The sequence below is a fragment of the Pelmatolapia mariae genome, linkage group LG7, assembly GCF_036321145.2.
Source record: "Pelmatolapia mariae isolate MD_Pm_ZW linkage group LG7, Pm_UMD_F_2, whole genome shotgun sequence".
Lineage (NCBI taxonomy): Eukaryota > Metazoa > Chordata > Actinopteri > Cichliformes > Cichlidae > Pelmatolapia > Pelmatolapia mariae.
In genome coordinates, this window is record NC_086233.1 from 18,170,748 (window position 1) to 18,314,926 (window position 144,179).

The window sequence follows — 144,179 nt, forward strand, 5'->3', positions numbered from 1 at the left end:
GGGACGTGGGATAACCGTGTTCAGACAAAAGGATGCTAATGGCTATTCTGCAAACATCTTTGTGCTATAGCCATTCACATACGCTCGACACAGCTGGAAGAGAAAAGACATTCAGACTATGTTTTGTTTATTTCACAGGGGGTCAGAAATACTTGGCAGAGAGTAATTTTTTCCCCTCTCCTTAGCTGAAGGAGGATTTTGACATTTTCATGTTTAGACTTTTCATCCTTCAACTGCTAATGGCTTTTGAAAGCAGAAACAGCTCTGTCAGTGGCTCAGCAATTATGAAATGATGGCTTCAGCTGTGATTTCATAGCAAACTACTGCAAGACATCAGTATTCAGACATTTTAATGCGCCTGTCTCTGTGATTGCTCAGATTTTGCTCCTATGTTATGCATTTATCGGTGTAATCAGCTGCCGCAGGAAGCGTAAAGGTGTAGGAGATGTTTCTTTTATTTGATTTTGTAGCTGATGAACAAGTGCAGCACCTAATAACATTTGCTCTGCAGAGTTCCTCAGTTTCCTTTGTTATCATGATTTCCATCTGCAAAGTCATTTCTCTGATTGGCTGTGCGATCTTTTAATCAGGCAAGGGAGGGAGAAGCAAAGAAGTAAATAAAAGGTTGTCCCTTCCTGCAGTAACAGTGCCCTTGACGTCTTTCTCCCTGTGGCCTGAGTGAGGGCAGTCAACCCCAACGAAACCCCTGCACCTGTTCATCCTCAGCTACATGCAGACGCACACGCTGTCAATTGATCTTTAGCCGAGAGTCTCCTCTGAATTGATTTGAATAATGATTAGGGCTTTTTGCAAGGTTTCTGTTCCTTTTTTACATTTTAAGGACTGATAAAGAGCGGCAGTTTAGCTTAGTCTGCAAAAAGAGGTCGCGCCTTTTCACACTTTTTTCACACTTTAAATGTGAATAACATTTAAATGTTAAAAAATGTCCCCCCCAATATTTTTGAACTGAACAGGCGTGACTCACTAAAATGAATAAAAGCTGCTTAATTATGATGTGTGCAATAAGAGGTTGCTTTTGTCATAGACATACGTTGTCATTTAGACGTAAGGTCTCCGAGTTAGAAGTTTTTTTGCAAGTCTTTAGGAAGTTAGAAGAGGTGAGGATAAATCAGACAACATGTCCACAATCCAACACTTTGGTAGGTGACCTCAGGAAAAGTGCTTGATGCTTTAGCAGTTCTTGTTTGCACATCACTGTCACTGCAGTTGTGCTCTCTCAAGCATGAGCCCCAATTTGTGAAGTGAGTGGCTTGTTCAAGGACGCTTGATTTGAGGTTTATATTTAAGAGTCCCAGTTCTTTGTTGGTGTGCATTACTTCTGTGTTTGGCTTGATGGGCATATCTCTCTATTTCCTTAAGAAAACACGAATAGTTGCTTTTTATTCCAGTCAACTACATAAAAATGATTTTAACGAAACAGAAGATAGACCTTGCCTCTTAAATGAAAACTGATAAATTAAGAATCTACAGCCTCACTTTTGTATTTCTGAGGCGGAACCCTGAAGTTATAGTTTATGGATCCGTAAGCATGGAAAGATCCACTTTGGCCTGGGCAATGTCAATTTTATCATCGCAGGATGAACACGGGGCTCAGTGAAAACATGTGGGTACCCTCCACACATACACCAGAGTTACACCAGTTAAACTGGAGTCCTTCAGGTGTTTTTCTAACAAACTTAAAGTAATATATCACTGACTACTCATCCATGCTTTCTCCTTGATCCACAGGCATGTCCGCAAGCAAGACACTAGCAAATGCTAATCCCAGAAGGATAGTCTGTCCAGTGCTGGGGTTTTTTTTCTTCCTGTTTCTGTGACCAGTTTAACCAGTAAATGACAAATAACAAGACTGTACTAGGACATTTGAACATTTTTAACAAATAAGGGCATGAACAGAACCTTTAGAGTTTTTCGTAGTGTCTGGCATTAAAGTGTTGGGATGTTTTAGAACAGTTGATGCCGTGTGGCTGGGACATTGCTCTACTGGGGGAGGAAAATTTGTCCCTTCATTATAAACTCCGTTATCATGTTGGATTTTGACTGTGACTCACTCACAAAAGGCCCTGCTTTGAGCTGCCATCCCCACTGAAATAAAAGATCATCTCCAAATTTGTTGCTTTATCGTTACACTTTAACTACGTGAGACTGAGAGATAATACTGGCAAAGGTTAAAAGTAACACCAGTGAGATGCTATTGTTATGTAATAACACGGAATATGTTTAATTGTTAGGAAAAAGAAAATAAATACATTTTAAGACATTTGTCCATTCCAAATGTGACATTTTGTTATGTCGCATTATCATTTGTTGTTTCATTATGAAAGTAGCATCACCTCAGCTCCGGTGGAAAGGCAATTTTCACATAGCACCCAATTGGAATGAGAGAGGCGCAATTATCGTCTCACAAAAAATATGGAAAGCATTGCTCTGGAGGACAATTCTCTTCTCCAGATTGGAAAATATTATTATTTGACACATTTAATTATGGTGTAAACATGCAGAATGAAGATGCATTTGTACTGTTTATCAGATCTGCTGTGTCCGTGTTAGTTTCTAGTGGAAACTAGTCTCCGACTGACTTCCTTTCATAAGCCATGGCTGATGTGTGAATGCTTTAACGTTTTTGGATGCATATAACTTTGATGATAACTGCTGCCCTGTAGTTTGTGTGCTGTCTCTGAAGGTTTTTTTACTCTGCAAAACTGGATTCAAAACAGATATCATAGTAAATGTGCATACAACTTAAATTAACTCAAACAGATTAGTTATTTAGCGTGCCACAAGGTGCTTTATATTGTGCTTTATATTGTAAGGTAAAGACCCTACAATAACACAGAGTAACCCCGAATTAGCAAACCCTTTGACTACAATGGGAAGGACTTTTGACCCCCTCACTTTGACCCCCTTAAAACTCCTTTTTTTACAGGAAAGTGCAACTATAGAGAAAAGGTGACATGCAACGCCTCACATAGTGGCATAATGGTGATCTTCAGCTTTACATTTCACATCTTTTATGGATTGCACAGAGGTCATTGGGGTCACAGTAGCTCCATTATTTAATTTCGAGTGGTCACATGTCGAAACTGTTGAAAACAATCCCACAATACATCCTTCTGTTCAAGATTCAAAGAGTGATGGAGTCATTAAAGTCAGATTCAGTGTTAAATAACAGCCTCTCAGTCGCATATAAAGCGTGGTGCTCAGACATTTGTTTCTTCCTCCTCATCTCATCTCTCTGCGTTGCTCAATGAGTCTCCTCAGGGGACGACAGGCTGCCGACGTGTCCCTGCTGCCAACCACCATGCAGCCACCTAGCCTCTTAAACCCTGGCAATGATGCCAGTTTTGGCATCGTTCTGCTTGATTTCACCACATGGCAGTTTAGGTTCGGGATGCTGTTTCTGCTGGCACTGGATTCTGTGTCATTGATAGACTCACCTCTGTTGTGCCTTGGCAACACGTTGCAGCAACCCCCACCCCTGGTTTCTTTATTGCTCAAGTCAGCAAGACACGATGAATTAGTCAATATACAGGCAGCTGAGGCACAAGGGAAAGAAATATGGACGCGGGTCCAATAGTCATGTTGCCAGATTGCACTTTTCTCTCTCAATCACTGCATTAGAACATTAGAAGCAATAGGAGGGGATATCAGAAATTATTTATTTCAACTATACAAATTTAATTAATGGAATTGACAGAAACCTGTTCCTTTTACCTAACTGTTCAGACAAAACTAAATGTACATGTCATTATGGATAACAAAGATCCCGACAAATACAGTACTGTTGAGACTCTGGTACGTTGTCTCATTAGCTTGATCGTCTGCACCTGTATGTTTCCCTTGATTAGCTCTCTGTGTGTAGATACAATGCTGTCTTCCTTTTGTTTCCTGTCTGCATCTGTCTGTTGAAGGTGTGCATATGTTTATGCCTGCTTTTGGGCCCTTTGGTCTTCTTATTACAGTTTCATATTCTATTCCTGTTGTTGAAGCACTCTGTCTCTTGGTGTCTAACCAAAGCTACTTTCAGAATTACGTTGCCATTGTATGATTGGAATGACTGTAGAGGTCAGTGGTTTGTCTGGTTGTAGAGAATGAGCCATAATCCGAGCCAGAGGCTGACTACAGCTCATAAGCCATGCTCCCAGTGACTCGTGTATTGTCTGTGTTGATTAAGGTGATAGTCTTTTCACATTGTTTCTGTTTAAACTGGCATTCAGACCATTTCATCTGCCTTGTAGTCCTGAATTTGGGTCAGAAACTTTGGCATGCGGGAAGCAATAGAAGCCAGGGGTTAGCTTTGTTAGGAAATCCCTTCAGTGCCTTGAGTCTTTTTTGATTTTCTGTCTTTAATAACAACAACAAAGGCTCTGATAAGGTCAGGGTGCTATACCTGTCAAGCTTCAAATAACTGTTAACAGCTAAAATGTGAATGCACTTTACAGAGGGATTTATCACTACGCAGTCAGATCTTTCCCACAGGAGTAAGAGGCAAAAAGTAGAAATACTACTGGACTTCAAGAGGCCATTGATATTTATTCAAACAAATGCTAATCTCAGTGTGTCTGAAACAGCCAACAAGCAGTTTGTCATAAAACACAGGTAAGCAAATCTACTTTAAAAAAATACGACTTAAGCTTCTTTTTTAAAAACTACTTTTCTTTCTTTATTCCTCGCTGCAGTCCACAGCAGCACAGGATTTGGAAAAGGCCAAAACATGCTTAGATTTTCGTTACAACGCTGCTGCAGAGCTGATGACTTTCTGTTCCTCGCAGCGTTATCTGCGCCTGTTCAGTAAACACAAAAATGAACCACTTACAGACGGTGTAATCTCTCTCTCCCTCACATCTGAATGCAAACATTCACCTTGAATGTTTGCATTTTATCGACTCAACAGTCTATTCGACAGTGTAACATTAAGGATCCAATTGGACATGGAATTTTATATCTTCCTACGATAACAAAAAGCCTTTATAAGGTCACAGTCTGCAGAATACCACAAACACCAACAAACGTGTTTCACGTCAATATAGACAATGAGTTAAATATGAGGTGAGAGGGCAGCTATTTAAAGGTGTCTCTTACCACTGGCTCGTGTGTTGCAGGAAAACTGCTGATTCACAGTAACTCAGAAGGTTTGAGTAACAAAACTGAAGCCCTTCCGATCACACAAACATGGCCGAGTCTTTCTTTGAACGCAGCTGTGAGTCACGTTGTGAGAATTCCTCATCTAAACAGTGGGCTGACAAATTGGACATGCTGTGTGTGTGTGTGTGTGTGTGTGTGTGTGTGTGTGTGTGTGTGTGTGTGTGTGTGTGTGTGTGTGTGTGGACATATTTTCGTGGGGATTCAGCTTACTTTTCCTTTTACTGGAATAAGAAAGTGAACCATGCAGCCAACAGGTGACTGTACTGCTCCATTTCCAGTTATAATGTAAGCTTTCACAGCAACGGCGCAGTTTAAACTGACATAATGTCTTCCAGATGAAAAGTTAAAATGAATGATTGCAGTTATTGGCTGCTATTTATGACCCGTAGTTCTTAGTGTGTACATTTAAAACGACAAAAATACTTGCTCACAGATTATTTTTCATGAATAAACATTAACAACTTAATAACATTAAAGACAGATGGCTGGATAAATGAACTAATCCTTTGGGGAATTGCATACAGCAGCTGATTAGTAAAAAGTTCCTCTACTGCTCAAAATATCTCATCACAAGTGAATTTGTCTGTTTTTACCTGGTCAGTTTTGCAACCCTTAATCAGAAGCTACACATGACATAATGTCTGTTGGTATTGAAAAAGTGATGAGTTTTTCAATACCAGCTAACGGTGCGTTCACACCCTAACCTGACGCTCTGGTCGCGTCTATCGCGTTCGGTGTGAACGCACAGTAAGATGTAACATTATCAGAGGAAGTAGGTGCAATGTGCCATTACTTGCAGTTGTGTGTATTTCATTCACCATGGAGGTTTGTGTTCAGTGTCATTTCTCTGTCAGTCAGGAAACGTTACACAAATGCCACAGGGCTGAATTTCATGAAATCTGATGGACAGGTGAAGCACGGGTAAATTAATTTCCTTTTAGCTTGAGTTGCTTATTAGTAGTAGCAAGGTGAGTGCTAATACTAATGTTATAAGACTATGCTTCATTCAAATGACTTGACAAATAACTGATATTGGCCTTACTTGGGTTCACAGCATACCTTCTAAATTTGAAGTAGGCTGCATATACAGCTGTTAGGAAACACTACAGACTTTGTGTGAACTCAGACACAGTCCATATATTATTATATATGTCAACAGTTCAAATATCCTCATTATTTATCAATCTATGATTTGGTTTATCGTTACTTTTCTTAAAATGAATGTTTTGTTTTTTGTTTGTTTGTTTGGATGTCACCATGACCTCATTTAAAAAAGACAGAGCATAACCACGATCTGAATTCAAATTCTGAAGACGAGACAACAGCGCAGAAGATTTTCAGTAGACAGCAGCTTTCTCAAGAAGTCCAGAATTTTCTAGGTCTGTTTCTGGCCAAGCTTGGAACAAATCTGCAAATTTTCAGACAAATTGTATTAATCTGACCCACAACAGCACAGCATACGCCTACAGACAGCATCAGGACCAGCTCCCTTCCTTGTTCTCGCCCTCCCAATAGGGCTGTGACACATTCGGAGATATCCCTTTATGCGTGGAGACATTTTCAGTGAACTCAGACCTTTTTAAGCACAAAATAAATTAGTTTTGTTTCCTTTGCACATTGATTCAACAAGGCCATTATTTTAAACTTTCCTAGGTGGCTCCAAGAGGTCCACTGCTCTAATGCATTTTTCCTATGCTTCATTTTAGCTTTCCTGATTTCATTTTCCACTTTTATGCAGGCATCCTTTTTAAGATGTCTGTAATAGATCCATTTTGGTTCTAATTCTTAATAACTGTTTTACAACAGCATCTTTTTTTTCTCTATTATTGCAATTGCATTATGTTTCACATCAGTTCTTATATAAAGGGCTGTGAAGGTGGTTAGTAGTGTTTGGTGGGGGTGGCTGGATAGGGAAAGTGGTATGGCTGAAGAGGTAAAAGGCAGAAGTGGAAGGGTGGGGGATAAATGGATGTTTTCTTTTTGGGGGGTTGGTAGTAAGATTGAAGAGAAATAAGAGCATCAGAGAACATAGAGGTTAAGGTCATGAAGGAAAGGCTAGGAGGGTAAAAGGTTATGAAAGTGGCAGGTGCGGTTAGAAGGAAAACTAAAAGGTAATACTGGATAGAAGATGGCTGAGAGGGTACAAGAAGAAATTGTCATCTTTTCAGCCTCTTTTGTTGCCTTTTTTATCTTGGCCTTCTGCTTGCTGGACAGTTGGGCAAGATTCTGGAAAGACAAAAAGCAAACATACATTCATTAATTAGTCTGCTGCAGACCGAATGTGACACAAGAACAAGCTGCTAATCCACCGAGTCATCGCTCCAATAACTTCAGAAATCTCTGTATGTGTCTGTGTCCATCTGTTCTTTTTCTTTCTCTACAGCCAGTCAACCAATCAGCTTCAGACTTGGCAGGTGTACCAGCGGGGTGTCGAATGTGAGGTTTCTGGACAAGGGCCAGTGACCAATGATGTCGTAGAATGAGATTTTACTCATCTTATGAAATAGCAACTAAAGATTTTAGAATTAGGACAGTGACCAACGTGCACTAAAACGATCACTTGGATGTTTGCAGCTCTTCTCTTTTTCTCTCTGCTGTCTTGCAGCAGTTCCTGAGCTCTCTTCAAGCTCACATCTTTTTCTTCTTTTGTTTCATGCAGTGCAAATCCCTGATTATGATTTGACCTCTCCGCTCTCAGAGACTTGATTTCTATTACTGGTAATTCTCCAGAACCTTCGTTTCAAGAGCTATGTTTTAAAATTTTAATCAGGCAATAATGTTGTCCTTTTTTTCATGAAAGTCAGGTCTTTCCTTGTTTACATATTTCTGCTGTGGGATGTTAAACTAGGCTGCCACCTTCTCCTCCTGCCTTAAAAACCACCAGTTTCCCCGCTCTGTATTCAATGGCATGAGATCTTTTTTGGAGACCACATGAAAAATTTTAGGTTGCTTCTTCTGGGCCTGGATTCTGTCTGGTTTCTAGTCTCTGACTTCTGAAAAGAGAGACATGCCAAAAGTACTTAATCTCTCGTTCATTCTCTCTGGGTTTTTGCACCAGGTCAGAAGTTTTAGTTACTTTCTGACTGCTGGTTCTTGCTGACTGCAGAGACCTTCTTCAGTCTTCTCTTCTCCTAGTCCCGGCTGTGTTCTTTGTAAATCATTTGATTTTGGGCATCAAGGAGGAATCTACTCAGGCAGCTAGAAGCGATTTGAGTGAGTGGCACCTGATTTGGTCAGAACTAAGCCTGATAGCCAGTCGTCTGAGTTACTTAAAGGTACAAACATACAAGGAAAACGAAAAAAAAAAATCTAATTCTACCACTGGATAAAGAACAAGGTTTAGTTAAATAAGCTCACTTTCTTTCTTTAATCCTTGAAATTTTTGTACACTCATATTTTAAAAAATCCAAAACATAACAGTTAATATTTATACTTCGTTTCTAAATCTACAAGATTTACATGTCTTACGAAAGTCCCCCTTTTGTATTTCTGTCATACATTGTAGTGTAAATGAGGCAAATGAAATGTAAATATAACCAGAAGCGAAGGATTTGTAAATCATTTAACCGAGATACAGGCACAAGCCTCAGGGGATTGTATGAACAGACTCCATGTGTTAGCTCTTATAATTAAATATAATGAAAAGATATTTTTGTTAATCTGTAGAAATTGTTTTTTTTTAAAGCTCAATTTGTGACAATTTTCACTTATTGTTTTGACAACTTGAACCTTCATGAAAGAACTGGACCAAAGCAACGAGTACAACCGGAAAGCTTTTGGATGAATTACCTTTGTAGCATTTTCCATGTTATCTACAGGGCTGGGCTTTGATACACAAAGTTTTTTTCTTTTCTTAAATACAGCTTCAGTTCTGTGAATTTTAAAATGCTTCCACAAATGTGCCAAAGAAGTTGATAAAATGTGATCTTTAGACAGGAAAAATAATCTAAAGCACAAGATTAAATCCTAGTCTACTTTTAGTCAACTTTTTTGGATACTGTTCATTAAAAATCCACACTCAGTAAAAAGTAAACTTAAAAAAAAAACAAACAAACAAAAAAAAACATCTGAAATATATATACTGAATGTAATGTTTACTTAATCATGTTTGCTCATCAGCAGCTGTGGTCGCAATTACAGGATAATGCAAAATACAGTAATAGCGACATCAGTACAGATGAGTAATAAAAGTGAAAATTAAAGTATATTACTAACACTGGCAAATATGAGATAAAAGTAATACAACTGTCCAGTTGCCGCAGCCTTACAGATGGGGTAAGGAGCTCGGTCATTAGGAAGGAGCTCCGAGGAGAGCCTCTACTCCTCCACACTGAAAGAAGCCAGAGGAGGTGGTTTGGGCATTTTATTGGATGAATGCCACCTAGGAGAGGTGTCCCAGGCATGTTCTACCAGGAGGAGCCTTTGGGACATGCTGGATAGATTACTCTGCTTTGCTTGGCTTGGTTCTGCCTTGGAGTTGCTTTAGAAGAGCTGCTGGAGGAGGCCAGGGAGAAGGATGTCCCAGCATTGACTGTTGTCAGGGCGACCTGGAACCCAATTAGTGTCGGGATGGATGATTGGACAGATGCATGTGACAGCATGTATTAAAATGATTAGGGGTATGTTTTAATACCTAGGTATTAAAACATACATACATATTCTAACTTTTATTTTCAGATTCTGTGATATTTTCTTTCACAAACGGCACTGCTCTTTTCAACAAAACAGATGCATTAGTATTGTTTTGACTGATTTTTTTTGATGACTGCTTTATCGCAAGTCTAATTTAGACAACAGCAGAAACAAAAGCACAGCAGGACCAGTCTGCTGTCATTCTTAGGGCATTAAATAGTGTCTTGTTGTCAGAGCTGCTAGCATCTACCACATATGCAAAAGTCAATAAACTTTCAAATAACTCCTGTGACCCCTCAATAGTTAGGTTGAGTGAAATGTCCACAATTTGTTCTGAGCTGGCCACTGTACTCAACTAGTACAGTTTTCAGCTGTACTGAACTTTGTTGGATACACAAGAGCTATCTGTCCAGTGTGCTTGGGCTGTGCTTTCCTATGCAGTAGGACACTGTTATTATGTGACAGAAAAAAATGGGGTTCGGAGCACAGCACAGAACATGCTGGTTCTATGTGAAAGTGCCCTCACTCTCACTAAGAACAAATGTTCATTCTTGAAGTGATTGCTGTTCTTCAGTCAACCTATAGCTGCTACAGACCAGAACATATTAGCGCTCTTACTCCAAGTTTAACACATTTGTTTCTTATGCTTATGTTTGTTAGGAATCATGTACAAAATCAGGCACATCATGTACATCTCCCAGAGATGCATCTTAACAGCAAAACTCAAGTTGCCCACCCATAAACATTTGATGCCACAGCTAGCGCTAGCAGCACAGATTTGTTTATGTGTGTGTGTGTGTGTGTGTGTGTGTGTGTGTGTGTGTGTGTGTTTTCAAACATGTGCAGACAAAGGTTTTACCGCTGGTTTAATTTTCTTCTTTTTAATAGTTTTTGTTTTTCACTAAGAAGTTTTATAAATAAAAATGTCCAATGTGGCTCATTGAAGGGTTTAAGCCCTAGTGCCAGCAAATTCACGAACATGTGTTACTGAGCCAGTCCAAAACTCAGCACATCAGTCTCATACATGTTTGGTGGAGAATGCTCTCAGTTTTCCTTTACTAACATACAACAAGAGTATAAATCACGTTCGCGGTTCAACTCTCACTTCATCAATTTATCTTCCCTTCTCACGCGCAAATAACTTCATTTGACTCAATTCTCGCTCACTCTTTACTCTCTCTCCCTCTTTCTCGCTCTCTCCGTCGGGTTTTATGAGGTCACTGACGAGCAGCCACTCAGTGCTGGGCTGAAGCTGAAGGAGCGCTGTGAGCTCCACATTAGTGGATAACAGGATCGGGATCTCTGGAGCGACGGAGACTCCTCAGCGCAGTCCGCTCAGGGTGACGACTGCAGCAGACCCGCTACAGCCTGCTCCAATAAGCGCGCATGAAGTGAAACCAGCCCCGGCAACATGCATCTCTGAAAGCGTTCAGCGGGCAGTCTTTTGTCTAGCCTGAGGAGAGGAAAGTCTGCAAGCCCACTTTCCTTGCTCCACTGAGGTGAACTGAGCGTCAACAGAGCCTTTTTCTACCCTGTTTTTCCCTTTCCCCCCTCGCTCTCTTTCTCTCTTCCGCCTCTCGCAGTCCATTGCTCGATATTGGACATTTTCTTTTTTTTTCTCTTAAGCGCCGCGGTTTCCCCGAGTCTACCTGTTTGCCCAGCACCCATGAATTCAGAAAAAAATGTGTATCTTGGGAAAGACAAAGGCATCATGCGGAAGAGAGCCTTGCTCCTTCGGAAGGGTTGCAGCTTCGAGATTTCCAGGTAGGTCCTCTTTTCTTTTTCTTTTTTTTCTTAACGGTGGGCGATTTCATTTCTGTCTGGGACATGAGGGCGATCAAAAAATGGCCAGAGTATCCCACTGGAGCTGCACTCTCGTGACAAGAGCTGGCACTTAGTTTCTGATCTATGTTTCACCTTGTGGATCGGGGATTTAACCGGGATCTGGCGTGTGCGCGCGCATAGATGAGCAGAGGGATTCCCCGAGAAAGGAAAAACAAGCATTGTTGATCCAAAAAGACCGTACATTCATAACCATGACAGGTTTTAACCTCTGTTTCAAATGAAAAGATGCATTTTGGCCATCATGCCGTTTCCATCTCAGCACCGTGCGTTCACGTTTCTTATCGGACCGTGGAAGGATGCGTTACGCACGGGCTCTTTTTGTCTGCGCCTGACTCTGCATTATTGACAGAGCTGCCCAGCTGCAGGACGCGGTCTTTGGTGATTTTAGAGCCCGATTCAGGTGCTGATCGTGCAGCCCACTTGCCACCAACATGCACTGTAGAATACAAACAAATCCACGTAGCAGGTATTATGAGATCACATGCGGTAGTGTTATGCCAGGAGGCACCTGTGAGTTCAGACATCCAAACAGGTGAAGGCGGGGAGGGCCTTGGTGACAAGTAGACCACAGGCTGCGGAGCTAATATGACTTGGCTGTGTGGTACAGCTGGGTTTAACCTCCCGCTGGTGCTTGAACGTGTGGCTTCCTGTGGCAACCTCCTACTGTGGTTTATCTGCTGTAACATCATTCATCAAATGGTTTGGGTACCTTGGTCAGGGCAACTAAGCTGCAGTTTTACTTAAAAGACTCTCACTTTACTGATGTCACACCAGTTCCTTCCTCTTTACATAATCGCTTTTTTGTTGACTATACTCCCATGCCGGGAGTGTTTGTTGAGAACTTGTGACAGCAGATCTGTTAGGTGGTCGTTTTAACTAAGGTAACTTTCTCTGTTAATTGTTTGGTGTATAAAGCAAAACGCTTATATATAAAAAATGGAAGGCTCACAATTCTGAGCTTTTAGGTCCAATAGTGTGGCAGTATAACCTGCAGGTACTCAGTCAGAGTGCTGTGTCTGTGCAATATTGAGCCAAGTCACTTTTTTTGTTCATTAAAAACTCATCTGTTCGTTTTCCTAGAGACAGAGCACAGACTGATATCAACATTTAATGAATCCCCCATTTGATCTGTGTTTGATTTTCCATTATCTACCGCAATGTGAGGCTTGGAAAGGCAAATAAATATACATATTTAAAAAGGGATTCCTATGATTGATTTCCATATTAATGATGAATTGTTAGGAATCAAGTTTTATCACTGTGGTCATATCATCTTGACTACTCCTACCTTCACTCCAATTTCCTGCCGTTTCAGACGAGCTGCGGAGGTGTACACCAGTGCAAGATTACTCACGGATCTCGCTTCATTGCTCTTATGGCTTATAACTTTGTCCCAGTGTGTCTATTGATGGTGAGACTTCTGTCAGGGAGATGGCTAAATCTCTGACTGCACGTCTGACTTATGGCAACAGAGCCATGTTTTGCACACAGGGTGCATATGTGGGTTGAAATTTGGCTAGTTTTGTGTCCACTTACATTCAAATTACACATCCCTTCTAATGAGCCAGACCTGTCTCGTGCAGTGAATGAGCTTCCTCCATTTCTGTGCTGTTCTGCGCTGGACCCAGAGTCACATTGTAAAGCTTCCTGGCACTCTGTCTCTCAGACACTAGCAGTTTAACAGACAATCAATCAGAGGCAGGCCTAAAGTGGGACTGCGTGGGGAAATAGATTCTCTGCTGTACTGAGAGGTGGAGGGGTGGATATGGAAGACACTCAAGTGAGAGGCTTCTGCTGAGAAGTCTGTGTATAATTCATTGCACTGCAGAGAGGCAGTGCAGAGTGTCACATCTGACCGTACAGATGTGACACATTGTGACCACTTCTTAAGCACACATACTGTACGTTAGAAACATGGTGTCACAGGCAGGATCAGGCTTGCTCTCTCTCACACAAACTGGCAGAGTTGTTCTACACATACGTGTAGCAAACTCTATTATGAAGCAGCTTTATCTAGACATTTTCTCCTCCGGGCTGCAGACAGTGGGAAACATCTTGCAGCATTTGAAAGGAGTTCCTTAGGGCACCAGCTAATGATTCTGTTGTGATCATTTAATCTTGTTATTATTTTCTCAGTTGATTCATTCGTTGCTTGGCCCATAAATCTGAAAAGGGGGAGGAAAAAAAGCGATGAAAGATGAAGATCGTAATTTCCCAAAGTCCAATGTGACATTTATCAGATGTCTGAAAGCATGAAAGTCCCCACGATGTTCTGCAACAAATGGTCAGTCAATCGTGTCGTCATTTCACGACAAGTCCAAAAGCTCAGTTAACGGTGTAAAGCTGTCATGATCGGTGCTAAGCTGCTGGAGTTAATACACTCTGGTATAAACATGCCACATCCCATTAATATTTCCAACTGTGATCTGGACACTGCTTCATCATGACTAAGCCTTATCTAACAAAGTCAGCGGAACACCAGTTGGCGGATATTCTCACTGACAGCATGTAGCTGCAATGCTTAGATGGACCACTGAAAACAATTACGGGGCCATTTTCCTCTGCTGGTCTTGATTTATTCGGTGAGGGATGCAGGTGGTTCAGCTGGTGTGTGTATTTCTGCGCATCAAGTACAGTTGTGCACATGTCTAAAGGTGTCTGGACTTAAAGGGAAAGTCCACCAATTTTACACTCAGGCCTATCTAGACTCCATAGCCTACCGTGGACCTCTGTACCTTGTGGCTCAAGCCTACATTTGCTATAAGCATAATGCTCTCAGTTCTCCAGTTTAGCAATGAAATGTACAGTGACTAATTTGGGAACCCAAGTCTGCTGACTTATAGCCTTTGGGGGAATTTTGAAGCTTCCTCTGTAGCCTCGAGGACTTCCTGTTCTCTCTACCAGTCAATATTTACGAAGGAAGATCAATTTTAAAAGCATCATTGGGTCTTGTAGCTTTGCAGTTCTTAGCACTGTCACGTGTCATCATGAAGGTCTGGGCAATCTCCTGTGACTGGATTGTGTGTGTGTGTGTGTGGGGGGGGGGGGGGGGGGGGGGTTGCTAGTTAGTCGAACTGGTTAAACTAACTTGGCCATATGTGCAAACTGTGGACGTGAAACCCTGTGATAGACTGGTGGGCTGTTTAAGGTGTGCCCTTTTCATCCAGTGTTAGCTGGCATAGACTCCAGGACAACATGGCTACCAGGTTTTCACAGAAAGGGTGCTTCTCTGAAAAAAAGAAGGGAAGCAAAGACTATCTCCAGTTCTGCTGAATCTGTTTGGATCCAGCCTGAGACTGACAGTGTTCTAGAAATGCTCTGCTAATCTCTGGAGTATGTTTTAAGAAATATGAGGTTAATTATGCTTGTGCATACACTCAAAGCAAGTACATAGAAAGCATTGTCTTTGCCCTGGAGCTTTGAGCTTGACAGAGGGAGAGTCTGGATATCCTCCAGGAATAACAAATCCTTACCTAATTACAGTCTTTTTCCATTGTTTTCCAAAACAATCGCAACACGTCTGTTTGTCAAGTCCGCCTGTCACTAAACTCTTGGCTCTGGTTTGTCTCAGAGCACTCCCCACCAGCCTTAGCTAATTGTGCGTCAACGAGATTAGGCTAGGTGTCACTTCAAGGAGCCAAGAAAGAGCTGGCTCGACTCTGACCACGAACTGGCAGAACAATCGCAACTTCAGGAAATAGTGCAAGAGAGACAAAGAGAACTATGTGAGCACTCATTGCTACTAGTAAGCACAAAGATGAAAAACAAAGAGGCCACAGGGAAGAAGACGTCCCCTGATGAAGCCTGAATCAAAAACTCAGGGGAAACCTCGCTGTGTCGAATTTTGGGGGGGGGGTCACTTATCAGTCCCTCATCAAGAAGCTATAGTTTATTTAAGTGGTAGCTGCATGTTACTGGACCGCAAGGGAGACTAACAGAGACCAACAGAGAACAACATGTGAGTAAAATAATAGATTACTATGGTTTAATTTTGTAACACAGACCTATTAAACAGTTCAAGATAAGAAGTCTGTTTGCATTATAGGCAGGGGAAGATTAGGTTTTCACAGCATGGGTTAGTTGTTTTGTGCTGTTCATCAATCACTTTTCTGTTGGCTTATCTGCCTGTGTATGCCTCTATTCACTCATTAGACTAACAGTGCAGTACCAACGTCACCTGTGCAAATACAGTAGATCTCTGTGGTGGCCTGCGAGCTGTGAAACTCTCACAGAATGTTAGTCACTCGCCCTTTCATCCTCACTTGCCTTGAACTTCTCACTCGAGCGGTTATTCGAGCACACGCGCTTTGAAGTGCTGTCAGTGTCTTCATTAACCTTGCCTGTTGCCAAACCCACAGTGTTTTGTGTCTAGAGGTGTGAGGGTGTGTGTGTGTGTGTGTGTGTGTGTGGGTGGGGGGGGGGGGGGGGGGGGGGGTTGCTGCGCGTCACATCGCCTAAAGACCGAATCTAGGAGAAGCCGAAATCCGCTGCTCTCCGTGCGCTTCGTAACTGAACTGGAGTGGGAGTGGTGAGCATATGTACAGTGGCTTGCAAAAGTATTCGGCCCCCTTGAACTTTTCCACATTTTGTCACATTACAGCCACAAACATGAATCAATTTTATTGGAATTCCACGTGAAAGACCAATACAAAGTGGTGTACACGTGAGAAGTGGAACGAAAATCATACATGATTCCAAACATTTTTTACAAATAAATAACTGAAAAGTGGGGTGTGCATAATTATTCAGCCCCCTGAGTCAATACTTTGTAGAACCACCTTTTGCTGCAATTACAGCTGCCAGTCTTTTAGGGTATGTCTCTACCAGCTTTGCACATCTACAGACTGAAATCCTTGCCCATTCTTCTTTGCAAAACAGCTCCAGCTCAGTCAGATTAGATGGACAGCGTTTGTGAACAGCAGTTTTCAGATCTTGCCACAGATTCTTGATTGGATTTAGACACCAGACAGGTCAGGGATAAAGTTATTGAGAAATTTAAAGCAGGCTTAGGCTACAAAAAGATTTCCCAAGCCTTGAACATCCCACGGAGCACTGTTCAAGCCATCATTCAGAAATGGAAGGAGTATGGCACAACTGTAAACCTACCAAGACAAGGCCGTCCACCTGAACTCACAGGCTGAACAAGGAGAGCGCCGATCAGAAATGCAGCCAAGAGGCCCATGGTGACTCTGGACGAGCTGCAGAGATCTACAGCTCAGGTGGGGGAATCTGTCCATAGGACAACTATTAGTCGTGCACTGCACAAAGTTGGCCTTTATGGAAGAGTGGCAAGAAGAAAGCCATTGTTAACAGAAAACCATAAGATGTCCCGTTTGCAGTTTGCCACAAGCCATGTTGGGGACACAGCAAACATGTGGAAGAAGGTGCTCTGGTCAGATGAGACCAAAATGGAACTTTTTGGCCAAAATGCAAAACGCTATGTGTGGCGGAAAACTAACACTGCACATCACTCTGAACACACCATTCCCACTGTCAAATATGATGGTGGCAGCATCATGCTCTGGGGGTGCTTCTCTTCAGCAGGGACAGGGAAGCTGGTCAGAGTTGATGGGAAGATGGATGGAGCCAAATACAGGGCAATCTTGGAAGAAAACCTCTTGGAGTCTGCCAAAGACTTGGGACTGGGGCGGAGTTTCACCTTCCAGCAGGACAACGACCCTAAACATAAAGCCAGGGCAACAATGGAATGGTTTAAAACAAAACATATCCATGTGTTAGAATGGCCCAGTCAGAGTCCAGATCTAAATCCAATCCAGAATCTGTGGCAAGATCTGAAAACTGCTGTTCACAAACGCTGTCCATCTAATCTGACTGAGCTGGAGCTGTTTTGCAAAGAAGAATGGGCAAAAGGATTTCAGTCTCTAGATGTGCAAAGCTGGTAGAGACATACCCTAAAAGACTGGCAGCTGTAATTGCAGAAAAAGGTGGTTCTACAAAGTATTGACTCAGGGGGCTGAATAATTACGCACACCCCACTTTTCAGTTATTTATTTGTAAAAGATGTTTGGAATCATGTATGATTTTCGTTCCACTTCTCACGTGTACACCACTTTGTATTGGTCTTTCATGTGGAATTCCAATAAAATTGATTCATGTTTGTGGCTGTAATGTGACAAAATGTGGAAAAGTTCAAGGGGGCCGAATACTTTTGCAAGCCACTGTATCTTTAAGAAGAAAAAAAAGAAGGAAACATATATTAGTGTTTGTCCTTTTGTGGTTTCCTGGTGAATTTTTTATAGTAGGCTTCAAATGTTAGATGCTTTCCTGTAGGTTGTTTTTAGACCTTCCAATACACCAACCTTCTGTTTATGTGCAGAGGCAATGCTGATGCACTCTCATGCAGACTGAAAGTGGCTGTGATAGGCTGGTTTACTGGGGTCTCCCCCTGCTTTACAGTCTGTCATAAAGCACCCAGCAGGAGGAGGGGGAGGCTGGTTGGGTGGACCGTTTGACATTTTTGCTGACTTAAGGTACTCCTCTGCTTTGCATACTGTGGACGTTCTCTCGCACAGATGTAAAGCTTGTTCTGCACAGTATGTGTTTGCATTGAAAGATGAGCGCAGGAGCGGTGTAGACAGTTAGAATTTAATGCATTAAAGGTTAACTGTAACTAGGATTGTTTATGTCCTGCAAATCAAACAACTAAAGTTGATGATTTTGTTTTTAATGACTCACAACAACATTTTAAATATGGTCTTCTTTTTCTCAGTTTGAGGTCCAGGGTGCGTCTCTATGTGGAGATGCCCAGATGTCCCCCTCCCCAGCTTGCTCCCAGATGCCTGGAAAACCACTATGTTCAGTTTTCTAAAATAAATAAAGAAGAGCATTTAATTCTGACATAAACCTTTAATACACCGATATTATCATTCACCCGATCTATCTGTCAGAGTCATGTGACAGAGCCATGTTTATGGTTTGTTAAGGTTCAGTCTCTTAACCTTTCGAGGCTTAATGGGCCTTTATTGTCACAGATTTTTAAAGCAAAGCAATGTTGATTGTGGTTTTAAACAGTAAGCAGCCTGTGGTTTCTTAATCTGTGGGTTAAAGTCATTTTGTTGACTTTTTGATCAGAAACCTCCTCTGTCATTGGCTCCTTTCCTCTATTTTCATCACATGTCCAGAAAGCTAGCTGCTAAAGAAAATACACAAAATCCTGTTTAACCTAAGGTGTTTGTGGTTAATGGAGGAAACTAATGTTGACAAATTTAATAAGAGATGTATTTAAAATGTGAAAGGAATCCAGTGTGATCATTTCAAGTTGCTATCTTAATATGGTTTAAATTTTACATTTACAGCCAGTTTACAAGAGTGCAATAAAGGTTCTTATTTCATACGTTCTTCAGGTTCATCATTACTCCCAATGCAAATTAACTGCTGCAGATACATTTACTAACAGATAGGGAGTGTATCTTAGAGTTCAGCTAAACATACTTCCTTCTTACCCATATGCAAAGGTTTCATATTTACACTATACAGTATTGTGCAAAAGTGTTGAGTCACCCTTAATTTCTTCATATTTTGCTTCCAAGGAGATTTTCTTGTCATTTTTAAAGAGGTCTTAAGCAATAGTTTTCCAGTCTTTATCTAAGTCTCTCAAAGTTTTTCTTTAGACATTGGTTGTTTTTTCATGCATTGTCATTCGACTTCTTGTAACTGTTTATCTTCAGGGAAATGTTTGTTTTCTTTTTAAATCACGTAACACTGACTGATGAATGAGTATAAAAATCCAGGGAATGGACTATGTTGTGCTTTTTGACAACTAGGCAAAGAACCAGTTTTAAGACATATCTTTAAGCACTTTGTTAGCAGACGTCTGTCACAAAAACACACAATTTTTCCCATTTCTGCAGTTGAATCTACAAGAAGCACCACTGATAACAGTGTTTGACAGGTGTCTGAGAGATGTGTCTGGCCTTTCAGTTGATCCATCTATTGTTCACTGTCGCTTCATCACAAATGACCTTGACGTATGCTTAGCTGTTTAGAAGTCATTCTTAAGTAAAGGAAACAGGAAGAAAAGCCTGAGATGTGTCAAATTACACACAAAATTGAGTAAAAATGACTTTTGGTTGAAATCATTATCAGCATGATGTACAGATTCTGTTTTGGCCTTTATATACTGCATTCCCATAAATTCTTACATATGTTTCAATAAGTCAGTGCACCTTTCTCCCATTTTCCTGCAAAATCTAAAGAAATCAGGGGTGGCTCAAAACATTTGGAAATACTTGCATGACAATAAAACGTGTTTTGACATGTAAGATTATATATACGTACTTTTTTTCTAAAACATTTTTACAGTTTCTTTCACTCATGGGTGACTCCACATCCCTTGATTTGTTTTTGTTGCTTTTTTATATTACATTTCCAAGTTCACACAGCTCCCTCTGGAGACATGAGCAGCTTTTTACAACTGTTTTCACATATGCAGCAGATCTGTCAACACACTTTGAGGCTTTGAATTTTGGCACCTCCCCTGTTTTTTAACTATAGTATGGAAATGATCGTACATACATTTCCTATAAATGAATTATCCAACTGGTAAACTAACCAGTTATTTCAGTTTCTGCTCCCAGGAGTGCCGATCGCACGCTGTTTTGCTATATTGTATTACTTGTCTGATTTTCCCTACAAGGTTGTAGGCTGGGAACTGAAATCATGTGCACACGGCTGGTTCTGCTCTGCTCAGCCACACAGTCGGTCTCTCAGCAAGGTCTGATAAACACTGGACTGTAATCGCTCCCATATGTGGCTGCATAGCTCAGCACAACCCAGCTCAGTTCAGCCATGCGCACGATGCAGCGCACCAGGCTCATTTTGACAGAAAAATAGACTCAAATTACTACGAGGAAGAAAAAAAAGAAGAAGCTGAAAACGAAAGAAAAGTCCCTCACTTGATTACAACCCCATGTAAACTTTTATTCTTTTGACTAAAACATCTGCTTCCATTTAGGGTTTTTTAGACACATACCTACACATTAAAATGCACTGTGCACTGCTCCAGGAAAGCTTGGAGTGGAAAACATTTCCCATTATAGTTGGCCGGAATAAGACCAAGCATAGAGCGAGTTGTACTTAAAGCCGGGTATTGGTTGAGATGTGGCCACCTCAAGCTCAGCCGCAAGCCACATGCACACAAGACTCATAATCTGGGGAGCGTTTTATTTTTTTCGCAAAGTATTACAAACTGCCTTTATAGCAAGGTCACTTTCAAAGTGAAAGTAAATGTTTGAAAGTTGAAAGGAAGTCTGCACATATAGAAAAGCTGTGAGTATACAACATATGCTGTTTCACACCCACCAGCTGTATCGTGGTCATACTTAAAAAGTTATCCAGGAGAGATGATGTGAGAAATGGAGCGTGTGAAGGGTTACTGTTGGACATTTTTACCCTGCGGTTTTATAGGAGGCCAGCCAAAACCACTTCTTGGTTAGCGGGTGAGCAACAGAACAAGACATGTAAGAAAGAAGGAGATGGAAGTGCAGTTTAAACGCACTTGTAGAAAAATAAGGGCATGCAGAGGTTGTGAAGGCAAAGCTGAAATAAACTCGCTTAAATTTGAGCTTGTATTTCAGAAAACTGCTCAAAGGAGTTGTTGCAAACCCCCCACTCCACCCCACTATAGGTCTCATGCTGCAGTTGCGTACAGATTACATTGCATGATGCTATTTCTTCTGTGTTGTTTTGGATGAAGAAAGCATGCATGTTGGTTTACACAAACAGGTGCATACTCACAGATGCATTTTCCCAACAGTACATCACTATTGTTGCCGAGATGTCCGACACAGAGTCTTTAAGACACCCTCTGAGAAATTTTAGGCTTTAGCACCTCATGTGTCATCCAAATGAGGAACGGAAGTGATATACTGTTGCATTTTAGTGTGGGAACACCCTTTGAGGAAGTTGAGACAGCAATGATATGGCCCAAGGCAAGAGGAGGTTAAAGTAAGTGGGACTGTTTAATGCTTTTAAATTGAGATAACCTGTTGAAAAATAAGAAAATTAGGCTAGTGTCTTTCATACTTTTTTGTCTGGTAACCACATTTTTAAATGACCTTTGGTGTGATGTTTGCATTAGTTGGAAAGTTAAGAGACTAATGTCAATATAGTTAATTCTGATAACAAGAAACTGAGTACTATGTGTATACACAGGCGTCATCGATTATTGTGATGAGTCGTTGCAGCCTTACTAAACTATGAAATCAAGTACATGCAAATGTGCAATGCTAAAAAATGAAAGGAATACTTTGAAAACATATCAGATCTCAATCTAAAAAACATGCTGGATATCTACACTACTGGGGACTGGGTAATGCGTTACAAATGAAATGATGCCATTTAATGTCATTTAATAAAAATGAAAATTAATGGTATGAAAAATGGTGCTCAGTAGTTTGTATGGCATTCCTGACAACATCAGGACATGCTCCTAATGAGACAATAGGTGGTGTCCTGGGAATCTCCTCCCAAATCTGGCAGTCAGAGTTCTTTTGCCTAAACTGTAAAGGGCTGCGTGTCCCTCCATGGATATGCCTCCCTACACCATCACTGACCAACCACCAAACCAGTCATGCTGAATGGTGTTACAGGTAGCATCAGGGCAAACCTGCTCTCATCTGTGAAAAGCTCAGGCTGCCACTGGTGGACCTGCCAATTCTGGTATTCTATGGCGAATGCCCTCAGGCCACACTCATGAAATCTGTTTCTGATTGTTTGGTCACAGACATTCACACCAGTGTACTGCTGGACGTCACTTTGTAGGTCTGGCTGAGCTCACACTGTTCATCCTTGCACAAAGGAGTAGATACCAGTCCTGCTGATGGGTTTGGAACTTCTACAGCCCTGTCAAGCTCTTAGAGTAACTGCCTGCTTCCTGGAATCTCCTCCATGTTTTCTAGACTGTGCTGGGGGGACACAGCAAGCCTTCTGGCAATGGTAGATATTGATGTGCTATCCTGGAGGTACTTCCTACAACCTCTGTAGGGTCCAGGTATCGCTACCAGTAATGATACTGACCCCAGTTAAATGAAAAACTAGTGACAAAACAGTCAGAAAAGATGGGGAGGGAAAAAATGTCAGTGGCCTCCACCTCTACCTGTGCCTCCACCACTCCTGATTTGGTTGTTGTCTCATTGTTGCTGCTCTATTGCACCTGTTGTTAATTTCATTAACACCTAAGCAGCTGAAACTGATCCACAAATCCTACAAGTTTAATTGACTTGATGCTATATTCTGATTAAAAAGTTAAAGATTAAAGTCAGAGGTCATGTATTCTCAGAAAGACAAACATCAGGGTGGGGACAAAATGTAAACTCAGTGACTTTGATCGTGGCTTTAGTGTTCTTGAAACTGCCGATCTCCAAGCAAAACAGTTTCTGGAGTTTAATCATCATGTTGCAAACGAGCAGTAGCTGTGCATGGTTCAGAGAATAATGCGTGAATCAGACACAACAGCTGTGAAACCACAGATTATATCAGAATGCAAAACACCTCACATGAACAGAAGAAAATGATGTTGGGCTCCATTGTTGTCAACCAAAAACAGAAATGTGAAACTACAGTGGACACAGGCCCTCTAAGACATGGCAAACAGAACAGTCAGATCAAACTCAGTTTCTGCTGAGGCTGAAGATGGTAGGCTCAGAAAATTTGGCTTCAACAGCATGAATTCATGGACCCAACCTGGCTTGTGTAAACAGTTGCTGTTCCCACTCATTTTACTTTAAAGGCCAAAGCTTATTTAAATATTGCTGCCGACTGTGCGCATCTTCCAAAGGTTGCCCGCAGTATGATGATGTAAGTTGTCTGAAACTGCTCTTATGAACATGAGAAAGAGTTAAGTGGACTTCAGTGGCTTCTGTCTCTGATTAGAGTCTATCACAACTCCTTTGGGATATGGTAACACAGCAGTAATGTGCAGCTGCAATATCTGCAGACTTGCTAATAATATTTCCTACATCTCACAAAATTCGTGCCACCAAGAACTAATACTTGATGATTGTGCAATTTTCCTTCTCATTCAACTGTGATAAAAGCTAAAACCACAAGAGGGCAGACTCTCCCTGTAAAAACAGTGGGACCATATGGCGGCATGATATAGGCTGAAAAGAGAAGGATTGAAGAATTCGCACTCACACACAGGTACACATCTCTCACAATGTGAGATTTTATAACTGCTCAGATTATGTGAGGATGAGTTCAAATTCACGTTGAGCAGCATGTTTGATATCACGTCTCTCCACTAGGAGGAGGGTGTACATTAAAAAGCAGTGACATCTGTGAGGACACCAGGAGGAGTCCACCCAGGGTTTCATATCAGGCATTAACTTCACCGTGTTTATTTTCGTGAAAAAAGCTGAATTTATCTTATGTCTATTCTGCATTCAAGCAGTGCACTCATCTACACGGTGTGTCAGGAGCTCCGTACCTCTCATGAGCCTAAAAACAACAACAAATGTCCAATAAGGAAAATATGGAAAAAAGATGTTTTTCTTTGATTTCAAAGTTCAAATTCCTAACAGTGTTTATGGTAATAAAGACATATTTTTGTTACAAAGGGAAACATATTAGATTCAGTCATTATAAACTAAAAAAACCCAAGTGGTTCCAATATCAGCTGTCACTAAATCTGTCACTTTGGATACTGGGCATACTCTATTATATTTTGCATTGACTCCTGTTGCTTGAAACGGTCATACTGTAAGCGTGGGTACATTACATGATTGAAGATATAGGAATTCTCATTTCTCAGTAGTACTTTATTCATAGAGTTAATATTATTTCTCAGTTGTAGGTCTTTTAACTGTGGATATGGCACTATTTAATAACGATATGTTTCTTGTGGGCCAGCCCTCTGCATTTTGTCAAGCAGTTTTGCTCTCTCTTTTTCAAGTGGTGTTTCTATGTCACGCGTTTCTATACATTTTCCCGTAAATCTGAGAGTAATAAAGTCTTTTAGCTCTTGTTGTTAATGCCAGTGCTGTTTGGTAGTGACCAGGTCTGAAACACAGTTTTGGCGTTAAACAAAAACATACAAAAGCAGACACTCGCATGCACATGTAGCTAAAGTGCCAAGGGCACAGAGGTGTCCAGGACTGGTCTGAGCGTCACAGGCAAAAGGTTAATTCACCTGATTACATTTAACGTGACTGCCATCATCAATCGACACAGCCTGACATAGTGGCATTTCACTGAGGCCACATGGTGACCGGCTGGCATTTGAGATGCACTAAGAACAGAGAAGCCAAGGCCTGAATCCAAATCGTGTGTGTGTGTGTGTGTGTGTGTGTGTGTGTGTGTGTGTGTGTGTGTGTGTGTGTGTTAGGGAATGACTCTTTCATTGTCCTAAAGTCATTGCATTTTGACATGCTTCCTTCTCTGATAGGTACCTAAGCAACTGTAACTGTGATGTAAATGTTGTGCAGCAACATGCACACTGAAATACAAAACCCTGATGGTGAAGCTGGACTATGAGTAGCAAGCATTTACAGTAGTTCATTTACACCAGGGGTCCCCAATCCCAGTCCGCGAGGGCCAGTGTCCCTGCAGGTTTTAGATCTCACCCTGGGTCAACACACCTGAATCACATGATTAGTTCATTACCAGGCCTCTGGAGAACTTCAAGACATGTTGAAAGGGTAATTTATCCATTTAAATCAGCTCTGATGGATCAAGGACACATCTAAAACCTGCAGGGACACCGGCCCTCGTGGACTGGGATTGTGGACCCCTGATTTACACCATTGATAAAATCCTGCACAGTCCAAGCTAGGTCAAGCTCCTCTTCCAGTGTGGTAATCATTATAATCGCTCAAACTTGCAATAATGAAAGGGAATAGAGGTGGGCAGAATGATCCAAATATCGATAGTACTGATACTAACATTGGTACTGGATTGATACTAGCATGATAGGATTGATACTTTGTGAAAAAAACAAACATTTTTCACTATGAAAAATGTCTACGTGGATCTCTCTCCCACTGGGCATAAGATCTCTGGACTCAGTAGCTTCTTTCAAAAAACAACTAAAAACATCTTTTTAGAATTGCATTTTGTTAACTGTTGTCTGTTTTGTTTTATGCTCTGTTATTCTTGTGTGAAGCACTTTGTGATCTTTTATCTAGATAGTTGCTATATAAATAAAGTTTTACTTACTTACTTACTTACCTGTATCGCCTAGTTTTTGGTTTTTTCACAGCCAGTCATATTCTAACAATGGAAGCTCACCCAAAGTGTTTGAAAAACGGGCACATTTACATTCCAGGTCTTCAGAAAAAATAACACACTTTCAAAATAGGTGAAAAACTGGAAGGTGTGGTTTGTTGTGTGTTCTAATTATTGTGGAAAGTATAAATCACTGTGATGTGATGGACATTAAAATGTGCTCATGACTTGCAAATTTATGATCAACTCATAAATCATAACACACTGCTCTCCCTTACTTTAAACTGACAAAGGCAGCTTATGTATTGATATTGGCAGTACAGTATTTACTTGGTATCGGATGGATTCCAAATTCTGCAGCATCACACAGCACTATCAAATGGAGCCATCTTTAATGACTGGTTCCTCTTGCAGGTTACACATTATCCACAAGCAGCGGCTCATCAAAAAAGTGACATCACGGCAGGTGTTTTCATTTGCATGTCACGTACATGACAGATAATAACCCCGCTGTGCATGTCGTCCACTTTTGCATATTATTTGTCTGCAGTGTTTACATTTTTCGCTCATTTTCATCCATACCAATGTATTTATAGAAGATACTCCCACTGGATTTCGTGTGATGTAGCCATCACTGTATATTATACACTTTCAGACAAGCCTCGTTTATCCTATGTGTGGGAAAAGTGCCGTGGCTTAGATCGTGAGACTGCAGGGCCTGAGTGGCAGCTGTCCAGAGAGAGGGCGGTGGAGCTCAAAGGGATTATCGCACTATTGAGTCAAGAGCTCTTGATCCCCACCTTGTAGCTAGCTTCATGTGCTTCAACTGCCGTGGCTCACCCTGCAAGTGAATAAACAATTAGTGTACCTCTGCACCTCAGCCTTACTGGCATTGACACATGGACTGTAAATCCACACACTGTAATGCTTACGCCTACATATATAACCTGATCTTTAAAGTTCCAGTCGTCTGGGGAACAAAGAGCCTGAGAAAGTCCACTACTGCCGCGTCCTGCACACATACAAGAGTTAAAAAACAAATTCTAAACATTGATCTTTAACTTCCTGCTGAAGTCCTGAAGACAAATCTTAGTAGATTAATTTTTTTTAAATTGAAGCTCTGCAACATAAAGCAGCTATAATTTAAATATTGCAGCAACTCTTTGCAACTAGAAAAAAATAGTCCACTAATTATGTTTAATTTTCTTTGCTTATGCTAATCAATTTCCAGTTGCAAATTAATTGGACAGGTTGCCTCGCGGGTAGGAGGCAACCTTTCAAACTGACTGCAAAGCCATTTAACACTGACTTAAACTAAACCTGGTAAAGAAACCATTTTAAATTTTGTCTTTAGGGACTTTAGTAAATGACCTGACACAGGACCAGTTGATTCATCTACTGTTCATAGAAACCTCATCAGAAATTTTCTCAATAGAAGGGTAGAAAAGATAGAAAAGGCTGAGGCATGCCAAGTTACACAAGAACTGGACTGAAAATCAGTGACAATAGGCAATCAAATACATTTTTGATTCTAATCGTCAATGTTACGGCCCTAGCTGGGCCTCCTGAAACTGCCCTTGTGTGGGCGTGGTGTTTTTCTCCGCCTCCTCCTCTCTTGCCACTCCTGCCCCCTCTGTTTCTCTCACGCTCCTCTCTCCCAGGACACAGCTGCTCTTAATTAGCCTCGTTTGCCACCTGAATCCAGTCAGCAATCACCTCTGAGGCTATTTAAACTGGGGATGAGCTGTGAGCAGGGTGGTGTTCTCTGGTGTCTCTGCTTTGTTGTCTTGGTGTGTGGTTATCCTGCCTGAAGTGTGGAGTTGTGGAAGCAGTATAGCTGCTTTACGTGAGTAGTGTGGGCTTGTGGGCCTCGGCAGCAGTAAAGCTAGCTGCTGCTAGTGACAGGGTGAGCTTGTGGGCCCCTGGAAGTGCCTCCTCGTGGTGTGGAGTTTTTGTTTGGTTGTTGTGTTTTTTGTTGTTATAACCTTTTTTCCTTTTTCCAAGTGTCATTGGTAAAACGGCGTTGCCGGCTCTTTATGTTAAGATTATTTATAATAAAGACTATTTTATTTACTAAAAGCACCTGTCTGTTCTCCTTTCATTCTGTTCTGGACTCATTTGTTACTGGTCCCCTCACTCGCATGCCTAGACCCCTTCGGGGGGACGTAACAGTCAACATTGAGCTGACAGTCAGGAGAAAGGTACAACAGTGAGTGTCTGCAGCCATCTGTAGACCACGGTCATGGTGTGGGGCTGCATTTCAGCCAGTGGTGTTGGAGCTCTTGCAAAGCTGATGGAAATATGAACACTACAGAATGGTGTGTTCCTGTCTGATCCAACATGCAATACTGTCTAGAAAGCATCTTATTGGCAACAGCTTCATTTTTCAGCATAACAATGATCCCAAAAGAAGTAAAAGCATACCTGAATAGAACATCATAGAGTGGAACACTATCAGTTATGGACTGGCCCCATCCCAGAGCCTGCATCGCAACATTATTGAAACAGTGTGGTGTCACCTTTACAAAGAATGGAATAAAAGGCAGCTGAGATCCAAAGAAGAGCTTTGAATATCCTTCAAGCAGAACTATTCCTGAAGACTACTTAAAGAAATTAGAAGCAAGCTGCCTAAAAGAGTGCAGGCTGTGTCAAACTTATTAGAACTGTACAAACTAAAATAAAGGCAATATTTTGGTGGATTCATGTCCTGTATTATTTAACTTTGTACGTAAGCTGTGCATTATATTCATCACCTCAAGCAGGCTGTTGTTATATTACACTTACTGTAGTGTTTCTTCTCAGCCCGTTTTGTTATGCATTCAGGATGCCCGCCCTCCAACCCCACCCCCCTTTGCCGTATTAACAGGCTGATCTGCGAAGAGGAAGTCTATCCCTGTTCTCACTTCCCTTGTTAAAGAACAACTTCATAAGCATCCGTTAAAAGAATAAACCCTTTATGCAAAGGCCACGGACACCAGTGCACGATATGGTGTGACAGTGGGAGGGTGTGACAGAGCTGTGTTTATGTAACTTGTATGACTGCCTCTTTGTGCGAGTTATTGGCCCCTGGGCTCTAATTAGAGCTTAGGGGTGTTGAGCTATCTCAGGTTGGCTCATTGTAACTCAATCCTGACCTGAGAAAACTGCATACACGAACTCCAGTCTCCTTTAAAAGGTTTTTTTTTTCCTTCTTTTATTTTGTTTTTGAAGCTTCAGGCTGTGGCAGATTACAGCTGCATTTCAACATGAGCTATTTATAAAGGTTATCACATCCAGAGAACGAACAAGACAAAATGCCATGTGTGTTGGTAGCTTTAGGTGTTTTCCTGTAGCATGGCATGTCACAGAGGGGGGTTTCTGCTGATTAAAAATTGATGAGCAGCTGAGTGCCATGTAGCCTGAGCCGAGCATTCCTGCAGTCTTTCATGTTGTGTGTGTGTGTGTACGTAGGCTGAGCTTGAGACACAGGCTGTGGCTGCGCTATTGTGAAGGTATCATATATACTAAAGATCACATTTCACCTGCTGTGTCTGTGTGTTTAAAGGGAAAAACGCGAGAGAGCTCAGAAATAAGATTTAAAATCCATCTTCACATGTTTCTGGTGTCATTATTGCTTACTTTTTGTGCGCCATCCATTTATTCCATGTACTGACCTGAGAAGTATTTTCCTTCCTTTTTTCCTGTCCTGTTTTATTAAGATGTTAAGCGACAGCTTTATTCATTTCTCAAGTCCTTCTTAACAATATTGTGAAAACAGTTTCGATGGTTGCTCCTTAAGATCTGTTTCTGATTACAACATTCATCTGTTAAAATAGAGGACCAGATCCAAAGTTATTGTTATCTTTTAAAAAGGATAATGATGCAATTTTTGTAAATTTCCTCTGTTCACCCATTGAATATATTGTTATTTATATAGTGCCACAAATGCAACAGCAGTTGCCTCAAGGCACATTATAAACTAAGCTAAAAACTTACAATAATACAGAGAAAACCCCAAGAATCAAGAGTGGGAAGGAAAAACTCCCTTATGAAGAAACTTAAACAAGTCCAGTCACTTTTCTTTCCATGCTCCTTAGATTACAATGACCTGGATGACTGAAAACCTTCACAGACTATTCTGAAAGGATTCCACAATTTGTAGATGCATTGTTTGCAGATTAGAGAGTACAGCCCCGTCTGCTTCACAATTCATCCTGCTACTGCTTAGACCAGCAGTCAAAATCATCAATAAACAGCAGTTGGTTCCACTGGTACCATCGCTGTCAGGATGCTGGGTCTTTTGAGTTTGACTTTGTGTTTTTGTGACCCTTTGTATTATAATGATGGTTTAAGTTCAAGTTTTATAGTTTAGCCTCGAGTCGAGTTCTTTCTACGTTTGAGTTTTCTGGTATTCCCAGTTTATGGTTTGTCTGAGGTCCCTCGTGTGTGTTTGTCTCACCCCTGTGTCGCTTGTGAGTCTGTCACGTCATCTGTGTTTAAGTCTCCCTTGCCGTGTGTGTGTGTGTGTGTGTGTGTGTGTGTGTGTGTGTGTGTGTGTGTGTGTGTGTGTGTCTTTGAATTTTATCTCCCGTTCCTGTTTGTGTTCCCCTCCTTGTTTTTCATTCCATGTCTCTCCTGTCTGTCATGTGCATCAATGTGTGTTCTCCCAACCCGTCATGTCTCTCCCTCCCTCTGTTTCCATGTTTCCATGTCTCTTTGTGTCTCCTCCCTATGTCTCCCCAGACTGTCTTGTTCCTATGTACGTTCCTTCCTTCTGGCCCTGGTGTCTGAGTCTGTGTTTTATTTCCTGTTTTATTTTGACAGTCTATCGTCCAGTGTTTAGTGTGTTTAGTTTTGCTTTCCCCATCTCTTATGCCTATTCATTCCAGCTGTGTTCCCATGTTTTTCCACTTTCCTTGTCTTCTGTGTATATATTGTCTCTGTCTCCCTCAGTCCCTTGTCGGTGCATCTGTTTACACTCCCTCATGTCTCCATGTTTCCATGGTATTTCCAAGTATTTAGTATTTAGTTTTCCCAGTTTAGGTTTTTCATGATTAATTCTTCGTTTAATTTGGTTTCCCTGTTTTGTTCATGTCTGTTATCAGCCACAATAAATGTCTCGTTTTTTGTTAAGTCTAGTCCATTCTCCTTTGTCTGAAATTTGAGTTGTATAGAAGAAAATGTTGGTAATTCCCAAACACTTAACTCATTACTTTTGTTAAGTGTAAAAACTTATGGATCCAGCTGTAGCTAACTGAGATGTCACTGGTCTGATTTACTCAAATCAGCTGGGTCTTGTACCTAGCCGCAACACAGTTTCTTTTTTCTGTAACCAGTTATTCTTCACAGCATCGCATTCATTTAAAATAATAAAAAAATAAAAAATAAAATCCAGTGCTTGTTCATGCAAAATAAAGAATGTGGAGTTAGACCCTCATTACTTATACCTGGTATATGACCAGATTTCTGTGAGTCCCCCAGAGCATGTTGTGCACTAGTGATTGATTTATAGAGCGAAAGAGGAAAATCTCTTTTAATGTTTTCACTCATTTACCAATACTTTATAAATCGGCCACTATCCATTAATAATAATATCATTTTAGTAGCCAGGTTGTCGAAAAATACTTGGCAGGATCTTTTACTACAACTGGCAACAACAGCGGTATTTTTCAAAACCTGGCAATCCAAAACTGTTCGTCATTTATAGACAACCAGTGACATGCAGTAACATCAACAACTCTCTCAACAATAAATCTTTTAGTTACAACTTGGAGCCCGTGACTTTGAGAAAGTAACGGCAGCCAAACATTTCCAATTTACATGTTTAAGCTGACTAAATCTACACTGGAGACCATTTCCTGCTACGTACCAGAAGTGATACTTAAGAGATCGAAAATTAAATTTCCCTCCACATTTTTTTTTTCTTAAGTGAGCCTCAGCCTGAAGTCATGCATCTTGAACATCACTTTGCTCTCCGGGATACCGAGAAGCTTCGCGCACGGCATAATTGACTGTGATGTAACAGCGTCATTAACCTGGAGAAGAATAAGCCGCTCTGAATGGTGCTTTTTGCTGCACAGCCTCAAGCAACAAATTGTGTCCACTTGAAATGCACCATTGATGAAGAGTCTATGTGTAAGAGAGAGAGAGAGAAGGGGGAAGAGAAGGAGAGGGACAGAGCGAGGGCGACCACACAGTAAACGCACAGCTCCTATGGCAGATCCGTTCCGCTTCACTATCACGCAGTGAACAGTTTTTTGGCTCTGAAGGAAGAGCTGCAAAAAAAAAAAGCAGTTGGAATACCAGTTGTGGGGCTTTTTTGTTTTTTGGTCAGCAGTTGTCGGAGTTTGCGCCGCAGTGATGACCAAGCGCTCTTAGCGGGTTAGGAGTGGAGAAAGACGTCCGTTTGCCGTTTGCTGTCGCCTTGTCCGCTGGACTAACATCGCATGGGGACATGAGCAGTGTGGATCCATCCTCTAACAAACTGTTGACTTTCAATCAGCGGTAAAAAACAAAACAAAACAAAAAACAACCTAAATCCCACTCATACCTGTGTGAATACCGCTCACTCATCTGTTGATTGCATGCTATCGTATCTCCTCCAGCACTCGCACATTTTACGCAGCTGAACGCAAATTAGGCTGGAAACACCTGCTCTGGTGTCTTCCAGCGTTGTCACCATTTGTCGGTGCGCAAAGTGCGCATTGGCACCTGCTAGATCCGCGACTTGTTTGTGCACTAACTGGCAGGTTTTGGTCGAGTTCTGTCTACTTTACGTGTGAGGTGCATGATTTATCGGTCTTTGCTCGTTTACTTCTGTTAACTAAAAGCGCCGCTGAATCCACAAGTCTCCAGTCTGGAAGTAAAAAGCTCCTCAACGTACAGCTTTTAATTAACGAATTACTGTCGTTAGTTTTAAAAATTAAAAACAAACAAAAGCAAACCAAATTGGTTCATTTATTTTCTTTCATTTTTTCCCGAGAGAACAGACATCACAGGCGCTATGTGCATGGAAAAATATGAATTATTCATAACCTGCTTTTCAGTTCAAGGTGTGGAGGTGCATTCGGCATTCTGGCTTTGTGTCAGTATAACATATGTGAGCCACACTGAAGGCAGGCATCTGGCTTAAGCTGAGCAGCTGAGTTTAGATGTAGTCCAAGGTTGCTTACTGTGTGGGAGCTCATTTCCAGCTTCTTCTTCTTCTTCTTTTTTCTTTTTTTTTACAGTAGATGGGAAATGCCACCGCTGCGGCTCTTTTAGCAGCTTAAAAGGGAGAGCTTTGGGCTGCAGTGACAGCTGAACACAGAGACTGGGTGTATAGGAAATACTCTGAGGTGCCAGCAGCATACTGCAGCGTTTGTGTGAAGATGATTGTGAAATGTCCATTCTTAAAATGATTTCTAACATCGCTGATCTGGATTTTTTTGCCCCATTTTGTGTGATTTCTGCATCATCTTAGCTTTCAGTGATCACTCTTGCAAATTGTGACTTAGTTTTATTGGGAATAATTCATAAGTCCTTATAGAAAAGTTAATGAGTAGCAGTTACTTTGCATACATATACTGTAGTGTGCTATGCAGCTCTGTCAGTAACTTCACCTTGATATTTACATGCAAATTTTCTATATCACATCCTGGAGTGCACAATAAGAAATTATAATTGGGATACTGAATGCTTAATTAACAAATTAGTTTAAGGAATTTCTCATACTACCCAAAAATAGTCTTCCAGTTGGTAGTATAACATCATATTTTTGCAGTAATTCCTAATATTTATAGTTTTTCTTCATGTGTTGTTATGACAGCCTGTGTTGGAAAGCCTTCAAAAAGTAACATTATTTCTGAATTGTGTACCAGCTAATGGATATTTTATGTCGGCCCCAAAAGTCTTTTGTTTGGCATTGTTCCTGCTCCTGTTGGCATTGCAGGTTTCTCTTTTTCTCTCATAAACAAATCCCATTTTGTTGTGATTAAAGAGTCACACAGTGCTTAATGTAATAGGAAAAAATGACTGGTTTAGTCTCGTGGAGCAGTTGGAGGTTTCGTGTGATGGTTGTACTCTACATTTCACTCCATTTCAAAGGCTGCTGTCCATTGTCTTGTGACAGAAACCACAATTTGTAACCTCTCCTGTACTGCATTACTGAGGGCAGCACTTGAGTAATGAATATCCATCTTACCTTGTTCGTTTCGAAGCGATTTCTCTTTGCTCTGAGCTTTCAAAGTCATTTTGCTTTGGCTAACAGCCATTATGCTGCTGGAAAGTGATTGTCTGGACTGCTGTGGTGCAGAGTTCAAGCTATGATGTCTAAACATATGGGTGGCTTCAAATGCAGGACTATAATTTCAGCTGTGCTATATCTCAAAACCATGTAATGACACACCATGTCAGGAGAGTGAGGTAGCTTGATGGGCTTACAGCCAGTCATACAAGCCTGAAAGTGGACTAGCTGCTCTGATGCAAACAAGGTGATGTGAAGCAGATGTAAAGTTCATCATGTACACACTTTTAGTACACTGTGTTACAGGCACAGACAGCAGGGGTGGGGGGATGGTATATAGATTAACTATCTATATTGATTTCAGAGTTGAGGATTTTAATGTTGTTATGAAATATATAAATACACTCGCTGGTTACCTTATCGGATACACTTTACCAGTACATCTTAGTTGGACACCTTTTAGTTTCCAAACTTCCTTAATTGTATGTGCTCGAAACATTCCTTATACATGATCATGACGGACATGATGGCATCACACAGTTGCTCCAGATTTCTTGGCTGTACATCCATGATTTGATCTCCTGTTCCAACACGTTCTATTAGAATGTGATCTGGTGACTATGGAGGCAGTTTGAGTAAAGTGAACAGACTGTCATGTACAGGAAGGCAGTGTGAGATGATTTGAGCTTTGTGACGTCGCACATTATCCTGTAGGAAGCACCCACGAGAAGATCTGTACACTGTAGTCATAAAGGGACAGACATGGTTAGCAGCAATACTCGGGTAGGATGTGGTGTATAAGAGTGGGGTTTAAAGTGTGCCAAGAAACTATTCCCCACACTATAACACCACCAGCACCAACCTCAACCTTTGCTAGAAGGCAGAATGGAGCCATCCATTCCTGTTGTTTACAACTGATTCTGATCCTACCATGTGAATGTTGCAGCACAACTCGATACTAATCAGGCCTTGCAGCTTTTTTCCAATCTTCTGTTGTCCAATGTTGGTGACCCTGCATGAACCGTAACCTCAGTTTCCTGTTCTTGGCTGACAGGAGTGGCACCTGGTATGATCTTCTCCTTCTGCAGCCCATCTACTTCAAGATTCGACATGTTAGGATGCTTTTCTGCATACCTTGGATGTAGCCAGTGGTTGAGTTAGTATTGGTTCGTTATCGACTTAAGGCAGTTTGGTCATTCTCCTTTGACTCCTATGGTGAATAAGGCATTTTTACCCAGAGAACTGCCGCTCACAGGATTTTCCCTGATGATTCTCTGTGAACCTGTGTGTGTAGAACAGCAACATTGAAGCCACATTCAAATCTCCTTTTTTTTCATTCTTCTGGTTCTTCTGTTTGAATTTCAGCAGGTTGTCCTTGGCTATGTCTACATGTTTAAATGTACTGAGTTGCTCCCATGTGATTGGCTGAAAGAATAGCTATATTAACAATCAGTTAAACAGGTGTACCTTATATTGTCACCAGTGAGTATGTGTATAAATTGGAATATATACTTGAAATCCTGTCTGTGTTACACTCCTCCTCCTCTGTTCTCTGACAGGTACATGTTCCTCATAACATTCAGGGCACTTCACTCCCGCAGCTTGTTCCACCTCTCTAATAGTTTGTTAGCACAGCATGAATGTTGCTTATCTGTTTGGTCTGACTGAAACCACCTTGAGCACAAACAAGCAACTGGCTACACCTCACACATGTGCTAAAATTTCTTTCATTTTCCAGAACATATAAAGATGCAGTCTCGGTCTGGCAACAATGTTTTTCCCTTTGAGCGTTATGGAGGTTGTGAGGTTTTGAAAAAATAAAAAAAATAAATAAAAATAAGTCAAAAAATATCAGTTGTAAAGATTTGATTACTCTGCATGCAGAACCACTTGTACATGCATCTTTCTCACAGTTCAGCCCTAACTCAAAATATGAGAATCTTCATGCATCATTGGAAGCTCCAAACTAATAAAATGAAGAAAATGAGCTTCACTGGGAGATGCAGTGGTTCTCATTAAGGAGATGGTTGAGGTAATTTCACCTAATCACCTTCCTCCAAGATACAGTCCCTTTCATGACCCTCTCTCTCAGAGGTACAGTGAAGGGCAGCAACTCCCATTATGGGCAGAAAAACCCACGGCACATATAGTTGAAGGTATTGTTGTGCTGGACCACTTTCTTAATCGCATCTCTGTAGCAGAGGCAAGAATGAGGGATGGGAGAGTGTAAGGAGACGATGATGGATACATCCTGTAGTTCACACACACACACACACACACACACACACACACACACACACACACACACACACACACACACACACACAACCTTTAAGCCTGAGTGGGCATTATGTATTAACAGCCCTATCTCTGCCTTTATCTCATCTGCAGAGACAAATAAACCTTACCACAGAGTGAGGAGTTAAATGGAGGTAGAAGGGAAATAGAGGGTGTTGGCCAAAAAGGAAAAGGGAGCTAAACATGGGGGTCATAATAGGCAATCGTGGTACATGGTGCATGGTAACACAAGATATTCAAAATGTGGAAGGTATACAGCTAATAGCACACTGTTATTCACTGAATCAAGCTGAGCACCCATCAGCTAATCAGTTGAGTTAGCTTTCAGGAACAATGGCTAATATTTTGGGGCTTCTGGTGTCGCCGGTGGATCTCTAGGTGAGGACTTCCTGTACTATTGTTTCCTATGCAGATGACTTTTGAAAAACTAATAAAAGGCAGCAGCATTGTGAGACTATATATGGTTTTGATGCCAGAACTTAGTAGAGAAATCCTTGTTCACAGCTGTAAGATTCTTCTTGTAGTCTGTCACCAGGTTTGCAGACAACCCTGGAGGGATTTTAGCCCACTCCTCTTTACAAAACTCTATAAATTCTTTTAGTTTCTTGGCGGCTGCTTAGCAGCTCGAAGCGTCAGCTTCCTTTATAGATTTTCTATAGGATTGAGGTCTGGAGATTTGCTAGGTCACTCCGTAGCCTTAATATGCTTCTTCTTCTCCTTTGTTGCCTTGGTGGTATGTTTTGTGTCATTGTCATGCTGGAAGACTCATCCACTACCCATCTTCAGTGTTCAGGAGGTTCTGGTCCAACACTACAGTACACATACCTATTCATTGGCCCCTCAATGAGATGAAGTTGTCCAGCACCCTTAGCAGAAAAACAGCCCCAAAGCATAATGTTTCCACCTCCATGCTTGACTGTGGGGATTTTGTTCTTTAGGCCATACTCAGCATTTCACTTCCGCCAACCATGGTGGGTTGAGTTGATGCCTGAGAGCGTTATTTTGGTTTAATCTGTCCACAGCTCAAGCCTTCTCTGGATCATTTCGTGTTCACTGGCAAACTTAAGAGAAGCTTCTATATGTGCCTTCTTGAATAGGAGGATATTGTGGGCTATGTAAGACTTCAGTCCATTACAGCATAGTGTGTTCCCAATGATGTTCTTGGTGACTGTCTCCAGTCAATTATAATCATTAACAAGCTCCTCCTGTGTAGTTTTGGATTGATCCATCACCTTTATCATGATCATCCTCGTCCCAAAAGGCAAGCTCTTGCATTGATCTCCAAATCAAAGGCAATTGATTATTTTATACTTCTTTCATTTTTGAATAATCGCGTCAATAGCTGTTAAGTTCTCGCCAAGCCTCTTTGTGATGGTCTTTTAGCCCATTCCAGTGTTGTACAGGTTTGGTTGTAATCTGTGTGACACATGTGTACAAAGCCAGTCAGAATATCAACCAAACATCCAGAAAAAAAACAAAATAAAACACTGTCTATCCATTAAAATGGAACTATCATAAATATTAGAGACTTCTTATCTCTGGAAGTGAGAAATCTTATAAATTCACCAGGGGATCAAATAATTATTTCCCCCCACAGGGGAAATAATAATTTGGCAATTGCACTCCTTATGTTTTGTCCTTATTGTGGATTGTTTACTGCACCCAGTACGATCCCGTTCAAATGTGATTGGTTAGCAGAAGACGGATCACAGGTGGACCACATACAGAGAGCAGAAACCTTCTGGTGTTACCCCTTGCCTTCTAATCCTACTCTCATAAGTTAAATGTATAAATCATAAAGGCCTTTAAAGATTTAAGCAGTTCTGTGATAGGTTACACACACTTGTGCTTGTGTTTGAACAATTTGTCCTGAAGCACCAGCTAGCATACTGAGAACATGCTACCGATGAGAACATGCAACTTCAGTTTTCACACAGTTGCTGCGTGACAGCCGAATAACTTTAACTCCACACAAACTTCCTCTCCAAGAGTTATGTCTGTAGTGATACTGCAAGTTGTGAGATATTTGCCCAGATCCATGTGTACTCAGTGTGTATGCTTGTAAAGAAAAACATGTCTCATATGTGAGCATGAACTGGTACTGTAGCAGCACCTGTGATTTTCTATCCAGCTCTCTATGTTCAGTCTAATCTTATAAAATTCTATAGACAGAGAGGCATTGTTTCTGCCACTCTTCTCTTCTTTCTGGAACTTCTCTGATTAACATTTGAGGAAGGGAATGACACTGCACAGCATGACGAATTGCATTGCACATCCACTTCTATTTGGCAGTGCCATTGCTTCATAAATGGTTTTATTGCTAATGGGATTTAACTAGATTCTTATGACATTTAGCATTCCAAAGAAATAAAGCGTCACAAAGGGAACTTTGAGAACGCTGCCTGCTGTGAATAGACAAATTAATTGATCGTTTTAGAATTCTACTGGGCTCGCTTCTTCTTTTCAATTCATCTTTAAGATTTGAGGCTTTTTAAATTGCTACTAAGAATATCTTCTACATGGATTACGTTGGATCGATAATAACACGATTGTCATGACTAAAAATAAGCAGTGATACATGGGTGTATCAGCAGTACTGTAGGGCAATTCAGTGCTGTCATACTGAGGCCAGAGTCGCTTAGCAAAGTTTTTGTAGGGACGGAAACCAATATTTGGTCTTTTGTGTGGAGCACCGAGTGTCAAACCTGACATTTATAAACACAAAAACACTTGAATGACTGACCAGCTTTTGCTGTAATTTACTTACCACTGAGAGGAAAAAAATCCACTTGTTTACTTCCTCTCAGTGTTAAATGATGAGATTCATGAAAGTGCCGTGTCCGTGTTAAATATGTTATAGCTGCGAGTCAGAGCTATGCTGTGATAAGCTTAGTGACTCAGATCTCTAATGCTATTGCTCTTTTCATCTATATCTCAACTAGAATGAAAATTGGAGAACTTACGCTTGTGCATGTTTTAGTGTTTTCAATTTGTCATCATTTTATTTTTCCTTAAACCAGAAAGAAAACAGCTCCTTATTTTCTGTCCCTTCTGTGCAATACTACTTTATGTCTCCATTATAATGCTTTTAGGACCAGATAAGGTTATTCATATTGGAGAAACACTTAAATTGTTTTGTATTAGTATTTTTTAACTTTTACGTGTGTGTGTGTGTGTGTGTGTGTGTGTGTGTGTGTGTGTGTGTGTGTGTGTGTGTGTGTGTGTGTGTGTGTGCGCGCGCACTGGTTTGAATCTGTCCCTGTGTCAACTCTGTGCGAGTGTGTATCACCAGCAGTCATCTCTCCACACCAATCTCCATCTATCACTCGAGCCTAATTCAATCAGGACCCCCATCTCAATCAGACGTGAGTTGGACACAGCTCCCGGGTCAGTCACTGTGCTGCTGGCAGCCACACCATACTGAGAAACAGACAGAGAAAAGAAAAGAAAACCATAAGAAGGAAAGACGCAATATGAATTTAATGCCAATGACCAAAAGGACAAGTAGGATAACTGAAAATGGAAAGAAGTGCCCTTTGGGTCATGGCAACCTTTTCGCTGACCCCCGCCTGAACTCTAAGAGTCTCACCCTTGTACCCCTGCCCTCCTCACTGCTTTCACCCGCCACTCCAGTTTTCTTTATTCCCCTTATAACTTTTGATCCTACCTCTAAAAAAATATTTTGTGCAAAGGGCAAGAAGCAGTAGTTAAAGTGGTAAATTTGGAAAGGACAAATAATACAAAAGCACAGACAGCCCCACATAGAATTCCCATATTACAGTACACTGTTCACATTTGCTAGTAATCCAATGTGAATACAAGCAGAAGATTCAAGATTCGAAGTATTTATTGTCACGTGTTACAAGAGAAAAAGGCATTTCTCTGTGCAATGAAATTCTTTCTTTGCTGTCCACCTACAGATGCCGATTAATATATACAATAGAAATAATGTATGTGTGGGGTCTTTGAAGATGGAGGCAGCTCTCTTCTGGACTCTGCGATGGTAGATGCTCTGCCGAGAGGGCAGCGGAGTCCTGATGGTCTTCTCTGCAGTTGTTATTACTCTCTGCAGGCGTTTGCGGTCCATAGCAGTAGTGCTGCCATACGATGCAGTGATGCAGCTGGCCAGTGTGCTCTCCACAATGCAGCTGTAGAACCTGCTGAGGATCTTGGCCGACATACCAAATTTCCTCAGCCCCCTCAGGAAATACAGCCGCTGCTGAGCCTTCTTGACCAGCTGTGTGGTGTTCAGTGACCAGGTGAGGTCCTCAGAGATGTAGACGCCGAGGTACCTAAAGCTGCTCAGCCTCTCCAAAATGATTGCTTTGAAGATGATACTCACGTTGAAGGAGTGGCCACAAGTGGAAAAACTGGATTTGATTTTTTTTTCTTTAGACACTCACTGGCCACTCGCCATGAGAACTACCTTAAATCTTCATGGCACAGATACATCATGGTGCTGGAAACATCCATCAGAGATTTTGGTACATGATGGCTCAGTAGCACCATACAGTTATTACAGATTTGTCAGCTGTGCATCCATGATGCCAACCTCCCATTGCATTACATCCCAAAGTTGCTCTATTAGACTGAGATCTGGTGATTGTGGGGGTTATTTGAGTATAGTTAACTTACTGTCATGCTCAGGTAACTAGTTTGAGATGATCTGAGCTTTGTGACATGGTGTGCTATCATGCTGGGACAAAGGGATGGGATGCAACTATCCTCCAAACCATTAAACCACCAGCACCAGCCTGAACCTTTGATACAGAGCGGGATGTCATGTTGTTTACACTTCTGTTGTTGACAGAAGCGGTACCCTGTGTGGTCTTCTGCTACTGTGTCCCATCTGCTTAAAGGTTGGACGTGTTATGCAGTCAGAGATGCTATTCTGCATACCTTAGTTTGAGTTAATGTTGCCTTTCAAAGTCACTTAAATCATCTTTTTTCCCTCCCATTCTGATACTCAGTTTGAACTTAAGCAGGTTGTTGTGACCATGTTTCATGCCTAAATCCATTAATAAGCAGTGGAAGTAGCTGGTGAGTGTATAGTAAATACTTAATAAATGGTATTATAGTCCTTTAGTGAGCATAGTGCATAAAAGAAGTAATAGGCAACTATGAATAATTAAATGGCTCTATCCTCTGGCAGCTCCACTGACCTAGTCACCCTGATTTTCCTACAATTGTCCAGGTGGTGCTTAGATGAAAAGTGAGACAGTAGTGTGAGAGGAGCCAGCTCGTGGTGTGTTATAATGCATTGATAAACTTAATACTTTGATAAAGCCAACTTGAAAATGTTTATATATGACACAAGACTGACTGGTGGCATGTGAGTATGGAGGACACGATGCATTAAGCGGTTAAGTGATGAGTACCAGTAGCCTCAGGTGGCTCCAATGACTTATTCTTGTAGTGTGATTCACTACTGCCTGTCCTCAAAGCATGTAGCTGAAAAGTGAGTGTTTCAAATGCACTTGTCATTCAATAACTTTTTAAAGCAGTAAAAGTACATACCTGAGACCATAGATATGCATAAATAAGCCAAAATATCTCACGGTGTGATGAAATAGCTGGAAATTTAAGCACATTGATGGGCAGGATCATTGTATCAGCGCACCCAAACGTAGGTGTTAGCAGAGGAAAATAAGCGGGACGTGCATGTGGAAAGAGTTAGCAGAAATGTATTAGTACTTACCTGTGGTCTCCAGCTTCTCCATTCACGGGGCCTCATAGGACTTTACCAGTCAGGTTAGACAGACTTTTTCTTTTTGGTCTTCCTCATCAGTGGAAATCACAGCTCAGTAACAGAAGCTAAAGAGGTTACCGAGTTGTGCAGACGCCTTCTTTGCATGCATTGCCTTGTAACCATGTACTGTTTGAATGAAGAATGGTGGGACACACACAAACACAAACAGGTGTTCTCTAGTAATACTATATTATATATATTATGATAAAGAGACTGAAGAAAAACAGATGCTGCAACTGCCACTTGTGTATGAACGATGTCACAGTTTATGCATTGTATATGTATGTGATGAGAGCACATAGGACATGCATCTGAGTCTGACCGTTCCTCTGTGTTACAGCTCTGCCTCAGAGGACTTGGGGTGCAGGCGTGGAGACTTCAGCAGGAAACACTATGGTTCGGTCGAGCTGGTGAGTCCCACCCACAGTGCGCTCACGTCTTTGTTGCTCTCTTTTGTTTCTCAGCATGAGCATCTCCTTTTCTTCTTTCCTCTCATCCTCATCATTGATTCTTCTGTTGATGACCTCCCCTCCCTCTCTCTCTCTCTCTTGCTCTCTCTGTCTTTCTCATTCCCTTCCCACTCCCTGTTGGCATGGATGGACAACAGAGGGGGACTGATGAGTCATGACATTCAGGGCGTGGTTCAGGGATGTGCTTTACCAGTGTGGATCACAACAGTTCTCCACTCAAAGTCATTTAATTCAATTTTGTTTTTATTAATAAAGCACAGTGTATTAATCTAATGGGATTTTAAAGTGTAAGGTAAACATCTTACAATAGTATAGGGACAGATCTGACCGTGGTTTGTGAGCAAGAGCTCTGCAACAGCAATGCAGGATGCTTTCTGCCTACCAGCCTCCAAACTTAATTTGTTTTGTTTTGATGCTGCTGGTGTAAAGCTGCGGCACAGTGTGTGTCTTTGTGGTTGATTACTAAGCTGTTGAGTCATTGTTGCCGTGGGGGAGCATGTGTGTATGTGTCTGTGCATGTGTGTAAGCGTACGCCCCTCCACTGTGAGCTGAGTCTGTACTTCCCGATAGCGCAGAGGGACAGGAAGTCCTAGGGTTTTCACGCAGCAATCGTACTTCCTACCAGAGACATATTGCGGGTTTGTCCATGAGTGTCGGGCACCACGTGCTCAGCAGATTAGTGATGAGGAGAAACCACATTGTGCCTATCAGCACTAGCATACAGACAGTATAGACAGTGAAGTTGTGTGAGTGGGGTGTGTCAGTGAAAAAAATGAGAGGCTAGTATCCAGAAACTGTGAGTGTGAGACAGGGTGAGGTCACTAATAGCTTCAGTGACTTGTTGCAGCGGGTCAGTGGTGTCCTCTCATTTCATTACCTCTGCTACACCTTAAAATGTATTTTTCTAGCGTTAGCTTGGACCGTCACTATGCGAAAGTGACTCTGACCTAGCATCAGGGATTTAATAGTAGAAAAACAAAATACGTAGAGTCCGTATTTTAATGTAAGTAATTTATAAACAGCCTTTTTAAAAATATGGATTTAGTTTCTCTGTGGGCAGAGATGTATTTGACTCATCTGAGACTGAAGTTTACAGCTCTTTTTTAATTTAGCCAACTACATCCTAGAATATACTGGCAGGTTTTGTATTGATAACTACTGTAAAATCAATAATAAAGTCTATCGATAGATTAAAGGTGGAATTTGACAAGTGATGGTAAAGAGCTTAAACTCAAATTGATGACTTCTAGCCTTCTTCTGCATTAGTCCAGTTTAGTTTTTACTGTAAGCCTTACCACAGATACTGCAGACTACTTAGTTCCAGTCATCTCACATTAGCCCTTTGACCAATGCAACACAGTTGATCATTTGATATATTAGCAGAAACCCATCATACGGGCAGTTTTTCGCATGCCGGCATCAAACTTGGTATGTCTTGATGCATGCTCAATCATCCAAATCCCAAAAGGTTGATTCGTTCATCTGAACAGAATCAACCTTTTGGGATTTTGGGATCCCAAGATTTGGGATTTTCGCTACATCCAGATGAACAGAATCAACTTGGTATGGTTACATGAGCATAGCTCTTTCAGTGTAGCAAGCAAATGTCTGGAAAGATTCTCCTCGATCTCCCATCTGTCGTGACCCTTTTTCCCCTTCAGTTCATGCCATGGAAATGTAAAGGGGCTTCAGATAGAAAATAAAAACCTGCCTGTTGTTAAAAATTAAACCCTATCATAAGCTTTAAATTGTACATGTAACATGGTCTAAGGAGCTTAGAAAGAAAAGCGTCTGGACTTCTTTAAGTTGCTTGAAGACGTTTCACCTCTCATCCGAGAAGCTTCTTCAGTTCTAAGAGTCAAATGGTGGAGAGTCCCAGATTTAAACCCAGTGGGAGTATCCCCCCAAAGAGGGACAAAGGACCCCCTGATGATCCTCTACCTAATCACATGAGCCAAAGTGTGAAAACGGGTGTGGGACAGTTGGTGTCGTAAACCACCGCCTCTGTTCAAAGATGGTCGCTCACAGTGGACATAAATGGTTTCTTTCACTCCTCTTTCAAACCATCTGTCCTCTCTGTCCAAAATATGAACATTGGCATCCACGAAAGAGTGACCTTTGTCCTTTAGATGCGGATGAACTGCTGAGTCTTGTCCTGTGGAGGTGGCTCTTCTATGTTGTGCTAGAGCTGGGCGATATAAGATTTTTTCATATCACGATATGTTTTTTTCATTTCAGGCGATAACGATATATATCACGATATAAGCCAAATAACTATATTTGTAAGATTGAAATGTGCCGTTGCTCACAAGTAAAATGTGAAATAATCTGCAGCTTGTTTTGATTTAAATATTTATTTCCCATAATAAGTTCAACAGGGTAGATGTACTTAAGGAACATGACACTTCAGTTTCAGATAAATAAAGGCAAATATTGCAAACTACACAAAAGGCAGCCGCTAAAGCGTTTAAGTTTCAAAATAGAACAAACAAAACAGACTACTAAATTGTCAATTCCACTTAGAAACAAAATTTTAATTCTAAAAATAAATCTTAGTTCGTTTTACAGAGGAACAGACAAAATTGACTAACTTTTGTCAATATCAAATAAACTGAGAACTAAAAGGAAATTCTCAATCTCTCCTTATTGTATAGCTTAGCTTTTCAAACAGTTTTAACAGTTACTTTAGTCTGACAAAGCCGAATGACGAATTAGCGCTTTCAGTCAGAGATTGAGCATGCACCGGTTTATTGTATTTCCAGACTTGCTTTCGGCACAATTTACAGTGCGCGCTACTCTGTTTTTTGTCAGACTTGAAATAGCCGAAATACCTTCACACTACGGAACTTCTATTGCCCTTCCGTTCGACAAGCTCTCCGGCATTGGAACCATCATCTGTTTTTTCTTCGGTAACCTTCGCTCACGCTCTCGGTTGATTTTTCTCTAGTCGGCAAACTCATTTCCTCCATTACCCGGGCGGCACGGCTGCAAAAACAAATACACATGTGCGCCTTGGCACTTGTGCTGTACGTAACAAGTCACGTGACGTGACGCTGCGGCTGTGATTGGTTCGGCTCTGCGCTATTTAATTTGGATTGGCTGTTCTTTCTTTTTTTTTAAGAGGACAAGAGAGATGAGGCCTATCGCAATAGTTTAATTTTTCTATCAAGAAAAAGTTATTTCACAATACATATCGTTATCATTCTATCGCCCAGCTCTATGTTGTGCCATGCGCTTGTGAAGTGGCTGTTTGGTCTCTCCAATGTAGAGGTCTGGGCATTCCTCGCTACACTCTACAGCATACACCACATTGTTAAGTTTGTAAGTTTAAGCTCCTTAGACTACGATGACCTGGATGACTGAGAACCTTCACAGACATACACGTAACATGCCTATGAATGTGCAAATGCTATGTTCATTTTATGTGCATAAAAACAGGAGTGTACACTCATAAACCATTATTTTTATATACTGATACAAAGACAGAGTACTTTTATTGTAAGTAAATATTGTACCACGTAGATGTTAGCTGTTGGAAATATTGGTATCTTAGATTGTACCAATCAGTCATCTAGGAGGAGTTTGGGAATAAACATACAGACATGCATACTCTGCAGTCATTATAGTATGATGATAGCAGTCACGTCACAATATGAATTAATAACCAGATAACTCAACAAGATAACCTTTCTTCTTCCTATCCACAATCTGTTACAGACATGTGAAATAAAATGAAAATTGACTTTGCTTAAATTTGTGGACCTCTATTTTAAACAATGAACTTGCAATCATCTGCCACTACAGGAAAAAAAAAGCAATGCAAAGCAGTTCTGCTCATTTTAGTTTTGTTATTTAGCCAGATGCTAAAATACAGAAACTGCAGCTTTATTGACATTTAAATGCATACAAAATGATAACAAGAAAAGATTTAATGATTTTCTGATCCACTTAAACCCCTTGGCTGCAACTATTTTGAATATTTTATTGATTTAATAGCATATGCTTAAAATAATTACCATGCTATGAAAGTCCAAAAAGTTGAAAATCCTGACATTTGAGATCTCAAATGTTTAAATAATGTCTTAAATAATTGGTCTAAAGTATAAAAAATCTACTCACTGCCGTAAGATTACTAAGCAACATCACAGTCTATCTCTTGTGAAAGCTACAGTTTTCATTTTAAAGTGAGTTAGGTGTCGGAACAATTTCTTAGCCAGGTGCAATGGCTAATTGCTCAGGTGTTCACGCTTTCCTGGAAACATCACAATGAGAAGAGTCCCTCTAGCTGCTTGCCTATTCTGCCAATTTCCATGCTAAGCTAAGCTAACTGGATGCTCGCAATTATAGTATTGTACTGTTGATCATCTCATCAGAGTCTGAGCAAAAAAACAAACATTCATAATGTGCATTTGTTTAACTGCCATGAGAATATGCCCTAAGTTTAGAACTTCTAGAGATTTACTTTTGAAGTTTAGTTTAACAGAATGGTTAACAGCTTTATCCATATGCTCTGAAGGAAGCTGGATAGGCTGTGTAGCTTATGTTAATCATAATAAACTTTAGTACAACCACCTTTGTGCTTTTCTAATGCTATTATAGTGTATTCCAGATTAATTACAGGTTTCAGGTTACATAATTCAACTAATTCTAGGTGCTCAAACAAATTCACATAAAACTTCAAAATAATCATTTCATCCAGGATGATTCGGTTAGTAAGACACGGCAATTTCAGGTGTGATAAAAGGCAAAATGGCATAGTTAAGAGACAAGGAAGTGGGGAGAAGGAAATTAAATACAGGGCTTGATAAACCACCTTTATATTCACAAAGGACCTCAGGGAGTATAACCACATTACTACATTACCTGTGGTATATTTTTGCGCCTCAACTCCGTAGTGAAATTAAGCTCTTGGCTTTCTGTGGGAGAAGAAATATAATTGCGTGTGTGTGAACATACAGCAGAAAGTGTTTTTGTCAAGTCTGGCACTCATGCTGCTTAAGGCTGTATGTCTCTGGGGGAGGCTTGTGCAAAGGTCGGGAACGAGTCTGTGGTAATTCAGGTTATGTTGCCTTTTAGCCAACAAACAGCTCTTTGTGTTGACAGCATTGAATCGATGTGCTCTGTGTCTGTTTGTCTCCCTAGTGTGGTGTTGGAAGGTTATTAGGACCTGACATTTCCTTCAAAGGATTATTCAATTGTCCTAAAAGTCACATAATTACCAGTTATGCGTGTGATTGTTAAAATGATGTAACTCATATTGTATGTCTATCTTTGAGATGCTTCAGTGCACGTCTGCTGGGCTGTCAGAGCTGCAAGCACTCTGTGATGGTGATGCTGTTTCTTCACCTGTGGCGTCTGTGGTGGTGTGATGTTAATGTGGGCAGAGTAGTGTCCAGCAGAGATGACAACGTTGAGGTCAAAGCTTTCTGCAGAGACTAAGTTTGGGGCTCACTTGCAATGACACACAAGAAGGATGAAGTTAAGGCATGTGGCCAGCTAAAGCTGTGACTTGTTTGGGGAGTTGCAGTGTTTTTGCTGTGTTCTCTGTCAAGATGATCCCACACTGCTTCAGCAATGTTGAAGTCCAGGATCTAGGGAGGCCAATCCATGACAGATAGTGTTCCATTTTGTGTTTTTCTATTCAGATATGTTTTTACTGGATTGGCAGTGTGTTTGTGATCATTATCATGTTGATAAAACAAAGCTGTTGCCAATTAGATTTTTTCCAGATGGTATTGCACGGTGGATCAAAATCTAATGGTACTTTTCTGCATTCATAGTTTTGATAAGACTCTCAATACACTGGCTTGAATGGGCCCTAAACCCCACATGCATGGAGAAGGAATATACTCAACATAATTATCGATTATGTCACCATTTGCTGCATAAGGAAACGTGACTACAGTATATGCATCATTACTCTGTGTGGAGTTTGCGTGGGTTCTCTCCGGGTACAGTGCAGTTGGCGCGGTTGGGTTAATTGATGATTCTACATTGTCCATAGGTGTGAATATGAGTAAGAACAGTTGTCTGTATTTTAGTGTTAGCCCTGCGACAGACTGGTGACCTGTCCAAGGTGTACCCTGCCTCTCCCCCTATGACAGCTGGGATAGGCTCCAGTGGCTTCACTCTTCGTATTCTTTCTTTTTGGGGCACAGATTTGATGGTGGTTTATTTTAGTTCTTTTAGTACTAAAGAACATGTTTTCAAATGTCACAACTAGAAGATATTGATTCAAAGCAGGGACTTCCTAATAAGAGAGACCAGCATAAGCAGAGCCATGACTCACCCTGTCTGTTTTATTTTTGGCATCATGGAAGCAGTGGTAGCAGGGCTCCCTACAATGTATGATATGATTCACTCTTGTCCACACACAACTAAGACACTATAGAGATATGTATAGGATCCAGTTTTATTTCAGCCTGCTTGCATGATAAGAGACTTTGTACTGTTAAAATCATTTGATGGTGAAAACATTGAAGAGTCACTAGAGTGCTCTGCTGTTAAAGGTGGACATCAGCATCATATTAAACGGGGTCCTTGTTTGTTTTTTCTTATTTCCTGTGTATATGTGCATGTTTACTGTTACCATGGTTGATGCACTCAGTTTCACTGTGTGTGCACCCCCTCACACCGACATGCATCACATGCAGTGTGGAATAAACCTGACAAGAGTTGTAACGTTGCAGTGTGTGAAAAGGTTTTTGCTCCCTTCCTGATTTTTTTATTGGGGGTTTTGACATATTTGCACACTTTCAGATGATGATCTGAAACAAATCTTAACCTGATAACCTGAGTAAATTTTAAAAAATGCTATTTTTAAATGATTTCATTTATCAAAGGAAAAAAACTATCCAAACCTACTTGGTTTAGTGTGAAACAATAATTGCCTTCTAAACCCCGATTGCCACCCTTGGGAGCAAAAATGACAATTTCAGCAATTTTGATAACTGCTAATCAGTTTTTACATTGCTGTGGAGGAATTTTGACCCATTCTTCTTTGCAGAGTTGTTTTATTTCAGACAAATTTAAGGGTTTTCAAGCATTAATAACTGACTCAAAAACTCCAAAACTCCAAAAACTTCATTTTGGGTTTTGTTTTGTTTTTTAGCCATTCAGAGGTGGACTTGTTGGCAGAGGTGGAAAGAGTACTCAAAATTTGTACTCAAGTACAAGTACTGTTACACTGGTTAAATTGTACTCAATTACAAGTAAAAGTACTGGTGTTAAAAAAATACTTGAGTAAAAGTACAAAGTACTCTTCTCAAAAACTACTCAGAGTACTAATTACTTTTTAACAGACTGATGTTTTATTCTGTCGTTAATAGCAGGCATTCAACTCGATTCACCAGTATAAATATTTATGCTCAAAGCACATTTCTCAGATGAACAAGGTATAGAAAGGTAACTTGTTTTGTAAATAAATGTAGATATAAAAGCAGGAATTTTGTTTGTTAAAACAATGACAAAAATGTTTCTGAACATGCGTAGAACCGTTTAAACTTTTCCCCATACACTGAACAACAGGCAGGTAAGTGTCTTAAACTCTTATCATTTCTGTCACACTTTACTTTCTGAACCTTTTGTTCAGTTTCAGCAAGAGCTGGTTTTCTAAATTAACAGATGCTATTCGACTTCGTTTGGCTGTGAAGAGTAAACCAGCACAGCTAAAAAGTCGTTCACACGCGGCAGAAGCAGGCAGAGCTGTGTTCAGTTTAAGAGAGAGGTTTTTGATGGCTGAGAAGGAGTGCAGCAGCTCCACAGTATCTGTGGCACAAGCAAGATAACCATCAAGCTCAACTGCACTTTGCAGCCTTCTGGAGATTGGTCTGGAGAAGAATTCATCTTCATCAGATGACTCTCTTTGCTGATCCTCACTTTCATGCTCTGTCGTTTCAAGATGTTGTTTGGTGTACGTCAAGGCTGTAATTGCAAGTAGATAACACAATTTTGTTATTTAAATTTCAGTGATTATTCCTGAACACAAATTTAAAATCGGCAAATTCTCAAGAAGGATTGTTTAGTATTCAGGACAGACCATCAATAACTTACAACATATTAGGTGAAATACTCACTTAAGCATGTGCTCAAATGTAAAAATACACAAAAATGGGATCACATGAATCCTTACCAGCCTCTATTACATCTGCTCTGTCAGCCCAGGAAGTCTTGAACTTGGGTAAGAGGACTGCAGCTGCAGCCAACTCTGGATCCTCCATCATCGGTCCAAAATGCTTTTGAAGGCCATTTTGCAGGGCTCTGATGAGTGGCACGCATGTCTTGCTTGATGTCTCCAGCCTGCTAAGTTTGGACAGTAGTTGTTGGATTACTGGCAGGAGCCATCCCATAAAGGAAGTGGACTCAGACTGAAGGATGTTTGAAGCTTTCAGTACTCCCTAAGGAATGCAACTTCTGCAGGACTCAACCTGTAAGACACAACAACAAAACCCACCATGACTATAATAGGGATCTTCTGATTTAATATTAAGAGTCTGCTCATGTTTTTAACCATCCATTAAGGAAAATTCACAAAATTTGCAACCATATTGGTAGGTGTCCAATTTTACTCACATTTTCACCTTGAACTCCTCACAAATGCTCCTGATGGCATCTTCCCCCTTCTCATCAATGATGCGTATTATGCTTTCAATGGCAAGGTAGGTTGAATTCCACCGTGTTGCATTGGGACGAATGAGCTGTAGCTCACACTTGTCCTCTACCACTTCATTAGCCAAATGAGACCGGCCAGTTTTGTTCCAAATGGCCTGGCATTTTGCAAAGGTTGCACGGGAGAGCCTCTTGTAGGTGTCATTCATGCTCTCTGCTAGGGAAGCATCAGTTGTTGCCACAAGGTTTAGCAGGTGACATGCACATCGCTGATGAGGCGGGAGTTGATACTCCAAACCAGAGTCTTCATCAAGAATTGCACTTGCCTCATGGTAGTCAATATGGTCAGTCAGGTCAAGAGTTTCTGGGTCTGCTTCATCTTCAGCTTCATCTTCATCTGCATCATTTTGTGCCCCAAACATGTGGAAGGCCTTGACAAAGTTGGATCCACTATCAGTTGTGGTTCTTACAACTTTGCCTCTAATCTTGTATTGGCAATGGATATCATCAAGCGCACCAGCAAGCATGTCAAATGTGTGAGACCCTCTCAATCTTTTGCACGCTAGTGCTGCAGATCTTCTTTCCAGGGACTCTTCCTCTATCCAATGGCATGTGACTCCAAGGTAACTTTTCTGATGAGCTGACCAACAATCAGTAGTGGTAGCAACAAATTTGACTTTATCCAATGCTGCAACCAAAGTCATCTTCATGTGATCAGCAGCTTCACAGATTCTGGCACGGACAGTGGGTCTGGAGATGACTTTGGCTTGAGGTTGTAATGTGGTAACCAATTCTTTGAAAGATGGCTGTTCTACCACTGCAAATGGCTGTAGACCCTCACATATGAAATTGATGACAAGCTTGTCAACAGTTGCTTGTGGAACATCTTTGTTTGCAGCTCTCAACATCAGGTCTGGTAACTTGGCTTGTGTATTTGCTGAGAGCTTGTTTGGTGTGGCTGTGGTCTTTCGTTGACGAGATGTTGATGCCACAGTGATATTGTACTGCTCAATCTTCGATGGATGTTTCCTCTGTAGAGATTAATGTTATCATACGTCAGGTTCATACATTACTTCATAACATCACTGTGATTAACACTAAAGCAGTGGTTCTTAACCTTGTTGGAGACACCGAACCCCACCAGTTTCATATGCGCATTCACCGAACCCCTCTTTAGTGAAATTTTTTTTTTCCAAATTCAAGACATAGATATGTTTTTTTACTGGTGCACAAAATGATCCGTGCATGAACATCACCTTGTTCAAAGAACAAAACCAACACAATGCATGAACTTACAAGAAATTACATACCTGCAAATCAGTGTGACTTCTGCTGTTGCCTTTGAGAGACCAGTTCAGATATGCTTGGCTTCACCTTGGCAAGTGCCAGTCTCATGTCATTTTCACAGAAAAGTCTGTTCCTTTTCTTCGTTTTTATGTCCAGCATCGTCGAAAAGGATTGCTCGCAAAGATATGTTGTAACAAATGGTATAAAAAAATCCAGGGCTTTCTTAGCTGAAATGCGCTGAAAATGCGGTGCCTCAGAGCACTATTTCGCACATAGTTACACATTCCACCACAGTTTTTAATACTTCTGCCATTGTTGGAGGAAAGTTTTTTGTTGCCAATGCATGCCTGTGCAAAATACAATGAGTCACAATGATGTGTGGTGCATCGGCTTTTACTAGCGCACCAAAGCCAGAGTTTCTTCCTAGCATGACTGGAGCTCCGTCCGTACAAACTGCAGAAACCATGTCCCATGAAAGATTGTTGTCTCTGAAGAAGTCATCCACAAGCTTCTTCACATCGGCTGCCTTAGTTGTTGTTGTAAGAGGCCTACAAAATAAAAAATCTTCTTTTATCATGTCATCCTTCACATAGTCCACAAAAACAGTAAACTGGCTTAGATTAGCAACGTCTGTGCTCTCATCGAGCTGAAGGCTGAATTTTGCCGGGCTTGAAATCAGATCAGCGACTACTTGAGCCACGATGTCTTTACTCATGTCTTCTATTCTGTCGCTGACGGTGTCATTTGAAAGAGGAATTTGGGATAATTTACCTTCGGCCGCTGTTCCGAGAATCAGATTTGCCATCTTTAACGCAGCTGGTTTCACGAGTGTTTCACCAATGGTGTGTGGCTTGCCCTGCTTTGCGATCAGGTAAGCAACTTCGTACGATGCTGTGAGGATCGGTTTGTTAACGGCTACAAATCCAAGAGCAGGCAGAGTGGGCCTTTCACCGAATCTGGCTCTCTTCACCTTGAACTCAGCAAGTGTTGTGTTCTTGTATTCCCCGTCTCCATGCAGCTTCAAGAAGTGTTCCTTTAGTTTTGCCGGTGCGAGACTACAGTTGCTCAACTTGGCGTTACAAATCATGCAGATAGGACGCTCACTCCCATCACGTTCCGTGATACATGTGAATCCATACTGTACATATTCGTCCAACCACTTTCTTCTTTTGCCCGACATAGTTAGTATGGATTAAAATGTTAAAATAAATCACACGAAGTACTACCACTACATTCACCTGTTGACTACTGCGCGCGCTACATTCCCCGCAGCCCTGATTGGCCAAGCAGTGTAGCATGACAGTCTGCAGCCAGTGATGGCCAGAAGGGGGCGTGTCATCACAAATTTACACGATAATTCGGGTGTGTCTGGACCTCTGTGACCTCTGCGGTGGAGGCTCTGCCGAACCCCTGAGACCGGTTCACCGAACCCCTAGGGTTCGATCGAACCCAGGTTAAGAACCACTGCACTAAAGGAAAACACATTTTTAAAACCTCATTCAACTAGGCTTGAGCTAATCTTTGATTGTTTAGCATAGTATAAAAGAGTGGTGAATTTGGTCAAATTTTGCAGACATATTGCTGTATTTATTCACAAGTGTAAACCAATTTTGAACGATCATTGCAAAAAACATGTATTTCTGTATACATTCTAAGTTCTGTAATCTGTATACTATCTGTAAAAAGAGTATCGACCAATGTATCAGTATCTAAATATTTAACTCCTTTTTATCACCCTAAAGTTTTCAGTATCAGTCAGGTCCTAAAAATACTAAGAGAGCAGAGTATGTTTGCATAGCAAATCTAATTTAAGAAAAGGGATCACATACACAAAAATGCTGCCCATACAGCTAACAAATAAAAACAATCCACATTATGTTCTTTAAAAATATATATATCATATTGGGAAACATATAACCCTACTGATTAAGAGCCATGTCACTATGATAGACCTATATCAGGCCAATGATACTGATCAACTGATCCATCAATCGGGCTCTGGTACATGTCAGCTGAGAGCTGGAAGATTAATTTGAGATGCAGCTCAGCACTGTGTGCCAGTTTGTTTGTGTTTTTAAATATAGGCCAGCTGATTGTAGGCCTGTGAGTTTTAAATAACTACAAATTTAATTTATTGTAATGACGGTGGTTGTCCAAATAATAAGCTAAAACATTCCTACCAATTGTAGCTCAATTATGCATGCACACACGCACGTTAGCTAGCTCCGTCTTATTTTAATATCCGGCTAACCAATGGCGGTGACAATTTCTTAGCCAAACTAATAACCTTAACACACATGAAAAATAAGAAAGCAATATCGTACACGTATAGTTGTAAAACCTCTTACCTCAATGTGTTTTTTTAGATTAGACGCTGAAGTCTTGTAAGCTGAAATGACTGTAGAGGTCAAACAAAGTTTGCACTGCATCTGGACGCTGTCTCCTTTTCTCCCTCCCTACGGCCACGGGCACTCGTCCTCCGTCTTTTCTACGTCGTTTTCACGGTTGACAGTGTTGTCCTCTGTCTCCATTTTGGCTTCTTTGTCTCCAAATCTTCCGTCTATAAACTAGTTTATACTCCACCATTTAGCACCTCTAGACACCTGTGCCTGCTGCTGCAGCAGAGTTTATTCTTTGCTTACGTCTTAAATTGGCGCGGTCGCGACCCAATGAGGCCGCAAAAAAGGTTTGAATATTAATTCAAATTGTGGGCGTACTCAGTAGCGACTTTTGATTTTATAAGTAGCGAAGTAGATTACATGGTGTAAGTTGTACTCAAGTATGAGTAAAATTACACACTAGAAAAATTACTCATAAAAGTACAAGTCCCCACAAAATCTACTTAATTACAGTAACGTGAGTATTTGTAATTCGTTACTTCCACCCCTGCTTGTTGGTGTGTTTCAGACCATTGTCCTGCTGCATAACCCATGTGAGTTTGAGTTTCAAGGCATGAACTGATGGTTAGATATTCTCCTTGAGAATTTTCTGTTAGTTGTCCAGGTCCTGAAGCAGCAAACCAGCCCAGGCCATCACACTACCACCGCCATGTTTGACTGACTGAAAACCTGTGTTACTTTTACTCCAGATGTAACGGGAAGCAAACCTTCGAACAGTTCAGCTTCCACAGAATATTTTCCTTGGAACTCTCCCACGGATGTCTCTGTGAACCCAGCTTTCCAAAAATCACGGCTAAAATAACGGCTAATGACGGTTAACCCATGATTTAACAAGGGGGGCAATTACTTTTTCTCTAATTGCTTTTTTCCCTTAATAATCTTGTCTTGTCTTAAATTTGTTTGATGATCTGAAACATTTAAGTTTAACAAATATTTAAAAAAAAAATTAGAAATTAGGAATGTGGCAAATACATTTTCATAGCACTGTAAGTGATATTAAGTCAATATATGTTAGCTGCAACAAAAAAACTTAGAACGAGAGTTAAAGCAAACAAGGCACGGCCACAGTTTGCATTAAAGTCAAAAACCACACAAAGAAAAGCTGATGAGCTCCAAATGTTAGCTCTCCTCCTCGCACTGTAGTGAACAGTGATGAAATATGGAACTGAATTCAGCAGATCAGATCTATAGATCAGCGCAGTCTAGCTTTAAGAGTCTGGATGAGTAGAAATGAGTAGAAATATTGGATTGCTGAACTCATAACCAGCACACAGGCACAAATCTATATTTTTAAGTGCTCATCCACACAACTGAGCAAGAAATCCTGTCACCATTGTTCATAGACGGGGACAAACAACACAGTCATAAAAGCGACGCCCACCCTGTCTTGTCATTTCATTCTGCAACAACGCCACCGTCCACTTTAAAAAACTTAATTGTACATTGTTTCATCCTGACACAACAGCTCGGAAAGCATGGAATTTTGTTTTTCCAGTGAACTGAATTGTCTTTGAGGCTGAGTGATGGAGTTGGTGACAGTGAGGTGGGTGCTGGCAGTCTCTGGTGCACCAAACGGAAAAAAGAATAGGATAAAACCCTTCAGACACACATTCTCATGGTAATTTTTTCTGCTTGCGGACATTGTATTTGCCTTAGCTTCGTGCTATTTGATGTGCCGCAGTGCACAACATTAAATGAGACTGGCACTACTGGCAGAATCGGTGCGTGTGCATGTGTGTGCTGAGAGGTTAGCTGTCAGTCTTACACAGCGACTGGTGAGCAGACGGCTCCGCTCCCACCTGCCTACCAGTGTTACTGTCATTGCCTCAGAGGCTTTTGACTGCACTGTCACACTGCATTTATTCCCACTCTCAGTGTGTATCACACTGTTTGCGACGCGTCTGTTCGTCTGCTTATTAACTGCATAAATTCGGCCGAGCAGAAGACACTTTGGCCACAAGTGGCAATTAAGATAAAAGCAAATAGATGTATCCTGTGTGTAGTTTTGCTTTTGTGACGCAGACACTGAAGTGTTTATCCATTAGGCCAGAATCACACGTACGTGTTTCAGGCATCGGTCGTCTCGAGTCGTAATCATTTTAAAAGGGGTGACTTGTTGCATTGCTAAATTGAATTGTGGGCTCTTTGCAGAAAGTTGAGAAAAGATCAAACAGCCACAAATTGCCTTTTTTTTAATGTTCCAGCACAGTTGTGTTGTGTTATGCAAATTATTGAAGACACGCTAAGAAGCCTGATGTCGTGGGTGGTTGTGCTGATCCTTTTTTCCCTTCTTTCCAAACCAATGCACTGCTGGTGACCCATAGTGTAGTAAACATAGAACAACACAGATTTGAATTAAGTGGATTTGCTGCATAGATTATCCTTTTGTCATGTTGAGTCAGGATTGGACCGATATCTGATCTGAATTTGAATTTGATTGGTGCGACTGATATTTGGGTCGCGAGTGCAGACTCAAAGTGACTCATCCACACGTTTGAGCGAACAAACATTTCACTTAAGCACATATAACAGAAAAGTAAAAGCAACTCCCCTCATTTCTTTGCACTTCAGTCACTGTTATGTTACTGTTATTCATGTTATGGAAATAGTTAAAAAGTCAGTAATGAGCAGAGGTGGGTGGGTGCTGTTTTTTCCCCCTTTTTTTCCTTTTTTGTTTAGCTTATATTTACTGAATAAATCACAACTATCACTGATCGCTACATTTTGCAGAATGGCCACGGGATGAGGGGAGGAAACCTTAAAAGTGTCCGGTTGAAAATAGTCAAATAAGGCAAGTTCACAACAAGTTATATCACTGCAATAGACTGGTGACCCATCTAGGGTATAAGCTGCCTCTCACCCCATGATAAATGGGATAGGCTCCAGGTGAAGCCACTACATCTATCGAAAACCCCAAAATAAAATTCCAAAGAAAGCAAAACACTTTCCTTTGCACACAGCCACTCAGTAGTCACTCACAACATTGAAAATGGCTCGCTGGGGCTGCCTGTTGTTCTCCCAGCTTTTGTATTCTGTGCTGAGTCACCTGAGTCAGCACCACAGGAGAACAGGGGGGTGCCTAAACCAAGGAGAGACAAACAGTTACCAACACTCATGGTTCCTAGGATATTTAAAAGTAAAAGATTAGTCTTAAAGCTTTTACTTTTTGATAAAGCTTATAGTCCGAGATGGATCAGGTGACCCTGAACCCTTCCTTAGCTATGCTCCAATAGGTGTAAGCTGCTGGAGAGTTCCCATAATGTACTGAAAAGTTATTCTCTAACCTCTTTTCACTCTCCATATGTTTATACACTGCTTTGCATGTAGTTATTACTAAAATCTGGCTCTCCTTCACAGTGTGTCTTTTGCCCTGCACCCCCGTTCATGTTTCATAAAAAGTGAAAGTGAAAATAAAATGCTCCTGCTAACAATTCTATGTAGCCTCTCATAGCTTAATCCTGTGTGCCAATAATTACAAAAAAGAACAAAATGGATATCTGTCAGATGAATCAGACTACCAGCAGTGTTTTTTAGAAGATCGGCACCTTCTTAAGAGCTTTCAGGAATATTGTATGGCAGAGTTTAGTTTGCTCAATGTCATATCAGTACCACATTATTTTGCTTCTTTTGCAGACTAACAGCTTGTACAGCTGATTTTTTTTTTTTTTTTTGTGAGTTTCAGTTTGCATTTCCTGACTGAATTTGGTCTGATTGAAGAAGGAGGGTTTTATGCTGATCCAAGCTCAGGAAGTGCTTCAATTTTAAGTTACATAACTTATTATATGGGAGCAATTAATAGTGCTTCAACGCCTTCCACTGTGCATCTGTAATTCATCTGAATAAAAAACACAATGAAGAGTTTTATTACTGTAGACCAAGAGGAAGGTGAAAAGAAGAGACTGAGTTTCCACCATTCTTTTGACAACTTCTTCCCATTCAGTGACTTATTTTTAATCAAGGAACTCTGTTTAATCTTCCCGTTTTTTCGCTTAGTCCTTTTCTTTAGCAGTTTCTGCTTCTCTCTTTTCCCACTCCTAATCTCCATCTTAATTCTTTCAGTTTCTTTTTTTATATCTTCTCACTGAGTGTGCACCTGCCTCTCTCCTTTTTCTCCCTCCCCGTGCCATTCCCTCCTCGCCCTCTTTCACATCCTCTCCTGCTCTACTGAACTACGCCTCTGTGTTTCCTGCTTTCCTGGAGGGTTGTGGGTGTGCATGAACAGGCCCGCTGATGAGATCAATTATCTATCAGCAGTCACAAAATTATTGATTTAACACCCCCCACGCATGTCTCTCTGCACTGCATCTCTTTTTTGTCCCGTGGGCCTCGGGGGAAATCAGAGGCTCTGGTACGAGCTCGATTGTGTGAGATTGTGTACGTGTGAAATGCTCAAGTCGTGCACTAAAATGTGAGCTGTTTAAGTGTGTCTGTAAGAGGGAGTGTGAGTGTGCTTCATCCATAAAGCCTCTTAAGTTCATGAGATTAAGAATTGTGAAGATATCCGTTATTCTTTCACCGCTCAACTTTGTGTTGTCATTATGCACCTCTCTTGGCTTCTCTTACCTAATGTTTTTTCCCTTCTATATAGTGGGGAAAATAATTATTTGATCCCTTGTTGAATTAGTAAGTTTGGTCACTTTAAAAGAAATCAACAGTCTCTAATTTTTATGGTAGTTTCATTTTGTTGGAGAGAAAAAACACATTGAGTAAAAGTTATAAACTGATTTGCCTGTCATTGAGTAAAATAAGCATTTGATCTAAGTTGGCCCCGATTATTCAGAAATGAAAGAAGTATAAAATGATCAATCGCCTTCGATTTGGAGCTCAATGAAAGATCTTGCCTTTTGGGATTAGGATGATCATGATGAACGTGATTGATCAGTCCATAACTACAAAGGGGGAGCTTGTTAATGATCTGAAGGCAGTTGGGACCGCAGTCACAAATAAGACCATTGTGACCACACTACACTGTAATGGACTGATATCTTGCAGTGCCTGCAACATCCTCCTACTCAAGAAGGCACATATAGAGGCTTCGCTTAAGTTTGCCAGTGAACATCTAAATGATTCAGAGAAGGCTTGGGAGAAAGCGCTGTGGTCACATGAAACCAAAATGAAGCTCTCAGGCATTAAATCAACCTACTGTGGTTGGAGGAGGAGAAATGCTGTGTACTGTGAAATCTTGGATCAGAACCTCCTTCCCTCAGCCAGACACTGAAGATGGGTCATGGATGGGTCTTCCAGTGCGACAGTGTCCAAAAACATACCACCAAGGCAACAAAGAAGCATATTAAGGTCATAGAGTTGCCTAGTCGGTCTCCAGACCTCAGTTCTATAAGAAATCTGTGGAGGGAGCAGAAGCTACGAGTTGCCAAGCTGCAGCCAAGAAACCAAAAGGATTTAGAGAGTCTCTGTAAAGAGGAGTGGGCCCTCCTGAGATGTCTGCAAACCTGGTGACCAGCTACAAAAACCGTCTTATCGTTGTGCTCGCCAACAAGGGTTTCTGCGCCAAGTATTAAGTCATGTTTTACTTCGTCATCCAATACTTATTTACATATACAGTTATAATTTTATATAGAGTTACTGACTTGCAAATCAATTTTGTTAACTTTTATGTAATGTGGTTTTTGTTTTTTGCATTTTGGATTGATATTCGGCCTCGATTAAAATTAAATTTCCATCAAAATTAAATTCTTTGGAATTCAGCAGGGAATCAAATAATTACTTCCCCCACCGTATATAGGTTTGGTCCTCCTTTTTTTTCTTCTTTTCCTGTGTCTCCAGTATTTTTCCCAGCAGTGTCGAGGTGTTTTATGAGTTGTTTGTTAAAGCGTAGAAGCATAACAGGCTCCCCTTTTTCCCCTGTTGCCCCTCATTTTGCCTCCTCCAGCCCACCGGGTATCGTTGGAGTGCAGCTTTTTCTTCTTTGCCACTCTTCTGTTCCATGATTTAAAAGCAGTGGCTGCACAATGCATAGACACACACAAAAACACACAAAAACACACACACAGACTCCCCAGAGAGCTTAATCTCTCTTTTCTTCTGACATTTTTCTTTCTTTCACCCCATAACAACTGAAAGCCTATTCACACACTGCAGCACAAACACTTACCTAAAAACACAATTAATACTGAATGTCTCTTTCCTTTTTCTTCACATCCAGCCACACACACAAACACATCCACCAGGGAGGTAGTGCATTGCTCTATATGAACGCTACATTGGTTTCCCCTCCATTATCTTGCGATTGGACAGTTAATGTTGCAGGAGGCACGAAAAATAGAGGAAGATGGTGGCCTACAGCTTTGACATTTACTTTCCATTTTCAGCACTCAAATACAAAATACAGATGTTAACAGAGTCGCAAAGCTCATTCATTCACCTATAAACATGGGCACGTACAGGTCCATACCCTGACATGCAAAAATGTGCAGGGAGATTTAATGCCTTTTAATATGCATATAAAAAGAGAGAGCATCTTATTTTCATCAGTTTCTTCTATAACACAATGAGTTATTGCAAAGAAGTCTGTCATTTATCAGAGCTTCAGACCTGCAGTAAACATGCTTTGGTCTGTATTGATTTTAATATGCCATTATATACACTTTACCTAAGGAAGTAAATGCAGCTATAGTGCTGTACTTGTACAGGGCGGAGTGAAATCACTGTCATATTAATAAGAAAAATGTTGCAAATATGTTGTTAGAATTCTTTTTTGACTCACCAATTTAATCAAATTCAACAAGCCTACAGTATAGTCTGCATAAATGCACATAACACTTACAGGTCTCCCATTTCTTTTGCAATCACTGTGTCTGACACTTACGGTGTCTCAGTTCTTTGAGTTACAGCAAACAGACGGACTCATTTTCCACTCATGCAAGGTTAACTGTTTGCTTTCTGTGGTGGTTATCAGAATTTACTAGCATCTTTCATCATGACCTTGCAGTTGAGCTAAATTGGTTCAACTGCCAGCACCTGCAGACAGAGCCCTTAATAAAAAATCGTATAGCTTTTACTGGTTTGAGATTTATTTCACTTAAGGGTTAGGGTGACTGTGATTTTAAAATTGTGTTTTAGCAAGCATTGTAAATAGCTAGCTAGATATTAGCCAGGGACGCTTGTTGTTTTCCGGTTGAGCTTAATCTGAAGATGCTTTTTGTAGTCTTCACATATGGAGCCTACTCTCCATCACCTGAGTCATGATGCTGGTCCTTCCAAGCATGCGAAAGGAGTTGTTAAAAACTGCTTCGCAAAACATCCTAAATCCACACAGCAGATGTTTCCGTTCAGATATTAATCATAGTGTCATTTTCTCATTGCTTTCTTGTTACAGCTACCTCAGTTTAGAGTTTCCATATACATCTACACAGTTATAGATAGTACTGAATGCAGTATCATAACTGATCTCTGAACAGTGGAAGTTGAGGGAGGGGCAACTCACAAAATTGTCTGTGGTTAGTCTCTTAACAATCCTCCATTAAGGATCACAGGTAAATCCTTGATGTGCTTACAAAAAGAGCCAAAAACCGCTTCTCTTGTTTCAGTTTGCAAGGCTTCTGCTCTTGCTAGCAGCACCCAGGAAAATGACATACACAGCAGAGTGAAAGGCTTGTAGTCAAGCTAGGTTCCAGAGACAGTAGTCAAGTATGGCCAAAAGATGGCATGAAGTTACACGATGGATGCAAACATGATGTCTGTTTTTAGCAAACACTGATTGCCTCACTTATTCTGTTGGCATCCCCACTGTGTACACATACCATGTCAGAACAGCATTTTTAAAATTGTTTTGCATACCACTTGGATAAGCAATCACTGAAACCAAAAGATACAAGGGTCTCACTTACAGAAGCATTTATAAAGTTTATTATTAAATCAGCTCAGATTAAACTTAGATTAGTCAGTTATTTGAAGAAAGCCCAAAAAGATGAAGACATCCTTTATCACAAATGACTTTTGCAGCATATAATGCAAAAAACACGTGAATTTACAGTTAATGTCACAAAGTAACGGACACAGAAGAGTGTCTTGTATGCTCGATAGGCAAAAACTCCGAGGATGGCATATAAATAAAACCGGCAATTTCCTTACTAGCCTTGTTACAATGCGAATGCCTATTTTCAACCCAACCCAATGTAGAGCCAGTTGCAAAATTTAATTTAAGAGCTTTGCACCAAAACCCCAGCTGCAGTACTCCATATCAGATTTAATTTAGTGTGAACAATAAAGTCAGAGTGACAGTTATTAATGATTTTATTTAGGATGCAAAGCTCTTGCCTTTTATCCTCACTTACCCACAGGAATGTTTTGAGTGGACTTGAACCCTCTGTCTCTCTCTCTCCATGATAAATGCTCTCTCATCACTCTTGTTCATCATTGCACTGGCCGTCATGATCTAATGAGCTGTTGAAGTGGGGCACACCACCCACTCTTCATACTGATCAGCATTGTGCCTTGCCCAGGTTTTGCACAGGCTTTGGCAGCCACTCAGAATATTGTGTTGGTTATTAGTTTATCATTGTTCATAACCCCTTACAGCATCACACTCTACTTTGAGCTTTATCTGAGGTAACGAGTGCACAGTCCTGCATTATAGTCTTATTCTGCTTTTGACCATAATCTTGTTGTGTATAGGTGATTGTTACACTTGCTTTCCTCCTGCTTTATGTGTTAGTTGCGAACTCTTTAACTTCCCATATGGAAAAGAAATAGTAAAAACTTATATGATTTACTCATGAAAGTGGCCACTTTCATGAGTAAATCATATAAGGCTTACATGATTTACTCATGAAAGTGGCCACTTTCTCATTACTTTCATATATTGTTTTAGTAAGTATCCAAAACATACAAGTTTCATTTATATAATTTTTCTAGGGATCTTATATCTGTTTTCACTCTTGTATGCTTTTCATACAAGTTTCACACAAGACAGATACAAACTTTATAAGATTTATATATATCTTTTCCATATGGGTTTGTAGGTCAGCGACACTGGATACTGTTTATTAGTTTTCTGTATTTGCTCCTTACCTCTCAGGACCTAGCTTGTCATTTTTAGCTTGTCTTTTAGCTTGGCTTCTCCAAACCATTTCTGGCCATCTGGATGTATCACAACACATGCAGGAATACACATCCATGCCAGATCTGTCTTTTTTTTTTTATGTATTGGAAGATCAGAGACCTCTGTCGAGGTTCAAAGGGCAAAGGAAGTGCAGTATGGGAGGAAAGAGTCTCTGATGTGTTGCCTGGTAACAGAGCATCAGTTACTATGATGGAAATGGGGGTTTAAAAGAGGAATGAGGAGGTGAAGAGTAATAGACTGAAAGGAGTTTTACATGTGTCCACACGGACAAGAAGAAAGTAGTCAAAAAACAGCAAAACTGACTATTTTTCTTTATATATCATTGATCTTATTGATATTCTTGATCTTTTATAAAAAATAACTTCACAGCATTTGTTTATATGCATTTATAAAAGATATTCATAGAAAGACACATACACACATTTGCAAACAAAAACAATTCTGCAAGCCAAGTGTAATGGGCTTATATTAACACCATATTACTTTAAGATATTGTGAATGATTTATCAGTGTGTATTTTGTGTAGTTTGATGTGTAGTAGCAATTGCTTAATGACTTAGTTTAATCAAGATTAGTGGAAATGTTCAATTTGACTGTTGTTTGACCTGCGCAGGCCATTCATCTTTCCTGCTAGATTCATGGTCTCATTATAAATGCTTTAAAAGACTCAAATTACTGTCTACTGCTATAGTCATGTGAAAAACCTACACATCTGTGCTGCGTTCAAGGGAGTTAGGAGGGCCTTAGCACTTATATTAAAGCGAAAAATTTGGTGGCAGCATTCAGATGTGTGTTATCACAGTGCAATAATCTTCCAAGGAGAAGACATCCCAGAAAATTCTCCCAAGATCAGCCTGTGCAATGCTCAGAGAAACTACAAAAAACCTGTAGAGCTACATCTCAGACTCAGTTAGCATGTTAAATGATAAAGTTCATGACAGTTCAGTTAGAAAAAGACTGAACTAGTATGTTCTGCTTAGAAAGGTTGCTAGAATGAAGCCTCTTCTCTCTAAATCCAGCACAGCTCATGTTCACAATGGTACGTCTGAACGAACCACAACACTTCTGCATATCACCACAAACACTGTTAAGTTATTACTGCTAAAGGTGGTTCTACAAGTTACTGAATCATGGGCTGTACTTAGCTTTTTACAGGAGTGCACATAGTACTGTGAAATGTGAATTAGCAAGCTAGAAAACTATAACTACACCTCAGGTCTGAAATGCTTAAATTGAAATGGTGACATGATGATGATTCTAGGTAATATTTGGAATCAGTGACATTGCACAAAAATCAGCTGCAACTCTTTGCAAGAGAGTGACTAAGCATCAAAATTTGCCCAAATATGGGACCATTTTTGGAAGCTGTACACAGTTAGACAGGATAGCTGAGCTGCTCTCAGGCTTTGTCTTCTCTTGTTTCACTCAGTCTCCACACTATTAACTTTCCCATTTCATCTCATGATGTCTCCTCTCTAGTGCTGCAGTAGTAAGAGGTGAGTCAGCAAGAGACAGATAATTTTGGTGATAAGTAGAGGGTGCCTGAGGAAAATTAGGAGAAAAGTTTAAAAGTTAAGAACTGTTTCTAAAGTGAAGGGAGACTTGAGTGAATAAGGGTGAAGAGGGGTAGTTGGTAACATATTCATGGAAAGGGGTTGCTAATGCTGCTGTTGTCACATGGAGGTGATGTTTTACCATGGTTCCTCTTTTTTCTGTGAGTGCAGCCGGCTCTGGTGTATTTATAGCCGGTTTATTACTGTCTGCCACAAGTCACTGTTTATCAGGTGTCTAATTTTGACCATGTCTCCCTCTCACTATGTCTGTCTCTGTCTTCCTCTCAGCTGATATCCAGTGATGCAGATGGGGCCATTCAGAGGGCAGGACGCTTCAGGGTGGAGAATGGCTCCTCAGACGAGGTGCGCACTATATCACACATTTTTGTGCTCAAATGCATCCTAACAAGCCTCTTGTCTCAGTCTGGCTCTCAAGGTTTTCTTGTGCTGATTTTTGGATCCGTAATTGTTTTGAGGGCCTGTTTTAACTCAGGCTGATTGAAGGTGACAGAAAATTTCATAAAATAATATTTTAAGCTCTTTTTCATTCACCATTCTTTCACTAAATAGTATTAAAGCTAATTTAAGAGGTGGCTAGAGTAGAGTAATATAAAGACTGGAAGTATGGGAAAACTGATTTCCTGGTTCTGTCCAAAGTTACAAAAAATACCTACCAGGCCCTCTGAAGCTCCTAATTACGATGTTATATAAAGGTGGTATTGATTTTCTTATCTAATGCTCAGCAGAGAGGACAATAAGTATCCCTTTAACATGACTCATGTAGCTGCCGCTACAAATTGCTTCTTCATGTGGTTCCCAAATTTGGGTTTATGACTCATCCATTAGGTCAAAAAGATATATCTAAGGGGTCACAAGATGAATAATGGATGATTAAGACAAAAAAACAAGCCTGTTTCATACATTCTGGCTTTTCTCCCATAGTTGTTTTTTTTTCTTGTTAAATGCAGGCCAGTTTGCTTTCTGTAGCTGCTGAAATTGTTCACATCATATAGTGATATGCACAGGGGTTAGTGCGGTTAAAGCACAGCAAACACTTTTTTTCTCCCCTGAGGAAGTAGAATTGCCACATTTATCATAAAAGACATTTATCATAAACCTTATTTTGTGCCAGAGAGCCCATGAAAACAAACTGACAAATTGGTCAGAGCTGTCATATTGATGTGATGATTGATTTGCAATGTCAGCTCGAGCACAGCAAGCAAACATTCCAACTTTGAAGCTGCCGTTAGCTGCAGGCTACCTTCAGAGGGTACGTGGATTTCAAAATTATTTTTTTATCTAGTCTGTCTAGTGGGTTTTTTTGTGGGGAAAAGTTAAAATGATGAAATTTAAACACAGTTTTTTTCTTCTTGTGGCAGGTCTTTATTTACCTCACCTGCTTAAACTGATCATATACGTCATTCCTTTTTTTGATAACTATAGTCATATTTTAGTCCCTTTTGAGTTAGTGCATTATCCTGTTTACACAGCCTCAACATTTCCTATATCTGTGTTTAATTAAATTCCCTTTATACTAAGCCATCCCATTTCTTATTAAGGCTTTAATTGTGAAACATTTGTTGTGGAAAAGTCAGGAAGATTATTATGTGAAGAAATACATGCACACGTACATAAAATTATTTGTGGCTATGGCATTTGTCCTCTGTCAGCTGGTTACTAATAATGTATGACAAGAGATAACTTTGAGTGAGCAGAACAAACGCTGGCCAGTACACCAGTACTGCGAATAGCTCCTGCATTTGCTGATCTTTGTTTCCTTTTTAAGTCAATTTCTAAGAATGCAGCAACAATGCATCTCTATCATGAGGCCGCCCTATTATGATTTACTGCCTCGATTTTGTCCAACATTTTGGTATTATTTAGGATGTGATGCAATCCGCAAAGACAAAGGTTCTCTTAATCTCAAACCTTAGTCCTCCCACATTTTTAAATTGAGAGCCATGATACAAGTAATAAACAGTTACATTATAGCTTGCTTTTGCTGTATCTGATTTCCTGCCCTGTAATATAATCAGTACTGCTTTATTGTGTAACAGTTTTCCACAATGAAGACTGCTGTGACTCAAGCTGTGACTATCATTATAACATTGTGGCATATGTGTGGTTGTGTATGTTTGTGTGTGTGTGTGTGTGTGTGTGTGTGTGTTTGAAACAGACTTTGGACTACACTCCAGGAACCTGGAGGAGAACCGATGTCCATCTGGAGAATCCAGAGTACCACACCAGATGGTTCTTTAAATACTTTTTGGGAAAAGGTCAGTGCTTCTCTGCTGTGCTCTGTTTAAAAAATGCACTCACGCACAGAGCTAGCATGACATAGATCAAGAAATGCCTCCATATTTGGAAGCTTGTTATCAGCTTTGTCCTCATGCACCGCTTTTCATTGAAGGCCAAAACCTATTTGCATCTAACCATATCCCCACTGAGAGTCTTAACTACACTCCAGCCCAATACGTCACCCAAGGAGAAAGCTCACTAACGACATACAGTATCACTAGACAGACAACGCTGCACAAGATAACACAATTAAAATTTTACCCTTAGCTTCTGAAATGAGACTGTGCAGCAACCTAGCAACTGTGAGAAGCTGTTAGGAATTATTAATATTGGTCACCTGTCCTGCACCTTTTTCATAATTTCTCCACCCGCATTATTCCCACTCTGCATTACTTCCATAGTCTTAAAAGCTCATTGCTGAGGTATCCCTGTAATGAGTTTAGTGAGGAAGATTACAATCAGCTGAGAGGTGAGGTAAAGAGCAGAGATACCTGTGAAGGAAAGTTAAGAAAGGAAAACTATCAGCTATGGAATAAGAGAATAAGAGGCATCTTTTTCCTCTTCTAGCCAGGGTCTAATCATACTATGGCACGGGCAGTTTAAAAATGAGCCACGTCGCAAGAAATTTGGCTCGACCTGTTTTGGACCGCAGCTGAGCCATCTGTGTCTCACAGCCCGGGCAGAGTCGACTGCATTGCACAAAACAACACATTATGAACTCAAGGCCAGCTACTTTAACACAAGCTTCCTGTTTGATGAAACACCCACAGTGGCACACATCTTACTGATAAGAATAAATCTCTCTATGTCTGTTTCCCTGTTATACTCCATTAAATATGACAATAATTCTTGGGGCTGCTCAAAAAGAACGAGGCTCAGTAGTAAGCCTATAATTGGAACACAGCTTCACGTTACTGCTTACCTTAAGCTTAAAAACATCACCGATTAGGAATAAACAGAGCTTATAACCAAATAGAATAAAAGAGACACACACACACAGGAAAAGAAAGCATTAGCTGAGGTGAGGACGAAGAAAGAGGCAGCAGAGAACCTGCATCTAATTGGGTTTGGATGGCTGTTTGGCATTGTTTGGATATGTTACCCTGTCAACCAAAGAGGCAGAGGCATGAATGTGAGACTCTGCTGTGATCTGTGTAACTCTAGGTTTTGAATGAAAGAAGAGAATTTAATGAAAGAAAAGGCAGGAAGGAAGACAAAAAATGAAAAAAACATCAACAACAAAAGACTAAAAACACAGATAAAACAGCAGAGAGATGACTGGGCCCCTGCTATGACAGAAAAATCTCAATTTTTAAACTTAAACTAATCAAAACTTTAACACCAGGAGAACCAGCCTGGAGGTGGAATAACACGGGTCAGTTCAAGTAGATAGCTTACTCTGTCAAAGCTCCATCTGTCAAAGTCTTCTTGGATTTTATGAAGCAATGGGGTAAAGCTGAATTTGAAGATATCCTTTGGATTAGCTGGAGCGTATATTCCAAGGTATAAGTCCCAGCGTCCCACTGTGTATGGCTGAAAAGCAGAATCTTGGATTTGGACCAGTGGACTGAGTAGCCATAGAACTTTCCAAAGCAGTTGATCAGAGTGTGGACTGACAGAAGTGAGGTTGTCAGATTAGTTAATAAAGAAGAATGTTATCTGCATATAAACTGAATTTTTGATTATGCAAATTTGTTGCTATACCTATGATGTCATCAGTCTATCTTATGGCTGAGGCAAGCAGTTCAATGAAAAGTGCCAGAAGAGATGATGATTATCCTTATCTCGTACCTCTGTTTAAATTGAATGGGTTGAATATTTGTCCATTAGTGATTACAGATGCTGTTGGAGTGTTGTATAGGATTAGCTGTTTATGTAAGGACCAAATCCAAAATGTTATAGGAGGCAGAAATTTCCAGCTCAATTTATCATTTTTTTCCTAGAGTAAAAATTATGGCAGGAGCTTTGATTTAATATCCATTTTACTATTGTATAAGTTAATCAGTTGAATAATCTTGATCTCTTAATCTTAATCATATCTGTAAATGATCTCTGTCCACCATAGTCCACCAAAATTATGTGGGCACGGATGCAGAGAAGAATCCCTTCTACCTATCGGTGGTCCTCTCGGACCAGAACAACCAACGTGTTCCTCAGTACCGAGCCATCCTCTGGAGAAAGACGGTGAGTTCACTGTCTATGCACCTAGCAGCAGGAATTTTAAATGCTTCAGATCTCTTAGACATTCAGGATCAGTGTTGGGGAGTAACAGAATACATGTACCACCGTTACGTATTAAAAATACAAAATATGAGTAACTGTATTCCGTTACAGTTACCGTTTAAAAAGGTGGTATTCAGAATACAGTTACTTTGTTGAAGTAAATGGATTACACGGCGGTCTTTTCCTGTTACATATGTAAAGCTGTCCCCTCTCTATTTTTGGTAATTTCACACCGGTGGAAACCCAAACAAAACAGGTATTAAGAGGCTCTAATGCCTGTGTCTCAATCTCTCGGCCCATGTCACCTCTACTTGCGGCCCGCATAATGACGTGACGAAATATTTTCAAAAATTATTGTTCAAAAAATTATTTAATATGAAGGCAATAGGCAGAGTGTTATTGGCATAGCCCTAAAGAATGTAGCCTCATGGACAGTGTAGCCCAGTTGTAAGTAAGCTATTAAGACTCGACTGCACACTGTGTTCGTGTTTTCCTCCCAAACAATAAGTTCCGTTGGAGCAGCCTTTCAACGCCTCTCTCTGTCTCTCGCAAGCAAAGTTGACCCAGACAACAAAGTAAAGCTAGTTTTTGGTTACGAGCCCGACACGGAACTGACGTATTAGCCAGAGGTCCCTTTTGGAGCCATGGGCCTGTTTTATATACACGCGGAATAGTTTTCTATACGAGATCGCTCCAAAAAGTGCAGCCTTACCTAATGTCCACCCTACTGTTACTCATTTTATATTAAGATTTAATAATCTGGTTGGTATTAGTATGGCGAATAACCTTCAGTAATAGTACTAAATCACACAGCAATAGTACAGTCATGTAGTTGTAAAAAGCTTGATAATATATTAAGTAATCCAAAGTATTCAGAATACGTTACTCTGATTGAGTAACGTAACGGAATACGTTACAAAATATATTCTGGGGCATGTATTCTGTAATCTGTAGTGGAATACATTTTAAAAGTAACCTTCCCAACACTGTTCAGGATATATGCAATACATTTTTTTCTGAGTAAAATTATATATAAGGTTTTATATTTTTGCAGGCACCATTAATTGAAAGCATTTTCAGCAAATTGTATCATATGACATGACTGCATTTCATTGTATTGTAAGCAGTTTCTCACTGTTGGACCGATAAATGCTGAGATACTTTTCAATAGTTTCATCAAATAGCTCCAGACCAATGAGATGATCAACAAAAAATCATCGTGTGTAATCTTAAAGAATAATTCACAAACATTTATTCTCTTTAAAATCTTAATCTGTAAAGCAAGTTAGATAAATGTAGTGGCAGTCGTGGAGTCTAAATTCCCATAAAATATAAAGTCTTTCCTCCAATTAAAAGTTCAGGTATTAAAAGTTTTAGCACACTGGTGCAAAGATTAATCCCGAACACCGACATTTTCTGCTTAATTAAACAGTTGTGGGAGGTGTGTTTTTGTTCCTCAGATCTAAACATGGAAAAGCACAAAATGTGCAAAGTCCCTTAAAAATAGTCTTTAAGGCACTATGCTACTCCACTTTTGAGTCACCGTTTGTGTAGGTGTGTGTGTGTGTGTGTGTTAGAGAGAGATGCATGATTATTATGGTGTGCATCTAGTTCTGTGATTCAGTTTCATGACCAAGATAGCTTGGATCTAATTTTGCCCTCCAGCCTCGTCTGGAACCTGATTAGGGTGATGCACCTCCGCTGCCTGATCACATTGATTTATCTTGTTTCTGTCAGACTCTAACTGGTACAGGATGTTGTTATTGAACAGAACAACTTTGTCTTCTCTTGAATTGCTTTTGTTTAATCTTTTAAGTCCTCTGTAATTATTCTGCAAGTAGTTGAAAAATCTCTTTTGTGGTCTGAATTTCTAAATACGCACACAAAAAAATGTACCAATTATTTCCAAAATGAACAGATGTATAAAACTCACTATGCTATGATATGATAATCACTGATCTGTGTCACTCTTGTTCACACAGGGGACTCTGAAGATCTCCCTTCCCTACAGCCCAACAAAAACACTATCAGTCAAGTCCATACTAAGGTGAGACGTGCAGCTCCGACCTTTTAGTCACTACTCTTTATACCCTCTTTCCAATGCATGAATGAGAATTTATATTGTTGTTTTCTCATTCTACAGTTCAGATGTAATTATTTGCATTGCACAATGTAACTGAACTCAGAACAAAAGAAACATTCAAATCAAATCAAATCAAATCAAATCAGAGCAATGCAAGGTAAAGATCTACAGCAGTAGAGAAATAACCCCAACAGATGACCCCCTATGTGCAAGCACTTGGTGACAGTGGGAAGGAAAAACTCCCTTTTAACAGGAAGAAACTTGCAGCAGATGGTTGAGGGGGAGGAAGACAGGGAAAATACACACTGTGGAAGAGAGCCGGAGTTTGACGTGAACTAATGATTAAATGCAAAGCAGTCTATAAACAGACAGAGAGTGAAAAAATGTGAGAGAAGAAAAAACAATCAGCTCATAATGGGAAGCTCCAAGCAGCCTAGGCCTAGTGCCGCATAACTAAGTTAAAGTTTTAAGCCTAATCTTAAAAGTAAAGGGGCTGTCTGTGTCCTCTAGCCAAAGTGGGAGCTGGTTCCACAGAAGAGAGACCTGAACGCTGCATCCCATTCTACTTTTAAATAACCTAGGAACGACAAGGAAGCCTGCAGTATGAGAGTAAAGTGCTGATGGATTACTAAAAGGTCTTTACGATAATATGGGACCTGATTATTAAAGACCCTGTATGTGAGGAGAGGGTTTTTAATTCAATTCTGTATTTAACAGAGAGCCAGTAAACAAAGGCTTATATGGAAGAAAATGTTGAAAAAATATGCAACATTTGTATAATTTCACCAGAACTTTACAAATATTTCCTGGTAATTCTTTTCCCTTCAGCATTTTATTTTCAGCAGCAGATGTCATCAGTGACTGGTAACAAGATATTAAAATATGTACGGAACAGAAGGTTTGAGATTTTAAATTACTCAAGGCTAAGTTGCTGCACAAACTCTAAATGAATACAAATGGTTCAAGCTAGATGGGAAATCCCCTGTATCAGGTTTTAATGAGTGTTAACCTTTGGGCTGTTTGTCTTTCGTCAACCCTAAACACTTGGGGTTTTTGTCTCTGTTTCTTCCGCTCCTCCTTTTTCTGCCCCTCCTGCTTCTGCCTGTACAGTGCAATGAACATGGACAGGTTTGAGAAAGGCCCCAGGGAAATCCTCAACCCGGAGATTCAGAAGGTGAGAATGACACCAGCACAATGGCAGGCTCTTAATGAAATATAGCACCGACCCATTTCATGCCAACCCGGATCAGCAACATCTAAACTTCATAATGTCCTTAGGCTGTGTCATCTCTAGCTGTAGTGCTGGTCAGTGACAGTTGTTGTGTCCTCTTTCCCCAGGACCTGTTGGTGTTGGAGGAACAGGAGGTATGAATATGATATGTTTTTCATGGGATAATTTAGCATATCTGCAGTAATCCTGGAATTTTCTGTCATTAATACAGTTTGATTTTCTTTTTTTCTAGTGTTCTGCATGTTTGAGTCTATATGTCTTTTTTATATGCTGAAATGGTTGCATGTGTACAACTACAATTGTTCTTTCAAGTGTTATGCAGATTAATATTTTTCTTTCTTGGTCATCAGTATTTAGCCTTTCTTGTTACCTTTTGTGGATCTTTTGTTTAATCTATTACATGTTATTTTACATTTCTTTAAAAAAATGTATAATTTATTTTGCATTTTTAATCTCTAATCTAACTCAATTTTCTTTTAGGGTTCTGTCAACTTTAAGTTTGGTGTGCTGTATGCCAAAGATGGACAGCTCACAGATGACGAGATGTTTAGTAATGGTAAATTCTGCTACGCTCATTTATTATTTAGTGTTCAAATTAAAGACTGTATATTAAAAAGGACAGTCACTGTGACATCAACCATTTATGAGTGTATTATCATGTTGAAGCTTAAAATGAACAGTTAGGTTGCTGCCATCTTTGGGCGTCATCATTTTTGGTCACTAGCGCTAGCTTGTTTAGCCCTTAAACGCCGACGGGAGTGCCCTTAAATCCATTTGCGTAACTATTTTTAAATCCCGGTAGACCCACAATCAAATAAGATAAGGCATTTTGACATGAAAACAGAGGAGTTTACTTACACATCATGCATTCAACTTGTCCCTGGCCGCAGTTTCCTTCTACTAATGGGTTTGCAAAAATAGCGTCAGAAGAAATCCAGACACACGCTTTGCGGATCTGATCAGCTGTCCATTGCACTTCCTATGCTGGAATAAACATCATCACATTATCAGCATGAACTAACACATCTGCGATTTACTGCGAAAACCAGAAATTATGTCATTTTTGCAGGAATTTTTCTTTTTTTTCCAGGGCCATTTAAAGATCTGCTGGTGCTATTGAAAGTTATGTTTGACTTTGTGCCTTTTTTACACTTAGAACTTTCATTTCACTGTTGGAAATAGTTTTACGGAAGAGGATTAGGGCCACCGAAAGAAAAAAAAAGTGGGCATATCTTTTTTTCTTCTTTTCCAGAATTCTGAGATTAAAGACAGAATTCTGAGAAAAAAAATAATTCTGAGGAAAAAGTCAGAATTCTGACTTTTTTCTCAGAATTCTGGAAAAGAAGAAAAAGAAAGACTTGCCCACTTCTTTTTCCAGTGGTCCTAATCCTCTTCCGTATAGTTTATTTTGATGCACATGTAGGGGCTTTTTTGCACAATAATATCTATTTTTGCTTTTGTTGCAGTTTATAAAAAATATAAAACTGAAATTATGAAGTCAGAATGAATTTCCTATGGTTGAAAACTATTTCATTCATCTTTTTTTGCATTTAAAATTTTGAGGGCTACACCTTTGATATTTCTGTAACTAGAAAAATGCGTAAGCAAAACAAAACCATTTTTCAATTTCTTTGTAGTTTATTACAGTTTTTAGTAATTTATGTAGTTACTATGGACTTGATACATACAATATTTTCAAATATGGGATATAACGGTTGTATTGATGCATAGCAACTTGAAATGCTCTTAAAAAAGTCACTACAGCATGTAAAAATGTAGAAAACATAAAGTAAGCTCTGATGGCCTTGTTAAAAGATAGGCTTAAAACAGTTAGCAAGATGACAAGACTTTCTATAACCTCATTAATGTTACTAACCAAGCTAGCTTTTTCACCTTGTTTACAGTTTTCATGTTAAGCTAAGCTAAACTAAGCTTAGCATATAAACTTAAGAGTGGTGTAGATCTGGTCACCAAAAGTGTACTTCTTCCAAAATGTCAAATTAGAATAAAAAACACTACATCCCACAATAGAAGATATCTGCTTAATGAGTTGTGTTGTTGCAGAGACGGGAAGTGAGAACTTCGACAAGTTTCTCAGTCTGCTGGGTGATACCATTACACTGCAGGGATGGGCAGGTTACCGAGGAGGGTTAGACACCAAGAGTAAGAATGTGCACTGTTTGATCACATAACAAAACATCACAAAGGAGGCCATCCATTAAGGTTTTTTTTCCTCTGTGTATTGTTATACTGTTTTTGTCTGCAGATGACACTACAGGAATTAAGTCCATCTACACAGTGTATCAAGGTCATGAGCTCATGTTCCACGTCTCCACGATGTTACCCTACTCTAAAGAGAACAAACAGCAGGTGCGTTACAAGTGTGGTTGTACACATTTGGTCTCTGTTTTTTTGTAACACTTTTAGTGTTTTCTCGATTTCATATATTTTTACATCGTTGTGTTTTTTTACAGTCAGTCACTATGTCTCTCCGGATCATTGGTCTAGATGAAATATTGTAGTATGGATACATGATATAAGCATTTGTACAAACATTCATGATGTTCAGAAGAATCATTCTAATAGTTTTGGTAAAACCTTGAAGTTGTGGTTTTTCGTGAAATATCTTTTTTAGATTTTTAGCCAACATCAGCTGATGGCTCCTGATACCCTGCCCCATTCTGCGCAGGGGTCTTAATGATCTCTTTCCCCACCTCTGACTTTATATGTGTTAGACCACCAGTCATAAAACCAACAAAACACAAATATTTTAAAAATCTGTCAAAAACACATGTATTTATTAGACAGTTAACAAACTGAATCCATGCACCATTTCAGCCAGCCCACTGGCTTTCTCTCAGAAGTTGGAAGTTAGTTAAGCTTTAAATTCAACCACAATAGCTCATGTTTCCATTCAGGAATGCAAGTAACTGACTGTAATTTGGCATCTTAATCAAAAAACAATAATTTCCTTTACTATTTTACCTGTTTTTTTTATGTAAAACGGTACATTTCAAAATTCATCAATAACAACAATAATTATAGTTTAGCATTAAAAATATAATTTTGATTACAGAGCTTGCTCAAACTGATGCATTAACCATTACACAAACAAATAAAAGAAAAGAAAAACGGTAATGACCAGTTCAATCACTTAGGGCAGCTGTGACATAAACCTGACATTGCACTCTGAAGGCTGGGAAGCCATACACAGCTACTACGTCTGTAGCATGTCTCATTAAATACTGAAATCATACAAAAGTGACAAAAATACCAGGAGACTGACAACACTGTTGTTCAGTACTCCTTTCAATGTCTATTTCTGTATCTTTATGTATACAGTTGTTATGTATGCATAAGGGAGTGCTGTGGCACGAATGCAGTAGAATCCTGTTAGTATAGGAGGAGAAGAATAAAAAGAAATGGGCATCGTTGCCTCCTTCTGTAATCCCAGTTTTTTTAGGTATGATTTCAAAGGGCTGCTGCTTAGCAAATCTGACACATCTTGAGATATTCATTCTGGCAGTGATTAATAAGGAATAGTCTGTGCCTGTAGTGCATGTGGGTGCATGACTGAGAAGAGCTCCAGTCACACTCTATATCACACCTTAGTGTTGGTGTAATGTAAAGTCAGATTGTTTTAACTGGTGAAGGTGTTGTGTTAATCATATACAGCAATACTTCTGTATTGTTTGATATGAAAGAAATATATTTTTACTGGTAATGGGACCAAGAGAGTCTCAGACTAGACTTTGGGCATTTTTACATGATTGTACAGGTTTAAAATCTGACATTTTGGCTTAGTTTAATCCTGGAAGAAAAGAAACTCGGTAAATTTTAATAGATGATCAGTGAATTAAGGACAAACACACTGCATGACACAAAGTGCATGCATTTGTGTGGTCTCAAAAACACTGGTAAAGTATTTGGGTGGCTGATTTGGCCTAGCAAATCATAGGAATAATGCTTCTATAGCTCCAGAACCTGCCCAATAACTACTATGTTTCAAAGTCAAAGAATTTATTGGTCATCATCTGTACATGCAGTTCTGTATTGCCATTTATTAAAATGGGGGGGGATCTTGAATTCCAAATACACAAAAACAACAGCATAATTATTGGTAGATAATTCCTGTGACACATAAATTGCAGGGTGCCGAGGTTAATTTGCTGTGTTTTTCCTTATCTCGGTGTCTCTCTTGTTCATCCATTCTGTCAGGTGGAGAGAAAGAGGCACATTGGAAATGACATTGTTACCATAGTATTCCAGGAAGGCGATGATGCCTCATCATCCTTCAAGCCGTCTATGATCCGATCACACTTCACCCGTATCCTTCACATGGACAGCGACTGTCACAGAGATTAAGTGGTAGCCAACAACATGAGCCATGTTTACACCAGCTTGAGATAATGAAGTCACATCCACATCAGAGCAGTGGAACTGTATGTGTTTGACTGTATGTGGTTTAATTGTTTCCTTTACTTTCACGTCTAGATATTTTTGCATTAGTTAGGTACAATAGCCAGAATGACAGTTACAGGTGAGTGTGTTTGGTTTACAGAAGAGTCGATGAAGTTACTTGATCTGCGGCTCTTTACGATCTCGTATGTGTGCTTTCTGCCGCAGGTTAAAGATCTTCTCAGAGGAAAGCGTTCCACTGTTTGGACCCCCTCTCCCATCCCCGCCTGTATTTACCGATCACCAAGAATTCAGGGACTTTTTATTAGTCAAATGTACGAAAGTGTTCAAAAAAAGTTCATCAGATATGCTGACATATTTGCGTAGCCTCTGTCTCCCTTATACTGATCTTCTCTCATCTCCTTCAGTAATCAATGGAGAGAAAGCCACACTGGAGACACCGACGTTTGCCCAGAAGCGTCAGCGGACCCTCGACATGCTGATCCGCTCGCTCTATCAAGACCTCATGCCTGACCTGCACAAGGTACAGCAGCGTTTCCGTCCACGACTCTGCTGCAGAGACCTGTTGTTGTACTTTGTTTGCCATCTATCCACTCTTCTCCTCCTGACTCCTCCTTGTCACTTCAGTCGCTTGCAGTGACTGGAGTCGCTGCTGATTTGTCCTCTGCTGTATTCCACTGCAGCCTCCGCATACTGCACCACACTCCACTGGATTCTGCTGCAATGCTGACTTTCTCAGCAGGGCTCTCTCTCCTCACATCACTTTAGTTCTTATATCTGTTGTTTTTTCCCCTCCTTTCACTGTTGCTCCTAATACAGCTTAGTTCAAGCAGTGCACTGTTCACTCTTGCTGTTCTCACTTCACTTCTAAGACCCTTGTTGCTTTTCTTTTTCTCTCTCCGTGTGGTTGCGTGTGTGCGCGCATGTGTCACATTTTGTGCGTTCCATGTTTAGGTTCCCTTTTCTCCCCAGAACATGTTAAACAGACGGTCCTTCAGCGATGTGTTGCCTGAGTCTCCAAAGTCAGCACGTAAGAAGGAGGAGGCACGCCAGGCTGAGTTTGTCAGAATAGGGCAGGTAACTAAGTACTGAGCACACAAAGACATGTAAAATAGCCTCATGTGTTCTGTGAGAAACACCAAAGAACATGTACACATGCAATTCTGTGCAAGTCTTAAGCCACCTCTCATTTTCATTCATTTTGCTATGGGAGATAGGTGCAACAGTTTATTGAAATATGTGCAAACATATATGGAAATATAGCATATATAAGGTAAAAACATAGTTTGTACAAATTTAATGAGCTTGAAAGTCAATATTTGGCATGACTAGTTTCAGTCTGAACTCTCTCAGGCAGTTTTCTTGTCATTTCTTTAAGTCATCCTCAGGAACAGTTCTCCAGGCTTGCTAAAGTCCATTCAGAGCTCTTATTTGGACATTGGCTGCCTTTCCTCTGCTAAGATGATCCCACACTGCTTCACTAATGTGGATTTCCCCTGACCTCCTGTGTACATATTCACATGTACAGAATTAAACCAAAAGTTTCAAATGCGGATACATCAGTTGCCACTGATTTGTGGTCCAGTTCTTGTGTTATTTGACATAAATAGAGGCAGGGCCTAAAGAGATGTATCTGCTGTAGATAGATTTTTAGGTCTGGCACTTCTTTTGTCCTCCACTTATCCAGTTTCCTCAGATGTTTTAAGAACAAACTGCACACCATGCCAAGAGTTTGGCTAATAGTTATTTGGGAATCACCTTGTTGTTGCAAAAATGCTATTTTATGCCTGTCAGAATGTGTTATTATTAACATTTTTGTAGATTCACTGAAGAAGTAGGAGCAAATTAGAAAGAAATTAGAACAGAATTAGAACAAGAAAAACAAACTGAAAGTAGTCTGAAAATAGTCAGGTAAAAGGACAAAACTGAAAAGGAGTGAAAAAGCTGCCAATGTCCAAAGAAAGACTAAAGAGCTATTGGTCAGCTCCATATATAGAAATCGTGGTTTCTCGAACAAGTCATAGTATGTTTTTACATGATTATTGTTCACAAAATCCTTTTTTTGATCATCTTCTATTGTAGTGAACACTTCAGACTTGAGCTGTAATCAGAGGCTTAATTCAGAATGAGGAACAAATTGTTTTTCTGTCTATGCTGAAAACCATCATTGAGCTTTATACAGCGCCATACACTCCATTTCTCCACCGTGGCAATATTTGGGCTTTTTTGGTGGGGGCGTATTTACTTTATGGGTCATGTATTTTTGATGTAATTTCCAGGAAACTTTCCAAATGATTTAGCTACTACTCAGGGTGTAAAATTTTGTTCTACTCATAAGAGAAAAAAGTGCTTCCACAGTTACCAGCTTCTTCTGTTTGATGTTTTAAGAAGAAAAGTAATAATTTGTAAGGCAAGTGAAAAGCAAATGCTAATCAGAGTTGACTGGGAAGTCAAACAATAATTCTAAACTAAACAGAAAAGGTACCCGAGTCACTGTAGTCTGGTCTTTAGAAGTGAAACTGCCTAGCATGGGTTAGTGTATTTTGCTCTATTCTCTTTGTTTCCCTCTAAAAATGCAAATGTAATGAGTGCTACCTACCACTGCAGGAGAAACTACCCTCTCTCAGTCATTAATGAGGAAGCTCTTTGTACTGATTGGGTTTCAAAGGCTGAATGAACTGAACACCTGCTTGCAGGAGGATAAAGAAGGAATAATAATCTAAGAAGGTCACTGTGTGGCTGATATACCTGATATAATCGTACTGGGAAAAAACCTTACAAAGCACCATACATGGCAATGAACCTGGATGACCATTTTTTGAAATCATATTTTGTGTGAGGCTGGGAGATAGTGGGTATTTTTGATGTGATCACCCATACAGTTTCAGAGTAATGTGACTGTCAGCATGAGTTAAATTATAATAAATCAGTAATTCCCCTCATAAACCGAATACATCAATAATTTTACTACAATTAGTTCTTTTCTTTTTTTTTGATCAACTTGAAAAATATATCCAAAGTCCAAAGGTTTGAACTGAGTAGTACTAATAATTCTTTCATCTTCACTCATTGTTTTATAATAGTCTATATGAGCCTTAAAAGCTAGACACTTGTTATAATAGCTGTACCCTGTAGAAAAAACCTGTTGGAGGAAATTAGTTTTTAAAGTCAAAACCATTTATAGTCGACTCTAAACAAGCAGCTGTTTATTAATCTTAGTAATTCTCTTTTTTTCTCTTTGTTTGTTGTCCTTGTTTCCTTTTCTTTACGTAACTGTTCTATCTCGTTTCTGCTGTTCTCGACTTATAAATACAAAGCTTAGGTATCGACGTGCTCTTCTATAAAGCATTAAAACAGTGGAAGACTAACATCTTCGGTCATTGATTGTTCAGTTATTTTAGAGACAAGCCATTTGTCAGCTAAACTGACTCACAGTGGGGTCAGTCACTGTGTTATGCACGTAGTACACAGTGATGTCATGTTCCCCATTAATGTCTCATAAATCTGAATATGATTTCTCATGGATCTGTTCTGAAGGATGCTTTAGTATGCTGTACGGCTAAGCTACCGCAGTGGTGGTTTGTATTGATCTCATCATCTCCAGATTGCCTGTTTATGCAGGCATGGTAATGCTTTGTGCAGCTTGGATTGGCACTTTCAGTCAGATGGTTGCAGCTTGCACATTTGTACGAACTGTGTTTGAATTCTGAAACAGCTTTAACCTTTGATGCATTATGACTTTTCTTTTTGTACAGTCACCTTCTTGAGCCGTCTGTCACAGTTCTCAGAACCTAAATAAGCATGAAAAACAAGCAATGTCAGGCCAAATAGCAGTAATAGAAAACAGCATGCGTATTTCAGCAAGTTAGGGCTCATTTATCTTGCGCAAGGTCCACGAGTGTGAAAGCCGAGACGTTATTTAAATAACAGATAAATACCGTAAAATGTAATTTCCTCCACCAAGCAGAATGTTGGAGAGGATATAAAGTATCCAGTGTGTCATTAAAAAACACAGAGAATGACTGTGAAAGATGCTAGTTCATTGGCAAGCTACCTCTTTACAGCTACATGATGGAGCCCAAAAGATAGAAAAATACATAGCAGTTCATCAAGGCCTCATAATAGCCACATATAACATCAAAATATATGTTTTAAAAATGCCCCTTTAGTAGCACATAGATTGAGCCTGTTTATTGAAAGAACACAAACCCAGTGGCTGAAAAAGAACTTCTTAACTCTTTACCTCTAGATGCCCTGTTAGAAGCAACCCTCTTTTGAACTGATTGGTTCATGTCATATTTCAGCCTGCCTATTAAACAACATGAGTGGATGTGCATCAGAAATCAGTGAGGATGGTCTCTGTTCATGCAGGTACCCTAGGGAAATCCATTTATTCTAATGGTCATTGAACTGCATCTTTATTGATATTTACTAAGGCGTCAAAACTTGCCATTAATGATGCAGGGTAGATCGTCAGATCATCTTAATGGGCAAAAGAGTTCAAGAAACAGAAAATATCTCAAAAAATGTGTATATTTGTGTAGGTCTGAACTTCATTTTTCATTCTGTCCTGCATCATTCGAGGTTGGAAAATACAGAGTAACTATAAATCTGTTTATAAAAGAAGTCATCATTACCTCGCCACGGTGGTTAAATGTCGCCCTCTCATCGTGGCAACAGCGTGAATTTTATGCTAACATTAGCTACATGGGAGCAAATCTTGATTTCAGATGTCAGACACTGTGGTGATGCAAGACTTCAGACTTCCATCAGTGCAGAATTCAGAGGTGTACGCCGTGTGTCATATCTGATGCCGTTTCTTCCCCAGGCCCTCAAGCTGAAGACCATAGTGAGAGGCGATGCGCCGACTAGCCTCGTCACCACAGGCTTGTGTAGAAAAGAGGTGAGGTGCACATCTTTAAAGCATCTCACCACCTTGATCTTAATACTTGAAAGAACCTTTGTATTTTTTTGCCGTTACAAAACAACTTCATGTTTGAAATGTTTAAAAAGCACTTAATGAAACTGGGAGGGTTGGAGTATCTCTCTTGGGAGCTAAATGTAATTTATGATTTATTTGTAGTCCTATCAAACCAAGTGAATATTAATCCTATTGTGTGCTGTATCAATATGTGTGTTCCAGCCATGGGAGTCCCAGTTGTTCTGCAGCACATTCCCCTATGATATCGTGTGCGCTGACTCCTGGGGTCAGTCGGTGCTGGTTGCCACAGACGCAGCAGGGGTCATGCTGCTCGATGGTGAGGTCACTCTAATCAATACGCCCTGTGCCATCTAAATTAAAGCACCCATGCATAATTGTTCAATACTCAGCAGAATGTAGAGAGCAGCAGCTAACATGATGATGGTAATGATGTTGTCCCTGTTTCAGGCCCTGATCCAGCAGGGTTAGGCATTGGTGAGTGACACAATCAATATTTTCTTATTTAAAGGCTCTTTTTTTTTTAAACCCTACTTGGGGCGGGGATTTTTCTTTTTAATTTGAATCTTTCTTTAATCATGTGATTTGTGTCTTGTCTTTCAGAGCCACAGAGCCTTCCCCCAGTGCACGTGTTTGACAGAACCATGGTGGTGAAGCAGATGCACGTTCTCGAGCCTCAGGACCTGCTTATCACCCGCACTGACAAAGGTAGGCTTAGACCACCGGGAGGATACTGCTAAGCACTGCCTCCCTGCACATCAGAGATCTCCTGTCATCCTTTGAAATCCTCTTTTTGACTCACAGCACTATTTGCAGCAGATTGTCTTTATTTTTGTTCTTTTTCTTCGCCTTACATTTTATCTGTCTTTTCCTGTGTGCGTTAGTGTGTACACGTTTGCCCACCTCCACTGGTCCGGTGAAAACATCGATCCATCGCCGAGATCTAAGGAAGCTGACCTACACAGAACCAGTCCCTAAAGGGGTTCTGTGTGCATGTGTATACAAAAGAGTGTCTGTTTGTCTGAAGAACCACATAGACTGTGAGAGCGCAGGGGGTTATAAAGTACTAAGAGATATCCAGACAGGCAGACAGATAAAATTAAACACAGAGGGTGACTAAGATTTAAAAAACACACAAGTAGTTCAACCGAGAAGTGGCTGTGTACTAACAAACAGCAGTTGGACTTGTCTGATGTTTGCTTTAACTGTGAAAGAATGTAAATGGTTGATCTGCAGATGATTAGCAAGTAGGGATCGTCCAGGTTTGATAGTCATTATGCGATGGCAGGCATTTGTCACGACTGTGTGTGGGCTTTGATGAAGCTTCTGCGAGTGCGCCAGCTTTAAGAAGCCTTCTAGTAATCCTCCTGCAATACCACGCCATTGCCTGGCCGTGGGAGGATGCTAAATAAGAGCTAGCAAATTGAGGGTAGCCTTTGTGCAGAAAAAACAGAAGAGCTTTTTGTTTTGTTTCCAGGAAAGGATGCTCGGCTTTATGTGTTCAGACTCAGCACGATCAAGAAAGGCCTGGAGGAGAGGCAACTCATCAGGGGCAAGTGCGACAGCCGGGAAAACAAACTGGAGAAAACGAAAGGTAACGCACAAGATCTGCAAGAATATGCACACAGTTGCACAGAATGCAAACCAGTCCTCACAGTGAAAAAGGTAAATACACTTATGCAAGATAGAAAAATCTGCTTGAATTTGACTGAAGTTGAAAGCATCGGATAGTACCCCATCCGAACACTTGTGATAAATTTTTCCCCCTGTTAATACCTTTAGGTTCATTTGAGGATAATATGAGACTACAAGATTGCTCTTTTTGTGAGCATCCTTCAACAGCAGCTCAAGGGAGAAAAGCAAAAGGGAATTTAGAAGTTTAGAAGAAATTGAGTTGATTTTAGTAGCGCACAACCGGCAAAACACACTGGTCCACTGCGTGGATGTCACACTTTGCCTCTCGTAAGTGTGAAATGGACATGCATGCTTAAATTCAAGCCATTATGAAAATAAATGTAAAAACATTTAAAGAGACATTTCCAAGACATTTAAATGTTGATACATATCAGCTACCTAGCTTAATCGTTTCTGGCATAAAAGGAGCCTGAAATGTACTTCATACATTGGTCATTCACGACTCCTTGGCTTTAAATCTATTATTTCCCCCTGCTGGTAATGCAACTTAAGCATGTGGTGGACTAGTGTGTCTATTACCCCTTAAGGTGCTTTAAATTGTAAGGTCAAGATGCTAAAATAACACAAGAGAAAATCCCAATAATCAGGCAATCCGCTATAAGCAAGCATTCGGCAACAGTGGGAAGGAAAAACTCCCTTTTAACAGGAAGAAACCTCCGGCAGAACCAGGTTCAGTTGGGAGTGAGGGGAGGGAGACAGGAAAAAAGGCATACTGTGGAAAAGAGCTAATTTGATGATGATACCTCATACATTCAGATCAACGTTAAAACCTATTTTAAGACAGACTGGATCGACTGATAGCATCTCGCCATGCTCCTGTTGGTATAAACAGGAGATAAAACAGTTCCTACTTGGGAACCTACTTCTCCACTGGCCTATGGCAGGTGTTGCCAACTATCACACTCCGATGGGTGCGCCCGTTGTAGCTCCAGAGCCACAGTCACCCCATAAATGTGGAAGAATGTGGTGGCTTAAGCAACCAGCACAGCTTGAAGTAAAAAAGTAATCTAATTAGCATCTGTAAAGACATAAACTTCTGCAAATTAACACAATTGATTGTTTTGCTATCAATTGCATTAATGTGAAAATGAAAGAGAGATTCGTCTTGATGCATGCTCAATCATCCAGGAAAGTAAATCTCCAAAAGTTCATTCTGTTCATCTGGACGTAGCGTTTTGTGGGAGAAACGTTTCGTCACTCATCCAAGTGACTTCTTCAGTCTCAGCTGACTGCAGGTTTCCCCAAATCTTATAAACAGTACATTTGCATAATGACTGAAACCAGCCCACTGAAGGAACAATGGGCTGGGAGGTCAGCTCCTTAATCATAATTATGCAAATTCTCATGACCATTGATCAACAACCACTGACCAAAACCCACTGATCAAAGACTACTGATCAATGGCCATGAGTACCATTCACAGAGAGTTGGGGAATGGCTGCAATCACAGCATTGTAAGATGGCGAAAGAGTCCACCCCAAGGATCGGGTCCCCCGACACAAACAGAGTAACGCAAACAGAGTAACGCAAACAGAGTAACGCAAACAGAGTAACGCTCCTGGCACTTAACGCTGTTAAGTGCCAGGAGGATTGCCAGGATTTATACATCGGGGAAACCAAACAACCTCTGGCGAAGCGGATGGCACAACACAGAAGAGCTACCTGGTCAGGCCAGGACTCTGCAGTCTATTTACACCTACAGGCCAGTGGACACTCTTTCTATGATGAGGATGTACACATCTTGGACAGGGAAGAAAGCTGGTTTGAGCGCGGAGTCAAGGAGGCCATTTACGTGAAAAGGGAAAGACCATCTCTGAATCGAGGAGGGGGCCTAAGGGTACATCTTTCGCCATCCTACAATGCTGTGATTGCAGCCATTCCCCAACTCTCTGTGAATGGTACTCATGGCCATTGATCAGTGGTTGTTGATCAGTGGGTTTTGGTCAGTGGTTGTTGATCAATGGTCATGAGAATTTGCATAATTATGATTAAGGAACTGACCTCCCAGCCCATTGTTCCTTCAGGGGGCTGGTTTCAGTCATTATGCAAATGTACTGTTTATAAGATTTGGGGAAACCTGCAGTCAGCTGAGACTGAAGATGTCACTTGGATGAGTGACGAAACGTTTCTCCCACAAAACGCTACGTCCAGATGAACAGAATGAACTTTTGGAGAAAGAGAGATCCAGTCAGCTGCGTTAGGCACAACACTAGGGGAGGAGTCAGAGAGAAACTCTGGGTTTGTTAAAGAAAATCTGCCAGCGAATAGAGTCTGTGAATAGCCCAGGGATTAAGGAATCCTCATCTCAGGGTTAGCAAACTCTGTTTTCTGGAACAGGCCTGTGCTTCATCATATTAGGCGCAGCCAAAGCCACAGTGCTGGCCTGAGATGGCCATATGAAGAAATCTATGCCAAGCTGACAACAGCTCAACACAAGTAGAAAAACTTGGAAAACAAGCTTTTTGAGCAGATTGAAACCTGAGCTTTTGGCTTACAGACATAAAAAAAATGTCTTTGAGCTGTAAATATTGTACATCTGTATCGAAAAATGTACAAATGTTCCTAAAGAAGTAAACATCTACATTTCTGACCTGTTGAAGGATTATCTGAATATGTTTATGAGGTTGTTTACAAGGTTAACAAGTATCTAATCAATTCTGAAGTGCAACCTTAATGAATCCCCTTTTTACAATGTACACACAAATACACACACAGTGTTATATCCACTGGTGTCATGCCAGCTGTCTGAGCGGCATGCATTGATCTGCGGGACGATGCCAGGGAACGGCACCTGCAGCAGCAAACATCCATTATAGTTTCCATCTCTTTGTCAGCCTCCCCTCTCATCCGCTTTGTCCTAGGTTGCCATTTGTACTCTATTAACACCCACCACGGCTCAGAGCTGAGGATAGTAGCAGCCATCAGGAACAAACTCCTCCTCATCACCAGGAAACATCCGCGTTTCAGCGCCGTCGCCACAGGAGCGGATTCTCCAGTGGAGGAGTTTCAGTACATACGGGTAAATCAAAGTCCACATGAGCAAAGGGAAGGTGGAAAAACAGCATATGAATCAAGCATGTACATTGTATTCAATAGCCAAATGGTAATGGGGGCTAAAAAAGAGTCTAATTATCTATCAAACAGAAGAGGCTGAAAGAAGAACGAAGACAGGAGTGTAAAAGTAAAGAGTGCTAATGTTAACCACATGTACCACGCTCCCATTAGGAGATCTGTCTGTGCGACCCGCCGGTGGTGATGTCGCTGGTGGACGGTCCAACCGGGGAAAATGATAATATGATTTGTGTGGCCTACAAACATCAATTTGACCTGATCAATGAGAGCACTGGAGATGCCTACCGGCTTCATCACGCAGAGGCCAACAGGGTGAGGCACACACACACGCAGACACACACACACAGACACACATATTAGCGGCTTTCTCTTTGCTTTCTTGCATTTCTATGTGATGTTTATTGAAGCCAAACAGGACTGAAACCTTTAGTTAGCGGCTTTATTTACCTGCTGATTACTAGCCTGCTTGGGTGAATCAACACATTGTCATTCACAGCCACCAGCTGGGGAGGCGAGAGAAGGGAGAAATGGATGAGCAGGCTGTAGGATGAACAGCTGCCTTAATAAAGCATCTCATTCTGCTTTCTATTTAGAGAAAAGTAAATCTGTAGCTGACATGCAGTGTATCTTCTGTATTGCCCTGAGGGTACTGACCTGACATTATTTGTTAAAAACAGTGTCTCCTGTTTGACCTTTCGCCTCTGAACCATCTTTGATTTCACTAAACTGACTTCTTTGTGCCTGCAGGTAAATTTTGTAGCGGCCATTGATGTGTATGAAGACGGGGAGGCAGGTCTGCTGTTGTGTTACAACTGTGAGTGCCCCCCACCACCATCCCTCTCTTGACTCCAGACATTTCAGATGTTGTGTAATGTCGGCTATCTGCCTCTACTGTCAAAGCCTTTTCCTCTGCTACTGGAATAAAAATCATTGCACAGAGACAGCTCCAGAATATTAAGAGTGAGGGAGCTTTTTATCCCTCTGCTTCAGCTATATAAAAGGACAAAAAGCTGTCTGCCCTCTTCGAGTCACAATAAAAGGCTGCTGTCGATTGTGGTGTACCTGAATCCTGTGTGTCTTTTGCAGATATTTGTTACTATAAGAAAGTTTGTCCGTTTAACGGCTCCACACCGATGATCCAGTCCAACACCTCGGATTTCCACTTCAGCTGGAACCAGATGCCCAATGCTATTGGTAGGTTGCCACGGCAACAGTTCTCGGGGCCCCACCCTGCCCATTGCCGCTGGCCTGGCCGAGCTTCGTGTCACCATGGAAACATCATGTGTAATCACAAGCGTCCGACTGGCCCAAGTGATTACTTGTGCGTGTGTGCGCACATGTGCGTGTGTTTCTGTGTACATTTTATTATTAACGCAGAAGGTGATGAAAAAGAAAAAAAAAAGCTGGTGTTAAACCTGTAACCCTGGCACTGCTCATAACAAAATGCTGCCCCTCTGGCCTCCTGTGCATCTGTAATGTGTCCTGCTTTAATATGCACATACATATACACACATAAAGCCAACAGTGCAGAGTAATCACACAAATGTATTAAAACATGTGGGAGATCTTCAATTTAAAATCAGCTCACACCACTGGCATATAAAACAGTCATTTTCATAATTTAAAAAAAGTAATCACACCCTTTTGATATAGTATGCTGGATCAAAATCTATACTTTTCTGTGTACAGTGGTTCCTCATTTATCGCAGTAGTTACGTTCTAAAAATAACCCACGACAGCCATCTTCCTGCTCAGACCATTTCTGGTGAGACTTTGCTGAACAATAGATGGATTTGCTGGATTTTTATTTCCTATTTCTTAATGACATTGCTTCCATATCAGATAGTCTCCCATGTCTTCTTGTGTTCTCCACTTGTCTGGTTTCCTCAAATTTCTTTAAGGACACACTGCACACCATGTGGAGATGTCTAACTGAATCATCTTTTTGTCGCAAATTACAGAAAGTCTGTCTCATTGGAGACAAAACTATAAAGAATTAGGCACCACCACTGAGGCACCTATAGTACAAGCATGGGTTGGGCGTTTCTGCATATATATTTAGCCAATAATCTAATAGTAATAATTCTTGGTGAAACTAATAACTACAAATTTGAAGTATTAAGAAAGGTCAACATTGCTTACATTTTTTGCATTGCAGTCATACTTGATTCAGTGGCTTCCCTTTGATGAAATACTTTTTCTTATGCTCCTGGTGTCTTTGCAGTTTGTGCATTTCCTTACATCCTGGCCTTCACCACGGACTCCATTGAGATTCGACTAGTGGTCAATGGCAATCTTGTGTACACAGCAGTGGTCCCCGAGCTGCAGCTGGCTGCTTCACGGGTCTGTATAAATGACAACATATCACACCCACTGAACAAGAATCCTCAAGTTTGTGAATTTAGTTTCAGTGTCAGGCTTCACTCTGTTGTAGAAGAAGATGTCTGGGAGCTCTCATTTCAATCCATCTTTATTATCCCTGTGGGAAATAAGGCTGGTAATCTGCATGGCTGCAAAAGCAATAATACAACTATGATTTATACACTCCGATAATTGCAAACAGAACAGTGCGCCTGAGATCCAATGATTCATTCTGATTCTTTGTTTTTTCTTTTTCACCTCCTGCTTCAAACCTTTCTGTTTTCCTGCCTTCTCTGCACGTCCTTCTTTTCCTTTCATTTCCCTCTCTGCTTGCATCTGCTTTTTCCACCCACAGTCAGACATCTATTTCGTTTCATCGGCTCCAGTGAGCTCAGCCTCCAACTGTAGTTCGAGAGACACCAGTTCCCAGAGTTCCCCACAGACACCCACCGGCTATGAGATGCCCATGTTCCCCTCGCCGCTCGGTGATGGTAAGACCAACGCAGGATGTTTGACTTTGGAGTCTCTCTTAGCTTCAAGCACTGCAACATTTGTGTACATTAGTTCAGGTTGATAACGTGCAGTTTTCTGTGACAGTAAGTTTTTCTTTAATCACTTCTGCCATCATTTTTTTTTATGAGAAACATTATAATGTCCTCATTGCTGGGTATTTAGAGTAGCAGTAGACGAATAAGTATCCTGTCAACAGCCTTTGAACCCTACAAATAATTGTACCTACAAATGTGTTTACTTTTATTTATTACCGACCTTCTTGCTTACAATTATTTCAGAGAAAAAGTCATTCACTCAACAAATTTTATGCTTAAAAAATTACTTTTGCGGCATTTAAACATGAGGTAGAAAGACTTAGGTGCCTTTGTTTAATTATCTTTGTTACCAAGCCAAAACCGGTACAAAAATGTTGCTTGTTGGTGTGTTCAAGGACCTACTCATCATCTGAAATTTTGCTTTAGATTAAATTTGCTTACCTATGTTGAAGGGCAGGGATGGGATGTCAAAAACGTATTTTACATTGTGAACCAAATACATCCCACTTTGATCTTAATTGGGCCGGACAGAAACCCTTTCTCTTAGTGTAAAGAACTTTAACTACACATTTAATCCCTGGAATAGTTTAATATAAGAAAAAGGAGTGCAGTTTCAACAACACATCTCAGTTTTTCTATATGATATAGAAATGTTGCTGTTGTAAATAAAAGAAATCTGGAAAACCTTTGGCTTAAAGTGCAAGAAATGTGTAAAATGGCCTAAAACATTCTGGTTCTGTCATTGCACTTTATTTGTAAACCCACTGGGAAAAAAAAAAACAAAAAGAGAATTTCCTGTCAGTTAATTATTCATATATTCATATATTTACTTTGGTGTAGTATGCCCATGGGGGAGGTCTTTATCACGCTCCAAAACCTGTGAAAATATAGTTAAAACTCCAAAATGTATGCTTTTTTATTCCTTCACATTTTTAAAATTGCCCAGTGGGTCAAATTGGAGTCTGTGCCTAATTCCGGCCCAATTCTGGCCCCCAGGCCTTATGTTTGATACCTCTGTTGTGGGAAACATTAGACAGATAAGCACAGTGAATATTGCAGAATACGCCTTCTTTTATTTCATTTAAACACTATCTTTTAAAAAAAGACCAACACTTACAAAGTGTTATTCTGCCTTGTAACCCTCTGTGACTCCTCTTTGTCATTTTTATTGTTTATTTTTCTAAGATTTCTTTTTTAAGATTTCAAGATTTGAGAGAGTGTGTATAAAAATGCTGTAATTCCTGAAGAGGTAATGCAATATTTTGTTAGATCTCTTGAACTGAAACTGAAGGTCTGCACTTCAGTCACATCTTGATTGTCCAACATGGTGATGTATAGAGGGAAAATTACAAAACTGTCCAAATACTGACAGATCTGGCTGTAAATCATATTTATTCTACTAAAGTTTCACTCCTTATTTTCCCACTGGTTGTCCACCACACTCTCCAATGTTTCTGTCTCAGACCTGACAGTTTGAGAATCCCTTTTTGTTTTAGGGTTGTCACCAGGCAGTGAACTCTTGAATTTTGGAGGATCCTTGAACACACCGTTTTTCAAAACAGGCATCCACGTGGCCTCCCGTTCATCGACATGCTGCCAAAAGATCACAAACTTTTCACTGAGATACGACGTTCCTTACATAACTTACAAGCATCTTCATATGAGTTTTATACCCATATGTAGTATGAGGTGTATGAAAAAAAGCTTGTACCTTAGCTAAATGTGATTTGTAGTTGAAGGACGAGAACATTTGAAAGCATCATTGTGATCTTTTCGATTGCCAATTATAGTTACAATATAGTTACAATATAGCACGCACACTCTCCCAGACATCTTTCATTGTATGTTTGACCATTTAATACACACACCCCCACCAGCACCACCACCTCCCCATCCTGCTGTTCCTGATCTCCTCCAGATTAATACAGCTTGTACAAGATTGTCATTCACTGTCTGTCAGCTGACTGATGGACAGTGCAGTCTAGCTGTTAAAGACACACTAAGGTTTCCATGTAAGTCTGAACTGCAGGGAAGAGTGAGACTTAAGAAAAATAAAAAATAAAAAGGTTGTGTTCCTGCTGCTGCTGCACCATCCAGGCAGTCTTTTCCTGAGGGAAGTGGGTATTTACAGGTTCCATTAAGGCTAACGGGGAGGAAGGTCTGGCTGTTGCTGCTGCAATTAGTCAAGTGCAGGATTTCTGCTCATGTATATCATTTTTATTAAAGGAAATCTCTTTTTTTTTTTTTCGGTTCAACTGGCCGTGCAAATAATTCTGCATTACTGGAAGATGTAGACATAATAGAGAACCTACTATGTATGTGTGTGGGTGTGTGCGTGTGCTCCTAAATGTATGTTACTGTGTGTGTTCAGTTTGTGTAACCCTCTTCTTCATCCCTGGTTCAGATTCTATACGGATCCCCTATGGTACCAAGCTTTCCCTGTACATGTCTAAGGATGCTGAAGGTACTTTAGGATTCTCCCACAACTTGTCCTCTGTCCATAAAAACACTCATAACGCTGCCCTACTAACATGCACGTGCACCCAGAGTGTATCACCCCTGTCTGCTCCGAAGCAGCATGTTGACTTGAACGTTGGTTGAATGTTAAGTGAACATTATGTCTTCCCCACCCCCACTCACCCCCCTTTCTGTCTGCCGACTAATTAAAGCATTAGCGCAAGGGGAGAATGAGAAGGGAGAAAGGAAGGTGCTAGAGCTCAAAGTACAAAAGTGAGGCAGAGGTGATGAAGATAAAGAGTTATGAAATTACCGGGAAGGGGGGGAGGAAGAATAGGTATGCAGGGAGTGTGAGCGGAAAGGGAGGGGTTATGGAGGCTGGGGGGAGGGGGGGGTGAAAAAAAGGAGCAAGAAAAGGGAAAGAGGGAAGGAGAAGACACGTCTGCTGCAGCATGATTTACAGATTGCACTGTCGCCATGGAGACTTTTGTCAGCCCTCTTTTTCGATCCAAAGTAGTCCAAACAGCGGTGCTACAGTCTGATGGTGGGTGGGTGGTCGGGCGGGGTGTTTGGAGAGTGGAGGGGGGGGGGGGGGGGGGGGGGGGGGGGAGAGAGAGAAAGGTGGAAGGGTGCTGACAAAAATCCCATCCTCTTAACTGCCTGTGCGCCTGCCGTATCTGCTCCTTGGGAAGGTTTTCATCTGACGTAATCACATCAGTGATGCGAGCAAGATGTCACTGATGTGGCTGCTAGCCACCATCCACCTCCACTGGCTTAAAGACGCCACGTTGTTCTGGTGAATTTGACTCCATTTAGTACTAAAAACATCCCTGACAACTATTTATTTGATTTTTGGTTTTTTTTGCCAGTGTGCTGGAGTGTGACACTTCCCCTGGTCCAGAAACGCATGTGGAATATATTGATCTCTGCAACTATATATTCCAAATACTTGCATGCCTTGCCGCATTTTTGGCTATTTCCTTTTGCTGTCGGACGACACAACGGCAAGTGAGAGCTGATCTGTAACAGCACTAACACAGTGTACCTGTCAAGCATCAGCAGTGACCCTTTGTTTTTCACAGTGGGTCTTTAACTCTCCTCTCACCCGCTGACATTTCAGATGAGACGGACCCTTTTTTTTTTTTTACTGCACACTGCTCCGCCTCGATTCACTCTCATTCACTATCACCAGCCTGCCTCACCGGAGCAGTGTGCAGTTTCTGAACTCCAACACTGCTCCCAAGTGGAATGGCTGGGCATTGCCAGTGGGCACACTGCAGCTTTGTGGGCAGATTGTGTCACTTGAAAACTTCCAAACATCCATTCAATGCATCTCGAGCAGACTTTGTAGTCTCTGTTGAATAATAGATGGCCTGCTATAAATGTCTACTGAACAGTTACATTAGCTCGCTGTTGTAAGGAAGATTAATTTTAAGACTGCGTGCTGTTTCAATAAATAGCACTATAAATCACTTTAAAGTGGCTTCATTTAAATGTGGATGAGTCCTAATTATATACAGAATTAATATTACAGCTGACTGTTTTGCAACGCATGCCACATGTGATGTCATAGATGTTTTACTGCGCTACGAAAATACAAAAGTTAAAGACTTGATCAAGCTGTGTCACCTTTGCTTTTTCAGGTTTTGTAAGCTTTTGCTTTTGCAGTCATTATCAGGTTTTTTTTTTTTACTGGTCCTTACTGGTGCATTCAAAGACTTTTATTTCCAGTGAAATAAAATTATTTCTCATTATAGCTTTACAAAATCGACAACATGTTTTTGTGAGTTGGAGTGGCTGGCACACGGAATGCAAGAGCAATGTTAACAAGTTGAATCTTTGAGAGTCCCTGAATGCACCAGAAAGGCGGAAATATGCTTCTAGTGTTGATATACAAGATAGATGCCAATATTTACATGTCTGAAGCCAGTCCCTGGTTATTTCAAGTGTGTTTAGCGTAAAGATTACAAATGTGCATCTCGTGTAATGGCGTTCGCTGCATTAGAGTCTCAGAGGTAAGAGTATGTTTCATAATACCCAACAACGGAGTTTCAAAAAAGCCTAATCTTTGAGTCAGGTGAGAGTTTTGGAGTATCCTAAAGCTGCACTGAAAATGCCTGCAGATGATATGTATGTGAGTGTGATGTATTGTAAATTTAGCTCAAGTTAATATATAGCACTGTGCAAAAGGCTTGAGCCATCCCTCATTTCTTTATATTTTACTAGGAAATGGGAAATAGGTCCAGTGATATATTGAAATGTGCAAACATGCAGAGAAATGCAGTACTTAAAAAGCAACAACAGAGTCTGTACAATTAAAACAAGCCTGAAAGTCAGTATTTGGTATGACCTCATTTCCTCTGAAATCTTGTAGGTACCCGATGGAGTATCAAAATTTGACTGTGCTTTTCTGCATTCATTATTCCATCAGTTTTTTTTAAAGACCTGCAACACCACTGGTTGAAATGCAGCCCCAAATCATGACAGACCCCTACAATGTATTACAGATAGCTGTAGACACTCACTGTCCTGAACAACTTCTTTTGTCTTCCACTTGTCCAGTGTGCTCAAATGTTTGAAGAAATATATGCATACCATGAAGAAATATGCCAAGGTTTGAGTCAAGTGGAAATAAAGAAAGACAATCTGGTCCTGAGAAGCAAACTACAAAGAAATGTGGGATGCTTCAAAATCTTTGCACAGTACTGTATGAGAGGTAGAAATTTGGAAACCACTAATGTAGTCACATGTTAATGTTTTACCACCTGGGTTTTTGTACAGATTTTCAAAAAAAAAAATCAAGAGCACAGGCAGCTCTTTCCCTCTGTTTCTCATCTTTACGTTAAGCTAAGCAGTAGCTTCCCAGTGGTAACTTACGCAGCCAAATAGTCAAAAATAAAGTATTTAATTTTCATTGCACTGCCATGCAAAAGTGTTGAAATATTGACAAAAATAAAAGGTTCAATCTCTAGTTGTAAACTCGGAAACATATGGTATGTTTTTGAATTTCTGCTAAAGAACTAAAGCCAAGCCTTCTTTCTTTTTTGTTTTCATTTTGTGCGCTCTCATGTCATGTACCACAATTGTTCTTCCTCACTGCTACCTCTTCCTCTGGGTTTCTTCCTCCCAGGTGAAGCGGCATGCAAGCACATTTTTAAGATCCCTCTGTGTAACTTGGTGGGCCGCAGCATCGAAAGACCCCTGAAGTCCCCTCTGGTCAACAAAGTGCTGACGACACCAGCCCCCACCATGGTGGCCCCAGCTCCCCTCATCTCTGCAACACACTCGCTTTCCTTATCCCGCATGGAGATCAAAGAAATAGCCAGTCGCACACGGAAGGAGCTGCTCGGTAAACTGAAAAATTATTTTACGCCATATAGGAAGTTTAAGTTGTTTTTATGGAACTAGTGCCCACTGGTGCAGTTTTGGATTATCCCTCACATATCTGCTCCTTCATGGTACGGCTACATTTGAGCTTACTAGCAACAGCAAAGCTACATGATCACAGTCAGTCAAAAACACACACAGAGATTCCTTTATTTTTAGTTAGATCTAGTTGCTGTCTCTATGTTTTATTCTAAAATCTTCCTCAAAAAAGCTAATTCCTCAAACACATTTTGGTTTTGCAAGAACAGCTATATAGAATCTCAATAGGCTCCTCCTGTTCATGTGAATCTTTTATCTGTTTATTCATTTCTGGTTGTGTTATTTCAGTTATTACATTATATGTGGTATCTTCGATGTCTAAGGCAGGACAGGCAGCCATTGCCCAACTCCCTGTGAATGGTCCATGGTCATTGATCAGTAGCTGTTGATCAGTGATCAAGAAAGTGACCTCACAGCCTCCCAGTGGAAAGACTACGTCCAGATAAACAGAATCAACTTTCTGGGAGACATCACTGTACTAATTCTAAAATCTTTGAAGTACTCTCCAGTATCGGTCTCAGATGCTATTGCAGTTTAGTGGCTCAGTCACAGTAGAGTAAAGATATGATATAAACCTCCTTGCAACTACTAAAAATTGGTGGTTGCCCAGTGAGTCCATTGAATATTTTGAAATTTAGCAGCCGATTACAAGTAGTTGCATTGACCAACTGGTAACCCATAGGTTAAGAATGCAAATCCCACAACCTGTAGTTGACCACTTTTGATCACACAGTGATTGCACAGGTTCCCTAGAGACAGATTGGCAACAGGTTGTAATCAGTGCGAGTCAGTCTGGACACATCATCTAAGTGTGTGTTTTTAATAGCAGACCTGCCTCAACTGGTTTCCAGCTGGTTGTATTCTGGTTATATTCCTATATAAAAGCACCTGTGTCATTTTGCAGTTAAATTGCTGGATTCTGAATGTAAATAGTTAATGTGAATTTATGTTAAATGTTACATTTTTGTGTACGTAGTTGGCGACACATTTGTGATTTTCAATGATTTACAGTTAATCATATTATCACAAGTAGATTGCATACAGTTTCCAAGCTGACCTTATTCAGTCACAAACTGATAGCAGACTGACTTAGACTTATTGCTGTTTTCTGACTATCTTGATGCACCAAAGTTGCTTTCAAGACGTCAACTGTGGTTAAAAGCAACACTCAAAAACACAGAGATCACACGGTCACATTCATTTTGGTTGTGCGGCATCTCTAACTACTGTTTTCTCCAGCGAGACTGTAGCATTAGAGACTATATCTGAGATATGAAATCACCACATGGCTTTACACATTTGGCTTTGTAGGAGAAGATCCCAAACAATGTGTACCTTCCAAGTCTGAAGTAGATCCGTTTTGGGTGTTTTTTTAAACATAGGCAAAAAGCAAAAGTTTGACATTTGGAAAAATGTGCTTATTGGCCGTGTTGTGTGAGGAGATTAATCCCACTGTTATATGGTACTTTTACACTAAATGTAAACTTACAGCAACATTAGCTTAACATATGGAGAAACATTTACTCTTTTGTCTAAAGAAGCCATTTCTATCCGTCCCCACCTTCAAATACTTTCATATTTCATATTCATATACTTGGATTTATTAAACTGAAAAGTCGTTAAAAAAATTAAATGAAATCCAAGAAAATTACTACTTTTGGTTTGAAATCATCTAGCACATAATTCACTCAACAAAGCTATTTGTTGGGGGAATTATGTTATTTTATGGTACTACTGACAGGTTAAACAAGACACAATATGTGGATTCTAGTGCTTGAAGGCTATGACGCTCATGTTAAGTTAAGCTACCAATTGTATTTCATTTTTAAATCACAGATATAAATGGGATATCGACCATCCCACTCTCAGCAGGAAGGCAAAAAAAAAGCATATTTCTGAGTTTTCCAATGCATTTTCCATTGTCTCCTACCAACAAAGGCTTGACAGAGGAACCAAGTGGGAAATCAGACAGCGGATCGGTGAAACAGAGAAAGATGAGCAAAAAGAACACCGAGGACGAGCCCAAAGTACGAGCGCTGACATCCACAAACAGCGACAGGTGACACATCTGAACAGCAGCTGCACGTTTGATGTTTGCTTAATGCTAGCTTGAGCTTGAGACATGAGTCTTTCTGTGCACAACAGGCTAGCCTCACAGTCCAGCGAAGTGGATCAGGATGTCCAGCTGCACTGTTCGTCCAGTTCGGAGGCGGAGCCAGAGAAGGCGGTGCTGCAGCCAGAGAGCCCGCCCCTTACCAGTGCGTTCTCCCTCTCCACATCCTTCGAAGAAGATGTCTTGGACCTAAAGTGAAGACAATCCCATTGTGCACTTCTCTGCCCGGCCACTTCTGTACTGTCGCCTTTACTCTGTTGTTTTGGTTGGTCTTCTTTTCTTTTTGTTTTTTGTTTTTTTTCTGTTGTTGAGCTCTGATACCTTGGCGCTTTTTCCTACATACCCTGGGATTCTGAGCCCCCGTTCAGCGGACGAGATGGGTGCAGTGGAGGTTTGAAGTCATGTCTGTGTGCGTGTGTGACTTTTTTCATGAGCAGTGCCCCGTGTGTCGGCTGTTTGTGTCGCCCCGCAGCAGATAACCCAAAGAGGTTGCGTAAGATGCCGTGGTGCATTCAGACTTCTGCAAGAGCTTTGAGATGCCGGTTTGATCCTGAACCACAAACTGAATGTAAATCTGTGCACCAAGGCATGAGAAAACTCTGCATTCTCAACTCCCTCTGACGTTGCAAGAGCTTATGTGTTGTATATTATGTGATTATTTCCGATCCACTTTCAAGTATTGTATGATATGCATATGTGTACATCTGTTTATACACGAAAGTGCACACATGCAGGCGTATATGCCTGTCTGGCTTGTGATGCATATTTATAGATATATTATAAAAATCAATTTTATTCCCATATTTAGTAAAAGTATGATTTTTGATTTTATGTTCTCTGCACATTTTCGCCCATATTGTTCCCCTTATCCGTCGTAAACAGGTTAGACAGACCTGGAAGAAGTCTCCCACAAGTGCCGTTTGCCACTGTCCTCCATTCAAGTAGACGTCGAACAGCCACCAGATTTTGGTGTCTGTCAGTAGCAGCCATGATTGTAGTCCATGTTCGATTACAGTGGTAACCAACGACTGCAATCAGCTCGGGTGATTTCACTTGCTGGCGGCAAAATCTCAAAGGCACATGCACAAATCATTTTATCCCATAAGAAAGACCTGACCTTAAATTTGCATGACTTGCAAGTGTTGTGTTTTTTGCAGCAAAGAAATCGCTTCTTTGGAAACAGTGCGGTCTGTAACATGATACCAAATTCCGAACAAAGTAAAGAAACAACAAACTGAGACAAGAAAAAAAAGTACAGGAGTATCTATAACAAGACGGTGGCTAGATGGATAGAGGAGTGATGATAAAAACAAAACCAAAAGTGTGAATTACTTTTACTTTGTCTTTTTCTGTATGTGGAATGAAAAAGTCTTTTATTTTGTAGAGTAAAATGTGCACTTAGTTAAAAGGTAGTTTTATCTTTAGGAAAAATTTGACTTTTACTGAACTACAATTAAAGCCTAAATGAAACTAAGAATTTTAAAAGTGCAAAACAAAACATCTCATTAAAAAAAATACTAAATGTATTTATACATTTAGTATAATTGGAAAACATAACCCTGCTAGCGCTGTTTAAATCACTGAGTCTATTTTGGAACTTCAAGGCCCAGAAGCCCTGCTGATTTTCACCCAGAGGTCCAGAAATACACTGATTTACAGCTGGGACACCTGGAGTTATCGGTTAAGGGATAACTCACTGCAGCACACGGTTAAATTCACAGTTTAGATATCCTTTCCTTACTGAGTGTAGAGGTTTATGATCAGATTGCTAATTGGCTGCCCATCTAGAAAATCTTTTGTTATTGTCATACAGATAAAAATCTAGTCCATAAATTTGGAGGGCTCAAAAGAGACTCATAAGTCTCTAATATTACATATGCTCTAAAAACAATCCTACATTTCATTAAACTCTCTCGGCCTTTTAAATGTCTCCTCTCCTCAAAGAGTAAAGCAATCCATTAAAAATAAAACCACTAATGCTCAGTTACTGTAGAGTTGACAACAGGGAAACATCAGTATCTACATTGGCTCTTATTATTACATCAGTCTGGGATGCCAAACAGCTAAGGATGCACCACATCAACTAAAGGGTGACATTCCACATGATTAAACCCAGCTTGAGCACCTATGGGCGTTAGAGCAATCATAAAAATAATTCTGAGAGCAGAAACTTGGCAAGTGAGAGTGCATGGTTTTAAAAAAGGTCAAACATGGTCAAACAAACTTTGTGTAATTACTGTCACAGCCAGAGGAGGGAGACAAAACTTAACCACCACAGGTTCAAAATGGGAAACCTCCACATCTGTACCATCCACCCCACTTGTGATGTAAATGCACCTCCAACACTAATAACCTTTATCAGGATTACTTTATCTAGAAAAAGTTTCATACAGAATCTCACAATCCTTTCTAAAACGAAGGGTCAACTACACTTCTCATTTAATATTAGTAAGAACCCACTTTATAACACATAATTACAGCACTGAAAAGGTTAAATGGTGCTTTGTGTCAATGTAAAAGCTAATCAAAGTGACAGTAATACAAAGGGAAATGTTTGGCAAAGGTGACTAGCCTGATGTAGGTGTTAGTGCATCTCTGTATGCTTGTTTCACATCATAGCAGCCTTCAGATTGAGCATGAGCCTCTTCTTTTCTCATTTCTTCACACCTTTGCTCTGTTCTCCTGCCTGACTCTGCGTGAATCCCTCTAACAGCATAACATAACTCAGAAAAAGGAAAAAGGGGTAGAGGAAGAAGAAGGAAGAGGAGGAGGAACTGGGAGGGATTTTTACTCTTCTTTAGTGTCTAAATGAGGGTGAATGACTCGGGGAATGCTGCTTCTCCCGCTTTGCGTTGTTACGATTCCTTCTGTATTTTTGTCAAGTCTTTAGTTTCTACCTCCCCTTGGCATTTTCACTGTTTTTGTTTGTTTTGGTTGGTATTTTAGTTTGTTTTGGGGGTTTTTGTATTTGAAACTATATTTACTGTTTAGACTGTTGCTGAACCTCTCTGTGATATCAAAATGACAGAAAATTGACAAAAAAAACACCAAGTGTCTTAAAATATTGTATCGCCATCGTTTTTAATGCCAAGTAATACTTGTAAATGTTTGTGTATCAAATGTGGCCTCAAAGGAAACTGAACTATATTATTATTAATATTAATATTATTTGAGCAGTTATTTTAAACAAGTGCTGTAGACCACTGCTGTGAAAGTAGTTGATTTTGTTCATTGATATGTAATAAATATTTATGAAATTTCTGTTGGGTGGTTTCTTTGGCTTACACACACACACACATACATAAATACATGCATACATAGATAGATATAGATATATACAGGCTGAAAGCAATGTAAGTAATGTTAAGGTTAAATGTCAACATACATTTCTGCTTTAACCCTCTTTTCTGTAGCTGACTGAGTCATAGGTCTGGGGTTGTTTATTCTTGAGTTGTTTAAATGGAGCATTTCTTTCTGTTTGGATTTTTAACCCAGCTATAATCTGATTATGAGGTTCAATGTAAATGTTTACCTTTGTAGTACATTGCGAGTACACACAACTGCCAAAGCCCAGCAGAACACCGACACTAGCATCACACTGCCTTTTACTCACTTGCCCTTATCAACGCCTATCACTGCTGCCACAAGGGCTGACGAAGCAACAGAAAAGCATACAACATGGCCAATGCTGCTTTCTGTTGCTTCGTCAGCCCTTGTGGTATTGGGGCTCAGCACAGACACTCTGACCAGACCCAAAATCAACGGGATGGGATGCATTATGCATTCAGACACCTTTCTACTACAGCCTACATAGAGTTTTTGTAGGATCATACATACGCAACACTTTATTAGATACACCTGTTCAACTGGTGTAGCAACTCCTGAATGCATTCAAGTTGACCTGCTGAAGTTCAAATTGAGCATTAGAATGGGAATGACATGACTCCTGGTGCTGGACTGTTCTCAGTATTTCAGAAACTGCTGATCTAGTGGGATTTTTCTGCACAACCAGTTCTAGGGTTTACAGAGAATTGTCGGGAAAAGAGAAAATATCCAGTAAGCAGCAGTTTTCTGTGCGATTACGGCTGATGTTAGAGGTCAGAGGAGAATGGCCAGACAGCATGGAGATGATAGGAAGGCAACAGTAAGTCATAAGAAGGTATGCAGAAGAGAATTTCTAAATGCACACAATGTTAGCCCTTGAAGATGGGCTACAGCATCAGAAGACCAGACTGAGTGCCACATCTGTCAGCAAAGAACAAGAAACCAAGGCCACAGTTCACACAGGCTCAGCAAAATTGGATAATAGGAGAATAGAAAAACATTCCCTGGTCTCATAAGTCTTACATTTCTGCTGCATCATTCATATGATAAGGCCAGAATTTGATCTAAACAGCATGTAAGCTGGATTCTGCTTTCTATCAACAGTTCAAGCTGCTGCAGGTAGTGTAATGGTTTGGTGAATATTTTCTTGGCACACTAACAACTGAGCATTGTTTAACCTCCTAAGATCCGAACTCTTTCATGTCATGCATTTTAAAATTTTCTTTGCTATTTGGGTTGATTGGGACCTGAGGAATGTAAAAACAAAGAATTACCAGATTTTTATTTTTTTTTTTTTTACCTAATTTTTGTTTCTGATACAAATGAGATCCACGTATGAGGACATTGGTTTTAAATTTTGATAGAACGGTGGCAGTATAATGTCCTCATAAGTGAATATCAGGCCCTTGTAGAGAAAAATTAAGTATTTTCGTCTAGACACCAGGTCCTAGGAGGTTAAATACCATCCCTTTATAACCACAGGGTACCCATCTTCTGATGGCTGATTCCAACAGGAGAGCATGCCATGTCATAAAGGGGAGATTCATATCATGGAGTCACATCTGACAAATCTGCAGCAGCTGTGTGATACCGTCATACCCACACAGACCAAAATCTCTGCATTTTTTGGTTATGACTACAGTGAATCTGAGAGAAAAACTCACAAAACACTAGCAGGAAAACGCTATGAAAGAACACAAAACACAGCGTAAGTATTTCCGGGGGGACATTAATGTGACAGAACAGCTGCAGAAGCGACAGAAACCAAAACATGCGAAGGACTGAGTAGAGACATGATTAAAAGAAGCGTGCAATTCATCTGTGACTCAGAAAAAGGTGAAACGTAATTGTATTTTAATCACATAGTTCATATAATACTGCAGATAGATGTTTGCTATTAGCCGTTTACTAGTGATGTTCGATTCGTGAACGAATCGTTCAATACTCGAGAATCACTTTACTGACTCGTGAATCATGATTCACAAGCACAACTGACTCACTGACTCATCCCTGTTGCTGTTAGCAAACTAATTCCATTAGTAGAAATATATCTAGCTTATAATTAAAATTGTGGGGGAAAAAACAACAGCCAGTTTCTTAACAAAAACATTTCTGCTCTGAACTGGAAGAAAAAACCCTGAGTAGAAGCTCACATCAAGACAATAGCTCCTCGGTTCACAGTAGCATCGCTCAGCTAACATGCTAACAGCACATTTGAGTTACTCACCCCAAGGGCGTAGATTTGGTTTTGGTATTGGTGGGGACGGATGATTCAACCGCCGAACCCTGCCCTGTTTCTTTTTTTTTCCCTTTTTGTCTTTGCTTCTTGATAAAAAGGAGAATATATTTGCCTACATATCCTATTCTACATGCTTTTAAACCATTTAAAATTACAATTCATAGTTTTATATGTGAATTATATAATGTTAAATTACTATTAAACAAATGACTGACTAAGTATTTTAGACTTTAGTTTACTTCAGCCATATTCCATATAAATCAAGTATCATACAAAAATAAAAATAGCTTCAAATACAGTCATGACAATAATTATAATATGACTTTAAGGACTTAACAACATTACTTCAGTTATAGTACACCAACATCTCTTATACATTAGCACTAAGGGAACACTGAATGACCTCGTGGTTTTTGTCCATAAAACTACTCATCTAAGATTACCACAAAGTAAAAGATCTCTCAGCAAAATTATGCAACATTTTAGGCACACTATCAAATCGGTGAGCTGGGATGTTTTATTCTAAACATGAACTACTGTTACAGCAACAGACATGGACTACTGGTGTCCCACACAACAACTCAACGTCCACTATGTGAAGGAGCCAAACACATGCCTTCTCCTCTCGTTAACCGAGATAAACTGCTGGCATATTGGTTTTACATCTATACTGTCCAGTGTCTCCTGGTGGACATACAGCAGCATTGTTTAATCTCATTTGAGTCATTGTTGACCTTAGCCATGTTTTTAGTCTTCTGAGAGCACTGGAGCTTCTTTCAGCCTCAGTACATGCGTTTTATCCTCAGATTAAAATTATTATGTGCTTGATGTGCCTCACCTTTGGCCCTGGCTCTTCCCCTCTGATTGCACTAGGACATATTGCCACCTGATAAAATAACACACTGATTCGTGCCATATAAAAAGTGAGACATGTCAATTCAGATTCTTTGTGATACATACACTAATGAATCAATTTACATCAGCAGCCTAACAATTGTCATGATAATAAATACTAGTTAATCTATAGCACCAAATCATCAGTCAGTCACCTGTGACCTCGCCTCTTCACCTCTGTCCGAGCTACAACATGGCAGAGCTGCCTCTGTCACCTGATAAATAACAGTGAGACATTCCAAATACATGCAGTCACACATGTGCTTCAAATACAGTCATGAACCACCAAGTCATCATCCAATTCCACCTGTGATCTTTTATCACCATTTCTCTCTGAGCTTTGTGTTGGTTCTTCTGTCACCTGACAAATAGGACATACATGACAATAAGAATAAAATGTGTAGATGCTTCAGTGTTTCTGTCACTTTGTGCAGATCTTGACTCATCAGTAATGTTTGTAGGGTGAGTGCATTTTTAAAACAATTTGTGCAAACTGCACTACAAGGTGGAATATTTGCAAAATCATGACTACCTCGTGATATTTTGTCTCAAAAATGAACCCTATGAATATGTCAGTACCATTAGGATGAAATTATTGTGTTACCAACTTTTAACGTTAGACATATAATTCTAACAGCCTCTGTAAAATAATACCCTGGCTTGCTCGAGGTTACAGGTTTCTTTGAAAAATACTTTCTTATATCCAGGTTCTTCCTTTTTGCTGCCATCCTCCTCTCCTCCTCGCAGTGCAGGCTTGCCGCTGCTAAAACTAAACAGAGCTCCCTGAAAGGTACAGCCAATCACATTAACCATATTTGTCACATGACGTAGGAGAGAACGTAATTTAACTCTTTCTGGGTGAATGAGACGTTGACAGATCGTTTTTTTCTTTCTATCGGGTTTGTTTTTCTTTACTCGCAGCGATCAAATTATTGGTGGGGACATTTCAATAATCGCTGGATATTGGTGGGGACATGTCCCTTCCGTCCATGCCAAATCTACGCCCTTGACTCACCCCCTCCCTTGCTGTGCTGAATCATAGCGTAAGCGAATCACTCAGGACTCACTAACCCCCTCCCTCCTGGCTCACAGCTCAAACGAGTTGAACGAATTCACTGACTCACTCACCCCCTCCCTTCCTGTGCTGAATCGTAGCATAGACGAATCACTCACTCACTCACTCACCCCCTCCCTCCTGGCTCACATCTTCTTCTTCTTGGTTGGCAACCAATGTTAAGGCGCATTACCGCCCCCTGACTCACAGCTCAGTGGACATTTAGATGAGAAAATATATATTTGACACATTTATGGAAAATACTAATAAAATAAAATAAAAATAAATAAATGTTCCCTTTAGAATTTTTTTGCTCTATAAAATAGTTGTTTTCTTTTACAATCATTCATCTTAGCAGTAGGATTTACATTAAAAGAGAAACAAATTAAGTTTGAGTGAAAATATACATTTTTGCACTCTCTGGTCAACTGACTCAGTGACTCAAATGACTCAAGAAACCCGATTCACTTTGGTGAGTCACTCATTAAAACTCGATTCAGTAAAAAGAATCGAATTTACCATCACTACCGTTTACTGTTAGCTTGCCCATTCCGCAGCTGGTCCGTCACATTATTGTCTCCCCAAAATCCCCCTTTTTTTGTGAGCAATGTTTTTTCTCCTTCCGTTGTGTTTTATTTAACTTCCGTTGTGTTTTGTGTGCTTTTACACTATGCTTGCATGTACTGGTGTTTTCTGAAGTTACTGTGCATTGGGCCCTTTCAGGCCCACATGTTGCCTGTATTGACATTAATATGTAAAGTTAAATAAATCAGTTTAATCAACTGAAATACGACACAGGACAGTGGAACATCATAGTTAGCCAGGTTTAGATTCTGTGGTGTTAGAAGAGTGTTAGATAATTATTTAGCTGGTGTGAACTATTATTTTAATAACTCTAATAGGTGTCTATGTACTGTTACTAGACAAATTTAAAAGTCAAAAATTTAAAGATGCCATTTGGTTGAAGAGTGAAAGCTGAAAACATCTGACTGAGAAGTGCTCTGTGTGTGTCCACAAGGTGGGGGTAAATATTTATGTAGCTTTACTAAAATGACCAGTTTGTTTTTTAATCTCCCACAGGAGAGCCTGCACTTCTCAAACAAAAGAAAGTTTGGTCCAAAGTAAACTGATCTCCCTTAACAGCGAACAGCAGCGAAAACAGAGCTTTTGTCAGAGTTTTCCTCCAATCCAGAAGTTAAAAAAAAAACAGCATGCATGGGAAACTAAAAACATTTAACTTCACACTGATCTTATTCAGAATCAGAATACTTTGATCCCTAGGGGAAATTATGTATTACAGTGAAATGTGTAGGTAGGAGGTCAGGAACCACATTTCCTTTTACCCTCGAGGGCTCGGGCGGGGGGGCACGTTGAGACTATGACAACACTGACGCATGCAAGGATACAGACACACCCCTGTCACTGGCATGCCAGCTTTATGTTTCAACCAGATTACACATATTGTTAATGCTCTATTATTAAAAGCCAAGGATTTTCCCCGTCCTCCCACCTTGTCAGTCATTTTGTTTAAATCACAAAAACACCTGAGCTCCTGTAAGTTTGAGCTTAGTCATGATCACTGGGTTGGAAAATCACTGGAAACGAAATTACATCATCCGAGAATTGGGCAAAAAATTTCACGCCAGAGTGAGAAAAGCCAAATCAAGCGTAATCACTGATGGAAAAACATTTTATGTTGGCGCACAAACTTTAATTTTCCTCAGTGTGGAAGCATGACTGGGCACCTTCTGTAAATATTTCTATATGGCCTTCCAGCACCTCCCTCCTGGCCTCAGGGTGAAAAAAAAAAAGAAAGGAAAAATGAGCACAGCATAGCAGAAGGTCTTACATAACAATCAAAGGAATGCTGGAACTCTGCCGGTGCCTTTTGGATCATCTCACTCTCGCACATAAAGTGGGGCCCCCTATCCCCAGAACATACCAATTCTGCAGCACAAGGCTGTCTAAAAGAACAACTCATTTAGCACAAAGTGAAGGTAGAGGCTGGGTGTGCTTAGATGTGCATAGTTTTTATTGTCTACAAGTTTTCCTTTCAAAAACATTAAATTGAATAAATTACAAAACTCACCAAGTGCCTTCACAGATACATTTACACACAATTATATGCTAGAAAATCCCTCAGAAGGTTGTTGCAAGACGTGTACTCTGAACCCGTTTCTCACACACACAAAAAGCATCAAGTGTATTTAAACTTTCAACATATCAATCATCATACCAGGATCCATCACGCTGTTGTTGAACAGACACACGCACATGCATCCATCCACAAGGAAACAAAAGCATGGGGTGACATGACAATACATGAATAGTGGTCTATGGTTTGTGTAAACACAAGAGATCAGTGGCCAAAGTGGAGCGCAGAGGTGGAAAATTTTCCCAGGTTGTTTGAGTTCAATCTCTGCAGCCTGTCCATGAGTTAGTTCTAAATTTCAGCATTTCCTGGCTTTAAAAAAAAGAAAAGAAAAGAAAAGAAAAGAAAAAGGGAGCAACAACCTTGATTTGCATCTACTGCATGTGATGTCAGCTTCAGATATCTTTATAAGACACTGTTATATTTCAAACTTTGCCAAAAAGAAGAGAAAAAAAATACTGATAGTCAATCTCAAAACCCTGCACTGGTGTTATCAGAGACCTTGTGTTGCACTTCCACTTGTCTTTACAGGAAGTGCATCAGGAATCCTTCTCCCACTACTTTCTGACACAGGTCACACATATTGAGCCGTCTTGAGTCCCAGATCACAGCCATTAGTTCAGTCCCTTGTTCCTGGATTTATTTTGTTTTTGATTTATTTATTTTTTTAGGCGTATGATTTGACTGCCATCAGGATCTGCACGGCCATGGACACACAGGGAATCTGAGCAACAGTGTAGGCCACGGACCGGGTCGGTGCTTGCAGGGCCAGCAGGTAGGCAACGCTGTGCAGCACACGGCAGATGAAGAAGACGAGGAAGTGAAGCCGTGCCACCCACAGTGAAGGTCCGGTCATGGAGTAGATGGCACCCAAGAAGAGAAAAGGGAGGATGTTCTCCATGTCATTAATATGAGCTCTGAAAAGAAAGACAGAAGTCAGCGCACGGAGGCTGACACACAACTGTTTTCCACAGTTGTGTGACTCAGCTACCTATGATGCAGTAAAGTGACTACATCGCATGAGTGACTATGATTTGGGGTAATGATTTCCTGTGATATTCCTGGAAGATGTATATTCAGGATGACTAAAATAATATGCATTTAACCCACACTAGCACATCTCAAACCAAAGCAAGGGCTCTGTGACCTTCTCTAATCAGTTACACCACTTTCCTGTTTCCCCTCCACCCACTTGGAGCAGCTTTTTAAACAATATTGTTCTCAGATACTTGCCATCATAGTCCCCTTTTTGCCCAGAAAACAAACAAAAAAGGGCACATAAAAGAAATGATTAAGGTTGGAGATGGAATACGTCGTGCTGCAGCCATTTACAGTTATTAATGGAAGTTTGAAATGTTTTTCCTCCTGGTGCAGAGTTGATTCCTACCACAGGCTCTCAGGAAAAAAAAAAAAAATATTCAGGACAGACAGAGGGGAAAGTTTTACTAGTAAGAAAAACATCTGCTCTCCCCTGTCTCCGATCATATTCTGACAAGTTTAAACAAATCTGTCGCACACAGTCCTACAGGCTACTGAAACATCAGTGGAGGAGTAGCCTACAAGTTCTAAGAAAAGAGAACAAATCCGCTGGAAATAAATCTACACTTTATCAGGTCTGCGACAGATATCTGCGCGGGAGAAAACTTGCGGCACGTCATTCATATTCTGTAGAACATTTTTCATTTTATGATGCAAGGGTATTTTACTCGAGTACTTCAATGCTGTGCGCATTTGAAATCTACCTGAGTGAACTAGTTTTCATGCAGTGTATTGAATTTCTTTTTAAATCAAAAAGTAAAAGCTATGCAATGGGAATGCATAGTATAACTAATACTTGCCATAAGCAGCAAATACAAGGGAGTTTGTTTTGTTTTTTTAATCCAATCCAAAACTTTTTTCTTTCTTCTTTTTCTAATTATGCTCCTGCGATTCCCCCCCCCCCCCCACCCACCCCCCACCCCCCCACTGCATCCCCCTAAACACAAGCAGTCTAGTCTTACAAAAAATACCCCGTCTGCACGCTCACCTCCGGCATCTTTCCACATATGGATCTTCTCTGTGATACTGTAAACCTCCGTGTCTCAGCGCGTCCTCGGGGTTGGCAAAAGCCTTTCAGGGAAGAAACGAAAAAACAAAACAAAAACAAAAAAAAGCTTTCCACCAGAGAACAAACAGGAAGAAGAAAAACTTACACAGCATTTACGTTCAAGCTGCATCTAAAGGAGCTCACTCACCTTTTTACGCAGTCTCATTTGTCCCGTTATGACCGCTATTACGTACATCTTTAACACCAGCAGCACGCCGTAGAAAACAAAGCAGGAGAAAACCGAGTTTCTTAACATGACTGCTGTAATCCACGCAGAGCTGCAGCGAGAGCAGGGGAGAAAAAAAACACTTAAAGGAGAACTCTGAGATTGCAGCGTGCTGCTGAAATAAAAGGGAGAGTGAGAATGAGGGCAGGCCGTTTTGTAGCAGTGCCTCCACCCACTCACGATAATGATGAAAGCACTCTCATTCATGCACAACTTCTGTGAATTCCAGAATTGCTTCCCAGAGGCTACACTTAACTTGTTCAGATGGTGGAGGGGCGTTTTGTTCTTCTGCTTGGAAACAGGTAGCAAATTTAAATCATTCAAATTGAGCCTGATAGTTTTCTCCTTCTGTTATCTTGGAGGATAAATACCAAAATTTCATATGTTCAGTTATGATTTTTACCCCCCCCCCCCCCCCCCCCCCCAGAATTTAAAGCAGGTTTGCAACTATTTAGAGCAGGGGTCCCCAATCCCAGTCCGCGAGGGCCGGTGTCCCTGCAGGTTTTAGATCTCACCCTGGGTCAACACACCTAAAATCACATGATTGGTTCTTTACCAGGCCTCTGGAGAACTTCAAGACATGTTGAGAAGGTAATTTATCCATTTAAATCAGCTGTGATGGATCAAGGACACATCTAAAACCTGCAGGGACACCGGCCCTCGTGGACTGGGATTGGGGACCCCTGATTTAGAGGGTCAGAGGTTTAATCCCCAGCTCCTTGCAGTCTGTATGTATGTTGAAGTGTCCTTGGGCAAGACACCCAACCCTAAGTCCCTCCTGATGTGTGTGCATGAATGTGTCAGAGTCTAAAAACTGCGTTTGTGATAGCAGGTTGCAGTGTGGGGATGGGGAAAAAAATCCAACTTATTCGTTCTCACAAAAGATTAGACAATAGACGTGTGGCCCAACTTGGGGTATGAGTACGAGTTAGCCAATATAACGAGAAGCCTCACAGCACTGTGGTTCAGTTCATCTCCATTTTATTCATATAACACCAAACCACAACAAAAGTTGCCTTGTAGGATAAAGACCCTACAATAATGAGAGAAAACCCCAACAATCACATGACCCACAATATGAGCAAGCACTTGGTGACAGTGGGAAGGAAAAAAAACCTTTTTAACAGGAAGAAACCTCCAGCAGAACGAGGCTCAGGGAGGGGCGCAACTGGTTGGGGATGAGAGGAGTGGAGACAGTGGTGCAAAAGTCGCTTTGCAGCAAGAAGGTTTTAATCCTGAACTTGTTCAAAGACCTGCTTTTCAGGTTAAATGGTGTTTCTATAGCAGCTGTGGAGGTAAATATGCGGGCCGTCCACGGTATATCCGATATCTCACCCAGTGTGTGGGATAGGCTGCCATGAACTCGGTGCAGGCATAAGGCAGCTGAATTGACGGGAAAGGAAGCTTTACGCGTCAAATACATGAATGTTTTTGAAACAGTGTAACTCTATTGCCAATTGGTGAATGTCTGAACCTAGCTGTATACGTCAAAGTGTTGTCAAAGGCTTAAAATGGAATTCCACTTGCACAAAACTGTGCAACTATAATTACTGTAACGTCATTAGACGAAACACTGATGAAGTTTTTGAGTAAGAAATTTGACCTACTTTTAGTCAGAGTTAATGCTCTGTAATTTATCCAGTGGATGAAATTCTGCAGCTGTTTCTTAGATGAAAGAAATGGTCAAATTTTGAAATTTCCTGTGGCTATTTTCTTTTTAAACATTGGCTACACATGGACAAACATACCAAATTTTTAAAACTTGTATTAACTTTTGAAAGATGGTTTCAGATATCTGCTGCACTTGATTCTAATCTGCATGGTTCATGTGTTGCCTCACTCTTTTCTACCCACCCTTAAACTTTGAAAAATTACTTGTTACTTACGTTGAGACAGTTTGTCCTTGTGGTCTGAGAGCTTTGCGGGGAGAATGGGAGGATTTGATTGGTGCACCGGCTTGATTTCCCTCAGGTGTGGATAACGACTGGGTGGATCTCTGCTGAAGCGTGTCACGTTTCCCCCTTTTATGTTCCTGCTTATGTTCACTGCCAAAACAACATGTACTGAATTAATCAAAAGTTGTCATTAGTCAGCAAAATGTTGAGTTTTAGATTACTTTATCCTCTTATATTGTATTATTATTTTTCTTGAATAGAAGCCGGTATCTGAAGAAGAATAAACCCTAAACTAATGTGTAAACACAAGTAATGAAATAATATTTTTTTTAGTTGCAGTGTTCCCATAACAACCATGCTTTAAGCTAAATAAGTAGGCTAATGTAGACAGTCTTACCTCCTAATCACTCTTTTGTTGTTGCTGTTTTTCATTTTCTGCTAGATCCTAGCACCCACAAAAAAACCATGCCCACTACTGATCACTGTTTTATTTACACAGCCTCCCCTCCCAGACCCACGCACTTTAAAATGCTCTGCATACTGAAACACCAAGAAACAACGCCTAACAACAAACAGAACTGAGTTTTTCTAACAATAGCAGTATGGAGTCAGAAAGAGGCAGTTTTTTGTTGTTGTTGTTGTTGTTTTTTATTATTTTAGTGTCATGAGTGAATAACTAAACCTCTGGGCCAAATCTTCTTCTCTGAGAATCAATCAAAAGACCACAATGAAAAGGATGGAAAACTGTCATAAAATGGGACTAAATGCCTAAAAAATAGATATAAAATGATCTCAAAGGGTCGCTAAACAACGGCAAAACACAACCAAAAAAATTAACCAAAAAGCAACACAAAACCTACTGAAATGATCAAAACAGAGACAAACGACACACCAATATTAGCTTCATGGGAACCATTTACAGGAGTTTGTCCAATATTTTTGGCCCTGTTTTCTTTTAATTCAATTCAGTTTTATTTATACAGCGCCAAATCACAACAAAACTCAGCTCAAGGCGTTTTATACTGTAAGGTAGACCCTTCAATAATACATACAGAGAAAAACCCAATAATCATATGACCTCCTATGAGCAAGCACTTTGGTGAAAAACTCCCTTGTAACAGGAAGAAACCTCCAGCAGAACCAGTCTCAGTGAGGGGCGACCATCTGCCTTGACCAGTTGGGGAGAGAAGGAAGACAGGATGTGTTGAGACTGTCGTTTTTAGCATCTACATGAATGTTAAAATTTCCTACAATAATTATTTTTTTCTGAGCTGAGCACTAAATCAGATAAAAAGTCTGGGAAATCAGACAGAAACTCTGTGTAAGTCCCAGGTGGACGATAGATAATAACAAATAAGACCGGTTTTTGTGTTTTCTAGCTAGGGTGGACAAGACTAAGCATCAGGCTTTCAAATGAATTATGTCTGTCTTGGTCTTTGGTTGATTAATAGCCTGGTGTGGAAAATTGCTGCCACACCACGTCCTCAGCCTGTGCTTAGAGGATTCTGATAGTTATTATGATTTGGGGGTGTTGATTCATTTAAGCTAACATAATCATCCTGCTGTAAGCAGGTTTCTATAAGGCAGAGTAAATCGATTTGTTGATCAAGTTATTAACTCATGTACTAACACAGCGGTCCCCAGCCTTTTTTGCGTCACGGACCGGTTTAATGTCAGACAATATTTTCACGGACCGGCCTTTAAGGTGTTGCGGATAAATACAACAACATAAAATGATACGACCAAGACAAAAACTGTATTGGTATTTTGTAAATATAACAATAAACACAAATTCACTGTGTAACTTTATTAGCAGCATCCTCCTTAAGTGCGCCAACAACATTGAGAGTAATGTCCTCCTCTCTGCCCCTTAATGCTCTCTGGTCGCTATGGGAACACGTAAATATTTCTTTCAAAATAAGACACACAACTACAACACGGGAAAAGACCCAGGGAAAATGAGTTAACGATAAAAACCCTGAAAACCATAAATTTCACACCCGAACCTCAACTCTCACGGCCCCGTACCAAACGGCCCGGGTGTTGGGGACCGCTGTAGGCTACTAACAGAGACTTGGAAGAGAGAGACCTAATGTTTAATAATCCACATTGCACTGTTTTACTCTGTGGTGGAGATGTGGATACTGTATTGTTCTTTCTTTGTGATTTTTTTTTTATTTTTTTTTTATGTTTAAACCGTTTTTTGCTGGTTTTTAGTTTGTTTTTTGTCTGTTTTGGAGCTGACACAGTCTCTAAGGAGATGGAGATTTGGGGGGATAATAGGTCCACTGTTTATAAAGATTTATTGAGATATTTAAACTTGTTAGAATTCATCTATCACACAATAAATGCAACTAATTTTTTCCGAAATATCTAACACCAACAGCTTTATATTTAAAACTGTCCCTGCCTGTCCTCACCCCCACCAGTTACTTTTTTCACTCAAATATGGATGGCTCTGGTTCAACTCTTTCTACAATGTCAATCTTTTTTGTTTACAAAAATGCTAAGTTTTCGAAAGAATGTACTCCACAGAATGATCTGAAACTGAGTCATGTTATGTGACTCCTTCAAAAAAAAACACGCTATGAACTTTTTAAAGATAATTACTTCCTGTAGGACTGCTGGCAAAATACGCCATCAGAGGTTACAACAGAACATTTCTGTTGCAATCCAGCTGTGCCCTCTGTACGTAGCCTAGTTGCTCAACACCATGATTAGTCATCATTTTACATAGACAAGTTTTGTTTTGTTTTTTTACTGAATTAATACTGCACTTAAGTGTGTTTGGAGCTACTTTTACTTTTTTACTTTTTGTTGATTTTTGTTCTCTAATACTTTATAATTAAATATTGCATGTTTAGGGAGTTACTTTTGAATTAACTGTATCTTTTCATACTGTGTGTCTATGGATGTTAGATAAGATCACTATATAAGTACCATTTACCATTTACTATATCTATACATCAAGGAAGCAGTTTGTCTGAATCTGTGTGACATGGTGCGTTATCTCTCTGTAAGCAGTCATCAGAAGATCGGTACGCTCAGTCACTTGAACCGTTGCTACAAGACGATATGGATCCATATGGATCCATCCATCATGCCACACCAAATTCTGAATGTTGCAGAAGAAATCGAGACCCATCACGCCAAGCAATGTTTCTCCAATCTTTTATTTTCCAACGTTTGTGAGCCTGTGTGAGCTCTAGGCTCAGTTTGCTGCTGTTAGCTGACAGGAGCGGTGTGCTTATCTCTGGTGCTTTAATAAGTAAACACTAACTTAATGTTAAAGGAGTCTTAGTCTAAAACCTGTATTAATTACTAAAAACTGCATGTAGGCTGATATTTTTTTTTAAGTAAAATCTTCATTTGTTTTTAAGATTTTGGACAAATGTTTGGACATCATATTTTTCCTTCTGTCTGAGAGTATAGATTTGAAAGAAAACAGGAAGCATCACCACATTTACTGTAAATACACATTTTCTGTTCATGACTCCACGTTTATTTACATGTTTGCATTATAACACTTCTTGGATGAGGGTCAGCCGCCTGTTCCTTGTGTCTGCCAGTCCAGCGTGATTGAGCTGCCTGAGCTGGTGTCATCGCAGCAGTCCTCGGCATCAGAGAAGGACGACATGTAGTGGAGGCCTGTCACTCTGTGGTAGTCTCCCTGGAGCATCTGCGGATAGGCGGTGAGCTCCATGGCCCTGCGGCCAGTCCTGCTCACCCTCACAGTCCACATGTCAACCAGATGCGTACACATGGCACAGCCCATGGTGTTTGCAAACAGTGGAGGGGACAGATTACACAGATATGCACAGTGACTCTATACAAGAACGCAGGTCTCAGGGTAAATAGTGACTTACTCACCAACACACTTGGCAGGTGCAGACAGGACCTAAGACATGTCAACATCAATAATTTCCATGCCTTGTCTTGGTTCCCGTGTTTTTTCTGCCTTCAAAGTGCACGGTGTATTTTTTTTGTTCAGGTTTCGGCATAAAAATATAAATACTATCATCATTATCATAAATTATGCAGGTAAAATGCAAAATGAATTAGCAGTGTTAAATACATTTGAATAGTTATTCTATGTCATGTTTCTGAAAAGGAGCTCTCGAGTATCGAATTTCTGCTAATGAGTGTAAAACACCGTCAGCGTCACTGTAAACCCCAATGCTTGTTTCCCAAGAATGTGAATCAGTATTTTCTTCTATAAAAGGCAGTGAAAAAAATAGATAAGTGGCAAAAAGGGTGGTTCGCCAAAAAATGACGTAAAACCAAAAGTGAAGCTACTTGTCAAGCTGCATGCACTGCACAGATACACAACAGATTCACATCCAACCCTGCCTGCAAGGCTCAAAGGGCTTAACCACGAAGCAAAAAGCCAGAATCATAATTGGTGTTCTCCATCTCATACAGCTGCCAGACACGGCATGTAAATATTTACAGCGGTTGCTTTTGGAAAGGGGAAAAAAAAGAGTTCACAGAGAGAAGTCAGACACAGAGATGAGTCAGTGAGCTTCTTTCTCTCCAGCAAATCGCCCTCATTTCAGAAGAAACAGTTCATCTGGTGACGTGCTTTTCGAACTGTGACACTTTGATTTGGCCACAGGGCGTCTTCACACTGATGATTTGATAAATGAAAGCCTTCCTGTGTGATGTCTTTTAACTTGATACAGCAGAGCTGTCACTGCAGATCTGAAAAATGTGTGAAGAGAGAAATGGATGAGAGGTTAGCGAGCGGCAGATAAAAACATTATTTTAAGTTTAGGGGCAAAATATTCTTTTTTTTTGTACACCACTCAATCAGCAATGAAATAATTTCTGTGAGACTAAGATAAATACAAAAGTAGACAAATATGAAACGGAAAAAGGAAAATCAAGACAAAAACTAACAGATAAAAAATGAGATGTGACTCAGTTTCTGGTTTATATTTATGTTAAAAGAAAGTACAGCCTCTTTCAGTTGTAATGTTTTATATCCCATATAAATAAAAGTCCAGTAATCTGGTCCTTAGCAGGTTCTTTAAAAGCAACCTCTGATGAACAACAACAGATGACATATTACACCGCCTTATTATTTACATAACAAAAACTAAACCAAGAGGCAGAAGCAGTGTATAAAAAATGGTCTACACCCTGACTGCTTCCATGGAGATCAAGTGGACAGGTAACAGCCAGAAGCTGATAATCAAATGAAGTTTGATAAACTGATCCTCAACGAGTCTGACCACCTCTATAAAAACTGAAGATCTGGCAGTTTGCTGGTCCCAAGCATTCAGGTGTGTGTTAACACAACACAAGGGAGGAAAGATATTAGCCATGATCTTGGAGAAGCATCTGTGTCTCCCCATTAATCTGGGAAGGCTTAAAAGACTATTTCTAAACACTTTAAGGTCTATCAATCTACAGTTAGAAAGATTATTCACACGTGGAAAACATTTAAGACGGCTGCCAATCTTCCCTGGAGTGCTCAGAAGATGCAATGCTCAGAGAAACTTCAAATTAAGAAAAAAACAAAACAAAACCCCAACAGCTACATCTTGGACTTTACAGGGCTCGGTTAGCATTTCAAATGTTAAAGTTTATGACTATATTATTAGAAAAAGACTGATGGGTCAATATGGGTCAAGTTTGTAAAGCTCCATCTGAATAAACCACAAGACTTCTTGAACAATTTCCAGTGGAGGTGTTTGGCTGTAATGCACAGCTCCACGCTTAATGAAAATCAAACACAGCATATCAGGACACCCCAACTGTCAAGCACGGTGGTGGAGGCGTGATGATTTCGCCTTGTTTTGCAGCCACTGAGTCGCTCATCAACTCCTCTATGTACCAAATTATTCTAGAGTCAAATGTAAAGTAAAGCTTGGGTCAACAGAAAAACAGCATAATGACTGCAAACACAGCAGCAAATCTACAACAGAATGGCTGAAAAAGAAAGACTCAAAATCTTGCAGCTGTTCAGTCAAAGTCCAGACCTCAACTTGACTGAAACGCTGTGGTGGCACCTTAAGAGAACTGTGCATGAACAAATACCCACAAACCCCCATGAACTGCAGCAACACTGTAGATAAGAGCAGGCCAAAATTCATACAGATAAAGATCACTTTGTTGGTGCTAAAGCATGCCATAGAAACTGTTGAATCATGTGATGCGTGATGTGTTTTCATACACTGCCTTTGCATCTGGGCTTAGTGTTTGTTAAATAAAATAATGACAGTGTAATATGTCACGTGTTTTTGTTTATTTAAAGTTATATTTGAGGAATTGTAGAACCTGATGAAGCCCAAATGATTTTTTTATGTCCTGATATGTAAAAACCTTAGAAATGTAAGATGCTGTATTTTTGTTTTCACATAACTGTATGTATGAAAAACATGAAGGTCCTGCAAAAACAAATACACACCTACAGGGGTGCTGTGAGGACAGCAGAAATGGGGTAACCGCTCAAGTGTTCATAATCTGAATTAAAAATACATGCATGAACCAGGCAGGATCCAGGTTTTTTCCTTATAGCTATGGAAATAAAACACAGGGCACTCCTACAAGAGTGATTCTGGCTAATTACATTACACTGCTGCTTTCATATAATGAAAAACATGTTGTTTCTGTGGACTCTATAAAATAACAACAAACAAAAAAAACTAAATCTGTGCAGCTGACCCAGGCTGTTCGCGATATGAATGTCGACATTCATATTTCCATGCTTGAGTGAAATTTTCTTCTGTACCAGACCACCCAAATCTACTGTCAAAGCTCCATCAGCAGAATCTGGGTGGTGCACAGAGAGCCATTAGCTCCAAGGGTGAAAAAAAATGCCTGTTATGATGAGGACAAGTGGTCTGCTGCTACATGCCACACCCATCCCATCCCAGTGAATGGACACAGCAGGGGCCACCCTCTTTAAAGCCAGCCTTTAAGACTCCTCTGCTGTCCTCATTTGTCACTGTACTGATACTGGTTTATATTCAACTGCTCCTACGGGACACTTAATTATTCATCAATACATCTGGTGTCTCAAGAAATGCATCCCAGCTTCAATTTAACCTTCACATCCGTAATGATGTCAAAGCTCTGTGTGTATTCATGTTCAGACACACGCGTAGTGCAGGAATCATGCCAGTGTTGTGTTCCTGTGATGAGGATGGATGCTGCACATGCTGCTCTGTGTGTTTGTATAGCTATATGTGCTCAAGTCAACCCCCTAAAATACATTTTGCCTCTTACCTGAACACGGTGTGTCGGTTCTCCCATCTGCATGAATCAGTATGTGCGTGATATCCTTGGAGCAGCCCGGCGTGTTTCCCTCTTGCTTCGTCTCTGTCTGGGCTTGGAGTCGGCAGAGCTCAGTATATGTATGGGACTTGAGATGACATCACACCTCCGTACTTAAGAGCAGCTCTCTTCCTAAAATTAAAACGGGCGATCCCATCGTCTCTCTCTCTCTCATGCTTAGATTTTTTTGGCGTACAGCAGAAGGTAAAAACAACAAAAATAATAAAGTCTATACATCATTTTTCTGCGGTATTTGCAATACTTTTAGCACATTAAAATATACTGATGTAAAAAATCTCATGCAATTTGGGTCTTGGAGTTACTTTGTTAGCTTTTTCCACAATTAAGGCAACCATTTCTTTTGTAATTTATAATTGCAAAGTAAGTGCAGCTTTTGGGGTTTTTTTAGTCAAACACTAGAGTGGCCCTCCAATGAGATGACAGTGCCAGCAGTGGCCCCCAGCTCATTTGAGTTTGATCCCATAAAGATTATGGCATGCCAAGAGTGCCAAAATGAATAAAGTAAATAATTATTTAACTTGTTTAAAATTGGATGTAATCTATTAAAGGCATAATAAAATGTACATTTAGAAAAATTATGTGTTTATTTAAAAATATTTAGTGCTGTCAGCGTTAATCTCCTTAAAATTATGTTAAGGCCATAACCGCATTAACGCGGCAAATCTCTTTTAGCGAGTTAGTGCGGATCACCCTATGCGTGGGGATGCACAGCATCAATGCGTTAGCGCCGTGCAGCCCCACGCACGGGGCAATCCGCGCCAACTTGCTAACAGAGATTTGCCGCGTTAACGCCATAACCGCATTAATGCGGTGAGGTGAATCATCCAATAATTTAAACTGCATGGAGTCTCATTGCAGTGCTGTCAGTATACTTTGAACGAAATCATTTGTTTGTCCATATTCAATTGTGTTATACGTATTTGAAAAAGATAATAAAACATATTTTCAATTAAAATTAACATTAAAAATAGGGAGGGAAGAAAATGAGAATATTTTACCAAGAACAGAAACATCCGATCCAACACGCTGAGGGTATCCGGCTTGGATACCCTGAAGAGCGCTGTCAAGCCTGCTCCAGAAATTATCAAATTATCTGTCTTCTAGATGGCAGCTGTTTGTTAAAAGTTTACTAGAATTTTTTTTTTTTTTTTTTTAAATCTGATCTGTGTGAACAGTCTTCATCAAATTTAATATCCTGGTGTACAGTTTTTGTTTTTACCACCTTCTTCCCAATCAGTCTAGCATTTTTGGGCTCTCAAAATAATTTTACATTCATGTGCCTTCTGTAGCTGAGTTCTTGCCTTTACAATTGCACATACATTTTAAAAGAACACAAGCAATTCAGTCAATTATGTGTTATTTCTATTAGAGCTATTAATAATAAGTATGAAAAGGTAGTGAAGTGCATAGTGAAGCCAAGCTGATGTTATCAAATATGGTGCTATCTACGTGTGGGCTGTGTCCTGCCATCCTCAGAAGTCTGGAGTCTTCAACTTGCAACTACACAAGTACAAACTCTGTGTACTTGGAACTGAGAAACAACTGGAAACACTGGGGAAAATGTGTATTTAAAAAAAAAAAATTTAAAAAATGCAATGGCTTGGACCACCCTGGAGTTAGCCCCGCCCCCTGACTTTGAAGGGTGAGGTTTAGATTAGATTAAATAAATTTATGATGCACTGCAACACAGAAACCATTAAATAATTTAATGTTTTGATATTTTAATCTAATAATGACACATTTAAGTAATTATTTTGGCACAATCCCAAGTGGCTATATTTGAAATCCATCACTGGTTCATCCCTCAAAAAGCATGGAAACTTCACTGCTCATCATTCAATGCATTTTTTGCATAAACCCCCATTTAGCAAAAATAAATCTTTACAAAGGAAAAGATTTGGAAAATTCGCTTCCTTATAGTAAGAAGGTCTCACTGTATGACAGCTAGGATGGATGGATGGACGATAAGAAGGTTGATGCCACTCCAAGCTTGATCTGTTTAGGTTAGCTTAGCATTAATACTTAAAGCAGCAGAAAGAGCCGTGCTTTGTCAATGAGCAAATTAGGTTTTAATGTCCATTTTTGTACAAATTTAAAATGTAGATAATGTGATTATTAGAGGGTATGTGCTGGTAGGGAGGGAACGCACCCATGCAAGCACATCCAAACATTTAACATGTGATGTACCTTTAACAGAACCATGAAAACGACTTCCTCATTCGACTGTCCTTCTGAATAAGGAAGTTGAAAATTAGAGCAGAATCGGCCTCCTCATTTGACCTTAAGTGCAGCTTCAAAATTTTTATAATGTATTTTTTCTGTTGTAAAGAGGCCTCTTTAAGCCAAAACAACCCTGATCGAATCACTGTAGTCATTGTCTAAGATCTTGTAAATCGCAGTCTGAGCAACACGAGACACACCTATCAGGCATAACATTATGATCACCTGCCTAATCTTGTGTTAGCCCCTCTTCTGCCCCAAACCTTTGAGGTTTGGACTCCACTAGACCCCTGAAGGTGTGCTGTGATATCTGGCACCAAGATGTTAGCAACAGTCTTGTAAGTTGGTGAGGGGGTTGGTCCTTGACCTTACTGAAAGGTGCCATGATGAAGAGATAATGAGTGTTATTCACTTCACCTGTCATTGGTCATAATTTTATGCCTTATCGGTGTAACCTGCTTCACAGTAATACAAAAGTCTTGAACCACCCTCATTTCTTTGTATTTTGCCTCAAGGAGCCAGACCTCCATGTAAAGTTTAAAGTTGTCTAAAGTAATAATTCTCCAGGCTTTATTTTAAACTTTTTTTTTTATTGGGGGGGGGACACTGGCTGCTTTTTCACTCATTTTCACTCCAATCCTTGTGTGTGACCATTTTTAGAGATTTAGAGTTTTTTTCTTCTTTTGTTTGTTTATTAAGCCATATAACACTAGCCTATGAATTATTCAAGCATAAAAAGGTACCTAACAAACCAGCATTGTGTCTACATGTGACAGACAATTTCCAAAGAACCAACAAGGTGAATATTAAAGAGCCATTAGACAAAACCTTGGCATGGTATCTAAGCAGGGTGTGTTCTTAACTGGACAAGTGGACGACAAAAGTGGCAGGCTTAAAACCTATCCACACCACATGAACATAGTGAAATAGAAAAAAAAAAAAAATCTGGAGAACTATTGCTCAAGACCACTTAAAAAAAAATTACATGACAGTCTGGCTCCTTGTTAGCGAAATATAAAGAAATGAGGGGACTTTTGCACAGCTCTGTAATAATGCTGCATCAGTTTTTTGAGGCTGATAGGAACGCACAATGTCCTGGAATCAGGCCACTGGTGTTCCTCTTGAACAATTCTCAGTGAGGTTTCAAATATTTACCAAAAAGCAACTGAAAGCAACCGTCAGTACCTTCTTGCATCACACACACACCAAAGAAAATTGGCATTTTCAAATGTAATACGAGGGAATTTTAATCATCAAACTAGTCATAAGTTATTACATCAGTTATACAGATATTAAGACATCTCACTGAATTTAGGCCAACCACTTAGGTCCCACGTTATCAAAGCAACACTACTGTCATGAGCACACGAGCCACACATTAGAGGATACAGAGAAAACACAAGTCAATGACATCCCGTTGTGTGTTTTAACATTTCCGATTAACTGTCCACATTTTTGAGTGAAGTGAAAACTCTGCACGTGTAGCTACGCGCTGTAACACAAACAAACAAACTCACGATTTCTCTACACTGCAAAGAAAGACTGAACAAAAATAAAACAAAAAAAACGCTCCAGTCTTCAGGTCAGCTGTTCAGACTGTCAGCATGTCAAGCACATCTTTGATGATAGAGCTGAGATTGCACTAAGATTTGTCTTTTATTTCATTGCACTTACCCCCCCCAAAAAAATGTATCTAAACATAATACACATATCGCCAATAACACCTCTTGTGGATACAACATGGAAATGTGCTAAAAGAAAACACATTAGAAAACAATGAACAAATCAGTGGTGTAAACAAAACAATGGAAAAAAGTAATTCAGCCTGTCATGTGTCAGGACACGCCTTTCAAAGGTTCCTGTTGTTTTCCATATAAAGCTGGAGAACAAAGGAATGATTACCTTCTTATCGCTTTCCTTAATATCTCTGCATGAATGAGAGCTTTCTCGATTGAGCTTCCAAACAAATAAAGCTGTTAGAGTTAATAGTACACTGCTAGACATACATGACTAATGTAAAGGTGGATGAATGTTGGGAAATTTCCCACCTTAACAAACAGTGTGTAGGGGATTGAAGGCACTGTATTCAAAAGTAGGATGACTATAGTGCAGATAAAGAGTTACCCCAGCTATTATTAAGGGAAAAAGCACACATCAAACACTTAATTTTTGATCAGTATTTGTCAAAGTTTTGTTTTATTCTGCTAAGATGACTCAAACACATTAAAGGGAAAACCTATTTCTACTTTCTTGTTAGAGAGTAAAAATGTTCAAGGACTTCCAATAGCCTGTGGCCCACAAGTTTTGTATTTTTTTTTTAAATATAAAAAAAAATGTAAATAATTGATGAATCTGTGTCTATCTGAACTACTGTTGCCTATTTCCGCAATCACAAGTTTCACATTGGATGGGTGTATTGCTGAGTATACAAGCACAGTACCAAATGTAAAGTTGTTTTGGATGAGGGGCGTCTCACTTAGCTGCAAGGCAAGAATGCCACGTGAACCAAAAGGTTAAAGTAGATATGTCACAGAATGAGATATTAGAAATCTGGAAGATTTAGAGCTGAGCATGCAGACAGTAGTGAGTCCACTCAATAGCCATGGCAAGCCAAGACACCCTTCAGAGGAAGCTCATTTCCACTGCTTGTATCCACAATCTCGTTCTTTCGGTCTTTACGCCCAGCTCTAACCATAGGTGAGGACAGAAATGTAGTACGACTAGTAAATCTACAGCTTCACCTTTACACTCATTTCTTTCTTCACCACAACAGACCGGCACAGCACCTGCATCTCTTCAGACGATATGCTATTCCCATTCTCTATATCTAAAGATACTTGAACTCCCCTACTCAGGGGAGAAACTACTTCCCAAAGTGGAAAGAGACCTGCACCCTTTTCCGGTTGGGAACTGTGGCCTCAAACTTGGAGGTGCCAATTGTCATCCCAGCTCCAAATCGTCCTAGCGCAATGTATGGAGCTTGAAAAGAAAGTGTCTGGACTTCTTTAAGTTTCCTTGAAGACTTTTCACCTCTCATCCGAGAAGCTTCTTCAGTTCTAAGAGCAAATGGTGGAGAGTTCCAGATTTTAAACCCTATTGGGAGTGTCCCCAAGAGCGTTGTGGACGCCCTGTTGATCCTCTGCCCCACGCCTTTGAAAACGGGTGTGAGGCACAATCAGTCAATGTTTCAGGTGAACCCATTGTGAGACTAAGCCCCACCCTATCAGGTGATTTACTGAGGTCAAATGGCTCAGGATGTGAGTGGGCGTTAAGGCATCTGGGAAGGGATCTCAAAACTGGATTATAGATGGCAGACAGTTGGTGTCTTAAACCACCGCCTCTGTTCAAAGATGGTCGTTCACAGTGGACATAGATGCTTCTTTCACTCCTCTTTCAAACCATCTGTCTTCTCTGTCCGAAATGTGAACATTGGCATCCTCAAAAGAGAGACCTGTGTCCTTTAAATGCAGATGAACAGCTGAGTCTTGTCTTGTCGAGGTGGCTCTTCTACTCTTCACCAATTGCTCTTAGAACTAGAGAAACTTCTCGGATGAGAGGTGAAATGTTTTCAAGGAAACTTAAAGAAGTCCAGACGGTTTTCTTTCCAAGCTCCTTTAACTACAATAATCTGGATGAACTGAGAACCATCCTAGCGGAAGGTCACCACCTAATGAAGTCAGAAGGACCATATGATCTACCAAACGATAGAAGTGATCTGGGCCCACCCAGCCAGAAACAATCTACCACTTCTGTACCTGAACTCTGGTGGAGCCCTGGTTGACCATTAATCCCCCCCCCCCCCCCCCCCCCCAAAAAAAAAAAAAAAACCAAACAAACATTAACTTTGATTTTATTGGAAACCTAGATATATAACTACATGTACAGAGGTGAGCCAGTTTTGGCTTTATGGTTGAATTCACTGTCAATTTGTTCTGTGCCTCTATTTTGGCTCTTCTATTTGGCAAACGCAACCGGGGTGAATGATCATACTCTATTATTGAGACCCATCTGTTATGCCTCAAATTATAGCCAAAAATGATTCCTTGATACAAATGTGAAGAAATTCAGACGATTACTCCCAAATATGTGTGGGTGAACTCGTCATCAGGGAAAAATAGTAATTTCGCTTAGAGGAAATTTTTTATTTTTTTTTTAAAAAGCAAATGACACAGAATAGGGAACACTCTGGAACAAACACCACTTTGCACCTTCATCTTACATAAAAGATTAAATAAGCCCTCACTATTATTTTCAGTCATTTGGCACTGAAAATTTCGTTATCAAAGTACTTCTAGCTACTTTTAAACTGGCATCAGCTGAGTTGCAACATTTACCCACAGTCTACTTCTGGAGATTTTTCACTGCCAGTCTAATACATATAATTTCTCCCTTAATGATTACTGATAAAATAGAGATTTAAAAGCAATGTATATGCACTGGCACTTTATGAAAAACACCTATGGAGACTTCATGTCATGTAAATTGACAAAAAAAAAGCATGTAATAGCTCATTAACACCATTTCTAAACCTGATTATTATTAACTGACAGTAAACTAGACTAATATAATGTAATGTAGTCTAATATATTAAAGGGAAAGAATTAGCTTATTAAAATAATGCCAAGCATTAACTACTTAAAATGTGGGGGCAATGTTTGGCAAGGGTACGGTTCCATTATTTATTTAAAGAAAAAAAAAAAAAAAAAAAAAAAAAGGCAAGCGTGTGGTTTATCTGAAATGAGAAAGAAGATGACTAAGTTTACTTAGCTAAGCTTCTTACAGATTTGTTATCGAATTATCTCTCTTGCATTTCTGCAACATGAATTGCACACTTCAGGAAAATATCTAACATTTTATACTTATGCTAAATTTTTACAAGGTTTTTTTATTTTTTTTTATTTACCATCTTCAGATTGGAGTCCAAACATTGCACAGTAGTATAAAACCAAATAATAATAATAATAAAAGTATACATACACCGAATCAGTATAAGGAGTAACCTTATTGGTGCGACATGTTTCTTTTTTTTTTTTGCATATGTGATATCTGTTTGTGAAGCTGTTGTGTTATTTCTGCTAAATTTTTAGAAGATGGTGGGAAAAAGCACTTTGTACTTAATACTGCCCTTTAAACAAATACTGCATAATGGCCTATTTGAAATAACAGGCATCTCAAAGTTAATTTACACTTAGAAATCACAAGCTTCTGTCTCTTCTCTACATAAAAACCAGCTCTGATGTTCTGTTGCACAAGATTCTCTTTATTAATCCTCTCTCACGCTCAACTTTCTGTCTATGCCCCATGAAAATTCCCATTTCCAAATGTTGTTAATATTCATAAACTCCTAAGTATTGATAGCTGCTTGCGTAAACTAAACAGAAGCGAGTCAACACTTCGATCATTTTGAGCACACAAAAAGATAACGGGTTGTCTGTTTTGGGGTATTAAAAAAAAAAAAAAAAAACTCAACCTGTCAGTGAAATGTCCTCACTTGTGCAAAGAAGAACAAAAAAAACCAATTTTTTTCATCCATTTATACCCAAAGTCTTTTGGAACCCACACATGCATTTTTGTAGTCTGTAAACCCTTTCAAACAAATTCAAACCTAAAAAGACCCACAGTCCTGAGTGCTTTTAAAGAGGACATATTATATACCACTTTAACATGTTGATGCAGGCTTTACATGTCCCCGAAATGTGTAAGGTTCAGCTTATACCCCCAGTTTATAACAGACTCTTTCAGTGCCTGTAGCTTTAAATTAAAAGTGCTGCTGGTGCCCAATCTCCTTTTCAGGAAGTGGTCTGTAAGACACACACGGGAGCAGCCGAAAGCACCACCCAGTGAGAGCAGTGCAGCACAGTGTGCCACATAGATGTGAATGAGAGACTCTGAGGTTTCTATCATTCTCAGTGTGATCATTTTACATGCAAGACAATGCAATCACAAACAACCACTGATTTGAGCTCATGATTATGAACCATGGTTCAATTCTAAAACTGAAACTTTAGCAATGCAGAGCAGTAGCTCTAAAAACTGGCTCATAACTGGCGACAGGTTACAAGCCAGGTTGTAGTTTGTGTCTTCATATTTCATAGTCATTCCATTGTCTGTAAACAAAAACTGAAGATTATGTAAATGAGGTCAGCTGTAGTGGGATTTTAAATGTGCTGAAATGCAGTACAGGGTGCGATGAGGAGAGATGCATAGAGATGTAAAGGACCAAGCTGAGCTTGGACTAAAGCAGTAAAGGTGACATGAAAACACAGAAATGTACACCAGGGCAGGTCTGTGGTATTCAGGCGTATCTATTCGCCAGTGGGGCCTGTGTGTAACTACATGCAATATCTCTAGGGATGCTCTTTTGCCATCTTTTGTGGAAAAACAAAGTAGATTTTGCATAATATGTCCCCTTTAAAGATCAAAGTGTCCGACTGTGATTTATCTGACATCCCTCTCTTCATGGCCGTACCTGCTGATATGTAACTAACTAACAAAAAGCACTGTTAATGTCTCTGGGTTTGCTTCCAGGGAAGAAGAGAAGTCCTCAAAAGCAACACACTGTAATTCTATTCTCCGCAGCATTTTGTCTTGTAATACTTGCAGCCATCTGCCCGTTTAGCATTATACAACACCATGTCACTACAGCGGCCACTGAGACACCACAGCTACCAAAACAGCTCCAGGGATGTGACACAACATCTTATTTGTACACCTCAACATTAAGGATCAAAGTTATCCAACAAATAAACCGTGTCGTATTTAGGTACCGTTTTCTCTTCCTGCAACATGGCTTCAGAATAACATGCTGCTACATTTACAAAGTGCTCAAGATGGGGCTTCTTCACCGTGGTGCAAATTCCTCAGCTTCCTGTGAGGACAAGAGTGGAAAAAGGGCTCAGAAGACCTGGGGATGATAAAAGTTGAGAAAAAGTTTGAGAATGAGCAGACCCTTAGTGAGGCATCATCTCCAACTCTATATTTTGGATTTACAGCAGTTATGAGACCAGATATCCTTCTTTCTGCTGATTTACCCAAATACACTAAGAGGCATACCTGAATTCAACTCTGTGTATATACAGCATATATAGGGATATGTATGTTTATAAGGTATATGTACAGTGTTGTGCAAACGTCTTGAGCCACCTCTCACTGCTATATATTTTCCCCAGAAAAATTCCAGACATTTATTGAATCCTGCAAACATACATGGAAATACAGAGTTTGTACAGTTCTAACAAGTTCAGCAATAGTGCTTCAGGCCTTTTGTTCTGTTCTCTGTCAAGACGATCCCACACTGCTTCAATAATGCTGAGGTCTGGGCTCTGAGGAGGCATTTTATTGCGATTTTTGAATCACTTATTGCTAAAAAATGAAGCTGTTATCAATCAGATACTTTCTAGATGGTATATCATGGTGGATCGATATCTGACAATACTTATTATATTTGTTCCATCACAAATCCCACAAACCAAGGCAGCAACTCCACCGTGTTTTACAGATGGCTGTAGACACTCACTGTTTTACAGATGGCTGTAGACACTCACTGTTGTACCTCTCTTCTGACCTCCACCATACATGTTGATAATAAGTTTTAAATGTGGATCCCCTGCTCTGTGATCAGAATTTACACCAAAAATACAGAATCTGAATTCCTTTGTTTATAAGACCTGTTGCCACTGATTTTCACTCCAGCTTCTGTGTAATTACACACACCTCAGCCACTTCAGATAACAGGAGATGAAGTCCAGATGCAACTTTTAGGTCCATTTTTTCACGTTTTTGAGGCCTGCCAGGTCGTCTTTATCCAGGTTCCTCAATTTTTTAAGGACACACTGCACACCATGCTGAGGTGTGCCAAATTTAAAGCTAATAGCTCTGTTTTCTGTAACTGTCTTATGTTTGGATTTGGGGTGTTTTTTGTAGATTCAACTCAAGGAAATGGGAACAAATAATCTTCGTGACAGGCTCCTAATAACAAAGTGCCTAAGATACAATTTAAAATTGGTTCTTAAAAATAAACAACAAATTTCCTCTGAAAATGGTCAGGTACGAGGACTGGACTCAAAATGAGTGAAAAGGCCAGAGAACTATTGCTAAAGATCACTTTTTAAAAATTCAAAAACATCAGTCTCAAAAGTTTTGCACAGTAATGAAGCAAAGTGTAAAGATTCCAACCTCTCTTTATCTCAAAGTGCTCTCGTCTCTGCCTCAATCTTCCTCTCTCCATGAAGGGTGTCGGGGTCAGCCGGGGCCACCGTCTGTCTCACTGCAATCTCAGGGCCTCCGCCATAAATTCCCAACAAGTACTGCCAAGTCTCCTCTGAGATCTGACCATAGTCTGCACCTGTGGTGAAAAAACACGCAATGTCTAAAAACAGTACATTGATTTTCTACCTTTATGTCCTTTTCAACCTCCTCAGACTTACCTTGCTTTAGCTGTATATGTCCTCCTTTCATAACACCGATTTTACTGTTGTCGATGGGACCGGGTGGCTCTGGGAAAAGGAATGAATAAAAGTATTTGGTAAAGAGAGAAAGATGGAAACTCGAATGCGCTGCTACTCATCGTACCATTGTCTTTGCCCTTCACAAAGCTCTCCCACTCTCTGAACCACTGCATGCTGATACACAGGATCACTGTTGGAGCCTCCTCAGCTTGAAACTCTTTGTTCAGCTACACACAAGAGAAAAAAAAAAGTTCATTCAACACAAAGACACTTTAGCACAAAGGTGAACCTTTGCATAACACACACGTTTACCTTGATGAAGGTGTCAATTTCTGTTTTTCTGCGTTTAGCTAGAGCTTCAATCTCCACCTGACAGATTGCACACATGTAGAGGTGGTTGACTGCTGGGCCACCTCCGAAGCTGAGAGCAGAAAAAAAACGTAACAGAGAGATTGTGAGAGATTAACACATGATTTGATAAGCAAATATAAGGTCTTTTTGTTGGTCTTTACATCAATGCTGAGATGCATGTCATCTTTAAATGGGTGCTGCTGCCTAATATAATCAAAGTGGTCAACAATGTTGCTACATGACGTACCATAACCATTCAGCTCTTATGCCGAGTGACGGTTTTGGCCATTTTGATTCTAAACAACAGCAGCGTCTGGTTTCTTTTTCAATACAGACAAAAGTACTGAGCGACACCTCTTCAACCTTTGTCAGGTATAAAAATCAAGCACCTAACTACGCAGCTTGACTTTACACACGTTGAAACACGTTGAAAGAGTGGGTCATTCTAAAGAGCTCAGTGAATTCAAGTGTGGTGCTGTAATACGATCCCACCGTTGCAACAAGTAAGTTTGCGACATTTCCTTCCTCCTAGCTCAACCTCCTTGTTATAAGTGCTATTACTGCAAAGCAGAAGTGCTTGGCACCAAAGCAACTCAGCCACAAAGTGACTGCAACCATCCGGACATTTTTTGGAATGTCTGGATGGACTATGCTAGTAATTCCAAAAAAATGCCCTTAGTCTTTCCACTAACTTTGGACCAAAACTCCCTGTTTAAGGCAGCAGGAACTTATAAAATCAGATACGATCATGTGGGTCATATATGTGTGTATGTTTATATATGTGACTCCTCCCATCTTGACGGAGGCAGGTGCCTGCTGAGTGGTTGGGTTGAACTGATTCCTGTTCCCGGACTAGATAACTGGATGTACAGCAAGCTCTTAACCACCAAATGACAGCCACCCCACCCCTCTCTCCTGACCTCCTCCACCCATCAAACAGTCTGTGTTTCTGATGGTAGCTTTTAGTGTTTTGGCTGAAAACCTGAGTTAAAATGTTCATTAGTGAGTGTGAGTAAATTTGTGTGTCTGGTTTCATGAGTGCTGGTCAAGATCTGTGTAAATAGTTTTGTAAATCAGACAACTTGTTCTGTTTCACTGTATATACTGAACACTACAGGAGTGAGAAGCCTTTTCCATTAAAACCTCTTTTCTCTTGTTTACTGGATAGGAGTTTAGGTAAGCAAATTGTCTTTTGTTTGACTCTTAATTTGGTCAGGGAAGATTAGGGACCTTTGGAGATCTTTTGTTTGTTTCATTGCCATAGCTCACTGCTGAAGTCAATAAACAGCTGCATAGCATTTGCAATTGCTCTGTGTTTTGGCTCTTTCTTGGGTGGAGTTGGAGTGGGGAATCACATTTCTTGTTACGCCCAGGTTATCCCAGGCCAAGGTCGTAACATAGTCATACTGAGGTTTGTTCGGCAGCATGGAGCACGTTTACCTGTTGTAAAGGTATTCCCACACGTTCTGGGGAACAATCACAACCAGATCATCTATGTAGTGGTATTTATTAGGAGGGATCCCTGCACAGAGATGAAACACGTGAAGGTTAATAAAGACAGTACAGGCATGTTTTTCTAATCAAGACACGTCAGTGGACGACTTAATAAAAATATTTATACCAGGCTGCAGGCTGAGCCATGAAAGTAAAGCAAGCAATTCTGATTTTCAAGAAGAGACTTATTAACCACACATACCGCCGTGCTGACAAAGAAACGTGTGGTTGCTAATGGGGCCTGGCTCAGCAAAGGTGTTGAACTTGTTCAGCCATTCTCTGGAGATGTAAAACTGCAGCAGGCTGGGCTCCTTCATATTGGCCAGAGCCACCACCTTCTGCCTCTCTCTCACAGCCTCCTCGCTACTTTTCCTGCACGAGTACAATAGAAATAAGTCACTAAACACATCTTGGACGAATTAGTGTAGAGTCTATGTAAATGATGCCTTTGCTCACCTATAGAACAACACATAAGCCTCTGCGTTCTGCACCACCGTCTCATGGACTTCGGTAACATACTGGTCATCAAACTCATACCACTGGCCGTTGATTACATTCTGACAGTAAGCTATGTAGTGCCCACCTGCACCCATAAAAAGCATGAGAAAACATTTCAGTGACAGATGCTAATCAGATATGTGTTTTGCTCGCTCCGTGAGATATATTGCCCACGGGGGAAATAATATATCAACAGGAAACTTTGTGGTCTCATACTTCCTGCAGTGCCATGGTGGCAAATGACTGACAGCAAGTCGTAAGTGGTAACTTGCGATGGACTCTCTTTAGCCAGGAAAGGTCGCATGTCGAGGCCCTCAAGCGGGAAGGACACGTGGCTGCTTATCTTGAACGAATACATGACCTCGTGCCGAAAACGTTTCAGGTGAATGCACAGAATCTATGCAGCAAATATAGGACAAAACAAGGAAATTAAAGATGGCATTATGCAGCAGATTGCAAATGAAACTGATGTGTTATCTACTGAAAGAAAGTGCTGAGCTAAAAACAAAAAAGGTAAAAACAAAAAAACAAAAAAAAAAACCGCACCTCTGGAAGTCTAAGCACTTTGCAGTATTTGACACCATTTCTCAACCTGTAGAAAAGAAAACACTGTGTGAATAAATGCATACAAATACTCTCCTTTTAAATCAGGGATATATATTTCAAGCATTTAATTTGACGCACTTTTTACATCTCTCACAGCTGTACATGTTATCCCCTGGAAAAAAACAAAACAAAGAAAATGAATGGAAATTGAAATTCTGACATATAAACTATGCTAGTATTGGAGCATATTAGAGTCCCGATTACCTTTGAGTTCATCTGCAGCAAAAAAAGCAGCAAGGCAGTCCTCTAGTGTTACCATGGGCCCCCAAAACCAACTGGGGATACATGAGACTACAAACCTGCACAACACAAACACAAATACTCATAACAAAAAAAACAAAGCAAGCTGGAGAAATATTAGCTTTAAAAGGCAACTTTAAACTTCAGCGCAGTTGATCACATAGTGAAAAGGTTTCCTCCTCACACGGCCTTTTTGAATTAGTCATTTGTAATCATTCTTACTAATAAGCCTGAATATTCTTTAAGCTTGATTCTCAGACAAAACAAAGTGAGTTAGAGGATGGACTGATGTGAAAGTTAGAACATCTGGAAAACTGCAATTCCTTGAAATGGCCGTTTGGGGCTGGCTCCAAAAGCGAGTCAAAATTATATTTATTGTATTAAGGTTTAAGGTTATTAGGGGCGTGACTTAATAACCTGAAATCTTAAGGTTACAGATGTCCTCTATAATCACTAGAGTCTTTGCAAAGACTCCACCAGAGCTAATTAAAGCTAACTGAAGTCACTCGCCCTTTCTGAGGCGACTTTGGGTTAATTTGATAAGAATTACCTGCCAATAACTAAAACCTGGAGTAACAATTCATCCAAAAGCACTCGTATAAATAATTATAAATCATTCAAGTGTTTCCCATTGTAACCACCAAATTTCCATGGATAAATTTCCATTGGAGAATAGCTTCAAATCATAATGTAATTTTGTTGCTTTTATTTTGAAGGCGGATGTTTGTTTTTTTTAAGTAGTTTTTAAAAATGACTTGGACTTCTAAGAATTTATTTACTGAAGTTGGAGTTGTATGCTTAGTTTGTGTAGAGCAGATTAGTGTGATTCACCACTGAATCACCACGATGAAAAGATGAACACAAGATGAAACACGTAGAGAAATACAAGAACTTGACTGTTTTAGAGAGTGAAAGTTTTAAACATCCAGGTATGGGGTGGTCAAGACCAGCTTTGTGATTTCCCACAAAAACAACTGAAAAACAGTAAAAATATTCTCTGTAAGAATATTTTTACTTTTTGGGCCGGACTAACATGCCCTGATAAAACAGCATTTGAAAATGTGCAAACTGTTAACAAGAAGGGACGAGGACATTTCGGGGAAATCTGAAGCTTCAGTTAAAAAAAAAAAAAAAAGCAGACAATTTTAACTTTTTCTCCTTGTCACCGGATGAGAAATGTGATATCTGCAACACAGCCCAATATAAGTCTATGTACACGTGAAACAAGACAGTTTGACATCATGGAGGAGCTGGAGTTCAATTTCAATTCAATTCAATTCAATTTTATTTATATAGCGCCAAATCACAACAAAAGTCGCCTCAAGGCGCTTTATATTGTACAGTAGATAGCACAATAATAAATACAGAGAAAAACCCAACAATCATATCATATGACCCCCTATGAGCAAGCACTTTGGCGACAGTGGGAAGGAAAAACTCCCTTTTAACAGGAAGAAACCTCCGGCAGAACCAGGCTCAGGGAGGGGCGGCCATCTGCTGCGACCGGTTGGGGTGAAAGAAGGAAAACAGGATGAAAGACATGCTGTGGAAGAGAGACAGAGATTAATAACAGATATGATTCGATGCAGAGAGGTCTATTAACACATAGTGAGTGAGAAGGTGACTGGAAAGGAAAAACTCAATGCATCATGGGAATCCCCGGCAGCCTACGTCTATTGCAGCATAACTAAGGGAGGATTCAGGGTCACCTGGTCCAGCCCTAACTATATGCTTTAGCAAAAAGGAAAGTTTTAAGCCTAACCTTGAAAGTAGAGATAGTGTCTGTCTCCTGAATCCAAACTGGAAGCTGGTTCCACAGAAGAGGGGCCTGAAAACTGAAGGCTCTCCCTCCCATTCTACTTTTAAATACTCTAGGAACAACAAGTAAGCCTGCAGAGCGAGAGCGAAGTGCTCTAATAGGGTGATATGGTACTACAAGGTCATTAAGATAAGATGGGGCCTGATTATTTAAGACCTTGTATGTGAGGAGCAGGATTTTGAATTCAATTCTGGATTTAACAGGAAGCCAACAAAGGGAAGCCAGTACAGGAGAAATATGCTCTCTCTTTCTAGTCCCTGTCAGTACTCTTGCTGCAGCATTTTGGATTAACTGAAGACTTTTCAGGGAGTTTTTAGGACATCCTGATAATAATGAGTTACAGTAGTCCAGCCTGGAAGTAATGAAGGCATGAACTAGTTTTTCAGCATCACTCTGAGACAGGATATTTCTAATTTTAGAGATGTTGCGCAAATGGAAGAAAGCAGTCTTACATATTTGTTTAATATGTGCCTTGAAGGACATGTCCTGGTCAAAAATGACTCCAAGGTTCCTCACAGCATTACTGGAGGCCAAGGTAATGCCATCCAGAGTAAGGATCTGCTTAGATACCATATTTCTAAGATTTTCAGGGCCGAGTACAATAACCTCAGTTTTATCTGAATTAAGAAGCAGGAAGTTAGCGGCCATCCAGGTCTTTATGTCTTTAAGACATTCCTGCAGTTTAACTAATTGGTGTGTGTTACCTGGCTTCATGGATAGATAGAGCTGCGTATCATCTGCATAGCAGTGAAAATTTATGCTATGTCTTCTAATGATGCTACCTAGGGGAAGCATGTATAATGTAAATAGAATTGGTCCTAGCACTGAACCCTGTGGAACTCCATAATTAACCTCAGCATGTGAAGAAGACTCTCCATTTACTTGAACAAATTGGAGTCTATTAGATAGATATGATACAAACCACTGCAGTGCAGTACCTGTAATACCTACAGCATGTTCTAATCGCTCTAATAGGATATTATGGTCGACAGTATCAAACGCTGCACTGAGGTCTAGCAGGACAAGCACAGAGATGAGTCCACTGTCAGAGGCCATAAGAAGATCATTTGTAACCTTCACTAAAGCTGTTTCTGTGCTGTGATGAGCTCTGAAACCTGACTGAAACTCTTCAAATAAGCCATTCCTCTGCAGATGATCTGTTAGCTGTTTGACAACTACTCTTTCAAGGATTTTTGATATGAAAGGAAGGTTGGAGATTGGCCTATAATTAGCTAAGACAGCTGGGTCTAGAGATTGCTTTTTAAGTAAGGGTTTAACTACAGCCACCTTGAAGGCCTGTGGTACATAGCCAATTATTAGAGATAGATTGATCATATTTAAGATTGAAGAATTAATTAATGGCAGGACTTCTTTGAGCAGTTTTGTAGGAATGGGGTCTAAAAGACACGTTGATGGTTTGGAGGAAGTAATTATTGAAGTTAACTCAGAAAGATCGATTGGAGAAAAAGAGTCTAACTTAACATCAATGGTACTAAAAGTAGCTGTAGACGATATTACATCTGTGGGATGATTATTGGTAATTTTTTCTCTAATGATAAAAATTTTATTTCTGAAGAAGTTCATGAAGTCATTACTAGTTAACGTTAAAGGGATTGTTGGCTCAGTAGAGCTCTGACTTTTTGTCAGCCTGGCTACAGTGCTGAAGAGAAACCTGGGGTTGTTCTTATTTTCTTCAATCAGTGACGAATAGTAAGATGTTCTGGCTTTGCGGAGGGCTTTCTTATAAAGCAGCAAACTATTTCTCCAGGCTAAATGATGATCCTCTAAATTTGTGACACGCCATTTCCTCTCCAGCTTACGAGTTATCTGCTTTAGGCTACGTGTTTGAGAATTATACCACGGAGTCAGGTACTTCTGATTTGAGACCTTAGTTTTCACTGGAGCTACAGTATCCAGAGTCGTACGTAGTGAGGAGGTAAAATTATTAACAAGATAATCGACCTCTGTTGGAGTAGCGTTCAGATAGCTGCCCTGCTCTATGTTGGTACAGGGCATTGAAGATGATAACAGTGGGTGGATTATATTCTTAAACTTAGTTACAGCACTATCAGAAAGACATCTAGTTTGATAAAGTCTACTCTCCACTGCTGTGTAATCAATTATTGTAAATGTAAATGTTATCAGGAAATGATCAGACAGCAGAGGGTTTTCAGGAAACACTGTTAAATGTTCAGTTTCTATGCCATATGTTAAAACAAGATCTAGAGTGTGATTAAAGTGGTGGGTGGGTTCTTTTACATTTTGAGAGAAGCCAATTGAGTCTAATAACAGATTAAATGCAATTTTGAGGCTGTCATTTTTAGCATCTACATGGATGTTAAAATCACCCACAATAATTATTTTATCTGAGCTGAGCACTAAATCAGATAAAAAGTCTGAGAAATCAGAGAGAAACTCTGTGTAAGGCCCAGGTGGACGATAGATGATAACAAGTAAGACTGGTTTCTGAGTTTTACAGCTGGGGTGGACAAGGCTAAGCATCAGGCTTTCAAATGAATTAAAAGTCTGTCTTGGTCTTTCGTTAATTAATAGACTGGTGTGAAAAATTGCTGCCACACCGCCCCCTCGGCCTGTGCTTCGAGGTTTCTGGTAGTTAGAATGACTCGGGGGTGTTGATTCATTTAAACTAACATAATCATCCTGCTGCAACCAGGTTTCTGTAAGGCAGAGTAAATCGATTTGTTGGTCAATTATTAAGTCATGTACTAACAGAGACTTGGAGGAGAGAGACCTAATATTTAATAATCCACATTTCACTGTTTTACTCTTTGGTTCAGATGTGGATTCTGTATTGTTCTTTCTTTTTGATTTTTTATGTTTAAGTTTTTTATTGCTGGTTTTTGGTTTGTTTTTTGTCTGTTTGGGAGCTGACACAGTCTCAATGGAGATGGTTTTTTGGGGGGGTAGCGGAGTGATTCGTCCATGATGGTAACTGCATGCTTGGATAGGCTGGAGCTGAAACGGGACAAACTGGCAGGTGTTACAATGAATGGCTGTCTAAATCTGAAGAAAGATAAAGTGACTGAAATGAACACAGAACTGAAATTGATGTTTTTGCACTGAAACCAGGAAGTGTTGTGTAAGTCATTGCTAAAAATTAACCATGTTGCAAGAGCAAAAGCACCGAATCATTTCAGCATTTCACATCATCATCACTGCTGGATCTTTATCGTTCTCTCAAAGAGGAGAGGTTTCTGTGTATCAGAAGACGCTCTTTGGCTCTACCTTCATATGTCAATAAATATGCTTAGTGACTAAGTTTAACAAATCCCCTCTCAGTGATGATCACCTGTCTGCTGTCCTTCATATTTCCACCTGCAGCCCTCCACAACAGTCCCAGTTTCTCATGGGAAAAAGCTGACCCCTGTGTTAGCTGATAACAGCATTGTCAAAACACGGCCACTTCTGTTTCCATAATATCAAGATTGCAACAGCCGTGAAGGTAAAAGTCGAAGCTTTGAAACAAGACTTCATAAACCAGTATGTGACATCACTCAGAGTAGTAATGTGAACATGAATTTTTGAGCTATGATGACGCAAACAAAGCAGAATTGTATTTAGACTTCCAGCGGACAAAGGTTAAGAGTATGATCTTATAGGTCTGATCTTATCTGCGCTCATTCCTGAGGGAGATATCCAGCTCTTTAGTCTCCGGATGCTCTGCCTGTATAGTGCCAACATACGTGCACAGGTAGTTTGGTGCAATGGATTTATCAGATTTTTGGAACAGTAGACTTACCAATGAGACCGAACCAAAAGAGTAATGTTTTAAGCCGAAAAACAAAAACAGTAATGAGCTCAAAGATGCTGTAAGTCATCAGAATTGTCACGGTCAGCAGCGGCAGACCGTGTGGAGAGTGTGTGGAGGACCCAGGTGCGGACACAGGCGAGGAGACAGAACTAACTTTAACAAAAGGCGAGCAAGGGCAAGGGGCAAAACTAAACTAGAACCTACACTGGGAAAACTAAAAAACTAAGAAAACTTTGACTTAACTATGACAAACTAGGAAAACTGGCAATGACTATGAACAGGACCCTGTGCCGAGTGCATGACGAAACAATGAAATACATGAATCACTAAGAGAAACATGAACAGCACAAGAATCCTTAAACCACTTAACCTGACATGACATGAGGGATATAACACAGACGACGCGACGACGAACAAAGGAAGACTGAGGACTTAAATACACACATTAGGTGATCAGGGGAAGTGGAGACACATGAGGACACAGCTGACTAGAATGAAACATAGGCTGTATCCCAATTCAGGGTCTGCAGCCTTAAAGGCCGCATTTTAATTATTACGTCACAGCGACTTGACGAAGGCTGTCCCAATTCAAAGGCTGCTCGAAATACGGCCCTCAAATGCGTCCTTCATTTCCCTGAATTTTAAGGATGGGTCGGTGTATCCTCCGTGGCCCAACCTATCCCACAATTCGTAGCACAGCGGTGGGTGTGGATAATTTTGCCGAAAAAAAACAGCGGAGCGGCCGAAGAGTAAACTTTTAAAAGTAAGTACTGAATATTATGCCACTTATTTATGTGCAAATGTTTAATAATGAAGAACATTAAAACATTACTGTTGGCCACATGTCGGCAAAGTTATGTGACATCAGTGATGTTTGTACTTTCAGCAATGACTTGGTTTTAAAGTCTTTACTTTATACGCCGTTCAATAGTTGACTTTAATCTTACAGACAATGTGATGATTTTATGGATAATTAAAGTCAGTCATATATCCACAAACACAACAAGCTGAAAGTCAGTGATGCTGCTCGGTTTGCAGTCCTGAATATCACGGCACAAGCAGGATTCACTGCGCTGTTAATGTTAGCTATGTTATATTGCTGCCTCTGTTCGGTGGTGTCGAGCCAAACGGACTTTAACGTGTGTTTGAACGAGCTGACGGTTCACTCGTTAAGCTGAAAGAAAGATGCTTTAATCACAGGAGTCACACATGTGTCCACTGTACCATCTGGGAACTCTTCTTGTTTAGCACTTGTAACAACACAAACACTAAATCCTCCTTCTCTTGTGCTGTTTTGTAGCAGTGTATACACCTGAGACTGTCACCTGTCTGTCTGTCCTGCACTCTCTCTCTCTTTCTTTCTCTCGGATTATGGAATAAAAGAATGAACATGTATTTATAAGTTACACTTGTGTTTGAATCCTGCAGCTTATCACACATTTGATTTCCATGTGTGACAACTGCAAGTGTCCAGAGTGAGGACAGACTGAGGGACCCACTGCTGCACATCATCTGTGAGGCTTTGCACCCCTGATGATCCACCAGGACAAACTCAGCAGTGTGTGAGGAAGAGGAGGAGGAAGAGCCAGCAGCAGCTGACAGATGGAGAGAATAGACAGACTGTTCCCTGCTAGAAAAGTTTAGAATAACTAATTGTCTGTCCTGAATCAGTCTTATTAGGTAATGTTCAAATAATTTTATCATTCCAGTGTTTTCAGTGTGGGAGAAAGTACTCAGGGCCTTCAAGTTAAACACTATGAAAGGCAGAAACAAGTTTAATATTCAGAAACCTAAAGTATGTATCAGCAGCAGAACGGACCTAAAAATAAATGTTTGTTTCAGTTCTATGAAGCTTTGAGTATTTTGGATTAGTAGCACTGCTGTGTTTGTTGCATCACATTGCTGTAATTGTTTATATGCTTTATATATTCTGAGGTAAGTTGATCTATAGTGTTACATCATATTCTATAAGGATGTTATGTGTTTGTATACTTTCTGCCCAGTTTGACCCATTTAGCAGAAGTCAGCCTGTTTAAGGCTCTGATATCTATTCTGTATGACTTAAAGCAGTTATGACATGGTCTGATTGAATATTTAATATATCAGTCTACTCTTTATTCTATCAGAAACAGTCATCACAGCTCATACATTTTCTTCTTACACATATATGTAAGCATAGAGCCAAATTTAGTAATGCCAACATATTAAACGAACAATATTTGTCTCTTATATATAATACATCTATATATACACTGTCAAAGATACTTGTCTTTGACTGAAGATTTAAGGTGATAAGACACATAAATAAATGCAACTTGAATCTTTACTGAAGCTCAGTGAATGACACAGAGTTCAAGCTCACTGCTGTAATAAATCATAATTAATATAATAATAACTTTAATATTGGCCATATTATATTTACATTACCAAAGCGAGGTGACTTTAGTCTCATGAACAACATTAGCTAATTGTTATTTACCAGCTAATCTTAAAATGACTGTTCAGTACAGAAATGAAGCCCAACAATCATGTTTTTACAGTCCTGTGGTCTCAGCCTCAGATACTTATCACATCACACAGAGCTCATGTAAAAACAAATGAACAAAATATTTTCTCCTTCATTTCTGTCAAACAAAGCTGTATGAAACTTTTCCAGCAGATAGTATCATGGTTGCTAGGCAACCTGGGCAGCGCGACGGAGGCTAGACCGTCCCATTTCACAAGCCTACAAGCCGCGCACTTCCGGTCTTTAAGTACGCGGCCCTTGTGGACCATTAAGGCTGCAGACCCTGAATTGGGATACAGCCATAATGACAACACAGGGGAGAGTAACACTAACTACAATGAACAAAGAACACCAGACTCTTCCAAAATAAAAAAGGGAAAAATAGACATGACACGAACTTGACAACTAGAGCCACACAGACATGAAACATGTCTGTGTGGTTTCACATGACTAAGAAACAAAGGACTAAACTGCAACTTAGAAATCAACTAGATGAGTTAAACTATAACACAAATGAATACAAAAGATACATAAAAATTCAAACACTGGGTCACGACCCAGCACCGTGACAAGAATTTTAAAAAATAAATAAATAAACCTGGGTTAAACAATAAAAGCCCTCTTCCACACTACCAAGTATTGCATTGCTTGAGTGTTATTATAAAACCAAAGGAGTAGCTTTTAAGAGGTATGGACAAAATAGACATATTTTGCTGAAAAGTGTAACCTGTGCATTTCATAGCCACCTTAAGTTTACAAAATCTCTCTAACCAAGGAGTAATCAGTTGACTCCAGATGGCCTCTCTACATGTCCTACACACAAATTTTATCTGTTTATCAGTACATTTTCAGAAAGGAATACGATAAATCATTGAAGGAAGTTAGCTATGGCATCAGCAGCGATACACTTCCTCTAACTAGCAAAGTGATTGCTAGTTAGAGGAAATAAACTATTCATTTTTTAGATCTATTTAGTTTATAGATCTGGCATACCACATGCGTTCATCTTCATCATCAAACACACACAGACACGTGTTGCAGCACCTACTGTAAAGACTAGCTAAATAAGAAGGTTTTGTAGTTTTATGATTCATTTTCAGGAAATACACAACAATTTTGAAAAAAAAACGACAGGCCAAGTTTCTACTCGCCATTAATTTTGTAAAAATGTTACCCTGCAGGCATGTAGAAAGCTTATCTAACTACATCTGAAGATACAGGAAACTGAAGTCAGAAAAATACCAGATTAAAAGCATATCAGTAACATCAGCAGTCAAAATTCTGCACAACTCAGGTTCAAACATGCAAACGTCGTCTCAGCCTTTTACAATTATATGTGATTCACTGACCGCCGTATGGAGTCCATGATGTAGGAGATCCACCCCTGCGAGCCGTAAGTGTCGGGGCACACACCAGTCTTCACCGGCAGGTTCTGATGGATGGATGAATGGAGCTTTGCTAGGTCTTCTTTACCAGGAATAGGGAGGGATAAGTCCTGGAAGGTTTCCACTGTAGTTGAGACCTGTACCAAATTCAGAGAACCAGTTTAAACAGCATACTTCTAGCATTAAAAGAGCAATTATGAATGTGTTTTAATCACTCTAATAATACAGAAAAGTCTGTATAATATTGAAATGAAATAACTGCACAAGTCACTTCATTTCATTTGAACCTGCTTTGATAGGAAATGTAATATAATTGAACAAATAAATATATTTTATAAAGAGTATACTCTAGCTCCCCCTTGTGTTCAAATATGTGAAATGCATCTTACCCTGTCACAGGTCAAACACTGGACAAGACTGAGGATCGAGCCATCAAAGATGTCAGAGATCACACTGCGATAGTGAGACTGTTTTTTCTTCCTGGCACTGAGTAGCAGCTGAGCTGGAAGACACATGATGGGTGGGAGGGCTGGCTTCAGAGGACAAAGGCATAGAGCATCTCAAAGAGTGCCACCTTAACTAACATCTTTGTAACCGTGTATACTCAAACTGAAAATGGCTTTCAGATACTATTCATCAGCTACACATATCTTTTAATGCCTGCCCCTAATTCTTTTATCCTTCACTTGTCCAGTTTTCTCTTTTTTTTTTTTTAAAGGCCACACTGCACACCATGCTATGACATGCCAAGTTTTCAGCTAACATCTCTAACCTTGGTGGTGCCAAAGTACTACTTTATGCCTATCAAACTGTGTTATCGTTGACAATTTAATTCAGCCAAAGAAATGGGAATAAATTATGTGTTTTTTTCAACAGACTGACGGTCAAAGTCCCAAAAGATACAATTAAATGTGTTTTTTGTTCATGTTTGAATGATACACGAGTCACGTGAGCCTCCACAGTCACCTGACCTAAACCCTGGAGTGAAAATGAGTGTAAAAGCAGCCAATGTCTCCAAAAAAAAAAAAAAAAACTTAGAAAGCTCTTCAGAAAGACTCAAGAACTCCACTTTGGACAGTGTGATTCTACAGGCAAAGACTGGCCTGCTTCATATGTAAAACATTAAGAAGCGTCCTATGTGGTTTACTTATAGTTCTGTACATGCGAGTACCATGGTAGTGCGGTAAAAATGTGTTTTACCGAGGCAAATGTTTCTCAACCTGGGGACTCCACAACAAGTCTGTTAAAATTGTGAAGCATCTTGAGCAGTCTATGAGAAATTTTCTCACCTTTTTTGAAGGAGTATGCAGGTCCTGAAGAGCGGAGAGG

At 40.2% G+C, this 144,179-nt stretch overlaps 3 protein-coding genes across 6 annotated transcripts in view; 1 reads left to right on the top strand and 2 right to left on the bottom strand.

Moving 5' to 3' along the window:
* Positions 1 to 11,101: 11,101 nt before the first annotated feature.
* Positions 11,102 to 101,535, top strand: garnl3 (GTPase activating Rap/RanGAP domain like 3). Of its 3 annotated transcripts, none has more exons than XM_063478209.1 (31): positions 11,102 to 11,562; positions 42,418 to 42,487; positions 65,764 to 65,838; positions 67,652 to 67,751; positions 69,839 to 69,957; positions 71,979 to 72,043; positions 73,190 to 73,253; positions 73,418 to 73,444; positions 73,791 to 73,866; positions 75,375 to 75,473; positions 75,577 to 75,680; positions 77,529 to 77,637; positions 77,805 to 77,850; positions 77,937 to 78,043; positions 78,137 to 78,252; positions 78,684 to 78,806; positions 82,558 to 82,632; positions 82,873 to 82,987; positions 83,119 to 83,145; positions 83,272 to 83,376; positions 84,146 to 84,262; positions 87,225 to 87,382; positions 87,589 to 87,747; positions 88,183 to 88,249; positions 88,522 to 88,629; positions 89,660 to 89,778; positions 90,152 to 90,287; positions 92,749 to 92,808; positions 95,932 to 96,150; positions 98,166 to 98,286; positions 98,373 to 101,535. In XM_063478209.1, exons 1-31 carry the CDS (start codon positions 11,465 to 11,467, stop codon positions 98,536 to 98,538), a joined length of 3,150 nt encoding a protein of 1,049 aa, XP_063334279.1. In that variant the 5' UTR covers positions 11,102 to 11,464; the 3' UTR covers positions 98,539 to 101,535. The 3 variants fall into 3 exon arrangements, with proteins under 3 accessions (XP_063334279.1, XP_063334281.1, XP_063334280.1); XM_063478210.1 differs by lacking the exon at positions 11,102 to 11,562 and adding an exon at positions 31,982 to 32,310; XM_063478211.1 differs by lacking the exon at positions 92,749 to 92,808.
* A 6,327-nt stretch (positions 101,536 to 107,862) lies between these two features.
* On the bottom strand, positions 107,863 to 110,436 carry ptges (prostaglandin E synthase). The gene is made up of 3 exons (XM_063480593.1): positions 110,238 to 110,436; positions 110,030 to 110,112; positions 107,863 to 108,920 (listed from the first exon to the last, which is right to left on the bottom strand). The coding sequence occupies exons 1-3, from the start codon at positions 110,343 to 110,345 to the stop codon at positions 108,671 to 108,673; spliced, it is 441 nt and encodes a 146-aa protein (XP_063336663.1). The 5' UTR covers positions 110,346 to 110,436; the 3' UTR covers positions 107,863 to 108,670.
* A 16,730-nt stretch (positions 110,437 to 127,166) lies between these two features.
* The window catches only part of usp20 (ubiquitin specific peptidase 20), a 20,984-nt gene continuing 3,971 nt past the window's right edge, over positions 127,167 to 144,179 (bottom strand). Inside the window, exons 11-25 of one of the 2 annotated variants that reach the window (XM_063478213.1) lie at positions 144,140 to 144,179; positions 143,240 to 143,352; positions 142,815 to 142,987; positions 133,333 to 133,427; positions 133,207 to 133,240; positions 133,069 to 133,114; positions 132,739 to 132,919; positions 132,481 to 132,607; positions 132,227 to 132,396; positions 131,971 to 132,052; positions 130,492 to 130,600; positions 130,304 to 130,406; positions 130,159 to 130,227; positions 129,908 to 130,076; positions 127,167 to 128,600 (exon numbers count right to left, since the gene is read on the bottom strand). The exon at positions 144,140 to 144,179 is cut by the window's right edge and continues 110 nt beyond it. In XM_063478213.1, coding sequence (XP_063334283.1) covers positions 129,919 to 130,076; positions 130,159 to 130,227; positions 130,304 to 130,406; positions 130,492 to 130,600; positions 131,971 to 132,052; positions 132,227 to 132,396; positions 132,481 to 132,607; positions 132,739 to 132,919; positions 133,069 to 133,114; positions 133,207 to 133,240; positions 133,333 to 133,427; positions 142,815 to 142,987; positions 143,240 to 143,352; positions 144,140 to 144,179 — 1,500 coding nt within the window. In that variant the 3' untranslated portion in view covers positions 127,167 to 128,600; positions 129,908 to 129,918. Of the gene's footprint in view, positions 128,637 to 129,907; positions 130,077 to 130,158; positions 130,228 to 130,303; positions 130,407 to 130,491; positions 130,601 to 131,970; positions 132,053 to 132,226; positions 132,397 to 132,480; positions 132,608 to 132,738; positions 132,920 to 133,068; positions 133,115 to 133,206; positions 133,241 to 133,332; positions 133,428 to 142,814; positions 142,988 to 143,239; positions 143,353 to 144,139 lie in introns of both variants that reach the window. The other variant, XM_063478212.1, reaches the window with a different exon arrangement.

What these genes read in the sequence shown, in the direction of transcription:
- garnl3 (XM_063478209.1), top strand. Translation starts at nt 11,465, where the DNA reads ATGAATTCAGAAAAAAATGTGTATCTTGGGAAAGACAAAGGCATCATG. An exon ending in AGCCAGAATGACAGTTACAG is followed by an intron (nt 77,851 to 77,936) that starts GTGAGTGTGTTT and finishes TTTCTGCCGCAG; the next exon opens with GTTAAAGATCTTCTCAGAGG. An exon ending in ATCACGCAGAGGCCAACAGG is followed by an intron (nt 87,748 to 88,182) that starts GTGAGGCACACA and finishes TTGTGCCTGCAG; the next exon opens with GTAAATTTTGTAGCGGCCAT.
- ptges (XM_063480593.1), bottom strand. Translation starts at nt 110,345, where the DNA reads ATGTTAAGAAACTCGGTTTTCTCCTGCTTTGTTTTCTACGGCGTGCTG. An exon ending in AAATGAGACTGCGTAAAAAG is followed by an intron (nt 110,113 to 110,237) that starts GTGAGTGAGCTC and finishes CTTCCCTGAAAG; the next exon opens with GCTTTTGCCAACCCCGAGGA. An exon ending in TATGTGGAAAGATGCCGGAG is followed by an intron (nt 108,921 to 110,029) that starts GTGAGCGTGCAG and finishes CTTTCTTTTCAG; the next exon opens with AGCTCATATTAATGACATGG.